Source organism: Lolium perenne, chromosome 6 (assembly GCF_019359855.2).
Source record: "Lolium perenne isolate Kyuss_39 chromosome 6, Kyuss_2.0, whole genome shotgun sequence".
NCBI lineage: Eukaryota > Viridiplantae > Streptophyta > Magnoliopsida > Poales > Poaceae > Lolium > Lolium perenne.
In genome coordinates this window covers 42587942-42729485 of record NC_067249.2, presented here as the reverse complement: position 1 = coordinate 42729485, position 141544 = coordinate 42587942, and the positions used below count along the sequence as shown (strand labels likewise).

General features: G+C 45.5%; 9 protein-coding genes, 1 long non-coding RNA gene, 3 other non-coding genes and 3 pseudogenes across 20 annotated transcripts; 9 read left to right on the top strand and 7 right to left on the bottom strand.

Moving 5' to 3' along the window:
• Positions 1-24022: 24022 nt before the first annotated feature.
• Positions 24023-25274, bottom strand: LOC127309695 (myosin-2). The gene is made up of 2 exons (XM_051340447.1): positions 24860-25274; positions 24023-24729 (listed from the first exon to the last, which is right to left on the bottom strand). Exons 1-2 carry the CDS (start codon positions 25124-25126, stop codon positions 24127-24129), a joined length of 870 nt encoding a protein of 289 aa, XP_051196407.1. The 5' UTR covers positions 25127-25274; the 3' UTR covers positions 24023-24126.
• Positions 25275-27531: 2257 nt separating this feature from the next.
• Positions 27532-29124, bottom strand: LOC127309696 (uncharacterized). The gene is made up of 3 exons (XR_007857291.1): positions 29083-29124; positions 28417-28798; positions 27532-27849 (listed from the first exon to the last, which is right to left on the bottom strand). It is a non-coding gene; the product is annotated as an uncharacterized lncRNA (long non-coding RNA).
• A 5968-nt stretch (positions 29125-35092) lies between these two features.
• On the top strand, positions 35093-49018 carry LOC127308216 (DExH-box ATP-dependent RNA helicase DExH11). Its single transcript, XM_051338973.2, has 22 exons — positions 35093-35444; positions 35536-36054; positions 36156-36236; positions 36322-36439; positions 36635-36837; positions 36995-37102; positions 38049-38150; positions 38497-38697; positions 38829-38939; positions 39504-39571; positions 40623-40986; positions 41254-41409; positions 41488-41598; positions 42765-42818; positions 43658-43915; positions 44935-45044; positions 45419-45572; positions 46096-46558; positions 47439-47653; positions 48064-48302; positions 48400-48526; positions 48608-49018. Exons 1-22 carry the CDS (start codon positions 35319-35321, stop codon positions 48818-48820), a joined length of 4101 nt encoding a protein of 1366 aa, XP_051194933.1. The 5' UTR covers positions 35093-35318; the 3' UTR covers positions 48821-49018.
• Positions 48981-51656, bottom strand: LOC127308218 (protein SUPPRESSOR OF K(+) TRANSPORT GROWTH DEFECT 1-like). Of its 2 annotated transcripts, none has more exons than XM_051338989.2 (8): positions 51060-51656; positions 50848-50953; positions 50309-50507; positions 50053-50121; positions 49862-49936; positions 49626-49724; positions 49385-49553; positions 48981-49254 (listed from the first exon to the last, which is right to left on the bottom strand). In XM_051338989.2, exons 1-8 carry the CDS (start codon positions 51535-51537, stop codon positions 49082-49084), a joined length of 1368 nt encoding a protein of 455 aa, XP_051194949.1. In that variant the 5' UTR covers positions 51538-51656; the 3' UTR covers positions 48981-49081. The 2 variants fall into 2 exon arrangements, with proteins under 2 accessions (XP_051194949.1, XP_051194946.1); XM_051338986.2 differs by having other exon boundaries at positions 49392-49553; positions 51060-51652.
• A 219-nt stretch (positions 51657-51875) lies between these two features.
• On the top strand, positions 51876-52073 carry LOC127311089 (U2 spliceosomal RNA). Its single transcript, XR_007857578.1, has one exon. It is a non-coding gene; the product is annotated as a U2 spliceosomal RNA (small nuclear RNA).
• A 6017-nt stretch (positions 52074-58090) lies between these two features.
• LOC127308217 (uncharacterized) lies at positions 58091-70372 on the top strand. 3 transcript variants are annotated; one of them, XM_051338974.2, is made up of 10 exons: positions 58091-58683; positions 59696-59748; positions 59882-59920; positions 60682-60760; positions 60913-61209; positions 61307-61562; positions 63092-63314; positions 63416-63536; positions 64837-65013; positions 68953-70372. In XM_051338974.2, the coding sequence occupies exons 5-10, from the start codon at positions 61057-61059 to the stop codon at positions 70255-70257; spliced, it is 2235 nt and encodes a 744-aa protein (XP_051194934.2). In that variant the 5' UTR covers positions 58091-58683; positions 59696-59748; positions 59882-59920; positions 60682-60760; positions 60913-61056; the 3' UTR covers positions 70258-70372. The 3 variants fall into 3 exon arrangements, with proteins under 3 accessions (XP_051194934.2, XP_071677726.1, XP_071677727.1); XM_071821625.1 differs by lacking the exon at positions 59882-59920; XM_071821626.1 differs by having other exon boundaries at positions 59882-60760.
• Positions 70373-71307: 935 nt separating this feature from the next.
• On the bottom strand, positions 71308-75726 carry LOC127322152 (protein SUPPRESSOR OF K(+) TRANSPORT GROWTH DEFECT 1-like; annotated as a pseudogene).
• A 228-nt stretch (positions 75727-75954) lies between these two features.
• Positions 75955-76152, top strand: LOC127311090 (U2 spliceosomal RNA). Its single transcript, XR_007857579.1, has one exon. It is a non-coding gene; the product is annotated as a U2 spliceosomal RNA (small nuclear RNA).
• Positions 76153-82167: 6015 nt separating this feature from the next.
• On the top strand, positions 82168-94453 carry LOC139829687 (uncharacterized). Its single transcript, XM_071821627.1, has 9 exons — positions 82168-82761; positions 83773-83825; positions 83959-84836; positions 84989-85285; positions 85383-85638; positions 87166-87388; positions 87490-87610; positions 88911-89087; positions 93034-94453. The coding sequence occupies exons 4-9, from the start codon at positions 85133-85135 to the stop codon at positions 94336-94338; spliced, it is 2235 nt and encodes a 744-aa protein (XP_071677728.1). The 5' UTR covers positions 82168-82761; positions 83773-83825; positions 83959-84836; positions 84989-85132; the 3' UTR covers positions 94339-94453.
• Positions 89287-90362, bottom strand: LOC127308220 (uncharacterized). The gene is made up of 2 exons (XM_051338990.2): positions 89603-90362; positions 89287-89507 (listed from the first exon to the last, which is right to left on the bottom strand). Exons 1-2 carry the CDS (start codon positions 90126-90128, stop codon positions 89299-89301), a joined length of 735 nt encoding a protein of 244 aa, XP_051194950.2. The 5' UTR covers positions 90129-90362; the 3' UTR covers positions 89287-89298.
• Positions 94454-95386: 933 nt separating the features above from the next.
• LOC127308222 (protein SUPPRESSOR OF K(+) TRANSPORT GROWTH DEFECT 1-like) lies at positions 95387-99806 on the bottom strand (annotated as a pseudogene).
• Positions 99807-100042: 236 nt separating this feature from the next.
• Positions 100043-100240, top strand: LOC127311096 (U2 spliceosomal RNA). The gene has a single exon (XR_007857585.1). It is a non-coding gene; the product is annotated as a U2 spliceosomal RNA (small nuclear RNA).
• Positions 100241-105529: 5289 nt separating this feature from the next.
• On the top strand, positions 105530-117256 carry LOC127308223 (auxin-responsive protein SAUR36). Of its 5 annotated transcripts, none has more exons than XR_007856357.2 (4): positions 105530-105669; positions 106003-106070; positions 106143-106234; positions 117014-117256. XR_007856357.2 is itself a non-coding variant. In XM_051338996.2 (4 exons), exon 1 carries the CDS (start codon positions 108337-108339, stop codon positions 108769-108771), a length of 435 nt encoding a protein of 144 aa, XP_051194956.2. In that variant the 5' UTR covers position 108336; the 3' UTR covers positions 108772-110653; positions 110738-111226; positions 116676-116940; positions 117014-117256. The 5 variants fall into 5 exon arrangements, 3 of the variants coding, with proteins under 3 accessions (XP_051194956.2, XP_071677724.1, XP_051194955.2); XM_051338996.2 differs by lacking the exons at positions 105530-105669; positions 106003-106070; positions 106143-106234 and adding exons at positions 108336-110653; positions 110738-111226; positions 116676-116940; XM_071821623.1 differs by lacking the exons at positions 105530-105669; positions 106003-106070; positions 106143-106234 and adding exons at positions 108336-110653; positions 110738-111226; positions 116166-116940.
• On the top strand, positions 106241-107261 carry LOC127308228 (auxin-responsive protein SAUR36). Its single transcript, XM_051338999.1, has one exon. The coding sequence runs from the start codon at positions 106836-106838 to the stop codon at positions 107259-107261; it is 426 nt and encodes a 141-aa protein (XP_051194959.1). The 5' UTR covers positions 106241-106835.
• Positions 116121-116665, bottom strand: LOC127308224 (auxin-responsive protein SAUR36-like; annotated as a pseudogene).
• A 136-nt stretch (positions 117257-117392) lies between the features above and the next one.
• On the top strand, positions 117393-118245 carry LOC139829688 (auxin-responsive protein SAUR36-like). Its single transcript, XM_071821624.1, has one exon. The coding sequence runs from the start codon at positions 117723-117725 to the stop codon at positions 118131-118133; it is 411 nt and encodes a 136-aa protein (XP_071677725.1). The 5' UTR covers positions 117393-117722; the 3' UTR covers positions 118134-118245.
• Positions 118246-141544: the final 23299 nt, after the last annotated feature.

Here is a 141544-nt window from a genome sequence, read left to right as displayed (position 1 = left end):
GCTTATCAGTCTAATCCCAATACACCACCTACTTCAGGTGGCACGATGATGTCAAGTGTGCTCACCGGTACCAACTCTCTTGCATCAGTCTCCATTGAAGGTACGCCATCTTTGCAGAGACACCATTAGCAATGCAAGCTGAAGGTGTTCTTATCCTCATACCAGGATCACATAATACAGGTGTCAAGCTACATGCACTAGCCAACACAATCAAAAGTCCGAACTAGGATCGCTAGGAAAAAAAACATGAAGATCTTTTTTTCGAATCCCACGCTGAACATCTTTTTCACTAATTAGGTAAGCTCCTGCTGACAAACATATTACAGCAACTCCAGCAGTGGCTCTATATTTTGGCGCTGTGGGCTGATGCTGCGCATGGAGCCGGCAATAGCTTCACCGGAAGCTGCAAATTGTGGCGGCCAAATGCAGGGCTGAAACAGCGTATTTTCAGAGGCGCTATAAATGCAGTGCAAAAAACAGAATATAATGAAAAATAGAGTGCAGTAAAACAGAAGATCAAACAAAGACTAGAAATAGACATAAAATAGGATAAAATTAGCTTGATAGATACTCCGTAGTTCATATTTTTACAAAGTAGTGCGAGAAAACTAAACTAAAACTCGACATTCGACGAGTCCGGTGTCGTGCCCGACACCGGATCTGACGAGAAGAGGTCAATCCAACGGGGGTCGTCCTCGCCAATGGTGGTCGGCCCGGCGAGCTGCGCTTCGATGAAGGCCCGCTTCGTCGCCTTCTCCGCCCTCCGTCGTGCGCGGTCCTCCTTCTTCGCAGCCCGCCTCGTTGCCTTCTCCGCCCTCCGTCTGCGGAAGTGCTCGTTCTCGGTGGCAACGTCCTCGGGGAAGCAGGCCGCCCACTCGCGCGCCGCGCGCTCGTCCCGCTCGGCGATGCGCAAACGGCGCTCCGTCTCGCGGCGGCGGCGCTGTTCCTCCTGTCTAACGATGTACGGCGGCGGCGCGAGATCCTCGGCCTGCTGGCGCGTCCACACGTCATGGAAATTCATCGACGATCGCGGGCGCCCGAGCCGCCACGCCACGGCGTCGTACGCGCGCGCGGCCTTGTGCGCGGTCTCGTAGGTGCCGAGGCCGATGCGCTCGCCGCCGTCACGTATCTCCGCGTAATACGTACCTTTGGGGCGCGCGCGGACGCCGCGGTACCCCGTGCCCGAGACGCGGCAGTACCGCGAGCTCGACGCGAGACGAGGCATGGCGGCGGCGGCGGAAGCGGAGCCGCGGTGGCGATATTAGGCGCAGATGGGCAAATTTCAGCAACCTGTGTCCATCTTTTTTTTGTCAGGATTACGCCATGTACCACCTTCCAATTAGAAAATAGTACTGTTCAGTCTTCCCCTGTTGGGCCCAATATTTCACTTTGGGTTGCCAACGGCCATCTACATGGTAATTGCTATCGGCCTACTTGCTCCGGCTGTCGAAGCCCAATAACTACAATGGGTCTTTCTGCTCATGCAATTTCGGCCCTTTTCTAATGAAACACAGATCCTATGAATGGCAAAAAAAAAATGCAGAGATTATACATAAAAGTTGTTTTTATTTATTTTGAATTATTGGGTTCCAATTTTTGAAACTGCTCATGCCCAATATGAAAATCCTTGATCGCTCCATACCCACATGGATAACGGTATTTTTAATAATTCATAAAGTGGATTTGAAATTTAAAACATATCCTAATAATTCTATGATTTAATCTATCAACTTGCAAGATCTTGGAGAGAAAAAGCTTGTATTAGTCTGCAGAATCCTCAACGTTTCAAAGGAGGCAGTGGATCAAAAGAAAAAAGGAAGTAGCCAGAAATTAGGGGTCAAAAATAACTCCAAGAAATGAAACTTTTATTGTTCGTAGAGGATGACATGCGGGACCCATGAGCCAGTAGCTTACTCAACGTTTCAAAGGCGGCATGAGATCGAAAGAAAAAGGCAAGTGACTAAATATCAGGAGCCAAAAATAATCCAAGAAATGAAACTTATTGTACATAGAGGATGACATGCGGGTCCCATTTTGCAGCAGCGGTTTCAGCGTTTCAAATGCGGTTTGAGATCAAAAGAAAAAGAAAGTAGCCAGAAATTAGGGGGTAAAAAAACTCCAAAAAAAGAAAGTTGATTGTACATAGAGGATGACATGCGGGTCCCATGAGTCAGCAGCTTACTCAACGTTTCTAAGGCGACAGGGGATCAAAAGAAAAAGGAAATAGCCAAAAATCAGAGGGTGAAAAAAAACCAAGAAAAGAATTTTTATAGTACATAGAGGATGACATGCGGGTCCCATGAGCCAGCAGGTTCCTCAACGTTTTCAAAGGCCGCTGGGGATCAAAAGAAAAAGGCAAATAGCCAGAAATTAGGAGTAAACAATAAATCCAACAAAGGAAAGGTTTATTGTTCATAGATGCTGACATGTGGGACCCATGAGCCAGCAGCGTCAAGGCAAGTGACCAAAAATCAGGTGTAAAAAAATCCAAGAAAAGAAACTTTATTGTACATAAAGGATGACATGTGGATCCCATGAGCCAGCACCTTACTCAACGTTTCAGAGGCGGCTTGAGATCGAAAGAAAAAGGAAAGTGACCAAATATCAGGAGCTAAAAATAATCCAAGAAATGAAACTTTTATTGTACATAGAGGTTGACATATGAGTCCCACTAATGCAAGCTCTTTCGCTCGAAGATCTTGCAAGTTGATTGTACATAGAGGATGACATGCGGGCCCCATGTGTCAGCAGCTTACTCAATGTTTCCAAGGCGGCAGTGGATCAAAATAAAAGAAAATAGCCAAAATCAGAGGGTGAAAAATAAATCCAACAAAGGAGAGGTTTATTGTCCATGGAGGCTGACATCTGGGACCCACGAGCCAGCAGCGTCCTCTACGTTTAGAAGGCGACTGGGGATCGAAAGAAAAAAAGGCAAATAGCCAGAAATTAGGGGTACAAAATAACTCCAAGAAAGGAAATGTTTATTGTTCATAGAGGCTGACATGTGGGACCCATGATCCAGCAAAGTCTTCAACGTTTCAAAAGCGGCAGGGGATCAAAAGAAAAAGGAAGTAGCCAGAAATTAGGGGTAAAAAATAACTCCAAGAAAGGAAACTTTTATTGTTCATAGAGGATGACATGCGGGACCCATGCTCCAGCAGCTTCCTCAACGTTTCAAAGGCGGCATGAGATTGAAAGAAAAAGCCAAGTGACCAAATATCAGGACCCGAAAATAATCGAAGAAAGAAATTTTATTGTACATAGAGGATGACATGCGGGACCCATTTAGCAGCAGCGGCCTCAACGTTTCCAAGGCAGCAAGGGATCAAAAGAAAAAGGAAGTAGCCGTAAATCGGGGGTCAAAACAAAATCCAAGAAAAGATATTTTTCAATTGGGCTGCATCTTGCCATCCGGGCCTTCGAACTATCGTCTTTGGACGCCTTTTGACTCGTACAACTTCAGCCCACTACAAAACATGAAAGTCCTATGTTTCGCAAAAACAAAAAACAAGGAGATTCAACATATAAGTTTGTTTATGTAAAAATAAAGATTTAATTTATCCGTTAGCAAAGCTCAGAGCGAAATAATCAAGATATCACATGTTTCTTGTACGGGGAGGCTGACATCGGGGACCCATGAGCCAGCAGCGTCGTTAACGTTTTAAAGGCGGCAGGGGATGGAAAGAAAAAATAAACCAAAAATCAGTTAATAAAAAATCCAAGAAAATAAACATTTATCGTTCTGAGAGGATAACATGCGGGACCCATGAGGCAGCAGCATCCTCAACGATTCCAAGGCGGCAGGGGATCAAAAGAAAAAAAAGGAAATATCCAGAAATTAATTAGGGGTTCAAAATAAATCCATCAAAGGAAAGTTTTATTGTTCATAGAGGATGACATGTGGGACCGACCTGCCAACAGCGTTCTCATCGTTTCAAAGGGGGCAGGAGATCAAAAGAAAAAGGCAAGTAGCCAGAAATTAGGGGTAAAAAATAACTCCAAGAAAGGAAACTTTTATTGTTCGTAGAGGATGACAAGCGGGACCCATGAGCCAGTAGCTTACTTAAAGTTTCAAAGGCGGCATGAGATCGAAAGAAAAAGGCAAGTGACAAAATATCAGGAGCCAAAGATAATCCAAGAAAAGAAACTTTATTTACATAGACGATGACATGCGGGTCCCATTTTGCAACAGCGGTCCCAACGTTTCAAATGCGGCTTGAGATCAAAACAAAAAGAAAGTAGCCAGAAATTAGGGGGTGATGACGCGTAAAGCACACGCTCGTTGGGAACCCCAAGTGGAAGGTGTGATGCGTACAGCAGCAAGTTTCCCTCAGTAAGAAACCAAGGTTTATCGAACCAGTAGGAGTCAAGAAGCACGTCGAAGGTTGATGGCGGCGGGATGTAGTGCGGCGCAACACCAGGGATTCCGGCGCCAACGTGGAACCTGCACAACACAACCAAAGTACTTTGCCCCAACGAAACAGTGAGGTTGTCAATCTCACCGGCTTGTTGTAACAAAGGATTAACCGTATTGTGTGGAAGATGATTGTTTGCAGAAAACAGTAGAACAAGTATTGCAAAGAGATTGTATTTCAGTAAAGAGAATTGGACCGGGGTCCACAGTTCACTAGAGGTGTCTCTCCCATAAGACAAATAGCATGTTGGGTGAACAAATTACAGTTGGGCAATTGACAAATAAAGAGAGCATGACCATGCACATACATATCATGATGAGTATAGTGAGATTTAATTGGGCATTACGACAAAGTACATAGACCGCCATCCAACTGCATCTATGCCTAAAAAGTCCACCTTCAGGTTATCATCCGAACCCCTTCCAGTATTAAGTTGCAAAGCAACAGAAAATTGCATTAAGTATGGTGCGTAATGTAATCAACAACTACATCCTTAGACATAGCATCAATGTTTTATCCCTAGTGGCAACAGCACAACACAACCTTAGAACTTTCTGTCACTGTCCCAGGTGTCAATGCAGGCATGAACCCACTATCGAGCATAAGTACTCCCTCTTGGAGTTACAAGCATCTACTTGCCCAGAGCATCTACTAGTAACGGAAAGCATGCAAGATCATAAACAACACATAGATATAACTTTGATAATCAACATAACAAGTATTCTCTATTCATCGGATCCCAACAAACGCAACATATCGAATTACAGATAGATGATCTTGATCATGTTAGGCAGCTCACAAGATCCGACAATGATAGCACAATGGGGAGAAGACAACCATCTAGCTACTGCTATGGACCCATAGTACAGGGGTAGACTACTCACTCATCACACCGGAGGCGACCATGGCGGCGTAGAGTCCTCCGGGAGATGATTCCCCTCTCCGGCAGGGTGCCGGAGGCGATCTCCTGGATCCCCCGAGATGGGATCGGCGTTGGCGGCGTCTACGGAAGGTTTTCCGTATCGTGGCTCTTGTGCACCGGGGGTTTCGTCACGGAGGCTTTAAGTAGGCGGAAGGGTAGGTCAAGAGGCGGCACGGGGGGCCCAGACCATAGGCCGGCGCGGCCAGGGGTGGGGCCGCGCCGCCCTAGGGTTTGGCCACCCCGTGGCCCCTCTTCGTTTCGTCTTCGGACTTCTGGAAGCTTCGTGGAAAAATAGGCCCTCGGGCGTTGATTTCGTCCAATTCCGAGAATATTTACTTACTAGGATTTACGAAACCAAAAACAGCAGAAAACAAGAATCGGCACTTCGGCATCTTGTTAATAGGTTAGTTCCAGAAAATGCACGAATATGACATAAAGTGTGCATAAAACATGTAGATAACATCAATAATGTGGCATGGAACATAAGAAATTATCGATACGTCGGAGACGTATCAGCATCCCCAAGCTTAGTTCTGCTCGTCCCGAGCAGGTAAAACGATAACACAGATAATTTCTGGAGTGACATGCCATCATAATCTTGATCATACTATTTGTAAAGTATATGTAGTGAATGCAGCGATCAAAACAATGTATATGACATGAGTAAACAAGTGAATCATAAAGCAAAGACTTTTCATGAATAGTACTTCAAGACAAGCATCAATTAAGTCTTGCATAAGAGTTAACTCATAAAGCAATAATTCAAAGTAAAGGCATTGAAGCAACACAAAAGAAGATTAAGTTTCAGCGGTTGCTTTCAACTTGTAACATGTATATCTTATGGATATTGTCAACATAGAGTAATATAATAAGTGCAATAAGCAAGTATGTAGGAATCAATGCACAGTTCACACAAGTGTTTGCTTCTTGAGGTGGAGAGAAATAGGTGAACTGACTCAACATTGAAAGTAAAAGAATTGTCCTCCATAGAGGAAAAGCATCGATTGCTATATTTGTGCTAGAGCTTTGATTTTGAAAACATGAAACAATTTTGTCAACGGGGAGAAGACAATGATAGCACAATGGATGCTTTCATGTGCATTGTGATGATCCGGTAGTCCAAGCTAATTAGGACAAGGTGCGGGCACTATTAGTACACTATGCATGAGGCTTGCAACTTATAAGATATAATTTACATGATACATATGCTTTATTACTACCGTTGACAAAATTGTTTCATGTTTTCAAAATCAAAGCTCTAGCACAAATATAGCAATCGATGCTTTTCCTCTATGGAGGACCATTCTTTTACTTTCAATGTTGAGTCAGTTCACCTATTTCTCTCCACCTCAAGAAGCAAACACTTGTGTGAACTGTGCATTGATTCCTACATACTTGCTTATTGCACTTATTATATTACTCTATGTTGACAATATCCATGAGATATACATGTTACAAGTTGAAAGCAACCGCTGAAACTTAATCTTCCTTTGTGTTGCTTCAATGCTTTTACTTTGAATTATTGCTTTATGAGTTAACCCTTATGCAAGACTTATTGATGCTTGTCTTGAAGTGCTATTCATGAAAAGTCTTTGCTATATGATTCACTTGTTTACTCATGTCATATACATTGTTTTGATCGCTGCATTCACTACATATGCTTTACAAATAGTATGATCAAGATTATGATGGCATGTCACTCAAATTATCTCGTGTTATCGTTTTACCTGCTCGGGACGAGCAGAACTAAGCTTGGGGATGCTGATACGTCTCCGACGTATCGATAATTTCTTATGTTCCATGCCACATTATTGATGTTATCTACATGTTTTATGCACACTTTATGTCATATTCGTGCATTTTCTGGAACTAACCTATTAACAAGATGCCGAAGTGCCAGTTGCTGTTTTCTGTTGTTTTTGGTTTCAGAAATCCTAGTAAGGAAATATTCTCGGAATTGGACGAAATCAACGCCCAGGGGCCTATTTTTCCACGAAGCTTCTAGAAGTCCGAAGACGAAACGAAGAGGGGCCACGAGGCAGCCAGAGCATAGGGCGGCGCGGCCCCTGCCCTGGCCGCGCGGCCCTATGGTCTGGGCCCCTCGCGCCGCCTCTTGACCTACCCTTCCGCCTACTTAAAGCCTCCGTGACGAAACCCCTCAAAGACCGAGAGCCACGATACGGAAAACCTTCCAGAGACGCCGCCAACGCCGATCCCATCTCGGGGATCCAGGAAATCGCCTCCGGCACCCTGCCGGAGAGGGGAATCATCTCCCGGAGGACTCTACGCCACCATGGTCGCCTCCGGTGTGATGTGTGAGTAGTCTACCCCTGGACTATGGGTCCATAGCAGTAGCTAGATGGTTGTCTTCTCCCCATTGTGCTATCATTGTCGGATCTTGTGAGCTGCCTAACATGATCAAGATCATCTATCTGTAATTCTATATGTTGCGTTTGTTGGGATCCGATGAATAGAGAATACTTGTTATGTTGATTATCAAAGTTATATCTATGTGTTGTTTATGATCTTGCATGCTCTCCGTTACTAGTAGATACTCTGGCCAAGTAGATGCTTGTAACTCCAAGAGGGAGTATTTATGCTCGATAGTGGGTTCATGCCTGCATTGACACCTGGGACAGTGATGTAAAAGTTCTAAGGTTGTGTTGTGCTGTTGCCACTAGGGATAAAACATTGATGCTATGTCTAAGGATGTAGTTGTTGATTACATTACGCACCATACTTAATGCAATTGTCTGTTGCTTTGCAACTTAATACTGGAAGGGGTTCGGATGATAACCTAAAGGTGGACTTTTTAGGCATAGATGCAGTTGGATGGCGGTCTATGTACTTTGTCGTAATGCCCAATTAAATCTCACTATACTCATCATGATATGTATGTGCATGGTCATGCTCTCTTTATTTGTCAATTGCCCAACTGTAATTTGTTCACCCAACATGCTATTTGTCTTATGGGAGAGACACCTCTAGTGAACTGTGGACCCCGGTCCAATTCTCTTTACTGAAATACACCCATCTTTGCACATCTGTTTCTACTGTTTTCTGCAAACAATCATCTTCCACACAATACGGTTAATCCTTTGTTACAGCAAGCCGGTGAGATTGACAACCTCACTGTTTCGTTGGGGCAAAGTACTTTGGTTGTGTTGTGCAGGTTCCACGTTGGCGCCGGAATCCCTGGTGTTGCGCCGCACTACATCCCGCCGCCATCAACCTTCAACGTGCTTCTTGACTCCTACTGGTTCGATAAACCTTGGTTTCTTACTGAGGGAAAACTTGCTGTTGTGCGCATCATACCTTCCTCTTGGGGTTCCCAACGAACGTGTGAGTTACACGCCATCAATATGTCTACGCCCCCTTGATATGTCTCCGATGTATCGATAATTTCTTATGTTCCATGCCACATTATTGATGTTATCTACATGTTTTATGCACACTTTATGTCATATTCGTGCATTTTCTGGAACTAACCTATTAACAAGATGCCGAAGTGCCGATTCTTGTTTTCTGCTGTTTTTGGTTTCAGAAATCCTAGTAAGGAAATATTCTCGGAATTGGACGAAATCAAAGCCCAGGGGCCTATTTTCTCACGAAGCTTCCAGAAGTCCAAAGGAGAGACGAAGAGGGGCCACGGAGGGGCCACACTATAGGGCGGCGCGGCCCCCCCCTTGGCCGCGCCGGCCTGTAGTGTGGGGCCCCCGTGCCGCCTCTTGACCTGCCCTTCCGCCTATAAAAAGTCTCCGTGACGAAACCCCCGCATCGAGAGCCACGATACGGAAAACCTTCCAGAGACGCCGCCGCCGCCGATCCCATCTCGGGGGATCCAGGAGATCGCCTCCGGCACCCTGCCGGAGAGGGGAATCATCTCCCGGAGGACTCTACGCCGCCATGGTCGCCTCCGGTGTGATGTGTGAGTAGTCTACCCCTGGACTATGGGTCCATAGCAGTAGCTAGATGGTTGTCTTCTCCCCATTGTGCTATCATTGTCGGATCTTGTGAGCTGCCTAACATGATCAAGATCATCTATCTGTAATTCTATATGTTGCGTTTGTTGGGATCCGATGAATAGAGAATACTTGTTATGTTGATTATCAAAGTTATGCTTATGTGTTGTTTATGATCTTGCATGCTCTCCGTTACTAGTAGATGCTCTGGCCAAGTAGATGCTTGTAACTCCAAGAGGGAGTACTTATGCTCGATAGTGGGTTCATGCCTGCATTGACACCGGGACAAAGGATGTAAAGTTCTAAGGTTGTGTTGTGCTGTTGCCACTAGGGATAAAACATTAGTGCTATGTTCAAGGATGTAGTCACTAGTTACATTACGCACCATACTTAATGCAATTGTCTGTTGTTTGCAACTTAATACTGGAGGGGGTTCGGATGATAACCTGAAGGTGAACTTTTTAGGCATAGATGCAGTTGGATGACGGTCTATGTACTTTGTTGTAATGCCCAATTAAATCTCACTATACTCATCATGATATGTATGTGCATGGTCATGCTCTCTTTATTTGTCAATTGCCCAACTGTAATTTGTTCACCCAACATGCTGTTTATCTTATGGGAGAGACACCTCTAGTGAACTGTGGACCCCGGTCCAATTCTCTTTACTAAAATACAATCTACTGCAATACTTGTTTTACTGTTTTCTGCAAACAATCATCTTCCACACAATACGGTTAATCCTTTGTTACAGCAAGCCGGTGAGATTGACAACCTCACTGTTTCGTTGGGGCAAAGTACTTTGGTTGTGTTGTGCAGGTTCCACGTTGGCGCCGAAATCCCTGGTGTTGCGCCGCACTACATCTCACCGCCATCAACCTTCAACGTGCTTCTTGGCTCCTCTTGGTTCGATAAACCTTGGTTTCTTTCTGAGGGAAAACTTGCTGCTGTGCGCATCATACCTTCCTCTTGGGGTTGCCCAACGAACGTGTGAAATAAACGCCATCAAGCTCTTTTTCTGGCGCCGTTGCCGGGGAGATCCAGACACGCTGCAAGGGGAGTCTCCACTTCTCAATCTCTTTACTTTGTTTTTGTCTTGCTTAGTTTTATTTACTACTTTGTTTGCTGCACTAAATCAAAAAAAAAAAATTAGTTGCTAGTTTTACTTTATTTACTGTCTTGCACTCTATATCAAAAACACAAAAAAAAATTAGTTACTTGTTTTACTTTATAATATCATGCATGTTTTTATTACACTAGTTTGGCATAATGGACAAGAATGATCTTCTTATTCTATTTCCTGATTTAAAACATGGATTGTTTGATGCGAAAATTAAAAAACCTATGGAATCTTATTTGCATGCTGGTAGTAATATTAGTATGAACGCTTTGAACACCATTGTTGATAATAATATAGAAAGTTCTAAGCTTGGGGAAGCTGGTTTTCATGATCTTTTTATTCCCCCAAGCATTGAGGAGAAAATTTACTTTGATGATACTTTGCCTCCTATTTATGATAATGATATTGGTCTTTTAGTACCTCCTGTTATGGAGGATAAATTTGATTATGATTACAATATGCCTCCTATATTTGATAATGAGAATAATAATAATAGCTACTTTGTTGAATTTGCTCCCACTACAACTAATAAAATTGATTATGCTTATGTGGAGAGTAATGATACTTTTATGCATGTGAATAAGAATGCCTTATGTGATACTTATATTGTTGAGTTTGTTCATGATGCCTCTGAAAATTATTATGAGAGAGGAAAATATGGTTGTAGAAATTTTCATGTTACTAAAATGCCTCTCTATGTGCTGAAATTTTTGAAGTTACACTTGTTTTATCTTCCTGATCTTGTCATTTTGCTCTTCATGAATTTATTTGTGTACAAGGTTCCTTTTCATAGGAAGCATGTTAGACTTAAATGTGTTTTGGATTTGCTTCTTGATGCTCTCTTTTGCTTCAAATACTATTTCTTGCGAGTGCATCATTAAAACTGCTGAGCCCATCTTAATGGCTATAAAGAAAGAACTTCTTGGGAGATAACCCATGTGTTATTTTGCTACAGTACTTTGTTTTTATTTTGTGTCTTGGAAGTTGTTTACTACTGTAGCAACCTCTCCTTATCTTAGTTTAGTGTTTTGTTGTGCCAAGTAAAGTCTTTGATAGTAAAGTAAGTACTAGATTTGGATTACTGCGCAGTTTCAGATTTCTTTGCTGTCACGAATCTGGGTCCACCTCCCTGTAGGTAGCTCAGAAAATTAAGCCAATTTACGTGCATGATCCTCAGATATGTACGCAACTTTCATTCAAGATGAGCATTTTCATTTGAGCAAGTCTGGTGCCATTTTAAAATTCGTCAATACGAACTGTTCTGTTTTGACAGATTCTGCCTTTTATTTCGCATTGCCTCTTTCGCTATGTTGGATGAATTTCTTTGATCCATTAATGTCCAGTAGCATTATGCAATGTCCAGAAGTGTTAATAATGATTGTGTCACCTCTGAATATGTCAATTTATATTGTGCACTAACCCTCTAATGAGTTGTTTCGAGTTTGGTGTGGAGGAAGTTTTCAAGGATCAAGAGAGGAGTATGATGCAACATGATCAAGGAGAGTGAAAGCTCTAAGCTTGGGGATGCACCCGGTGGTTCACCCCTGCATATATCAAGAAGACTCAAGCGTCTAAGCTTGGGGATGCCCAAGGCATCCCCTTCTTCATCGACAACATTATCAGGTTCCTCCCCTGAAACTATATTTTTATTCCACCACATCTTATGTGCTTTTTCTTGGAGCGTCGGTTTGTTTTTGTTTTTTGTTTTGTTTGAATAAAATGGATCCTAGCATTCACTTTATGGGAGAGAGACACGCTCCGCTGTAGCATATGGACAAGTATGTCCTTGGTTTCTACTCATAGTATTCATGGCGAAGTTTCTCCTTCGTTAAATTGTTATATGGTTGGAATTGGAAAATGATACATGTAGTAATTGCTATAAATGTCTTGGGTAATGTGATACTTGGCAATTGTTGTGCTCATGATTAAGCTCTTGCATCATATGCTTTGCACCCATTAATGAAGAAATACATAGAGCATGCTAAAATTTGGTTTGCATATTTGGTTTCTCTAAGGTCTAGATAATTTCTAGTTTTGAGTTTGAACAACAAGGAAGACGGTGTAGAGTCTTATAATGTTTTCAATATGTCTTTTATGTGAGTTTTGCTGCACCGATTCATCCTTGTGTTTGTTTCAAATAAGCCTTGCTAGCCTAAACCTTGTATCGAGAGGGAATACTTCTCATGCATCCAAAATACTTGAGCCAACCACTATGCCATTTGTGTCCACCATACCTACCTATACTACATGGTATTTTCCGCCATTCCAAAGTAAATTGCTTGAGTGCTACCTTTAAAATTCCATCATTCACCTTTGCAATATATAGCTCATGGGACAAATAGCTTAAAAACTATTGTGGTATTGAATATGTAATTATGCACTTTATCTCTTATTAAGTTGCTTGTTGTGCGATAACCATGTTCACTGGGGACGCCATCAACTTTTCATTGTTGAATTTCATGTGAGTTGCTATGCATGTTCGTCTTGTCTGAAGCAAGAGAGATCTACCACCATATGGTTAAGCATGCATATGTTAGAGAAGAACATTGGGCCGCTAACTAAAGCCATGTTCCATGGTGGAAGTTTCAGTTTTGGACAACAATCCTCAAATCTCAAATGAGAAAATTATTAATTGTTGGTATATGCTTATGCATAAAAGAGGAGTCCATTATCTGTTGTCTATGTTGTCCCGGTATGGATGTCTAAGTTGAAGAATAATCAATAGCGAGAAATCCAATGCGAGCTTTCTCCTTAGACCTTTGTACAAAGTGCATAGAGGTACCCCTTTGTGACACTTGGTAAAAACAATGCATTGTGATGATCCGGTAGTCCAAGCTAATTAGGACAAGGTGCGGGCACTATTAGTATGCTATGCATGAGGCTTGCAACTTATAAGATATAATTTACATGATGCATATGCTTTATTACTACCGTTGACAAAATTGTTTCATGTTTTCAAAATCAAAGCTCTAGCACAAATATAGCAATCGATGCTTTTCCTCTATGGAGGACCATTCTTTTACTTTCAATGTTGAGTCAGTTCACCTATTTCTCTCCACCTCAAGAAGCAAACACTTGTGTGAACTGTGCATTGATTCCTACATACTTGCTTATTGCATCTATTATATTACTCTATGTTGACAATATCCATGAGATATACATGTTACAAGTTGAAAGCAACCGCTGAAACTTAATCTTCTTTTGTGTTGCTTCAATATCTCTACTTTGAATTATTGCTTTATGAGTTAACTCTTATGCAAGACTTATTGATGCTTGTCTTGAAGTGCTATTCATGAAAAGTCTTTGCTATATGATTCACTTGTTTACTCATGTCATATACATTGTTTTGATCGCTGCATTCACTACATATGCTTTACAAATAGTATGATCAAGATTATGATGGCATGTCACTCCGTAAATTATCCGTGTTATCGTTTTACCTCGCTCGGGACGAGCAGAACTAAGCTTGGGGATGCTGATACGTCTCCGACGTATCGATAATTTCTTATGTTCCATGCCACATTATTGATGTTATCTACATGTTTTATGCACACTTTATGTCATATTCGTGCATTTTCTGGAACTAACCTATTAACAAGATGCCGAAGTGCCAGTTGCTGTTTTTGGTTTCAGAAATCCTAGTAAGGAAATATTCTCGGAATTGGACGAAATCAAAGCCCAGGGGCCTATTTTCTCACGAAGCTTCCCGGAAGTCCGAAGGAGAGACGAAGAGGGGCCACGGAGGGGCCACACTATAGGCGGCGCGGCCCCCCTTGGCCACGCCGGCCTCGTAGTGGGGCCCCGTGCCGCCTCTTGACCTGCCCTTCCGCCTATAAAAAGTCTCCGTGACGAAACCCCCGCACCGAGAGCCACGATACGGAAAACCTTCCAGAGACGCCGCCGCCGCCGATCCCATCTCGGGGATCCAGAGATCGCCTCCGGCACCCTGCCGGAGAGGGGAATCATCTCAGGAGGACTCTACGCCGCCATGGTCGCCTCCGGTGTGATGTGTGAGTAGTCTACCCCTGGACTATGGGTCCATAGCAGTAGCTAGATGGTTGTCTTCTCCCCATTGTGCTATCATTGTCGGATCTTGTGAGCTGCCTAACATGATCAAGATCATCTATCCGTAATTCTATATGTTGCGTTTGTTGGGATCCGATGAATAGAGAATACTTGTTATGTTGATTATCAAAGTTATGCTTATGTGTTGTTTATGATCTTGCATGCTCTCCGTTACTAGTAGATGCTCTGGCCAAGTAGATGCTTGTAACTCCAAGAGGGAGTACTTATGCTCGATAGTGGGTTCATGCCTGCATTGACACCGGGACAAAGGATGAAAGTTCTAAGGTTGTGTTGTGCTGTTGCCACTAGGGATAAAACATTAGTGCTATGTTCAAGGATGTAGTCACTAGTTACATTACGCACCATACTTAATGCAATTGTCTGTTGTTTGCAACTTAATACTGGAGGGGGTTCGGATGATAACCTGAAGGTGGACTTTTTAGGCATAGATGCAGTTGGATGACGGTCTATGTACTTTGTCGTAATGCCCAATTAAATCTCACTATACTCATCATGATATGTATGTGCATGGTCATGCTCTCTTTATTTGTCAATTGCCCAACTGTAATTTGTTCACCCAACATGCTGTTTATCTTATGGGAGAGACACCTCTAGTGAACTGTGGACCCCGGTCCAATTCTCTTTACTAAAATACAATCTACTGCAATACTTGTTTTACTGTTTTCTGCAAACAATCATCTTCCACACAATACGGTTAATCCTTTGTTACAGCAAGCCGGTGAGATTGACAACCTCACTGTTTCGTTGGGGCAAAGTACTTTGGTTGTGTTGTGCAGGTTCCACGTTGGCGCCGGAATCCCTGGTGTTGCGCCGCACTACATCTCGCCGCCATCAACCTTCAACGTGCTTCTTGGCTCCTCTTGGTTCGATAAACCTTGGTTTCTTTCTGAGGGAAAACTTGCTGCTGTGCGCATCATACCTTCCTCTTGGGGTTGCCCAACGAACGTGTGAAATACACGCCATCACCCCTCCTTTTCCTGTAGACAGTGTTGGGCCTCCAAGAGCAGAGGTTTGTAGAACAGCAGCAAGTTTTCCCTTAAGTGTATCACCCAAGGTTTATCGAACTCAGGGAGGAAGAGGTCAAAGATATCCCTCTCATGCAACCCTGCAACCACAAAGCAAGAAATCTCTTGTGTCCCCAACACACCAAATAGGTGTACTAGTTCGGCGAAGAGATAGTGAAATACAGGTGGTATGAATATATATATGAGCAGTAGCAACGGTGCCAGAAAATAGCTTGCTGGCGTGTAGTTGATGGTGGTAGTATTGCAGCAGTAGTAACGCAGTAAAACAGTAAACAAGCAGCGATAGCAGTATTTAAGAACAAGGCCTAGGGATTACACTTTCACTAGTGGACACTCTCAACATTGATCACATAACAGAATAGATAAATGCATACTCTACACTCTTGTTGGATGATGAACACATTGCGTAGATTACACGAACCCTCAATGCCGGAGTTAACAAGCTCCACAATTCAATGTTCATATTTAAATAACCTTAGAGTGCATGAAAGATCAATTCGACTAAACCAAGTACTAGCATAGCATGCACACTGTCACCTTCATGCTATGTAGGAGGAATAATACACATCAATACTATCATAGCAATAGTTAACTTCATAATCTACAAGAGATCATAATCATAGCATAAACCAAGTACTAACACGGATGCACACACTGTCACCATTACACCGTGCAGGAGGAATAAAACTACTTTAATAACATTACTAGAGTAGCACATAGATAAATTGTGATACAAAATACATTGCAATCATAAAGAGATATAAATAAGCACTTCACTATGCCATTCATAACAGTGAATAAGTATTCTGTGAAATATAGCCTAAGAGACCCACACGGTGCACACACTGTCACCTTTACACACGTGGGACAAGGAGTCTCCGGAGATCACATCAGTAAAATTCACTTGACTAGCATAACGACATCTAGATTACAAGCATCATCATATGAATCTCAATCATGTAAGGCAGCTCATGAGATTATTGTATTGAAGTACATAGGAGAGAGATGAACCACATAGCTACCGGTACAGCCCCGAGCCTCGATGGAGAACTACTCCCTCCTCATGGGAGCAGCAGCGGTGATGAAGATAGCGGTGTAGATGGCAGCGGTGTCGATGGAGAAGCCTTCCGGGGGCACTTCCCCGTTCCGGCGGCGTGCCGGAACTGAGACTCCTGTCCCCCAGATCTTGGCGTCGCGGTGGCGGCGGCTCTGGAAGGTTTTCTCTGGTTTCGTCGAACGTATCAGGGTTTTCGCGACGGAGGCTTTAAATAGGCGGAAGGGCAAGGTCGGTGGAGTTCTGGGGGGCCCACACTATAGGGGGGCGCGGCCCCCCTTGGCCGCGCCGGCCTAGGGTCTGGTGGCCCTGTGCCCCCTCTCTGGCGGTTCTCGTGTGTTCTGGATGCTTCCGGGCAAAATAGGAACCTGGGCGTTGATTTCGTCCAATTCCGAGAATATTTCGTTACTAGGATTTCTGAAACCAAAAACAGCAGAAAACAGGAACTGGCACTTCGGCATCTTGTTAATAGGTTAGTTCCAGAAAATGCACGAATATGACATAAAGTGTGCATAAAACATGTAGATAACATCAATAATGTAGCATGGAACATAAGAAATTATCGATACGTCGGAGACGTATCAGACAACTCCTACAAATATAACTCAATGCAAACATTAGTCCATAAGGATTGTCATTAATTACCAAAACCACACATGGGGGCTCCATGCACTTTCAGTAGAGGAGCCCGATTTTGGAATTTCGGGTTTGGCAAACCCGATTATAGTATTTCTGTGCGTCGATGAAAAAAGAAAGAAATGAGAAAGCAGAAGTCGGGGTTGCTCAACCCGATATTACTATTTCGGGACTGTTGAACCCGATATACCTAATTCAGGCATGTTGAACCCGAGTTGCAGATATTTTTCCCGCCTTTTCCCGTTCACACCGCCGTGGTTACCTCCCGCCCTTGCTGGCACCCTTCCCGCCACTCGTTCCCGCCACTGCTCCTTCCCGCCACTATCTCCCGCCAATTTTATCCGCCACCATCTCCCGCTATATTTTTCCGCCACGCTCTCAGATTTTTCCCTATAAAAGCAAGCATCGATACTCTTCGTTGCACAAGTGATTCTATCTCTCTCTTTTTTCTGTTGGCACACCACTTAGCCGTCATGAGTGTGCCGTGCTCTGATTAGGAGTTTAGGCCGGTGAAGGCGAAGGCTGCAAGTTTGCCCCCGGGTGTGACTGCGGAGCGGTGTTGGTGCGGCCATCTTGCAAAGGTTAAGCAGGTGGAGGATTTCTCCGACCAGTTCGGCATGAAATTTTTCATGTGTGCGAGCTATGAGCATGATCCACCCCGTAGTTCAGCTTCGTCATCCACCAGGCCGCCGGTATGTTTCGACATAAATTTATGTAGGCATAAATATATTTATGAATGTGGTTTAATGTGATTTAATGTTACTATTTGTGTTCCTGCCATATCTGCACACATAGAACCATCGATCACAAATTGTAGCATTTGTTCAGACATAGTACAAATTAAACCATCGATCACGAAGATTACAAATTAAACCATAGTTCATACATATTACAAATTAAAGCATTGTTCGTAAATATTACAAATTAAAGCATTGTTCACACATGCTACAACTTAAACCATAGTTCATAAATATTACAAATTTGCTACCGCCTCCCTCTAGTTCTCCCCCTCCCACGCCTTCCTCGGTTGCCTCGACCTCGGTTCGCACACATTGCAGAATTTGGTAGAAAGTGGGACATAGGGGGTCCCTGTGTCCAAACTGGTTGCACAGAAAACATTGCCTAGTTGGACCACCCGCTTCGGCCTCATCCATATCATTCCTAATGCGCCTTGTTTCCCGTGGACCTCTGTTTGTCCGCAATGATCTTGGGTCAGGGATGTACCGTATTTCATCTGGTATCACCGTAGTAAAATTTCCACAACTATGTATCCTACCATCTCACTGGTCTAGGTGTTCAGCAATGACTCTTTCATGTAATATGGAGAGACGAAAGAGATTGAGTCCATCCCTAGTTTTCTGGTAGCTGCCAGCACATGAGAGCATGGAAGGTGAAGCAACCTCGGTTTGTTGCATGTGCACTCACACGATGGCCATTCTTCATTTCCAATTCTGACCTCATGTGTTCCCACCGCATTCACACAACCAAACTTGTCGGTTGGTAAGCACACCTCAAACCTCCTTTCCTGATTACCGATGGCCACAACAGTGTGTGCCATACCCTTCTTCATCTTGACATCCATATATTCCATAATGGCCCAGCATATGACTCAGAGCTAACTGGCGTCTCTCTTTGAAATAATTCATAGTGCCATATAAAATACCCTCCACAAGGGCTATCAGCGGCAATGCCCTATTTCCCCTAAGCACGAAGTTGTATGATTCAGCTAGGTTGGTAGTCATCACAACATACCTAGCTCCATGTGTGTCATGCAGCAAAGACCACCTTTCTAATGGCTCGTGCTCTATCCACTCTGCAAAAAATTTAATCTGTCGTCCAGCCCTCCTTCTAGTATTGAGTGGGTCAAATCCAGGCAGGTCACATAGCCCAATAGGATCGGGCTCGGGGGCTTCCGGAACCTGTGTACCCTATGCCACAGCTGCTACATGAGCTGCTGCTAATGCAGATCGCGCGGCTAACTTGTGCCGCACATGGTCCTTTGTGAACTCATCCAGCTTGCCGCGGAGAAAAGTGTACTTGCATTCTTGATTCTGCTTGCACAACTTCTTGAACGGATTCATAAGACTCTTGCTCCTAGACTGCGAGAAGAAATTGGCCCCTAGGTGGCGCATGCACCACCTACTCTGCATTTCCTGCCATGGTGTCTCTTCATCAGGTCCGACTTCTTTCAGCGTCTTGATAGCCGCAAGTATACATGCATGCCTGTCATGGAGCACGCACACTTTTGAGCGATCTTTCACTATCGATTTTTTAACTGCCTGAAGAACCATAACCAGCTAGCAGTGTTCTCGCTCTCAACAAATGCAATTGCGAGAGGCACAATTCGATTGTTGCCGTCCACTCCAAAGGCAGTCAGAATCTGACCCCTGTACATGCCTGTAAGAAAAGTTCCATCTACACACATCACCGGACGACAGTGCATGAAAGTCTCGATGCATATGCTGAATGCGAAAAACACCATGTGCAGAACCCTGGCATTAGGGAACTCTGGTATCACAAAGTCTTCTATGTCCACAGGGGTGCCCGGATTCTGGTCCTTCAATGTCTGGAGGAGACGGACGACACCGTCATAAGCATCATAGAAGGTTCAGAATCTGTTCTCCAGTGCCCTCTGTTTAGCCCTCCATGCCTTGCCATATTCAATTACATACTTATATTGAAGGTGAACTATTTTTTGGATGGCTTTAACCACCATCGTTGTATTCTCTACAATCTCTTTGTAGAACAGGTGAGCAATCAATGTGAATGTAAGGTTTCGGTGATCCTTCTGTAGGGATTCGTAGCATAGAAAATAAAAAATTTCCTACCGCGAGAACGCAATCCAAGCCAAGATGCAATCTAGAAGATGGTATCAACGAGGGGATGAACGAGACTAACCCTTGAAGATTTCCAAAGCCTACGAGATTAGATCTCGTTGTTGCAGAAGATGATCACTTGCCGCTTTCAAAAGCGCGTAGAAGATCTTGACGGTGCCACAATCGGGCAGCACCTCCGTACTCGGTCACACGTTCGGTGTTGATGAAGACGACGTCCTTCTCCCCGTTCCAGCGGGCAGCGGAAGTAGTAGATCCTCCTTGGAATCCCGGCAGCACGACAGCGTGGTGGCGGTGTCGATGGAGATCTCCGGCGGAGCTTCGCTAAGCATATGCGGGAGAGGTGGTGGAGGAGGGGCGGCTAGGGTTTGGGAGAGGGGGGCGCCGACCACTATAGGGGTGCGGCCAACTAGGGCTTGGTCTGGCCGGCCCCCTCTCCTTGCTCCTCATTATATAGGTGGAACCCCCAAGAGTTGGTCTACAAGTCTTCGAATAAGACCCCAACCCAAAACCTTCCATGTGTAGGGAAACCTACCCAAGGTGGGATTCCCACTCAAGGTGGGATTCCCACCTTTCCTTGGAGGGGGGTGGCCGGCCACCATGGTGGAGTCCACCTGGGACTCCACCCCCTTAGGGGTGGCCGGCCATGCTAGGTGGAGTCCCTCCGGTACTCCGCCTTCCATAGTGATTTCTTCCGGACTTTTCTAGAACCTTCTAGAACCTTCCATAAATGCACCGGATCATTTTCAAACTTATAAAATGACTTCCTATATATGAATCATATTCTCCGGACCATTCCAGAAATCCTCGTGATGTCCTGGATACCATCCGAGACTTCGAGCATAACTTCGAACTCCATTCTATATTCCATATCTACTCAAACGACATCAAACCTTAAGTGTGTCACCCTACGGTTTGTGAACTATGTAGACATGGTTGAGACCTCTCTCCGACCAATAACCAATAGCGGGATCTAGAGATCCATAATGGCTCCCACATATTCAACGATGACTTAGTGATCGAATGAACCATTCACATACGATACCGATTCCCTTTGTCACACGATATTTTACTTGTCCGAGGTTTGATCATCGGTATCTCTATACCTTGTTCAACCTCGTCTCCTGACAAGTACTCTTTACTCGTACCGTGGTATGTGGTCTCTTATGAACTATTCATATGCTTGCAAGCTAATTACACGACATTCCACCGAGAGGGCCCAGAGTATATCTATCCGTCATCGGGATGGACAAATCCCACTGTTGATCCATATGCCTCAACTCATACTTTCCGGATACTTAATCCCACCTTTATAACCACCCATTTACGCAGTGGCGTTTGATGTAATCAAAGTACCTTTCTGGTATAAGTGATTTATATGATCTCATGGTCGAAAGGACTAGGTAACTATGTATCGAAAGCTTTATAGCAAATGAACTAAATGACGTGATCTTATGCTACGCTTAATTTGGTGTGTCCATTACATCATTCACATAATGATATAACCTTGTTATTAATAACATCCAATGTTCATGATCATGAAACTATGATCATCTATTAATCAACAAGCTAGTTATACAAGAGTCTTACTAGGGACACCTTGTTGTTTACATAACACACATGTATCAATGTTTCGGTTAATACAATTATAGCATGATATATAAACATTTATCATAAACACAAAGATATATAATAATCAATTTATTATTGCCTCTTGGGCATATCTCCAACACCTTCAGCATACTATTAAGGACACAGGTGTGCGGCACGAAGTCACTCACAATCCATGTTGTGTCATACTTCGGACAGTACCCATGCACCCTTGATGGAAATCTAGCATCGTCGCAGACCACTGTCAAGAATTTCTGACTTGATACAGTCGTTCTGAATACCCTTTGCGTGTTCATTGCCCACTGAGTGATTGCTTCCTGCAGATGTCTCTTGTCAACATATCTAGCACCAATTGAGATGGTGTTCATGCTGTACTCCCAGGTTGAATCGTGTCGATCATCCACTAGCATTGCCTCCAACAAATCATGGTTCCAAGAAGAGGGGATAAGATGCTCCTCCTCGTTGTTATCTGATTTATCGGATCCACTGGATTCAGTGGCGGAGCCAACAGGGCGGAAGGATGGGGCAGGCCCACCCTAAGATTTGGCCCAGCCCATATATCTTATATAGAAAATAAGGGAAAAAATAAAAAAGCCAATCCCAAATAAGGTCTGCCCCACCCTAAAAAAATGGGCTGGATTCGCTACTGACCGGATTCATCTGAGTCAAGCTCATCGTCCACTCCATCCTCGTCTTCCTCGTCCACATGTTCTGCATATGATCTTCTTCTTCATCCTCGCTTTGAAGCTCGACACTACCGTCATGACCAGCAGTTGCATGGCTACTCTGCCCAGATTGAAAATTGTTGCCGCCTGCATCTGAACTTTGATTGCTCTGGCCTCGATGGAACTAACCCTCGCCTTCCTGGGAATTCACCTCATTCGCCTCGCGAAGCATTAAGGTGATGGGGTGAGTTCCGCTGCGCTCGCACGCTTCTAACCAGTGCACCCACTGAGAGGTCCGCTCAATCGGCTTCAACCGCCAGAAAATTTGGCTACTTGAGTTGCTCCACAAAGCATGCACACCAATAGTGTATGCTTCAGGATTAAGCCCGAAATTCACGGTCAACCACTCCTTCAACTGACTCACTCGCCATGTTTTTGGGTTTGACAAATGCAAGTCCTCATACTGAAACTCGCTCAGATCAGCTCCCATTGGAGTTGTTCGGACCGTGCCGTGACCGAAGTAAACAACGAACTTTAATCTATCTGACATATCTACTCACCTATACAAATTACAGACTCGTCAAAAAAATCTAGCCCATACACTCTGAAATAAATAAAAATCTAGCACCTGCAGTTCTAAATAAATACTTTCTATCGGTACCTATTTCAGTAACTATTCTGCGAAGCTAACGAACGCAACATGCATGATTACACCATCTAATATCAGGAATTAGGGTTTACCCTTGAAGCGTGACAAACACCTCCGTCAGCAGCTCAGCTCCTCCACCACGCAGCAGCTGCACCACCACGCAGCTGCTGCTGCAGCACCACCACTACCAGCTCCACCACCACCACCAGCACCTCCACCAAAACGCCTCAAAAGCTAACTCATCTATAGATCAGGTGATTCTACAACATTTGGTGGTCAAACTACAACAAATAGCTGGACAAATCGCTCAGAAATGAGAGAAAATGGTGTTGGGCTGAGAGCAAACGAGAGAGAGAGCTGATGAACTGAGAGCTGGAGGAGGAAGAAGAGACTCGACCACGCGCGTCGAGCAGCAGCGCGGCGCGGGCGATTTTAATGCCATGCGTTTCGGTGTCAGCTACCCCGAATCGGGGTCACGGGCACGGACTTTAGCGCTCCGGGATTCCTCTCCCCGACAGGCCTGCTCTTGGCCAGGAGACAGCCCGACAATGCCCGCGCGTGGCCGACAGCGGCGTCTCGGGCCCGCTGACCCCGATTTTGGCCGCGTCCGCCAGATTCGCTCCGCTTCGGGTTCGTGAACCCCGATTTTACAGTTTCGGGTTAGCGGGCCCCGACGGTGTATTATTCTTGTAAAAGATGAAAAACTAATATTATTTATGGAATTAATATTAAAAGTGTATTATTTTTAAAAAAAATCGCCACAAAGTGGTGGTGGCAAAGAATAGTACCCCATAATCAGGAATCGGGAGCAAGAGGTAAGAAGAAGAAGAAGCCTACAATAATGCACTAAGTGGCGAGCCTACGATTTTTTCAAAGACTGATCAAACAAAGTCTAGGATGTCAGTTTTTTGTTCGTGGACAAAATTACTATACAAAGTCATGTAACGCAAGCAGGGGCACCCCGGAAAGCCTGGGGGCTGGGGAGATGCTAGATCATGTACTCACTGCCTTGATAAAAGCAAATTATGTAGTGAAGTGCCTTTGACACAATTTGGGATATGTCAATTTTAGATACCCAATTAACCGAAATATTTTTAGCATTTGTACAAGAAAAACATGCATAGCCCAAGTATTTGTGCGATCGTGTTTAAATCCAGCAGCTGCTCTGACGCCTTCTGTCCCTGTCGATCTCGGCCTTGGCCCTGCGCAGCCGAGCCTCGTAATCCTTCTTCCACGCACGGAACTGCGCCTTGAGCTTCTTCAGATCCCCGACGGAGTCCGCGCTCGGCACGCCAGGCTCCCACTGCGGCCTCGGCTCGGCAACCAGCGCGACCGCGCCCTTCTCGAACGCTTGGCTCCCCCGCCGGAACTCCGCGCCGAGCCGGCCCACCGCGCTGGTCCGCCTGGAACCATCCGCACTTCGACGGCGATCGGTCTGCCACAGCCTCGTCGGCGGCGCGTCCTCGTCGTACGGCAACTCCTGGGCCATCCTTGCAGCGTCCTGGGCTATCCTTGCGGCGTCCCGGGCCACCTGCAGAGACGCCAGCTGCTCGTGGAATGCCTCCTCGAGGGACTTGATCCTGATCTCGTACTCCAGCCACCGGACGTGGTAGCTTTCCATCCGCCGCCGCAGCGCCGCGTTCTCCTCCTCTTTCTGTCGCAGCCGCACCTCCGCCTCCGCCGCCTTCCGCTCCAGCTCCGCCACCGCGACAGCGACCGAAACCTCCACCGTTGACACGTCGTCGTCTCCCTGCCACCAATATTGGACAAAATCATCACAAGACATCAATTGCTGCATCGCGAAATCGCACCTCTTGTGAATGTGATCAGCTCCGGAAATGAATGAATCAGTGACACTAATGGGCATGGATCAGAGGTACCTTGCGAGGTGACGGCGTCGACGGCGGAGTCCATGAACCTGCAGCGGCTCCGGCGACCCTCGGCAGCGACGGGAGCCGGCCTCGAGCGGTCGGCCGCACGGGCAATGTCGGTGGCAGCGGCGACTCGAGGGCGTCCTCCTCCTTCTCCACCTCCTTCTCGTCGTCGTCGTCTATTTGCGTTTCGTCTCCTCCTCCTTCCGACCTTCCCATCAGCGAGTGCAGCATCGCCTCCAGCGAGCTCAGAGAAGACGTCGCCACCACCGACATGGCCGGCCCGTGACTATGCTAGCATCGATCGGAGTGCGCTCGATTGATCGATCGATCAATGCGCCGCGGATGCACGCATTGTCGTTCGAAGAACAGATCGATCGGGCTAGGGTAGAAACGGAATAAGGGAGCGCGCGCAGAGGGAGGAAAGAGCCCGCGAATATAGGATCTTCATGTACGGAAATCTTTTGTTTTCGTGACATGATCTTCCGCACTGAGATGGCCGTGAATTAATTAATCGCACACCTTACCTAGCGGCTGGTTTGTCCACATTCTTTGTTTCTTCAAAATTGAAGTATACAGTATTGAACACTTGAATTCGGAGAAACCTATTGGACATCTCGATATTTGTCAGGTTTGCAATCATGTGTTGTATCATAAATTCGGTAGATATTCGTGGTGCATTGTAGAGAATCGGTTTTGCTAATTTTAAGTCGACTCAGAATTAAGTTAGAGCTTAGTCAGATCCTAAGTCATTTGATCTACATCATGATGTGTGCGTCTTATGAGTTGTAAAGGGGTTGCAATTGAAAAAAAAAATCAGTTACAAATAAACTACAAATGAAATCTGTTGCAATAGAGGTGCAACCAAGAATATGTCCCGTTATAAAGCATCGTTGCATCATGATACGTTCTAGCCTAGTATTTACTAGCAAATAAAGGCGCGGCGGCACGCCGCGCCGGATCATGGAAAATGTTTTGTTAATGTTTTTTTGGTTAATAAGAAATTTTTTTGTATGGTCTTGGGAAAAAAACTTGTTGGTAAACAACGGCATTTGAGGTCGATATGAAAGGCGGTGGTAAGTGTTTACTAATCCTTGCAATACGTGTGACCAGTGGCGGAGCTTGCCAGGAAATTTGGGGGGGCAAACCAGAAAAAACTATGATCTGGGGGGCAAAAAGCTCAAAAACTAATAATATAAGCCATTTTTTTCTTCACTAATATTCTTAAAGCTGGGGGGGGGGGGGGGCGGTGGCTCCCCCTGACTTGTACATAGCTACGCCACTGCGTGTGACAATGCCAACAAATTATGGCGCTATCTGAGTGGAGATCTCGCCCATGAAGCAGGGATTAGCTAGCTAGTCTTATTGATGCAAGTTCTTACTCTATTACACAGTTCATAGATCGTGTTACATACTTGGGGGTGGTGCTGGTGTTCCTTCTTCAGAGATGTGAGTGAATGGCCTTGTTGTCTTCATCATTGAAGGAGGCGATGATGATGAGTTCCTCTGTTGTTGCGAGGAGGCCGATAACTGGAGCAAATTTGGGTTTGGCGGCTGAAGGTACTGAGAGCAGTGTGGAAGCGGAAGGTATTGACAGCAGTGTGGAAGGCTGAGAGCTCAATTGTGTTCTGCATTGTAGCCGCACAGGATTCAGGGCTTGATACCGTTGTTGAAGGGAGAGTCCAAGGTGTGCCTGTTTTACTGTCATATTTGTAAGGCAAAGTTATTGGCATTGTTCTGTATGTATATGAACAAAGACAATTTGCCAGATGTCAGACTCAGTGATATCCTTTTATATACTGGATTTAAGACTTAAAGAGCGTGCCATGAGTTCTAGACGGTACTAAAGCAATATCGATTAAATCTATTAATATGATGAGTAAGCTGAAGGAGGCATTTGTCATGATTATACAGTCACTTAACATGACAGTAGTTTGACTAAGCCTAGTAGACATGCCGAGTGAACTAAGCAGGGCACTTACAGATACTTAATAAAACAAGTAAGTAGGTGGATGATATTTTACAATGTTCTTGGGGCCTGACACAATATTTCGATTAAATCTATTAATATGATGAGTAAGCTGAAGGAGGCATTTGTCATGATTATACAGTCACTTAACATGACAGTAGTTTGACTAAGCCTAGTAGACATGCCGAGTGAACTAAGCATGGCACTTACAGATACTTAATAAAACAAGTAGGTGGATGATATTTTACAATGTTCTTGGGGCCTGACACAATATTTTCCTCAAACAAAGCGTTAAATCCAGCGAGTACATGACAAATAAGAACCTATCAGTACAACGACGAAACAAAGCGTTCAGCAACCCAGTACAACAACCTCAATTCAATGACTAACCAAAGTGCTCAACAACTTGAACTATGTTATGTTGTATTGATATATCAAGGATCAGGCAGCTAAAAACCCTTGTCTTCATGTGATTTTACTGATCCAAAAGGTCCAAGTATATATTGAATCACGGGTGCTCAACTTAGATTACATGGCAAACCACTTATTAGTAGCTGAACCATGTCAGTGACCACACAGCCCCGCTGAATCATACTCAGGGGGCCACTAAATAAGCTCTAACTCCGACTTACGAATCCAATCTTCCACTAAGATAGATAGCATCTTACACAATGACAAAGAAAGGATAATCCATGATTTGTCATTTAGCAGCTTAACTTGAATCCGAACATAATTTTTTTATTTAATAAATTAAGACATGCTCTAGATCTGCCATGTATGAATCGGGTTTAGGGTGTAGAACTAATGCCGAAGAGTACTTTCGGATAGCATCATTGCCAAACAACACTGGTGAAATATAGCACTCATCTTGGTGGACGACATGTGCCGTAAGAACAGTACAGTACATGCCCTGTCATATCTATACTTCCTTGTCATTCCATGGAGATAGTGTGCCTTCTATACAACGACAGTATAGTTGTTTAAGAACAGAGATGGTGGTGCCCCTGGTACACCATATGTCTCAGGAACTCTGCAATAGTATTTGGTATTCTTATCAGTTTCTGAGAACGGACAATGGCAGTATACATAGATAGATCATTTATACATCTTGTTTGTTGATCAACATATTCCGAGGGATGAATGGAATTAAAAATAATCGATCATGTATGGGAAATAACATTAAGTTACCTTACAAACTATATTAATAAAATGAACAAGTCCCCAGAGGTTATTTTTTAATGAAATCTTTTATTTGGACAGAATGTAATATATGAGAATTTATATGCATATCCCTAGGCTGCTCAAGAGGACCAACATGCCATAGCCCCTCTCAGGCTCAAATGCAAACTACAACTCATTAGTTTTATAGTAGTATTGTGGTGAACAGTTCAGAGAGTAAATACGCTAAAACATATTCACCAGTTAACTGATTCGCCTGTTGTCTAAGCCAGCCCCAAAGGAGACATTCTTTGCCAGTGGAATATAACCCCAATATATTAAAGTATAGAACCGCACTAAATTATGTTATTATGATCATGCAGCAAACAAAGGTAGGGATAATATCAAAGGTACTTTTAGTTAGTGAGCTCAATTTTACCTTCCATTGTAATGCAGATGCTGCGAGGATCTCTTCACTTTGGCAAGCTGACATGCGGCCAAAAAAGTAATCCTCAATGGAATTCAACTTTGTTTCACCTGGAAAGACAGAAAATATTTTTACCCCGTACTGATTGTCAGAACAATAGTCCCTTATGTAGCTAATCGAACCAGGCAATCATATACTGAGTACCTTTTTTGACCAGAAAAGAGAGAAATATGTCTTTATTACTTACATGTTAAGTAGCTGATGACAGTGTTCAACAGGGAATGGTGTGAAAGAAAAAATCGCAATCCAAAGGAAATCAAAGTGGTTTCAAGTCACTGCATTTGATAATTTTATCAGAGGGTGGTGTCAACCTCCAATCTGCATTTTTCTGAACCTGCAAAATATGTATCTCTCAGCCATGTTTTTTCAAAAATAATTCATAACATGGTAAGAAAAAACAATGTGCAGAAGGTTGTGCTTAAATAGGTCAATGCTAATTAGTAGGTAGTCATTGTATGTTGTCACCACAATTCTGGTACACAAGATGCTCGAAATTGTTACGGTGTGTCAATATTCTTAAAGCATGTTAAAAGTTAAGAAGAGAAGATAAAGCTTCAGTCAACGAAACACCAAATAAAATAAGATAGAAAAAGTTAAAAATAGGGGATCTTTGCTAACCACAACAATGTCACGGGAAAGCGGGGAAGGGAGTACATGATACAATCATGTTTCTTGTGCCGTGGTAATCGTCAAAAGAAAGTACATGCAAGAGAAATCAGGTTTTTCATTGGAAAGAGTAGCATCATGCTGGATATGGGGAATGTTAGACATACACCAGCATACACACGCTGTTTCTCTCCTCTGATATAAGCTTATGTTTCACCATACGTAAGGAGTGATATAACTTCCCGCCATTATTTTTCGCTTGCTTATGGTAATGATTTTCGAAAGAAGCCTTATTGAACTCTTCTAATGCCAAGAGATTTATAGCAGATCAACTTGACACCAAAAATATGTAACATACTGCAATCTATGTGCTGCTAAGTGTAGCAAAATTAAGTTGGATAACCTCAGAATCTATTTTTTTTTTCCTGAAGTGACTACCTTCATCTAAACTACTTATGCTGATCAAATTTGAGAAAAGTTAAGTGTCTGTCTGTCAGGGAATATACTTCTGTAATCAACATGAAGTCAGTAATCTAGGTAAAAAAAAGCAATGTCTCCACAGATAGAAACAATGAGATTGCTTATTGTTTTTTATATTCCATTAACACAAGGAGAAGCGATGAAGGAGCATACCCTTGTAACTTCGATTTGATCAAAATCCATTACGCACAGGGGAGAAAGCGCACCCTGAAGAGAAAACTACAAACAGCATGCATGGCTAATCAACATATATTCAGAGGACGCACAGTACGTCAGCAGTGCAGATTCATCTAATCTAGCAACAAACAAAAGGTAAGAACGGCCACCACAGCACATTCAACCAGGCGAACCCTCACCTTCCAGATGGAAACAGAAACAAAATGGCCTCCAAACTCCGAGCAGAGTTCACCTACCACTACCAGCAGTAGACTTGCAGAAAAAAACATGGAGGAACAGCAAGTAGAGGAAAGAAAGGAACAACACCTGTTGCATAACCCTGCCCATTTCTCAATGGCATTATAGGCACACCAACCTTCAAAGAAATCTTCTGATATGGGAAATTACCAATGTCAGCAACATGGAGAAATTCCAGAGGTTATAATAAACCTGCATCACCAACAGATAGTGTCACAAGTATAAATTCCCTTGCAACCCTAGAAAGAACCACATCATTTATTGCATTTGCCACACTATTAGTAGGGAGAACAATAGCATTTCGCCCTAAATAGGAAGATTCTAAATAATTTTCTGAAAATAAATCACAATCTGCATCAACTATAGCTGGCACATGATCAGAGTTTTGTAGCAATGCCACATCAGGAGGTGGATGCATGGCATGTACGAATGGAAGTAAAATATGAATCATTGAGTGAAAGGCACATGAGAAAATTAAGCAGAGTTGAACCAACCTGTATAACACTGCTAGGTTAGGCACGATATAAAGAATAGACCGAGCATTTAACTATTTATTCTGCTCTAGCATGAAAGCGAAGACTAACAGAATAGTAGCCATTCAGATTAAATAGAAGCAAGAAAGGAACTCGCTAGCCCCTCTATTGAAAACTATAGATCATTGATATCAGGTATTATACTGAAGAGAATAGCTTCCTGAAGGTACGGTTTCTATTACCAACACTAACCTATTTAGCACAGAAATACTGTTCTGTAACACATTTCTAAGCAGTCTATGTTTATCAGAAGTTCAATATGCAGAACCAAACTACTGTAAAAATCGCTATTAATTCCATGAAAGTTGTGTGAGATTCCTTACTATAAAGTTATAATGTCTGTTAGACTGACGAAAAGGAAACATGTAAGGTCCGCATATTTAAAAATCTAATTCTTATAACATTATATGTTGGTTATAAGTTTTTCCTGTGTGAGATTCCTTACTATTTTGGTTAACATAAAGCGAGCAGACAATTGGAGTTGGGCATGAGAAGAGTTACAGGTAAGGTTTCAACAAAGACCCAATGGTGTGTCTAGATATCAACTACTTACACATGTATAGTTGTACATTAAAAAATTCCTGAAAAGCAAAAAGGGTGACAGGAGCTTACGATATTAGCTATAGTGTGTGTAGCAAAATGTTCCCCAAAGGAAGTTCACAATAGAAACGAAATGGAAAGGGAAAAAAAACTGACATTGAACCTACTGGTCTAATTACCTAATTGCGTGACATTCTTAAATGTCTCAACTATGAATAAAGCTCCAGAGTTATTGACCAAACCTTGTAAGAACAAAACTTGATGCTGCAATTGCTCGTCAATAAATAGAAAGGGTACTAATATATTTTATCATAGGTTGAAGGATAAACAATTTTATCAAGTGGGTCAGCCAAAACAAAGTGCATAGGTGCAGAAAAGTAGGAAATGTGCACTGTGTTTTTTTCTAGCAGTGAGCTTCCTATCCTATTAGATTTGTTAAGAATTCCATCTAACCCTGAAGAACAATAAACGTTTGACTGCAGATTAAAAAATAACATAAGTGTATAGAAATATATCAGCTGACTCTGTTGTACTGTCTTGAATACCCGATTTGTTTTCAGTTCAGTCTCAAACTATTTTTTTGAAAATGAAAAAAAATAGTAGCGTCATCTGCTTCCATTAATATGGCCATAATACCACTCTTATAATTAATCAGCTAACATCGAATTCTCTTCGGTTATCTATGGCAGCTCTCATTTTCCTTATTGTGAAACTGCTAGCTTCATGACTTCGGAGAAACATCCAAGGAGGACAAAAAAAAAATGGAAGTCATGAATTAGTATTTTGCATGAACGGCTAGATTATACCAAAAGAGAGAAGGAGGACAAATGCGACATCATATCACAGAAGTGCTTAAAAAATCTTGCCAAAGAAGTTGTGGAGTATTAGAAGTTTGCTTCTAACTGAAGTGAAAAATGCATGTCAATATTCAGGTAGAAGGATTGGGCATGTTGCTCTCTGCCTGAGTAATTAAGTAACACCATCTTGAAAACAAAATTACAAGAATCATTATGTGTGTTGATGGGCAAATGTCACCTGATAGTTTCCTGCAAATGACAGAATATATCCACTAACAACCCAAAAAATCATTGTGCAAATAGAAAATACGATAAAAGTATAGATACATATGGAAGAAAATTTTAATGGTTATCGGTAAATATGTTCACCAAATAAACAGTTAATGTAACGTAGCTGAGCTATTTCTTATATTACACTATAGCTAAGAACATCTGACATCCACATTAAACAGAACTGAGTTTCCTTTCATATAAACACAACCTAAAATAAAGTGAACAGAAATCTGTGAAACAGGAAATATCTGCATAAATATTAGCGTGGTCTTCATTTGTATGTCCAACAACCAACCTGTTTACTTCTATCGAAAATCATCCTGTTTTCCAAAACTACTGAAGGGAAGTAATTATTTAGCTAACCTAAGTAGCATTTCATAGTGCATTAAGAGCTGAGGACAGATATGATCAGTTCATGCAAAGATCTTCATAGTGCATTAGGAGTTGAGGACAGATGATTCAAAACCAAATTAGCAATTCTAGAAGAACCTGGATATCCCTGATCAACAATAACATTGCAAGAGATCAAATCAGCCTGAATTGCTGGATCATCCACAGACTCATGTTCCAAAATCATGATCTGCAAATTTCATAGGTAGATCAGTCAGATGGGTTCCTCACCAGCAAAATAAACTGAACCGTTCAGCTAACTCGCAGCAGCACAGCACCGCGGAAAACCACCTCACCATTCTCGTGGACGGCGGTCCCTGCTAGTCGGCATGGCTGCCAAATGGGTCGCGCATGACCTCCTTCCACTCATTGGACGTACAATCCACCTGGCCTCCCCGATGTGGTCGTTATCGGTGGCGTCTCCATCCTAGAGGCGGAAGCATCCTCCTCCTCCTCAAGCTCGTTTGCCGCGGCGTGGTAGCGTCGATGGTGGTGCAAGCATCCCCGCATCGCGCCTCCTCCTCCAGCTCGTCGGCAGAGTCGGCGGCGTCCTCGTGGAGTCCTCTCTGCGACGCGCCTCCTCCTCACGGCTGATGCTCATCGGCGGCAAGGTAGCGGATTCTACGGTGGCCCTCCCCGCGCCACGCCCTCTCGCGCTCGTCGGAGGGGTCCTAGCGGAGCCTCCCGCGACGCACCTCACCGCGCTCGTCGGCGGCGGCTTGGCGGAAACTCCCACGACGCGCCTCCTCACGCTCGTCAGAGGCATCCTGACGGAGCCTCCCGCGACGCGCTCGTCGGTGTCGTTGGCGAGCCAGCCCTCGAAGAGCACGGGCCTCAGCTCGGCGCGCGCCGCGTAGACGGCCGCCCTGTGCGCGGCCGGCCCGCTACCGATGATGCAGACGCGCGTGCGCAGCAGGCCCGCTGCGGCCTCCTCCATCCCGTTGGCGGCGGCGGCGATGGTTACGGACGCGGAGGCAGCGGCGGCGGTGGCGGCGAAGGGGCGGGACCTCCGGAGCAGCGCGGCGAGCTTGGAGCAGGTGCGCATGAAGGCCGGCTGAAGCGGCGACGGCGGCGGCGGCCGAGGATTTGGGTGTAATGGAGAGGCACCGCCGGCCGGCGGCGAAAACGGAGCAGAGGCGTCCTGACGGAGCCTCCCGCGATGCGCTCGTCGGAGGCGTACTGATGGAGCCTCCCGCGACGCCCATCCGCCCTGCTGCCCACCGAGTACTGTTAAAGCATTTAGAGGTGAGCACAAATCGTGGCATTGTGGAGAGGTATGGGATTGGGTATTGTGCCACCGCTTTGACCGGGCAGGACGATGCAAAGCAGTATGCAGCTATAGGTACACCACCAAGCGACCAAGACAATAAAGCAACGAAGTAAAAGAGGAGAGCATACACCAGTCTACACACGTGGCCCCAATTGCATCAACCCCCACCTCTTCCAAAAATTACAGAGCGCACCCAAACTGTACACAGGAATTTAACCACTCAAAGTGTAGACGTGTCACCACCACGTTAGTCCAAAAAAAAATCCAAAAATTTGAGAAAAATCGAACCTGTTCAGCTTTAGTATAGTAGTTATTTTTGACTACTATACGTTCTAGCCTAGTAAGTTGCATGTAGATTGTAATTGATATTAAATAAAATCAGCTGAGAATTAGACGCACCCGTTGAGAAAACATCATGTTTTAGGTCGTTTGACAATGCCATGAGGCAAAAGAGGGAGGTTTCTCCCGTCTAAGTACATGTGAGACTAAAATATTCCAAAATGTCTCAAAATTTTGGAAAATGATAGGTTTCACTGAGTTCAAGTAGGCGAGAGCCTATTCCCCTATCAAATCTGCCCCTCGAAAATGATCTTATATGCTTACAACGTGTTGTAAAACATGTCTATTTAGCTAGTATTGAAATTATACACTCTTTTGGGTTCACTAACAATATGAAGCACATAATTGTTTTAATCGTGTAGGATAACATAATTGCTTGTTTAATTTATAGAGGAAATGAATTTTGGGTGGGTTGAAAGGCTGATGCACATAGTTCAATATGAATTCAGTGAGATTCATGCTCTTGGATCTATTTCTTGTCTTCATCATTCTAATAAGAGTTGCCTTAGCGTGAATATGTTCATGTGTAGTATAGTGGTGTCGTGGCTCTCGTCTTTTGTAATATGTGGAAAATAAACATCCATGTACATGTACCTTGCAGTGGTTGCTCTTGCAGCATGTCTTTATTATGTCACTTTTTTTTGTTTGCAAAACACAGTATCGATGTAGATGCTTACAAATATGTACGTACGCTGACCCTATAAACACAAGCACGTGCACATTACCATTATGAGCGCCTCTGAAAGACAGATCCGGTGAACGTCTGGCTTTCGATGAAAATATTACCTTTCACTAAAAAATATTTTATTTTCATGAGATATTAAAGTGCTAAATCTGGAGTTTAAATTTTGGTTGGCTGGGGCGTCACTGCCCCTTCTAACCTTTGGCCATTTAAGTTTGAATTTTTTTACTACTTTGCTAACAAAAACACATTTTTGCGGTAATGGGCCAAAATAATGCCCCTCCCGAGTCCCGGTCGAGTTGGCGTAAGCTGGTCGGGTCGCACCGCATAGCCGAGCGGGCGAGGCGAGACGATTAGCCAGACCCGACTCACCGGAGAATGCGAGCAGCCGACCCGACGCCATCGCCGCCCCCATCTCCGGTGCCGCCCCGCGGCCCCAACTCCGGCCGCCGCTTAGCTCAGTCCGCGCCCTATTAAGGTTTTGAAGCTCAGTCAGGGGATACACCGACTGCCTCATCGCGGCGGCCTCGATGGACGACCTCACCGCGTCGCCGGCGAGCGAGGTGCCGTTCCGCATCAGCTTCTCCGGCCACGGCGGCCACCTCCGCCTCGACCCTACCCCCTGCCCGCCCAGCCCTGTGCCCGACTTCGTCCTGGTAAGCGACCTACCAACTCCCGACTCTTTTTCTACTCAATGCGAAGTATGAACCCTAACTAAACCCACTGACGCTGTAACGGCAACCGCAGCCGCCGGCCTACCCGCCGGAGAGTCCGAGCAGCGTGAAGGAGTATCTCGAGGAGAATTACCTCAACCCCGAGCTCTACATCCCCACCGCGGCCAATGACGCCAGGGTGTGGGATGTGGACTGGTTCGATCTGGCCAGGCCGCCTCTGGAGCCCTCCGCCCCGCGCACCATGCTCGTCCCCGCCTGGGAGCCGCCTTTCCGCCGACGACCGTCAACGTCGCCGCAAGTTTGGGACCCCAAGTCTGTGCAGATGGAGATGAGCCAAGTGTTCGACTCGGGGACTGGGGGGATGGTGCCGCGGATGCCTGGACCGGCCAAGGACTTTGTGAGGGGGAGGGTGAATAGTCGGCCATTCCGTCCCGGGGGCCTGCAAGACGACGCGGCCGAGGCGGCAGCGTTGGAGAAGGCATTCCCGGAGAGTGCGCGAAATGGCGATTGGGTGCGTGAGCTTATGAGTGGTGGCCCGGCTCTAACCGCTCCTCCGGGTTTCCCCAAGGGAATAGACTTGGGCCAGTTGAAGGTTCGATCCTTGTTAAATATCTAATTATGTGTTTGTTTTATAACGAATGCTGTGGATGTTCTGAACTGGGGCAGTATCAACACATATCTTATGTTATATAGGAGTATAACAGCCATTGGAAGTGTTTCCGAGATGGGGAGCAGGTCGAGGAGCAACCTGCATCTTCGTCAAATGACACGATGGTAACCAGCCTAAATGCTTACAATTCAACATCCACATTTCCCTGCAGTTTTGGCATTTTATTCTGATTTCCCCATGGTCCTGTAGGATAAGTACTCTGTGCAGTTTGATGATTTGTTCAAGATATCTTGGGAGGAAGATGATGCCAATATTGTGCCGCGTGAAGATGATGGCGAGCACTTGGCTAGAGATGAGGGAACCAATGGTAATTTACTGCCATCATAAGTATTATGTTCAAGTCATTTATAAATTCCATATTATTACCATGCATAGATAGTGTTTCTCGAAAAAACATCTGTGTATAGGCTACGGGTACTTGAAAGAAAACTGGGGATAGGTGTTTCTGAATGTTTATTGGTCTTATCCATTTCATGTTAAGCTTTCCATTTCCCATTTGCAGATATCAACGAACAAAAAGTTGATAAGTTGCAAGATGGTTCTGAAACTCTTGCACGGGCAGACACTGACAAACATGAAGTTAATGTCATTGGAGATGCTTCTGAAGCTCAAATGGACTTGGATAAAATGTTATCATCCGAAGTGCAAGATACTCGAAGAGAAACAAGTGGATTAGGTGATGATAAGCCAGCGCAGGAAGGCACGGTAGGTGCACCTTATTGAAAGAAATTGCAGCTGGTTTCATCTGTTGTGTTTCTTATTCCCATTAGGCCATTATCTTCATTGGTGTTGCAGAAGCAGCAAGAAAGTTTTCTGAAGAAAATCAAACCCTGATTGTTATTTGTTTCTATTTCACTAATAGGATTGGGCGCTTGTTGTTGGGGATGATGGCATTATGACTAACTTCCACAAACTTGTTCCTGATATGGCAATCGAATATCCCTTTGAGTTAGATAAGTTCCAGAAGGAGGTAACATACTCATTAGCATCTCTACTTTTTATCTGAATATCTGAAGTTCTCTATGCTGACGAGCTTGCGGTGTGCTATCTCGCCCAAGAGCATGAAACACATTTCTTTGAACATGTAGTTCAATAGGCACAACCATGCCACATGCTTGTGTAGTGGTCCATGCACCGGTGGTTCGGTGATAGTGTGGTACTATATCTCTGCCTTGACAGCCTACACCCTTGCCTTGTAAATTACTACTCAGAAAACAATCAAAACATTGAGTTTCAACTTACCTAGCAACTGTATGCAACAATTTTTAAATTTATATTGGAATTAGCTAGGATGGCACAAATTTTCTTTATGCATGGCAACTATAGCTGTCATCTTTCCGTCCTCATACACCCTAAGATCTGTGAAATAGCTGATGTGTTTTAAAATCTTTATTCTGGCAAATCTTGTCCACGTTTTAAAGGGTTTCAAGTTAGGGTTTTAGGGTTTAGGTTTTAGGGGATTGTGTACTAAGAACTAATAAGTTTGCACTTGTGTGAATTTACGACCATCGTTTAAAACACTGAGTGGTTAATGTACAAGGAATCCAACACCCCTTTTAAATTATCTATCCGGCACATACATATGATACATACGCACTTGTGTTCATACTTTTGGTTCACACATTGATTAAATATGGAAACAAATTACAGATTTCTAGGTTTACGAATGCTACATTCCATTTTTATCTGTTCTTTATCTTTGGCCTTTTTGTGATACAAGATTGCCATGAATTTTGAATGGAAGGAAACACAAGCGAGAAGAGATGTTTCATTCCTTCATATATTTAATATTTCCTATCAGGATTATGCATACGAGCAAGAGCAAGCCCCAATTGTCATCTTGTTTGTTAGAATAGTATGGTACTGAATGCTTGATGTGATCACTAACCTATATTCTTTATATTTATCATAAATAGGCTATATATTATCTTGAGAAGGGGGAATCAGTCTTTGTGGCAGCCCATACATCAGCAGGAAAGACAGTTGTTGCAGAGTATGCCTTTGCTTTAGCAACAAAAGTATGGCTTACTTCACTGCTTCTTTTCTTCATATTTTTGTAAACTACAGCCTTTCACTGTTCTAATTACTCTGTTATTTGCGTCAGCAATCAGCATGAGTTAGAGGGAGATCTTTAGCGTACAATACTTTATAGTCGCTTTGAGAAGTATGTAGTATTCCTCATACATGTTTACTTCTACTTTTGTTATTAGATATGTCTAAGTAAAACATACTCTTTTAGTTGTTACTACTTCTCTGTGTTCTGTAGTAGCTTGTTCAAACCCTATGGAATAACATGTATTGATATGTCTTGATAAAAAGAATGTAAGTGTGGACGCGGTAATAATAAACTGTGTTATTATGCAGCATTGCACCAGGGCTGTCTATACCGCTCCCATTAAAACTATCAGCAACCAAAAATACCGAGATTTCTGCGGGAAGTTTGATGTGGGACTTCTTACTGGAGATGTTAGCATCAGACCAGAGGCAACTTGCTTAATTATGACAACAGAAATATTACGCTCAATGCTCTACAGAGGTGCTGATATTATACGGGATATTGAATGGGTATGCCATTGCATTTCTGTTTTTCTTCTAGGTGTAATATGCTTTATTTTTCACTTTCCACTTTTACATTTTGTAACCTTGCTAAGGGATCATGTTTCATGTGTCTGATATGTGATCGCTGATGCAATCAGGTAATTTTTGATGAAGTACATTATGTCAATGATGCCGAGAGAGGTGTAGTTTGGGAGGAAGTTATTATAATGCTCCCGAAGCACATTAACATTGTCCTCCTTTCAGCAACGGTATGGAGACCGATCGAGTGAAAACTGTTATTCTGTTATCACTGTTGCGATCACCCAAATATTGTATATACATTATTGATGCTGAAACTGTTACTCAATAATAGTTGAGTCATGTCAAGTACGATACTATGATAGCATGTCATAAATGTAGTGTATAGTAGTTCAGAACATGGAATACTAGAAGTATTCAGTTGCTTTTGGATTCTTAATTGATGCTGAAGATCTTAAGGTGATTTGGTCGTAGTTATGGCTAGTATATATTTGTAAGTTTCATGTTATGCGAGATTGTTTGATCGTGTAATTTCCATAGCATGCAAGTACAGCCATATGATCGAGGGACCTATATTATGTCATACATGTACTAGAAAGTAATCTGTTTGCTGGTTATGGCTATGGAAGTTTTGGGTTGTTGCAGTATTCAACCAGAACTATTACTGTTTGTAGTGATCGATCTAATTGATAAGTGTTAATTTGATTCCCTAACATATTAAATATATAGCAAAACTACCTTTATCTATATGTTCAGGTTCATTTTATCCTGTTGACTTTTAATTATTCTGCCAGGTTCCTAATACAGTTGAATTTGCTGACTGGATTGGCCGAACAAAACAGAAGAAAATCCGTGTCACAGCGTAAGTATAACATAGTTTCATTTTTAAGTGGGAAAAATGTACAGTTTGCTTCTGAACCTATTTGATCTTTGTGTAAGGCCCCTTTAATCTAGTTCTGTTAATTTCAACCAGCCCCTCTACTATAGTATTCTGTGCAATACAAATCTTGATAATTGTTTCTACTGGCATAAGCCTATGTACTAATTAGGATTACCCTATTAGGCCTTTTTTCCACGTGTATTATAAATTAATACCATCTTACTAAACTAATCAGCATGAGTGCACATAGGAGGAGATTGTACACCTGTTATGTATTTTAAGTTGTTGCATGTAGCTTGCTTCGGTCAATGCCAAGCCGTGTGAATCATTGAGACGATTCAGCTGATAGTGGTTAGTGCATGCATGAAAGTTAGTAATCTGTGTGTGGCCTGCATGTTTGGCGGGTTGTATCTATTTGATTACTGAGCTTTAATGGAGCAAAATGTGTCATTTGGTGTGGAATATTTGCCTACCATGAGTGTGCATTTGTCCCTTAAGAAAATGAAAATACAATATAGAGGGATAGAGATGAGTTAAATGCGCTTAGTTCTATAAGTATAACATAAGTTAAACGGGATGGAGTTGGGGCAGCTAGAGGAAACAATTCAGGGTACCCATCTCCAGCGACATGCATAAAGTGAAAGGGGAGAGTGCCATTGCCATTCTGCTTCTTGCCCTCCCATTTATCCCTAAAGAAGGGGTACTTTTGGAACACCATCTTTTTCTTCTAGTATATGGACAACAATTTGCGTACAGAACTGCTACTGCCAACGAAAACCAACGGTTACCCTTTCTGATGGGTGGGGTGCAATAGAAGATACCTTTTGGCTTGGTTGCACATAATTATATAGTGTAGGAGCTTCAACACTATTAAAGTTCAGGTGAGGTCAAATAGTTAGCTCCCTTACAGTGTAATTTGAATTCCCTTAACTGCATTTTTGCAATAACATGCTTCATGTTTTTTAAGCTCGTTTAAAAAGTATATACTTAATATTAGAGTTTGCATCACAGTATGACCATTATATTTCACCAGGACTAACAAAAGGCCTGTCCCCCTGGAGCATTGCCTGTTCTACTCTGGAGAGGTATACAAAGTATGTGAGAAGGATATATTTCTTACTCAAGGATTTAGAGAAGCCAAGGACGCTTTCAAAATAAAAAATTCAAATAAGTTCGGAGCGAAACCTGGTACAAAATCAGGAACTCCTGCGGTACGTTCTGGAACTCAAGGCAGAAATCCAGACACGTCTAATAAAGGGAGAGATCAGAAGCACTCAAAGCACCACCATACCAATTCAGGAGCAGCCGCAATTCAGCAAAGCACCTCAGGACCAAGGAGATCAGATTTAATCTGGATGCCGCTTATAAATAATCTTCTGAAGAAATCACTTGTGCCTGTATGTGAGAAAGACTGCTTTTGACATTTCTGTCAATGTTTCAATTCATGACATGTTCTTTTGAACCTCATGTTCATCTGATTATAAATATTACTTTTCATTGTGCATTCTGAAGCTAATACTCCCTGGTAAAAAAAAGCTAATACTCCTGTAAAAGAATAGTTTATCTTATCATTTTGACCATGAACATAACATTCCTTTATATATTTTATGTTACTTTACAATTGAGATGAGCTAGTCTGGTCATTTTTTACGGCTCTTTTGCAGGTGGTAATCTTTTGCTTCTCAAAGAACAGGTGTGATAGATCAGCGGAGAGCATGTTTGCTGCTGATCTCACCAGTACTTCGGATAAAAGCGAAATCCGTGTCTTTTGTGATAAGGCCTTTTCACGCCTCAAAGGATCTGACAGGAACCTTCCTCAGGTATCCAATAGCACAGTTTTTTTTTGTCTTGTTAGCTTAACTTTTTGTTGATGTTTGAGATTTTGACATCTTTGTTAGGTTGTAGGAATACAAAGCCTTCTACGAAGAGGAATTGGAGTTCACCATGCTGGGCTTCTTCCTATTGTGAAAGAAGTAGTTGAGATGCTGTTTTGTCGTGGTGTGATTAAGGTTAAGCTTTGAACATCTATCAGACATTTCATATCTGAAATATTTCACTTTACATCTAGCAGACTTTACCCCTGGCGCACTTTACCCTTTCAACTATAAAACCGGACAGCTGAGCTCTGACCTTCCCAACTTCCGAAACCGGTGGACATAACCCTCTAGGGTCGTATTTCAGCAGTGGCAGCAATTTTGAAAACGTGGAAATCCAACGTCGATAAGTTGGTAGATTGGACAATGAAATCATCATGAGCCCGCATGTCATCTTTCTCCTACCGTTCACCTGCTCCTCCTCCATGCCCTCATGAACTTGCTGTGTTCCGCAAGGACTCGGAGCAGGACGACGCTCCGAATGTCTCCCCAGCCCAAGCGTGGATCTGGAGCTGATAATGGTTGATCCCAGTGTTCCTTCTGCTACCCCTTCCTGAACTCGTTTCAAGTCCAGAGGTGAAGCTCTGTGCGTTTTAATCTCTCCCATGGCAGATTTTCTTGAGCTAAACATCACCTCCTATAGCGTCTCACCTGAACCCTGTTGAGGGTGAGTGGAACATGATGACATGTGTCCATGTGGGATCCTGGTTACATGGGTGTGTAGTCTTCCAACTTATCCATGCTGGAACTCCACTTGTGAGAACTATCGCCAAAGTGGCAAAACCCCTTGCAAAACTGCTCTAGAGGGTTTTGTGCATCGTTTAGTTGAGAGGGTTAAGTGTCCAGGCATTATATTTGTGAGTGTAAAGTGAACCTTTTCTTCTATGGTTCAGTTACATGTTAGAAGCTGCTGTACTAAGCTAACCAGGATAACAACTTCTTCCGTTTTGGTAATTTAGACTGTCGTAGTGCTAAGCCTGAAGGGTTATATGTTGTTGAATATTTAAAAAAACGTGAATGCTTACCAGTGACTAGTAGCCAGCAGTTATGCACTCTGCTTGAATAACCGGTGCGGGTAACTAAAAAACCAGTATCATGCATAGAAGGTGACTTGATTGAGCAGACTAGCAGCAAAATGATTCTTCAGATCAAATCACTGTTGTCAGCTCCTGGCCAAACTTCCCTAAAAAAAGCTACTGGCCAAACAGTTCATTTGAACACCCAAAACGTCTTATATTTAGGAACAGACTGACACAAATTAACTGAGTGGCAACCTTTTGACTTCCTTGAACTCGTTGCAGGTACTGTTCTCCACCGAGACATTTGCAATGGGTGTTAATGCTCCAGCAAGAACTGTGAGTACTTTGTTTCTTCTCTCATATGTAGGGTTTCAGTTTTTCTGTATCTTGTGTTCAGTCTTCACATTGCTATTGTACCTAGACTAAGCTTGGTTCAATCACTTGCACTTCATAGTTTTACTTGTGTTTTTCTGTTTGAACTGTGGTGATGAATCTAACCAATTGTCTCGTCATTTGTCTGTGTGGCAACTGATATTTCTCTGCAATCAATTCTAATTGCTCCTGGTCAAAAGAAAAAATAAATACTTGCAGGTAATGTGCTAATGATGATATATAAACACACTTTATACTTATAATTCAAACTAACATCATTTGTTCTGGCTGGTAACTGCTATCTCTTCACAATTAATTAATTGCAGCGAGAAGCTAATGGTCATCCGTTTTAGTCACAGTTAATAGTTTAAACTAACAGCGCAGAACTCTGAGACTTCTTTCTATTCATTCCCGTGGGAAGCATGAAGTTGTTACCACTTAACAGGCCATCACTTCCCGTGATATGGGATATCAGTGTGATTTTTTTTTTTGTCTTGGCATGTCTATTGGGACAATACTATCTAGTGATGGTATTATGAATTATAGGTTGACGTGCTTCTTTTTCTATTATATGTGCAGTTTGCTGTCAGCAGTTACACATAATCTACAGTGTTTAGGTTGTGCAAACATAAATGTAGTCAAGCAATGCACACAGTGATTTTTCTTATTCATTGTGTGCAATTTTGAATCAAGCTAATTTTAGTTAATGCTTGGTTTATAGGTTTGAGCTTACCATGCCTTTTAAACTCAAGAGTCTGATAAACTGCTCTGTGCCTCTGACTGAAGTTTTGCAAATTCAACAGGTTGTATTTGATACCTTAAGAAAGTTTGATGGAAAGGAACATCGAAAGTTGCTTCCAGGGGAGTATATTCAAATGGCTGGACGAGCTGGTAGGAGAGGACTTGACACCATAGGTACAGTGATAATGATGTGTCGTGATGAAATTCCTGAAGAAAGTGATTTGAAAAATCTTATTGTTGGAAAACCAACTCGGCTGGAATCTCAGTTTCGACTGACATACACTATGATACTACATCTTCTACGTGTGGAGGAACTTAAGGTATACCTATCAATGTCGATTGGACAAGTTTCCTGCTTAGCTATGTTAATTCTTAAATTTAAGTTCATGTTGCCAACCTTTGTTCAATTTCTTGAGCTTATGGCGCAGATTCACATGCACTCAAATATATATGTATCAACTTTGAAGACTTAAACCTGTAACGTGAACTCAATATTCACATCCCTCTTCCTGAACTGCTCAAATCAGCCTATTTGCTTCTTAAACCATCTTCTGATTTCTTGAGCTTATGGGTGCAGAAGCACATGCATTATAGACCCAATACTGAAATATGAGCTTGACATATATGTTGCACTTGCTGCTTATACATGTATACCCCCCATTGGTTTAAGGAGTTTCCTGCATATTTTCTTTGACTATACTGGTATAGCCTAATGGGAATACAAGTTGCTGTTCCTAACAGCTGCACTGCTCAGCTTCTAAAACACATGTATATTTGACTGTTTTTGTTTGATGAATATGTTAACCAGAGAGTCTGTATTTGAGGAAAACCCCTTGTACCTTGTATGCGTGGGTGCTCCCACTGTTTCTTAACATTGGATGTGCATTGAGATCTGTGCACATTCTCTTACCACAAATATATCATGAGAGCATGTGCACAGATCTCACGGCACTCTTGAATGGTTGACAGTGGAAGCACCCAGCCATACAAGCACAAAATCTAGTCATATTCAACTAAATTTCTTGATTTGCAGTCTGCTAAATTGCAATCCTGTTTGATGCGAGGCCGCTAGCACTTGCAATTGGCACTGATTCTGCACGAGCATAGGCTGGAAATATAATTGATTGGTCCGTGTTAATGTTATATCAGCTGGAAAATACTGAAAACATGATAAAGTTTGCTAAGTTAATATTTCTTTTTTCGTACACACACAATTTGAATTTACTGTCAATGTTTTGAGATGGCATGACTATCAGACTGTGTTAGATGTGTGGCACTTCGCTCTTTTCTACATGTTCCGGTGTAAATGGGGATCTTTCATTGATGTATTTTCTTGTAGGTAGAGGACATGCTTAAGAGAAGTTTCGCAGAATTCCATGCACAGAAGGATTTGCCTCAGAAGGAAAAGCTACTTCTGCAAATGCTGCGTCAACCTACAAAGACAATCGAGTGAGACATCAACCTATCTTTACCAAGTTGGTACTATTGGTGCCAACATTTCATGTGCAAGTCCCCATTATAATTGGAAACAGAAAGCCAGAAAGTAGTGGAGTTTCACTGGCATAGAAAGCTAGCAAGCAAGGATATTTTTGTATTCGTGTTTGATTTATGGTTTGGGTAGCCAATTTGTGGAACCACAACTATTTATAGAATAGAACCATAGGAAGATATTTGGCACAGTAAAGAGATGATAGAAGTAGCAGCATAGTATATCACAGCAATGTATAGAATCGTAATAAAGAAGTAGCAACATAGTATATTGCATGCCATAAATTATTCTATTTGCATCGTCATCTTATTTTAAATTTATTTTATATTACCAGGTGCATAAAAGGAGAGCCTTCTATTGAAGAATATTACGATATGTTTTTAGAAGCTGAAGAACACAGAGAGTTTGTTACAGAAGCAATTATGCAGTTGCCTACTACACAGCAGTTCCTTGCGCCTGGAAGACTACTGGTTGTTAAATCCAAAACTGTACGTATTCATTCTGTTGTTTTGCACTTTATGCAGGCTTTAGTTTTGTTCGTTCCTTTCAATGATTTTTGTACTTAGTTATCCTATCACGAATAGCAATTCCATTTTACTGCTCCCTCCTTCCCCTAATATAAGTTGTCATTACAGCCTTTTAACTCATGTATTGGTTCTAAGAACATCTGATATTATGGGAGGAAGGAGTAAACAAATAAAGATCGCAACCCAAAGGCTTACTGACTAGCACCATGGATATTGGGTTAGATAACATGGGTTCGATACTCACTTCTACCTTAAGTAAATTGATTTCTAGTTCCTCCTAGACATCACTCATTTAATTTACTCGGTTTAACATAGGTTCTAATATTGAAGCATCTATTCTACCATGGATTCTGATAAATAAATAAACAAACCACGGCGGGCTTGAGAATAAAATTGGTGCTTTGGGTTCATTGATTTTTTCTTACCTTCGTTACAAAATACAACAGTTGCATATTTCCCGCATAATAATGTTCTTATATGACAGGATGATGATCACTGTCTTGGTGTAATCGTGAAAAATCCATCCGCCGCACTAAAGCAGTATGTTGTACTTGTACTGACCGGCGACTCCACTTCATCTGCACTAGACCCTAATTTATCCAATCAAAATGATAAGGGAACAGGGGTTTCTCAACAAGGATATCTTGTTATCCCACCAAAAGGAAAACGTGGAATGGAAGAAGATTTTTTCTCTTCCGGTAGAACACGAAAAAGTTCAGGTGTTATCAATATCAAGCTACCATACACGGGTGACGCATCTGGAATGGGTTTTGAAGTAAGAGCTGTGGAGAACAAAGAGATTATTAGTATATGTACAAGCAAAATAAAGATCGATCAAGTCGGACTCCTTGAAGACATCAGCAAAACATCTTACACTAAAACTGTTCAAATGCTTATTAAAGAGCAGTCAGATGGAAAGTACCCTCCTGCACTAGATGCAATAAAAGGTACAGATATTTTTGCGATGGTTAAACCGCCGTGTATATTCTTGTGCTATTCAATTGAAGGTTAATTCAGACTAGAATAAAGACCATGTCTGCATTGCTAATTATTGTGTTCATTAGTTACCACTTACTAGTATGTTCCAAACCGTTTACAGTACAGTCAATCTTGTAAGTAGGATAAGTCACAGGGCTATGCTGTACATGTTCTTATTGTTTTTTTAAACTCCTAAGGTGTTTGTGCTAGAAAAGATAAGACTTGTATGAAGAAGAATTATTGAAATACTGATAGGATAAGGCAAACAAAAGTGAACCATGTAACTGTTAGTTTTCACTATCTTATTAGTGCAATACAAGGTGTCTTAAGTTACCTGATGCAGTATGGGAGTGATACTTTGGCCCTTGGTGCATATGCTCCCTTTATTTTGCAATGCATCTTTGGTACATTTTGAAATGTAAAAAATTCGAAACGAAAAATTAAGTGTACATCTTCACATGCTACGTGCGTCTTTCCATTTGGAAATGCGTCTTTCCATGAAAAATTGACTTGTCGTTTGGGCTGTTTACATGGACCACAAACAATATCGGTTTTTCGTGGAACTGTACGAATGCACATAGATTGTCGATGTACATGTGAAATGTGGAATTTTTTGACAATTAGAAATATGTTTTTTTGGGTGGAGGGAGCATATGCACCCCGGAGCCAAATTGAATTTCCACTTATGATTCACCTAACCAATCTATTTACAATTCACCTAACCAATCTTTGTTTTTCTGGGTGTTACTTTCGATTGGAAGGAGTGAACTCAGTATTTTTTAATGCTTCGTCCCATTTCACTACTTGATTTGTAAACTGTTTCAACTTGTTAATTTTTATGCAACGCAGATCTAAAAATGAAAGAAATGGATAAAGTTCAAAGATACCATGCACACGTCAACCTACTGGAACAAATGTCTGAGAACAAGTGCCATGGTTGTGTAAAATTAAAGGAGCATAAGTTATTGATGAAGGAGCAAAAGGTCTACAAGGATCAGCTGGATCAACTGAAATACCAAATGTCAGATGATGCACTTCAGCAGATGCCACAGTTTCAAGGCAGAGTAAGACTTCTATGTGTTTTTTCCTGTCCTACTGGGTAGATTAGAAAAAAAAAAGGAAATTCCAACCTTTCTTACTTTGTCCAATCACTTCTGATTTGGGTCTGCATAGGAGGTTTTAGACTTTTTGGTCCCTATCCTACTGTCTTGTGACAATGGTTTGGTTGTGAGACTAAATCATAGGGCAAGTTTTTACTGAAATTTGGTTGTATATACTCAATCCGCTCAATTCAGTGCTCCAGCTACACATGTTAGTGTTGGGAAACTATCATGACTGGTTACCATGGCGTAGATTGCTTGAAAGGCAGTGAACAGGGTTTAAGTGGTCCAGCTACACATGCAATTAACATTTTATCTTTTTTATTATCATGTAAGATTTCTGTTGTAACTTTTTTTTAAAATCATGTGTGCAGATCGATGTACTGAAGGAGATCCATTACATTGATTCTGATCTTGTTGTGCAACTTAAGGGCCGAGTATCATGTGAAATGAACTCTGGTGAGGAGTTAATAACAACAGAATGTTTATTCGAGAATCAGTTGGAGGACTTGGAACCTGAAGAAGCTGTGGCTATTATGTCTGCATTCGTTTTCCAACAACGGAATGCATCAGAACCATCTCTCACTCCGAAACTGGCTGATGCCAAAAAGAGGTTAGCTTGTTTCTAGTGCTTTTCTGTTTGGTACTTGTGTCTTGCGCATGATACATTTCTTAAGTACCATCTGTTCTTCTCTGTATCTCCGTACTAGGCTCTATGACACGGCAATCAGGTTAGGACAACTCCAAAAAAGGCATGAGGTGCCCGTGGATCCTGAGGAGTATGCACGCGATAATCTCAAGTTTGGTCTTGTTGAGGTTGTCTACGAATGGGCGAAGGTATAGACACATTTTGGTAGGGACATTTTTCCAAGACTGAGTGTAGGGTTCTAACTCAATTTTGCTGCGTTTGATGTGCAGGGAACACCTTTTGCGGACATATGTGAGCTGACAGATGTATCTGAAGGGCTGATTGTAAGAACAATTGTGCGGCTGGATGAAACATGTAGGGAGTTCAGGAATGCAGCATCCATAATGGGGAACTCTGCGCTGTTCAAGAAAATGGAGATAGCTTCCAATGCCATTAAGCGCGACATTGTCTTCGCAGCAAGTTTGTATGTCACAGGAATATGATGCCTGTACCCCCCAGTGTAGCATAAATCTAAATGCTTGTAAATAGAGAAATCCCTTTTCTGGGAGTCTAATTTCTTCTTAAACCCAGTCTTCACAAGCACAAACAACTGCATGGATGTTTTTGTGAAAGTAGCATCTGATACCTTTGACACCAGTTAAGTGAATAGTATCAGACAATTCTATTGCCTTTTTAAATCAGTACCAGAGGCTTTAACCAACCAATATGTACAAGAAGAATGATTGTATGATTTGCAAAGTCAGCTATCCTATCGTAACATTTACAGAAAGTAAAAGCCGTGGGGGCATGTTCAGCCCTCCTCCCCAAACTCTCTGGTGAACCTGGTATAAATATCCAGCTCCGCCTTGCTCACTGTTGGCCTCTGCCTCGCAAGGACCTTCTCGAAGTCTGTCCTGGAGATCGGAGGTGGGGTAATCTACATAACCACAGGAAAACACCATGTTAGCGAAAAGAAAAAAGAGGCAGAAAAATATGCGATAATCTACATCACCACCACCATCCGAGAAGAACTGAAGAACGCAAGAGGGAGAAAAATATGCTGCTGCTGTTTACCTTGTCAGCCATGCCTTCCTCCGCGAGCCCCTCCATGGTGGTCTGCACAGCGCCTGGTTGCCTTGAGCCACACGGCGTCCATGTGCCACCGCTTCCATCTGACCTGAAGAAGAACATGGCATCCTGTGTCTTTCTCACGGGCTCGAACAACACGTCCTTCACCTGTTAATGCGAGACAGATCAGTATCTCGACACATTATGTTATGCGCAAGAAAGGGCTGTTATGCAACATACGCAGATGGCAACGTCTGAGCCGGAGAAGCCATCTGTTCGGTGTGCCAATCTTTCGAAATCGCTCTCGGTTAGGCTGTGAGGGGTGTCGCCGAGATGGACCTGCAAAGTTGGAGTTGAGTTCACTGAACTTAGTAGCAATGTCAATGCCAAAGGGTAAAGTAGCAACGTCAAGGTGGAGCAGAGTTTAAGTTCAGTTGTAGCAACGTCAAGGTGGAGCAGAGTTAAGTGAAGTATACCTTGAACATGCGTTGCCTGGCTTTAAGGTCAGGTAGTGGAATGTAGATGCGCTTGTCGAAACGGCGCCTCACAGCCTGGGCACAAGTATGACAGGTTTAATACTATATGAACAATTGATGCGCAATGTTATTTTCTTCACGGAAAAAGATGCGGAAAGTAATTAGATGAACAACTGATAAATGTTCTCTACCTGATCCAGAGCATATGGAGTGTTGGTAGCAGCAAGCACAAGGACCTTATCATCATTATGGCCAACTCCCTGTAATATTACAAGCATGGCAAAAAAATGTGTTTAGTTACTTCTATGATCTGTGGATGCTGGTTTGCAAATTTTGGTAATCTGGGTGGCACTGTATTCTATCTAATTAATCAAAGGAAAATGCTCCTGCCAGTTTCTTGGAAAATTAAGCCATTGACAGGTGCTCTACAATGCCTGAAGAAGTCACCTGCATTTGGACGAGAAGCTCCGTCTTGACCCTCCTAGAAGACTCGCTCTCGTTGCCTTCTCCACGTTGTCCACACAAAGAATCGATTTCATCGATGAAGATGATGGAAGGTGCATTTTCACGAGCCATTTCGAACAGGTTTGCGACCAGCTTTTCGCTTTCTCCCATCCACTTGGAAAGAAGATCCGATGAAGATATACTGCAGTTCGTTCATAGCTGGGCATTAGTCAAAGTAGCAGAATGGTGATGACATACATCAGCACAAAGGAAAGACTAGAAGGGCTCCAAATATCTGCATCAACTATGCTAAGAAAGGTTGCATCATATAAATGCATGATGAACAAAAAAAGAAAAAGAAAAAACCCAGGATTCTCTGGGAAACACAGGCTGATAGACACTGATCGAGCATTGCCAGTTCAATTTGATTATTCCTGGAGCTGAATGCTAATTCAAAGTGTCTCTGTTGTTCAGTTGTTGGATCACAACTCACAAAGGCTGGAACTGCGGGAAAGTGGATCGAGGTGTTGAGAAGCAATCACCTGAAGAAGGTGGAGTCGGCCTCAGTCGCGACGGCTTTGGCCAAGTAGGACTTCCCCGTCCCCGGCGGCCCGTACAGGAGGAACGCCCTCCACGGCCTCCTTTTACCTGCAAAATTTCCGCCACATTTTGATCGATCAATCAATCAACTACCCATACAAACTCCTTCAAATTGCGGCGAAATCAAAGCAGATCGTACTGCTGGCTCACATACCTGTGAAGAACTGCGGGTACTTGACGGGCAGCACGACGGCCTCCTGCAGCGCCTGCTTGGCGCCGTCGAGCCCGGCGACGTCGTCCCACCTGACGTTGGGCTTCTCGGAGACGATCGCCGAGTGGAGCCCCGCGCGGAGCTTGGCCCGCTCCGCGCCGCGCTCGTCGTCCTCGCCGTCCGCGCCGCCGTCCTTCTTCCTCTGGTGGCCACCCTTCCCGCAGGCCTCCGCCGCCACGCCCTCGCGCCCGGCCTGGCCGTCGAGGAGCGCGCGGATCTCCTCGGCGCGGGAGACGTAGCCCGGGAGCCTGGCGGCGATGGCGTCGCGCACCTTGGGGTTGCGCTCGTACCTGAGGTGCGCCGCGAAGTAGTCGAGCGCGTGCACGTAGTGCTGCAGCGCCGCCGCGTACTCGCCCGCGTCGTCCTCCGCCACCGCCTGCCGCACCAGCGCCACCGCCTGCTCCTTCATCGCGCCGTACATTGCGAAGCGCGGATCGATCGGTTGATTGATCGCTACGCCGTCGTGCCGCGCCCGGAGTTGCGATCGGGAGAAGAAGAAGAGGGAGAGCGGCTTGCAGAGAACGCGACGGACTCGTGGTCTGGTCACCGTTGGAAACTCTGTCGCGAAGGAAGCCATGGAATTGGGCCGGGCTGCGGCGGTGTTGGGCCTTTCAACTTTCGAAGCCCAAACGGGAGGCGCCTGGTTGCTCGCCAAAACGCTGCGCTGCTGCTCGTTGGTTTAGTCCCACCTCGCTGCCGGGGAGAGGAGGGGCGGTCGAGGGAGGCTATAAAAGGAGGCGGAGGGCGACGAAACAAAGCATACCTTTCTCGGCCTTTTGGCTAAGATCAAGTGTAGTATCTGTTCTTATCAGTTTAATATCTGATATGTGGGCCATTGGTCCACAACGATATTAAATTTATTTTTTGTGGGAGAGGGGCCACTACAGTAGCTTGCTGCTGGGCCTCTCACGTGTCGCCCGGGCGTTGCACTACTGCCCGGTGCCTGGCGCACCCCAACCAAAACTAATCCAAAGATTTTCATCGTTCTTGTTGGTACAACATGGATTTCGGCCAGGAAATCTGTTGCGAAAGCTGCCTCGAGCATTGGTGAGTGAGCAGGTTGCCAGAACCGGTATGTGTACAAATGTTCTGAAACAGGTATCGTGGGAGAAGAAGCCTCAAACTTATTGACCATGCTCTGTTTTTTTCTGTTGTCAATGCCAAGACTCTGTTGGTTTTCCTTACTGATTTGGAGAACAAACTTATGAATATGATAATCTAATACTGTATCGGCTAGTCTGCCCAACTTTAGGTGCCTGAGTAGATAACTAATCTCATAATATATCCCCGCAGAGAAAAGAAAACAAATCTGATAATAAAATCAAAGATCAGTGATCCATTTATATGCCTCTCTCTGTAATCATTCGAGTTGCTTTCGACATAGCTGCATTTTGCATGTTCATACTTTGGAATAACAGGGGACGATTAAAGCCACTAAAGAAGAAGTATCAGAGTTGTCGGCTTGTTACTTCCCTGGCTTACTTGATACATCAACAAAAACCCTTGGTAGATCAGTGTAGTCAATGCCTGCACTCTTTTCTCCAAATCGTATCTTGATATGGAATCTAATGCCTTATAGGCCAGTGAATGTGCCCTGTGTTCAGTTCCTTGTTGAGGTCAGAATTGTTGTGTCTAGTATTTAAGTGAAAACACCTGATTTTACAAATGGAAGCAGGTGTATCTTGAAAGTTTTACCTGCATAAAAGGGAGATCATTTCCCTGTATTCGAGCCTGTATTTCTTATCCAATTTTGCATTAACATACTTTTCCCTAAACAATATTTCCCTGAGTTGAAGCAAGAAGCATCGTTATGCCGTGGAGCCATAATGGAAGACCAAAAACCATATGTGAAAAGACTTGATACACACAGGTGACTTCCTGGATGGACTTGTTATTTGCCTCACTTGATCAAGTCACTTAAGATAGCCCACAAGCCTAGGGGCGCATCCATGCTGGGACGACTCTTGGTTGCTAGCGTGCTTATCGAGTGTTGTTGCCGAATCAAAGATACGACCTGACAAAAAACGAAGAACAACTCGCGCGAGAGAGAGAGAACAAAGACTCAAGTGTTTGTGCTGTGTAACAACTGCTACAATTATCTCTTATTTATCTGGATCAGGGATCCTTACAATGCGGTAACAAACTTGACGTGCATGTCCCGAACTGACCGGCCATGCCATCCCATGGCGTTCGCGAGTGAGATCCACTACTGGTGCTAAGACCTGGGCAACATCGTGCCATCCCACGACACCACGTCCTAGCGACGAACTAGTCTATTGAAAATAAGAAACAACCTAGCTACGTCGAACGGTGAACAGACTCAACGTTCGACAATTATTATCTGAAAGACTGAAACAACCATGCAACAGGATTATCCTTCAAATCACACCCTATTACTGATGCACTCAGCTCACCTTGATCACTCCAAGCATCTGCCGCAGCTCAACAAACTTGGCACGCCCAAGTGACTTAGTGAGGATATGTTGCTCATTTGTTCGGACATGCAAGACATCCACCTTGCCATCCTCGATGCACTCATGAATGTAGTGGTATCGAGTGTCAATATGTTGCTCCTATCATGATAAACAAGGTTTTTTGCATAGTGCAATTGCCAACTGATTATCAATGAGCAGCTTGATCTTCTGTGGTTCTTCTTCGATCACTTCTGCAAGCAGTCTACGAAGGCATACAGCTTGACATGAAGCTGTTGAAGCTGCCATGTATTCAGCCTCGCAGCTCGACAGTGCCACACTCTTCTGCTTTTGAGACGCCCATGTGATAGCACTTGATCCAAGAAGAAAAACCTGACCAGAGGTACTCCTATGATCGTCCAGGTCACCAGCATGATCCAGCACCGGCCTTGTACACAAGCCCGATATCAGTTGAACCCTGGACATAGCGTAGAATCTTCTTCAGTGCTACCCAATGCTCCTTGCCAGGTGCCTCCATGTATCTGCTGATGATTCCAACAGTGTAGGCTAGATCAGGCCTAGTGTTTACCAGATAGCGCAAGCTACCAACCAGACTCTTGTACAAGCTCGCATCGATCACTTCTCCCTCTATCAGCTTCTTGAGCTTCACCCGATTCTCCATCGACACATGTCAGGAATTGCAGTTCTCCATTCCTGCCACTTGGAGGATCTTTTTGGCGTAGCTGGACTGGCACACAGTGATCCTCTCATCTGCCTGATTCACCTCTATACCCAGGTAATAGCTCAGGAGACCGAGATCACTCATCTGGAACAGCTCTTGCATATGTGCCTTCAACAGACCGATTTCCTTGACGCTTGTCCCAGTGATGATGAGATCGTCGACGTACACTCCAACGACGAGGAAGTCATCTCCTTCAGTATGCCGATACAGTGCATGATCATGATCCTGCTCACAACGGCTGAAACCAAGCGAGACCATGGAGGTGTCAAGCTTTGCGTTCCAGGCACTCGGTGCCTGTCGAAGACCGTACAATGCCTTCTTGAGCTTCAGAACCTTCCCAGAGTTGTCGTCATCGACAAAACCCACAGGCTGATGCACATACATTTCCTCCTTAAGCTCTCCACTAAGAAAGGCCGACTTAACGTCCACGTGATGGACACTCCACCGGCGATGAGCAGCAACAACGAGGAGCATGCGTACTGTCTCGATCCTGGCCACTGGAGCAAATACCTCATCGAAATCGATGCCTTGGCGTTGCGCATACCCCTTTGCCACGAGACGACCCTTGTACTTCATTTTATAGACCCATTTCAGACCAATGGCGCGGTGACCAGCGGGCAGCGTCTCCAGCTCCCAAGTGTTGTTGTCGCGGATGCACTTGATCTCCTCCTCCATGCATGGCCTTGAGCTACGGAGCTTGCTCAAGCGCCTCGTCTACAGAGACAGGCTCCTCTGCTGCACCGAGGCACATCTCACCCAACTCGAGTTCCCTGGTGTATTCAGGGTTCGACATGATTATCTCATCATGTGTGCGAGTGCGCATCGGATGCGTCGGGAGTGGAGGTGGTGCAGACACTACTGCAGATCCTGGAGGCAATGCTGCTGGCGACAGCGGCAGACAAGCTTGACGAAGAGCCAGGTGAGTACGGGGACGGTGGCGTCCGTGGCGGTGACGGGTCCTCCACCGACTCCTGGGCGTGCTCTGGGCCACGCATGCTGGATGCGCCATGTTCAGTTTCGTTAGAGAATATGACCGTAAAACGATTAAGTGTCTCAACTTCGGCCGCAGGCTCTTCCCAGTTCCAACTCTTCTCTTCTTCAAACACCACGTCTCGCGTGATGTGCACCCGCTTTGCAGCTGGATCAAAGACACGATAAGCCTTAGACCCTTCTTCATAGCTGACGAACACGCCAACGCCTGCTCGATCGGACAGTTTGTTGATGCCGGGTCCGACGAGCTTGAAGTGCGCCGTGCAGCCGAAAGTGCGGAAGTAATCCACTCTCGGCTTCTTCCCTCGCCATGCCTCGTACAGAGTGACTCCCTTGAGCTTCTCGTTGGTGACCTGTTCAGTATGTGAACAGCAGTCTTCACCGCCTCGCCTTAACGTGGCCGGCAAACCCATGCTCTTCATTAGGCTTCGTGCCATCTCGACCACTGTCTGGTTTCTCCGTTCGACGACACCATTCTGCTGAGGAGAGTACGGTGCCACCATGTTCCTCCGGATGCCAGCCTCATCACAGAATGTCGCGAATTCCAGTGAGTTGAACTCACCCCCACGATCTGTTCTGAATGCGCGCAGCCTCACGCCTCGATTAGTTTCCGCCAGCGCTTTGATCTTCTTGAAGAAGCGAAATGCCTCATCCTTGCTCGGAGCAACTCTAGCCACATATATCGACCGAAGTCATCAACAATTAACATGAAATACTTACTACCTCCAGGCGAAGTTGGCGTGCCGGGGCCGCAGAGGTCGCCATGAACGAGGTCAAGGGCGCGCTCTGCGCGATATGTTGATGCACGAAGGAACGGGGTTCGGTGCATCTTGCAGGGGAACATGAAAAGGGCGGAGTTGTTAGGGAATCTCCAACAGCCCGACGTATTTCGGGCGTCTAAATTATCCGCGCGCGTCCGTTTGCGTTGGCCAGCAGACGCCTAAATGGTCGCTAGGCTCTTGTCTTGCATCGGGGGCAACCCAGCAGCATGATGCAATCGATATTTTGTTAGGGCCTCTCCAACGGGGCGACACATTTCGGACGTCCGAATTACCCGCGCGCGTCCGTTTGCATTGGCCCGTAGAAGCCGAAATGGTTGCTAGGCGCAAATTGTCCGTTTGCGTTAGGGTTCGAACAAATTAAACATACAAACTGCGAAAAAATAAGTTCAAACTTTTAAACTAGCTACTTCTTCTTTGAAGGTCCCGCCTCGTCATCCTCACGGAGGCGCTTCCTGCTCGTTACCTCCTAGGAAGAGGTATTGGCGGTCGACGCGTCCGACGAGCTTGAGTCCCCCTACGACGAGTGGTCATTGGGGTCTTCGTCGTCGTCCGTGAACGGATGCTGCGCCTGTCCTCTTGCCTCCTTATTTGCCGCCGCCGCCTCCAGCCGTGTCCACCTTGCATCTTCATCTTCTTCCTTTCCCTCCTCCTCGTTCTGGCTGTCGTGGCCAATGGCGTCCCCCTCCTCGAGGACGGCCTCCCCCTCCTCATCATGCCTGTCGTCGGCAGTGGCATCCGCCTCCTCTTCACCGACCGTCGGCGGGGAGCTAGAGCGGCTCGGTGTGGCAGCTCTATCCCACCAATGCCGCCATCCCGACGGCTTCCCTCGCTATCGGTGTCCGATAGCAAAGATAGGTTGCTCATGGCTTGAGATGAATAGTCGGTTGGAGATCCTTAGCGCAAACGCAGGGGTCTTATTGAGCAGGGATTAATGGCGGTGCATATACCGAAGAGGGTTGCGGTTGCTCTTCCACGGTAGTTCGGCCTCCATTCCGCCAGTTCGCGCATCGATCGGCGCGGTTGCCACTCCGGCGGTTGCCCTCTCCGGCAGTTGTTCTGCTTACATTCGCGTTGGCTCGAGCTAGGGTCACTGCCAGACAAGCCCATGGGAGAAATGAGCAGACGCTCGGCGTGACCGTGCAGCGTCCGCGGAAACGCAAACATGCCGCATATTTACGCCGTGTTTGCATCTTCGCGGACAGCCCGAACACTATGCGTTGCCCCGCTGGAGCATGGTGCAAACGCATTTTGGTCCGGGCGGATGCAAAAGAATCGTCCCGTTGAAGATGCCCTTAGGGATGTGAAGACACTCACAGAAAAAATACTAGCGGCGGCGGCCCGTCGGAGAAGCTCCATCTCCGTCGCGCGGTGGCGCTTCTTCCTGCAAACGAAGCAGGGTGCGGCGGCACCATTCCCTGCTGCAGCAGTCGTCGGCGCGCGGGGTTGGCTCCGCCTTCGCCCACCAAACCGCGGTGAGAAATGAATGCGAGAAGGGGTCCCCGTCCCGGTAAAAAAAGTGAGAGAAGGGGACGCGCTCAACCACGTGATCGATCGCTACGGTCGGATGACACGCAAGCGAGCTCTTCCACGAGAAAGTCGGTGTTTTCCTTATCTCTACTACTAATAATCTCTACTACTAATAAAAGAGCAAACAAGAATTTTTCTAAAGCCACACCATCTACTGTACACAGAATGATTATCACCGCATGATTAGGCCCACTAATCTCTACTACTAATAAAAGAGCAAACAAGAATCTCTACTACTAATAAAAGAGCAAACAAGAATTTTTCTAAAGCCACACCATCTACTGTACACAGAATGATTATCACCGCATGATTCCACTAATCTCTACTACTAATAAAAGAGCAAACAAGAATTTTTCTAAAGCCACACCATCTACTGTACACAGAATGATTATCACCGCATGATTAGGCCCACTAAACACAATCTAACAGCCACCATTGGCCTAATCCGTTGCCTGTGTGCGCTTTGTATTTTAGGTTGACTGACCGTACTCCACCCGCAGAGGATAATGTGAAACTTTCCGTGCCGCCTTCGAGAAATAATTCTCTCGCACGATCTCCTTCCTAATTTTCTCTCACATTCCCTATTTCCCTTCTTTCCTTTCCTAACTAGTTCGCCTAATCCCTAGCTCCCTGGCTCCCTGCCATCGTCGCGCTCTGCCTGCCATCCTCGCCGCTCTCATGAAGTCTCATGAACGATTCTTGCCAACGCGGCTGCAACGGACACCGACGACCCCACGATGGAGGCGCTGAGGACATCGTAGTTTGGTCACCGCCACCCCCGCCGAGGTGAGATCCAGCACCACCACAGCCGCCGGCGCCCGGCGCCACCACCGCCAAGGCGAGATCCAGCACTACCTCGGTCACGCCGCCCTCCTCACCACATCGTCGTGCGCGCCCGTCTGTCATCCACCGCGTCCTCGCTGCCGGCAGCCCGCCTGTCCGCTCGCGTATTCCCATCGAGGAAGACGAGAAACTCGGCCACGGCACTGTCGTCGCCCGTTATCCCTCCGCAGCATATCCATTCCCGGCCGCCGGGGAGTCTCTTCGCTGGGGCTCAAGCACCTTGCAACTGCTATGTGCTTCTCTGCTGGTGGAGTCGTAAAAACACCCTGCAAGTACGTAGCCTGCAATCCAATTGCTGATGTGTTTCACTGCACTTAATTTTAGTCCATTTCTTACGGTGGCTTGATGTGTCAGTCATTTCAATTTGAAATGTTCTTATACGGAGCATCATGTTCACTGCAAATGTCAATCAGGTCATACAATTTAACATAGAAATCTCAAATATTTTCAGCAAGTTGTCACTCAAGGTAGAGAAGTTTATTTTTGAATTAAGATCTGATAGCTAACAACACTGGAACAAATTCACAGAAATTACAGTCATTACCACTGGAGATTTCCCAAGAAAATTAAATCGAGATATCACCATATGTTCGGAATTACATGTTAATTACAGCTCGTAGAAGATACACATAGGGATCAATTGCAGCACACCCACACCCAAGTATGCTTCCAGCCGCAACTCCCAAAGCCATAGAATTTCATTTTCAGCCGATGCAGGGATTAGTCAAACAAGAGATATTAACAGTATTTCATACACGCATGTAATCGTAAGTTCAGTTTTGGTTGCCTAAAATTTCAGCACTTAACTGTCACATGCAAGCTAACTCAAAGATACTATCAGAAAAGGTAATCAGAATATGATTTCCTTTTTAATCATGAATGAAAAGTTTGGGATGACGAATTTGTAATTGGAAGAGCCTCCATTAGACAGTTAGCAATCCTTCTCCATCTGAGCGGATAAAAATTAGAGATGGTGAATATGACTCAGCTGGCCGATGCTTACATGTACATAGTGATTAAAATGGCACAATTCTGCAGGTTTTGTACATAACCTAGCACATTCATATGTCCAATTAAGTTTTTTGCAAAAAAAGTACTATTTAGTTGTAATGTACTCTTTGTGAGTAGATGCTGCTTATTCGGTCTTCTGGAGCTGCTACACCAATCAGTTTGATTGGCATGTGTGTATTATGTAATAAGCAAATTTTTCATCAAGGTTTGTGAAGTCACTATAATATTGGTTTTTAGGTTTCTTCTTGTATGTATGACCTGTATTTTTTGCAGGTCCAAGCTTTGCCATGCGTAAGGATTCCTGGATTTGATTGGTGGTTGTGGAGGTATATGTGATATTTGTCCACAGTTGTGTTTGGCTAATTTATTTCGTTGTCATGTATAGATATGTGGGAAATAATTTTAGCAATGAAGGGTATATACCAAAGTGCTCGCTTATTGATCCATCATCCGTTGTAGGTCTTTGCTTTTGTATTCATCGATGGAATTGTTATTTTGGTAAGCATCATCAAGTTAGAGCTCTGCTATCCATTATAATAACATTACATAGCCATGTTCCTGATATGGATTGCTCATAGAGGCCTTTTTGTGGGATGACATGTTCTTGTCTGGATTGAACCGTCAACGTTTTCCACATTCTCAACAAAACACAACCTGATCGATGTTCTTTCTCCGCCATCTCAAATGAGAATTAGTTACTACATATGATCCAAATTAGTTGTCAGTTTGTCACAGGTTTAGTGAACCTATACAGATTTAAGAAATATTGTACTTAAACTACGAAAATGATATTTGGATCGGAGGGAGTACGTAAGTTTGACGAGTGTATTTTAGGGCTTAGCTTAGGTGGTTGGATGGAGTATGTTGGGCTTGGAATTGTTATTTGCAAAATAGACTTGAGATTAATGGAAAACACTTGCAAAATCAAAATAACAAGTGCACATTGTTATGTTAATACGTTTTTAGATAGATACAAAATTCAAAGGTATTAGTTTATTCATGAGACGTGCGTGCACGTGCACTCTTACTAGTTTTTGAGAAACAATAGAACAGGCGGGAAAAAAAAAAGAGATCGTCCGATTCAGCGGAGCACGGATGGGAGCACATGCCGTGCGGCCGCGTCTAACGCGGTTGTGGGCATCCAATGCGTTCACTAACGTTATTACAAGTCAACTGAACAATCTTGTCCTCATGTAATTTCCTACACTGGAGTATAATATATATGCTACTCCTTAGTCCTTACTTCGCTCTTTACTCAGCTGGTGTGTTCTTTGCCCCTCTCTTCGAACTAATCGCGTGTCTTGTGAGCATCTACTTAGCATCGGCAACTTCTTCCAGGTTAGTACTTTCCAAGCACCAGCACTTTATCCAATCGAATACTTTCGGAATGATGCATTAACCATTCTTCGGTTGCACACTCAGATCTGTCATATACCCAGTTTTGCTTTTGAAAAGTGTATGTTTTACTGAATCCTGTCTTAACACTTCAGATCTAAGCCAGGCGACACCCCGAACCACCACCCTCCTCGGACGCGTTCTCCTTTCGCCGGGAGCCACGCGGATCAGAAGGCAAAGCCAGCACCACCCACTATCCAACCTGTGTTATTGCTCTTACTATTTTTCGTGCATTAGAAATGGCGGAACAAGCAAGTGAAGTTGAATCACTGGAGCGCATATTAAGTGATGTAAGTGCAGACCCAACCAGGCTAGCATATGGACTTATAAAGTCTATTACAAGTGACTTCTCTACAGAAATTGGTCGTGGTGCGTTTGGAGTTGTTTACCTGGTATGATTTTTTTTCTTACTCCATTTTCTTTAGTGTAAAAAGAATCGTATATCCCCAACCCGCACACACCCCCGGCTAACGTGATAATTAAAAGCAGGGAACTCTTCCAAATGGGATGGTTGCTGTGAAGAAGCTCTCCATATTGCAGGATTTTTCTGATGACCGATTTCATTGTGAGGTTGACTGTCTACTGAAGACAAAACACAACAATATAGTCAGATTTCTAGGCTATTGTGCAGACACACAAGGGGAGCTAGTTGAGCACAAAGGAAGAAAAATTATGGCGGAAGTACGACAAAGGTTTCTATGCTTTGAGTATGTTCCCAACAGAAGTCTTCGGCATTACCTTAAAGGTACAAAGTTTGCAACTTTATTTCTCCGTAATGTAATTATTAAGAGCTTAACATTTTCTAGATATATCTACTCAGAACATTTTCTAGATATATCTCCTCAGATATTATTTATTTTATAAGGCCTTGTCCATCTTTAAAATCAAAGTTGAACTTGGACTATACAAATAATTTCTAGACGCAATAAAATTAATAGTTCCTTTAAAACCAAAATTAGTTTGTAGCCCCTCACGATGACCTTCCATATTTTACTTCACCACTGTATACACAAATCAGTCCCCAGAAAAAATACATTCAGTTCAGTCAGCTAACATTCTTAATAGTACATTTATCAAGTAAAATACTCTCTCCCAATGCAACATATGTATATATCATTAGAAAGTTTAAATGTTGTACTTTCTAATAATATAATTTTTATATTATACAAATAATATTATGTTGGCCAAATCGACAACCTAAAAATACGTGCAAGCCCTATGAACTGGAACGGAGGTAGTACTATGATATGAATTTCATGTGTGCTATTACTTGTAGCGTTTATTGGATAATTTAAGAGGAGTGGTTGGCAAAGGGCGTGAAAAGACCCCTGCGTCGTCTACGGGGCATACATGTGTGGGCAGGATAAAGATAGCATATATGCGCGTGCTTTAAAGAAAACTTTCGTCGGATGTATTGCTTTTTTTTTCTATGACTACACTATTCTAATATACCCCCTCCAATCCATAATAAATGCCGTGGTTTAGTTTAAATTTATACTAAAATCATAACACTTATTATGGATCAAAGGGAGTAGTGTTTTTTATGCTGCCTCAAATAGCATAGGTGTAATGCTCCTATTTATTTATTTATTTATTTCGTGATTTAGTATGTACTCACTTCTCGTGTATCATAGGTGCACACCTTTTTTTTTTGTAAATCCTGGATGCAAAGAATAGGTGGACTGGACACGCGAAATAAACAAAAAAAAAGAGCCTTACCAAAACAAACAAACACCCTAAAAACCAAAGGTGGGATATTATGGCTGCCCACAAGACGACAGAGGTCACATTTGGACACGCCCGCACCCCTCCTCTTAGGCTGCTCATAGTGGAGAGTAATTTTTACTAGTCTAAGCTACTATCTCCATAGTGGATAGTAACTTAGATGTAATTTCATGCAATGTGTCATTAATTATGTTGTAGACTCATATTGCTTTGAGATGTGTGATGTTATGATAACATAGCTAGTTACCACATTACTCTCTTTCTTCTTTTATTGTCATGTCATGTCACCAAAATGCCTTGAGATGTATGATGTTACCACCTATGTTACCCCCACTATGAGCAGTCTTAGTCACCCCACCAATATTTCATATGCTGCATTTTTTAGGCTTTTCAGGGATTTTGGTTCATGAGTGCATTTGAATAGCGAGTATAAAGGCTTTACTAAAATAACTCTTCCAGAAAGGTTATTGATTTCTCGGTAGAAACTAGTCAATGCAAAACATACATACACATTATCACAATTGAATGCTCTTGTGTTTGTTTTTGTAGAAAAACCTCAGGGAAATGAGTGGAAAACACGTTATGGAATGATGAAGGGAATTTGTCAGGGTCTGCAGTATCTTCATAAAGAACGAATTAATCATTTGGATCTAAAACCTGAAAATGTTCTGCTGGGTGCTGGCATGGAACCGAAAATCACGGACTTTGGCTTGTCAAGATGTTTTGATGAAGACCATTCACGAACTTTTGTTAAATGCACTGCTGGGACAAGGTACATTGAGCCTGCTAAGGGTTTAATTTTTTCTTTGCCTGTATCGACTATCGATTTTGGTTTTATCTCATGATGCTTCAACCCATCATATACATATGCAGGGGATATATTGCACCCGAAATGATAGAAAAAGGAGAAATATCATTCAAGTCAGATATATTCAGTTTGGGCGTCATATTCATAAATCTTTTAACCCGAAGTGATAACAATGGTGATGACAATGTAAGGGGAACTTCCTTGACCAGTTTCGTCATGTTTTTATTGAATTATGTCATCTTTTGTCATTCCGTACATATTATTGTTACAACATGTACCCACAATTTTGTTTTTGTTATGACATGTATATCAAAATGGTTCTTTTCTTAGAAATGGAAACTTTTTATTATTTTTTCGCAGAAGTAGTGAGCTAATATGACCACAAAACAGATCACTCCCCCTTCTCTGCATATAAGACGCACAAAGCCAAAATATACATTAGGACAAATCCGCTAGCAAAATAAAAAAGGGAGCAAAAACTCGAGAAGCATAACACTCAAGCTGTCATGATGGGAAGGCTAGGCCACCGGCATTCTTGCTAAAAAAATCCCTAATGACCATCTCTACTTCATGTATTATCACCATCTCGCTGTCATCCCCTCACCGAAATTTTGGCGTCTCTGAAGTTTTGCATACCTACGAAGCCAATGTGTACAAGAGTATATAATTTGCACGGGGAAATTTATATATCTCTTATCCAAAGCAACATCGTTTAGGCAATGGAATAGTGTAGCAAGATTTTTATAGCAAAACACCATCCAAAATTTTAGCTCTCGCCTCCCTCCTTTATTTACATTTTCATATTGCTTGGAGGCCATATTTTGGGCTTACCTGCCCCTGGAGTCGTGGGGCATGCTGCGAAGAGAGCATATATTCATAACTGGGTCATCTCTGAGACAAGCTCAATAGTGAAATACATTTTTCCCTCTACTTGCGATTAGTGAATTTCAGCGTAGATCTACTTCTCACATGTAATATTCAGATATTCAGAAGTACTACCCTTTAGGAAATGTTGGACTAATGCCTTGTCATGCAGTTTGTTTTGTTAGTACAAGAATTAAATATGTTTTCCTTATATATTTGCAGAAAAGCTAACAATTAAATTATTATCTTGTACGGATTTGTTATCTCTATTTCTAGCTCCATCAAGTTGCACAATGTGAGACTTAGAGTTTTACAAAAAAAAAAACGTGCATGTCTAACTTTAGTTGAAGAAATGTACAGCTGTATATTGCACATTTCTACCAAGAAGCGGTTCATAATTTTAAGAATATCCAACAATCTTATTTTTGTTTCATCATGAATCAATGGCTGAAATGGCCGACTTAGAAATAAGTGTTCCTCTGTCGACTTAGTAATAGGCATTCCTTGTTCTGTAAGGTCGAGACTAATAATGTTTGATAAAAGACAATCTAGTTGTTGAGGTTGGATCCCGTAACAATAGTCTCTGATGTTGTCATCCTTATTGTCTGTGTGTACTTTGCAGTGGCATAATTCTGTAGATGTGGATGGCCCTGAAGTGGAGATCTGCATTGAGATAGCTCGAACCTGTGTGGAGTTTGACCAACATAAAAGACCTTCTATATATGAGATAAATCATAGATTGAATGAGATGGAGAGTGTTCAAGAAGCAGCAAATAACCAAATGTCTTCCATAGACCAGGTATGATAATGCAATACTGTGGAGTGTAAGCTTACACAAATAATGTTGAGCGTTTTTCTTTTTTTAGAAAAAAAGGGCACTAGCCCGTCTTTCTATATAAAGCTAACATAGTTTGGTACAGTATTTTCCCAGGGGACTACCCGATTGCAATAGAACAGGCCAAAACACAAACAAGCTGGACTAATAGAACCCGGCGGTATGTGAACCTGGCTTAAGTCAGCATCTCATTGGTCCAGAAAATGTATGTTGGGGTCCACTGCTGCAGTGTGCTGTACATATGCCACAGTAAAATACATGTGTGGTCCTCCCCCATCTCTCCATCGCATCCTCTCCAGCGCCTGCGTCCTGGACTTGCCCCGCCGTGCAGCTTCTCGTGCAGGTTCCCGTTCGCCGCGAACTCAAGCACCAGCACGCCCTCGTCTGCAGCATCCGTAAACAATTTAATTAGCAACTTCATCGCGCAGCAGAGGCATAGAACAGAGAGCGCGGCAAGGAGACGAAGCGAAAGCACAGACCTTGGGCTGCTGCAGGTACCGCGCCGCCGCCTGGGACCTGGGCTGCTGCTGCAGTTCCGACGAGGTCGTGGCCCGGGTGCGGGAGCTGCAGCACGACCTCGCCACGCTCCTCGGCATCCTCCTCGTCGCCGAGCTCGGGCCACGACGACGCCGCCCGTCCCCGACGCCCGTCCCCGACGCCACGTCGACGCCGCCCTGTCCCCGTCGCCGGCCCCGTCCCGAGCTTGCCCGGACCTCGACGTCGCCCCGTCCCCATCGCCACCTCGACGACGCCCGGCCTGTCCCCGACGCCGCAGCCATCCCGAGCTCGCCTGGGACGCCACCTCGACGACGCCCGTCCCGCTGCCGCCTCGACGCGCCGCCCTGTGCTCGACGCCGGCCCAGCCCCAAGCTTGCCTCGCCATGGTGCTTGCCTCCGCGTGGTGGAGGTTGGCGGCAGAGGCGCGGCGACGAGCCGCGGTAGCATGATGGCGGCGCGGGCTCCTCCGCCGTACGCCCGCCCGACGGCCGCCGCGCCTCCACCCATCGGCCGCGCGCGCCGCGCCCACGCAATTTGCCGGACGGCTGCCAGCTCATCGGTAATTTTGGAGGATAGAGGAGAGAGAGGGGCGTGATTTGGAGGAGAGAGGAGAGAGAGGAAGTGTGTATTGTACGGTGGGTATTATCTGTATCAGACACGATCAGCTTCTGTACGGGCCCACCCAAACACCTGGCCCAATGGTAACCTGACTTCCAGCAGGAGCATATGCCGGCCGGTTCAACGTTGCACTTTCCCATATATACTCCCCTATTAGCGACTACATGAAGATAACTAGGAACATCATAGTTCACCCAGCATAGAGGCCCATATCCAGCACTCACGGTGTGTTTGGTAGAGCTCCTCCACTCCACCTCAACTTCACCTCCTAACTCCACTCCATCTATCAACTCCGGAGCTGTAAAAAAGTATTGCACTAGTAGTATTGAACCATTGCTCGGATCAAGTTCCTCTTGCATCTTCCACACAACACACACATCTGCACGGAAAAGAGCTGCAGTACATCCAAGTGACCCGTTTCATCCTGCCCGCTCCCGCAAGCGGCAGGGCGATCCCTAGCCTCGCTCCCGCAAGCCCCCCCTCGCCGCTGCCAGAGGGCGTCGCCGGGCAAAGCCCGGGGCGGCAGCGGGGCCTCCTCTCCCTCTCGCTTGACGGTGGCGGCGCGGGCCAGCGCGGTTGGCAGGGCGGCGCTTCTGCGCAGGAGGAGACGGCGCTCGACCATGGCGCGAGGTCTGCGTGGCTCCGGCGGGGTGGCGACGGGCCCAGATCTGGGCCAGCGGGCCTAGGTCTAGGCTGTTTCTGGGCAGTCTTGGGCTGGGCTAGCCCGAGGTGTCTGGTCTCTGGGCAGCAGGGTGCTGCCTTTTGCCCCCGAGGGCAGAGGATTGAACTGGTTGAGGCTGTCGCCGGCGTCAGGTCGGGTTGGCGGTGCTTGGGCATCCTATGCTATCGATCTTGGTAGGGACCAAGATGCCCCTCTCTGGTATGCTCCGACTGGAGAGTGTTGGGGATCTGTGGTGGGGAGGGGGTGCTCCAACGGTGCGGTGGCGGTCTCCGTCATCGCCTTCCAATTTCCCTCTGGCCACTATGGACTACCGGGAGACGGTGTGTCTCGGTTTCTGTTCCTGCAGGACTGGGGTGGCACCGTTGGGTTTTTTTGGCCTGCAGGGATGCTTGCGTGCTCGATGGTGTGTTTGCGAAAGCAAAGCAAGGCGTTTGCCATTGCCGGCGACGACGACATCTATGGACACCGTTCACCTTCTTGGAGGCATGGCCAAGACACACATCTTATCGCCGGTTGCCTGCCCCTTGGCACTGTCTGCTGCCCTAGTTACTAGTGATCCCTTCGAGCTCCTCCTCGAAACTCCTATTCGTTGAGGCCATGCATCAGGTAGTGCCCGACTCCATATAGACGGTGTGACTCCCCTTTGCGTGACCACTCCCAAGCCTAGGGTGGTTGTAGGCGTGTGCGTCACAGCAGGAGGTACCCGGTGTTCTTCAACAGCTGGTGGTTTGTCCTGATGGCATGCACTAAGACATAGGCGTTCTCTTGGGGTGGGCGCCGAAGCTTCCGCGAAAGCACTGCACAGTGCCGTCAACGATGACGCTCACGAGCGCCGTTCTCCTTCCTAAAGGCGTTGTACTGAAGCTTCCCCCTTCGAACTCTGGAGGTTCGCCGGCTTCACTAGTGCAGTTAGCTAGTTCCCAGGGTATTGGTGGTCCTCTGTGTGCCAAGATGTTCAGTGTGCTAGTCCTGCGTGGTTCAGGTCCGCGGAGTGGCATCTCGGGGCTTGCTGCCTCAGCCGAGCCGCCGGTGTTTAGCTGAAGTCATGGGCGCTCTCGGATGAACTTGTAGTTTAGGGCTTGGCTCTTTTGTACTTGTTCCTTGTTTTAGGCTTTAGCTCTTCACCACATGGTCTTGTATCTCTAGCTGGTATCCCCAGTTTTTATCTTTATTTTTTTTCTTTACTTGTTGTCACCATGTACTCCTTGCCGGCTGATGGCTTTGTTAATTCAAAGTTGGGCTCGTCGCGCCTGATGTGTAAGAAAACACACATCTGCACGCACGCGCCCTCGCAACGCGCGCCACTGTTGTAGAATGACGATTAATTGGACTGAGGTCAAGGTTGACCGAAATAATAATATCATTGTGCCAAATGACCCAGAAAAGAGCAAAGGCTCCAATACAGACCAAGCAATCATTTCCCCTAACTTTTTCTTGACTGTAACTACGGCGGGAGTTAGTCAGCCTGAATAACTATAAGTTAAAGTTTGTGGTACATAGTCAAATTACAAGTCGGAAAGAGAAAAATGAGAGTACAAGCCAAGCAGACCATGAACAATTTCCCCCTAACTGCTTAGCCAGATCATGAAATCCCAAACAGCTTGAGGACCTCTGGCGAGCCCATTGCCTCTAGAACACCATATATATATATATACCATGTATATTTGGAAATAGGACAAGGAAAGAAAAAAATGATCCACGCTCTCTCTCCATCACAGAAAGGGCATTTCCCATTCCGAGGGCCATTTCTTTTCTCCAGCTGCTCCCTAGTCAGTAATTTAACCTGAATCACTTGGCAAGTAAAAAACTTATTACTCCGTCTAGTTTTATAAGACGTTTTGGTTTTTTGAAGGTTCACTCGTTTTTGGGTGTACCTAGTCTATTTTTAGTATGTAGATTCACTCCTCTTGATTTGTATCTAGTCTATTTTAAATGTGTATAAAACACCTTATATTACTGCACGGAGGGAGTATTTTCAGTGGGATTCCCCCCCCCCCCCAATTCTACAAAGCCACGTTTTTCTGTTGGCAACAAAGTACGAAAGTTTTTGCAAATCAATCAGCACTAATCTTTTTTCGTTCTTTGTATGCCTATCTTCCTCAAAGAATCTGCCTCCATCAGTGTCGCCTTCTTGCATAGACAACCAAGACTCTGAAAAGACCAAAATGGAGTCAAGTAAACAGGGCGAGACAAGTTACGGCAGTGGCATGGGTCATCCAAGGGACGACGGCGGCCAATGCCAGACAAGCAGCAAAGTTGCAAAGATGGTGCCGCAGCCACAGCAGATGCAGGTAAACGGACTGAATCCAGCTGACTCACGGATGAGGGACGCTAAGTCCGTCAAGATTGACCTCCTCGAGCACCCCGATGGTGGCAGCAAGGTGGATGGCCAGTCCGGTCGCGATGATGGCCTCTACAACAACTTGCACGATGGTCCGGAGATGGCGATGAATGCGGTGGCAGTAGGCATGCCGGCGCCGTGGTTTTACCAGGGCAGTCGCAGTTGCAGCATGCCTGCCGGGGTGGAGAATCTGCCGGCTGCCGGCGGCTCCATGGCGCAGCAGGAGCAGGAGCGCATAGCTCGCATCCAGCACTTTAACCAATTACAGTTAAAGGTGATGATGATGAAGGGCGGCCACGGCGGGGCAGGTCACGTGCCATCATTGTCGTACCCGATGATGCCGCGTAATGAGCCATCCCAGGTGAAGCAAACGCCGCCACGACTTATGGTGGCCGTACCTGAAGTTCAGCCACCCCCCGAGGACGACTCCGATGATGACTTTTGGGACGACGAGTGGGACAGTGATGACTTCGACGACGAAGATCTCAGTAGTGCTCGTGGCGGCGGCAACAAGATCCCTCTGCCGATCAGCAAGAACAACGACCCAAAAAGTGGCGGCAACGAGATCCCTCCGCCAATCAGCAAGAATGAGAAGCAGAGTACTGCGAAAGAAAGTGGCGGCAACAGAATCCCTCCGCCAATCAGCAAGAACAGCGAAAATGAAATCCATGGGCAGACGACCAAGATCGCCACCCGAGGAGATCATTCAACCGGAGGGAACCACCCGGGCATCGTCACAAACCATGACTCGATTGGTGGAAGGTGGCGAATGCCGCAGCAGCAGCACATGACGGGGAATATGCCGCCTAGCCAGATGGGGGGTAATGGGTGGGCGGGCGACATGCTCCGGCGGCCGCTCAATGTGGGCAACGGAGGCTACTTGCCGCCCGTGCCGCAGGTTTCTGGGGCGGCCGAAAACTACATGGCATATATGCAGCTGCAGCACATGGCATATATGCAGCAGCAACAATTGGCATTTTACTATCAGTCTTCCTTTTTGTTAGTATGTGCGATTATTATCATCGTCCTAGTCATTTTCCAAGTGCCCGTCAATAGGTGTTGGGAATAGATAAGTACGTATCTGAATAATTTGGTAATTTAATTTGGAATACTAGGACATGGTTCTGTCTTTACCATCTGAATAATATTTCCAGCCTTTTGCGCTGCTGTTTTTTAATGGTGTCTATTAATTAAGTGATGTGAATTTGATCACTATATGGATGTATTATCTCAAAGATTGCGTCAATCCATGTTCAAACCCGTCAACAATTTATTACATTTTGATTGGAACAAAAAAAATTTTGGGACTTAACCGTATATGCAATATGTAAAACATTTCCCTCACCTACTCCGAAATTTGAAGCTTGGCAAGGTGTGAACTTAACTTCTCAAAATAAGCTTTGGTGCCGCTTTATAAGTAAAGCATCACAACAATGCAAGATCCAGTACAAACGGAAACTGACAAAGTCTGCTGGGGCAACAACACACATATGCCCAAACTCGAAATAAATAAAAAAACGATACAACCTTGAGTGGTAGGGCAACTCGGCGGCTGAACTGCGTAGATAAACGGCGCGCCGCCACTAGAAGGTTCTTAAGCATGCTGTACAGCCTTTCCCTCTCCCGCCACCTACTAAGCGGGTACCATTTCTGCAAAAACGCTAATAATTTAAACAAAGAGTTAGAAGCCTGCGGCAAAAAGATATCAATTATCATCCTACTGCGAATCGTCCAAAGGGTCCAGGCTGCAAACACTAACCAAAGAAGCGCCTCCTCCAACCAGTATGGTTCGCATGGGTCTCCAGGAACTGGCCGAGGTCTAGGGCCTGCCACTCAGGTCCAGCGCCACACCTACAAAGCTCCAAAGAAACTACGACACGGGGTAGGAGAACATTATGACACTACTAGGAAAAAGCCTATCACTGACGGACCAAAATACTCTATCGCCAGGGCACCAGTGCGCGCCAGCGGTAGCAAGCTCGTGGTAATGGCTTGTCACCGGCACACCAGCCTGGTATGTTGGTGGTCCGACTGCGCGTTCGGTTAATATGGTTAATTCGATTCGGTTAATATGGCGGCAGGGGGAAAGTAGCATCTGATACCTTTGACACCAGGTTAATGATAAGTGAATAGTATCAGAAAATTCTATTGCCTTTCTAAATCAGCATCAGAGGCTTTAACCAACCAATATGTACAAGAAGAATGATTGTATGATTTGCAAAGTCAGCTATCCTACTGTAACGGGTAGTTCAGCCCTCCTCCCCAAACTCTCTGGTGAACCTGGTATAAATATCCAGCTCCGCCTTGCTCACTGTCGGTCTCTGCCTCGCAAGGACCTTCTCGAAGTCTGTCCTGGAGATCGGAGGTGGGGTAATCTACATAACCACAGGAAAACACCATGTTAGCAAAAAGAAAAGGAGAGGCAGAAAAAAAATGCGATAATATACATCACCACAGGGAAACACCTGATCTGAGCAAGAACTGAAGAAAGCAAGAGGGAGAAAAATATGCTGCTGCTGTTTACCTTGTCAGCCATGCCTTCCTCCGCGAGCTCCTCCATGGTGGTCTGCACAGCGCCTGGTTGCCTTGAGCCACATGGCGTCCATGTGCCGCCGCCGCCATCTGACCTGAAGAAGAACATGGCGTCTTGCGTCTTCCGCACGGGCTCGAACAACACGTCCTTCACCTGTTAATGCGAAAAGGATCAGTACATATTATGTTTATTATGGGCAGGAAAGGGATGTTATGCAACATACGCAGACGGCAATGTCTGAGCCGGAGAAGCCATCTGTTCGGTGTGCCAATCTTTCGAAATCGCTCTCGGTTAGGCTGTGAGGGGTGTCGCCGAGATGGACCTGCAAAGTTGGGAGTTCGAGTTAAACTGAACTTAGCAATGTCAACATCAAGGTGGAGCAGAGTTTAAGTTCAGTTGCAGCAACGTCAAGGTGGAGCAGAGTTAAGTGAAGTACCTTGAACATGCGTTGTCTGGCTTTAAGGTCAGGTAGTGGAATGTAGATGCGCTTGTCGAAACGGCGCCTCACAGCCTGGGGACAAGTATGACAGGTTAAATACTATATAAACAATTGATGCGTAATGTAATTTTCTTCGTGGAAAAGATGCGGAAAGTAATTAGATGAACAACTGACTAAATGGTCTCTACCTGATCCAGAGCATATGGAGTGTTGGTAGCAGCAAGAACAAGGACCTTGTCATCATTATGGCCAACTCCCTGTAATATTACAAGCGTGGCAAAAACTGTGTTTAGTAACTTCTATGATCTGTGGATGCTGATTTGCAATTTTGGTAATCTGGGTGGGGCCCTGTATTCTATCTAATTAATCAAAGGAAAACGCTCCTGCCAGTTTCTCAGAAAAATAAGACATTGACAGGTGCTCTAAAATGTCTGAAGAAGTCACCTGCATTTGGACAAGAAGCTCCGTCTTGACCCTCCTAGAAGACTCGCTCTCATTGCCTTCTCACTACAGGAATGGACGCATACGTCGACGGCCAGCTGCCCTCGGCATAGCCACGCCTGGCCCTCGGCGTAGGCTACGCCGACGGCAGCCCTCGGCGTATGGCGTCGGCGTTTAGGTCCCTCGGCATAGACAATATTGCCGTCGGCGTAGCCCGGCCCTCGGCGTAGCACGCTACGCCGACGGCAAAACCGTCGGCATACAAATTTTAAAAATTTGAATTTTCATTTTTCCAAAAAAAATTCAAAAAATTGATTCGAAAAAAAATAATTTGTTTTAAATTTTTTTTACACCATTTTTTTTCTTGTTTATCATTCACCCATACACTTAATCCTAGGTCAAATTACAATTATGGTTAAACTTCCCAGCCGGTCACCCATCCTCACACTACTCTAACCTCAGCACGCTTAACTTCTTGGTTCCATTCGGATGAGCTTCCTTAAAGAATTGACACCTTACTGATAATAATAGTCTATCAACCCTATTAACCCTTGGACCGTGATGTCACAACTCTTTATTTTTGAATTCCAAAAAATTATTTAAGTAAGCAACAATGAATATATAAGTAACAATGAATAATAATATTGAATTCAAATAACAATAAAATAATTTTATTTTTTGGTTTTTTTTCTATTTAATATGGAATAATTAATATCTTTAAATCAAAAACTGAAATTCCACAAATAATATGTCTAAATCGATCAGAAAAATGAGAGGAATCTAAATATAACATCCATATCATCATTTGAACCTAAAAATTAGAGTAATCCAAATATGACGTCCAGCTTGTCATCTGGCCAAAACGGCCCCCTTGGGAGATGCGAAATGGCCGTATCGGACGCGCTGGTGCACCGTTCGCCAACATGCTAAACGGAAAAAAATTAGCACATAAAGTGATGTGTTATAGACCTAAAAACATTTTTCGCGGAATTTATTGAGCGACGGAAAGTGTACCCCTAGTTCAAATCCGTTCACTTTCCAGCCGCAGGGATTCCCAGATAGCTAGCACGCACATATGACATGTGATATGTGGTGCGGAGGCGGTGTCCTACTACTACGCGGAGGTCTCGCGCCATACAAAAATACGCCTCATGTAGCTGGTTCACAAAAAAAAACCGTTTTGGCACCCCGAAAATGAAAAACCCATCGGCCATGGGTCGGATTGGAAATCCGCTTCCGGGGCATTGCTTCCCATCCCAGGGACCACGCACGTGCCAAATATGGCCTCGTTCCGACAAACTATGCGGTGTCACGAACCGTTTCCTACTCATTTCCCCTAAAAGTCATAGAACTCCGGACTTGATAGCCCTATTTGTGAAGGGTGTTCCAAAATAACTGCCGTATCCCAATTCCGTCTTTTGGAGTGGTTACTAGGACACATAAAATGACGCCATGCGGCTTCGCGGGATTTTCTGACTTCGTTTAAATTGCCATCTGGCCAAAACGGGAACCCGATGACATATAAGAAAGTGTTTGAATTGTTACTATATTAACATGATATACATGATTCAAATATGCATTATTTTGACATAAACAGATAGAGGATGTTTTTCTGAACATTTTGATACCTTATACGCATTTTTCTGACATCATATGAATTAGTTATGATTTTTACAAAATTAGACAAATTAGACAAATAGCCGTCGGCGTAGCCTGTCTACGCCTAGGGCCAAACATATACCGAGGGCTGCCCTCGGCGTAGACTTCGCTACGCCGACGACAACGATACGCCGAGGGTGAGACTCGCTGGCTGGCCGTGCCGCCCGGCCGTCGGCGTATGCCACGACCCTCGGCGTACGTCGCCATTCCTGTAGTGCTCCACGTTGGCCACACAAAGAATCGATTTCATCTATGAAGATGATGGAAGGTGCATTTTCACGAGCCATTTCGAACAGGTTCGCGACCAGCTTTTCGCTTTCTCCCATCCACTTGGAAAGAAGATCCGATGAAGATATACTGCAGTTCGTTCATAGTTGGGCATTTGTCAAAGTAGTAGAATGGTGAAGCTTGGGCTCCAAATATCTGCATCAACTATGTTACGAAAGGTTGCATCATATATAAAGCTCCTTAGATCACAGCTAGTCTTGTAATTCTATTGGAAACAGAGAGATGATAAACAATTGATCAGCATTGCCAGTTCAATTTGATTTTTCCTGGAACTGAATTGCTAATTCAAAGTGTCGCTGTTGTTCAGTTGTTGGATCACAACTCACAAAGACTGAAACTGCGGGAAATTGAATCGAGGTGTTGAGAAGGTAATCACCTGAAGAAGGTGGAGTCGGCCTCAGTCGCGACGGCTTTGGCCAAGTAGGACTTGCCCGTCCCCGGCGGCCCGTACAGGAGGAACGCCCTCCACGGCCTCCTTTTACCTGCAAAATTTCCGCACATTTTGATCGATCAATCAGACCCATAGTGATATAGTCTTATACAAACTTTTTCGAATTGAGGCGAAAGCGGCGAAGCTTCACGTACCGGTGAAGAACTGCGGGTACTTGACGGGGAGCACGACGGCCTCCTGCAGCGCCTGCTTGGCGCCGTCGAGCCCGGCGACGTCGTCCCACCTGACGTTGGGCTTCTCGGAGACGATCGCCGAGTGGAGCCCCGCGCGGAGCTTGGCCCTCTCGGCGCCGCGCTCGTCGTCCTCGCCGTCCGCGCCGCCGTCCTTCTTCCTCTGGCCACCCTTCCCGCAGGCCTCCGCCGCCACGCCCTCGCCGCCGCGCCCGGCCTGGCCGTCGAGGAGCGCGCGGATCTCCTCGGCGCGGGCGACGTAGCCCGGGAGCCTGGCGGCGATGGCGTCGCGCACCTTGGGGTTGCGCTCGTACCTGAGGTGCGCCGCGAAGTAGTCGAGCGCGTGCACGTAGTGCTGCAGCGCCGCCGCGTAGTCGCCCGCGTCGTCCTCCTGCACCGCCTGCCGCACCAGCGCCACCGCCTGCTCCTTCATCGCGCCGTACATTGCCAAACCCCGGATCGATTCGATCGGTTGATCGCTACGCCGTCGTGCGGCGCCCGGAGTTGCGATCGGGAGAAGAAGAAGAGGAAGAGCGGCTTGCAGAGAACGCGACGGACTCGTGGTCTGGTCACCGTTGGAAACTCTGTCGCGAAGGAAGCCATGGAATTGGGCCGGGCTGCGGCGGTGTTGGGCCTTTCAACTTTCGAAGCCCAAACGGGAGGCGCCTGGTTGCTCGCCAAAACGCTGCGCTGCTGCTCGTTGGTTTAGTCCCACCTCGCTGCCGGGGAGAGGAGGGGCGGTCGAGGGAGGCTATAAAAGGAGGCGGAGGGCGACGAAACAAAGCATACCTTTCTCGGCCTTTTGGCTAAGATCAAGTGTAGTATCTGTTCTTATCAGTTTAATATCTGATATGTGGGCCATTGGTCCACAACGATATTAAATTTATTTTTTGTGGGAGAGGGGCCACTACAGTAGCTTGCTGCTGGGCCTCTCACGTGTCGCCCGGGCGTTGCACTACTGCCCGGTGCCTGGCGCACCCCAACCAAAACTAATCCAAAGATTTTCATCGTTCTTGTTGGTACAACATGGATTTCGGCCAGGAAATCTGTTGCGAAAGCTGCCTCGAGCATTGGTGAGTGAGCAGGTTGCCAGAACCGGTATGTGTACAAATGTTCTGAAACAGGTATCGTGGGAGAAGAAGCCTCAAACTTATTGACCATGCTCTGTTTTTTTCTGTTGTCAATGCCAAGACTGTTGGTTTTCCTTACTGATTTGGAGAACAAACTTATGAATATGATAATCTAATACTGTATCGGCTAGTCTGCCCAACTTTAGGTGCCTGAGTAGATAACTAATCTCATAATATATCCCCGCAGAGAAAAGAAAACAAATCTGATAATAAAATCAAAGATCAGTGATCCATTTATATGCCTCTCTCTAATCATTCGAGTTGCTTTCGACATAGCTGCATTTTGCATGTTCATACTTTGGAATAACAGGGGACGATTAAAGCCACTAAAGAAGAAGTATCAGAGTTGTCGGCTTGTTACTTCCCTGGCTTACTTGATACATCAACAAAAACCCTTGGTAGATCAGTGTAGTCAATGCCTGCACTCTTTTCTCCAAATCGTATCTTGATATGGAATCTAATGCCTTATAGGCCAGTGAATGTGCCCTGTGTTCAGTTCCTTGTTGAGGTCAGAATTGTTGTGTCTAGTATTTAAGTGAAAACACCTGATTTTACAAATGGAAGCAGGTGTATCTTGAAAGTTTTACCTGCATAAAAGGGAGATCATTTCCCTGTATTCGAGCCTGTATTTCTTATCCAATTTTGCATTAACATACTTTTCCCTAAACAATATTTCCCTGAGTTGAAGCAAGAAGCATCGTTATGCCGTGGAGCCATAATGGAAGACCAAAAACCATATGTGAAAAGACTTGATACACACAGGTGACTTCCTGGATGGACTTGTTATTTGCCTCACTTGATCAAGTCACTTAAGATAGCCCACAAGCCTAGGGGCGCATCCATGCTGGGACGACTCTTGGTTGCTAGCGTGCTTATCGAGTGTTGTTGCCGAATCAAAGATACGACCTGACAAAAAACGAAGAACAACTCGCGCGAGAGAGAGAGAACAAAGACTCAAGTGTTTGTGCTGTGTAACAACTGCTACAGTTATCTCTTATTTATCTGGATCAGGGATCCTTACAATGCGGTAACAAACTTGACGTGCATGTCCCGAACTGACCGGCCATGCCATCCCATGGCGTTCGCGAGTGAGATCCACTACTGGTGCTAAGACCTGGGCAACATCGTGCCATCCCACGACACCACGTCCTAGCGACGAACTAGTCTATTGAAAATAAGAAACAACCTAGCTACGTCGAACGGTGAACAGACTCAACGTTCGACAATTATTATCTGAAAGACTGAAACAACCATGCAACAGGATTATCCTTCAAATCACACCCTATTACTGATGCACTCAGCTCACCTTGATCACTCCAAGCATCTGCCGCAGCTCAACAAACTTGGCACGCCCAAGTGACTTAGTGAGGATATGTTGCTCATTTGTTCGGACATGCAAGACATCCACCTTGCCATCCTCGATGCACTCATGAATGTAGTGGTATCGAGTGTCAATATGTTGCTCCTATCATGATAAACAAGGTTTTTTGCATAGTGCAATTGCCAACTGATTATCAATGAGCAGCTTGATCTTCTGTGGTTCTTCTTCGATCACTTCTGCAAGCAGTCTACGAAGGCATACAGCTTGACATGAAGCTGTTGAAGCTGCCATGTATTCAGCCTCGCAGCTCGACAGTGCCACACTCTTCTGCTTTTGAGACGCCCATGTGATAGCACTTGATCCAAGAAGAAAAACCTGACCAGAGGTACTCCTATGATCGTCTGTGTCACCAGCATGATCCAGCACCGGCCTTGTACACAAGCCCGATATCAGTTGAACCCTGGACATAGCGTAGAATCTTCTTCAGTGCTACCCAATGCTCCTTGCCAGGTGCCTCCATGTATCTGCTGATGATTCCAACAGTGTAGGCTAGATCAGGCCTAGTGTTTACCAGATAGCGCAAGCTACCAACCAGACTCTTGTACAAGCTCGCATCGATCACTTCTCCCTCTATCAGCTTCTTGAGCTTCACCCGATTCTCCATCGACACATGTCAGGAATTGCAGTTCTCCATTCCTGCCACTTGGAGGATCTTTTTGGCGTAGCTGGACTGGCACACAGTGATCCTCTCATCTGCCTGATTCACCTCTATACCCAGGTAATAGCTCAGGAGACCGAGATCACTCATCTGGAACAGCTCTTGCATATGTGCCTTCAACAGACCGATTTCCTTGACGCTTGTCCCAGTGATGATGAGATCGTCGACGTACACTCCAACGACGAGGAAGTCATCTCCTTCAGTATGCCGATACAGTGCATGATCATGATCCTGCTCACAACGGCTGAAACCAAGCGAGACCATGGAGGTGTCAAGCTTTGCGTTCCAGGCACTCGGTGCCTGTCGAAGACCGTACAATGCCTTCTTGAGCTTCAGAACCTTCCCAGAGTTGTCGTCATCGACAAAACCCACAGGCTGATGCACATACATTTCCTCCTTAAGCTCTCCACTAAGAAAGGCCGACTTAACGTCCACGTGATGGACACTCCACCGGCGATGAGCAGCAACAACGAGGAGCATGCGTACTGTCTCGATCCTGGCCACTGGAGCAAATACCTCATCGAAATCGATGCCTTGGCGTTGCGCATACCCCTTTGCCACGAGACGACCCTTGTACTTCATTTTATAGACCCATTTCAGACCAATGGCGCGGTGACCAGCGGGCAGCGTCTCCAGCTCCCAAGTGTTGTTGTCGCGGATGCACTTGATCTCCTCCTCCATGCATGGCCTTGAGCTACGGAGCTTGCTCAAGCGCCTCGTCTACAGAGACAGGCTCCTCTGCTGCACCGAGGCACATCTCACCCAACTCGAGTTCCCTGGTGTATTCAGGGTTCGACATGATTATCTCATCATGTGTGCGAGTGCGCATCGGATGCGTCGGGAGTGGAGGTGGTGCAGACACTACTGCAGATCCTGGAGGCAATGCTGCTGGCGACAGCGGCAGACAAGCTTGACGAAGAGCCAGGTGAGTACGGGGACGGTGGCGTCCGTGGCGGTGACGGGTCCTCCACCGACTCCTGGGCGTGCTCTGGGCCACGCATGCTGGATGCGCCATGTTCAGTTTCGTTAGAGAATATGACCGTAAAACGATTAAGTGTCTCAACTTCGGCCGCAGGCTCTTCCCAGTTCCAACTCTTCTCTTCTTCAAACACCACGTCTCGCGTGATGTGCACCCGCTTTGCAGCTGGATCAAAGACACGATAAGCCTTAGACCCTTCTTCATAGCTGACGAACACGCCAACGCCTGCTCGATCGGACAGTTTGTTGATGCCGGGTCCGACGAGCTTGAAGTGCGCCGTGCAGCCGAAAGTGCGGAAGTAATCCACTCTCGGCTTCTTCCCTCGCCATGCCTCGTACAGAGTGACTCCCTTGAGCTTCTCGTTGGTGACCTGTTCAGTATGTGAACAGCAGTCTTCACCGCCTCTGCCCAGAACGTGGCCGGCAAACCCATGCTCTTCATTAGGCTTCGTGCCATCTCGACCACTGTCTGGTTTCTCCGTTCGACGACACCATTCTGCTGAGGAGAGTACGGTGCCACCATGTTCCTCCGGATGCCAGCCTCATCACAGAATGTCGCGAATTCCAGTGAGTTGAACTCACCCCCATGATCTGTTCTGAATGCGCGCAGCCTCACGCCTCGATTAGTTTCCGCCAGCGCTTTGATCTTCTTGAAGAAGCGAAATGCCTCATCCTTGCTCGGAGCAACTCTAGCCACATATATCGACCGAAGTCATCAACAATTAACATGAAATACTTACTACCTCCAGGCGAAGTTGGCGTGCCGGGGCCGCAGAGGTCGCCATGAACGAGGTCAAGGGCGCGCTCTGCGCGATATGTTGATGCACGAAGGAACGGGGTTCGGTGCATCTTGCAGGGGAACATGAAAAGGGCGGAGTTGTTAGGGAATCTCCAACAGCCCGACGTATTTCGGGCGTCTAAATTATCCGCGCGCGTCCGTTTGCGTTGGCCAGCAGACGCCTAAATGGTCGCTAGGCTCTTGTCTTGCATCGGGGGCAACCCAGCAGCATGATGCAATCGATATTTTGTTAGGGCCTCTCCAACGGGGCGACACATTTCGGACGTCCGAATTACCCGCGCGCGTCCCTTTGCATTGGCCCGTAGAAGCCGAAATGGTTGCTAGGCGCAAATTGTCCGTTTGCGTTAGGGTTCGAACAAATTAAACATACAAACTGCGAAAAAATAAGTTCAAACTTTTAAACTAGCTACTTCTTCTTTGAAGGTCCCGCCTCGTCATCCTCACGGAGGCGCTTCCTGCTCGTTACCTCCTAGGAAGAGGTATTGGCGGTCGACGCGTCCGACGAGCTTGAGTCCCCCTACGACGAGTGGTCATTGGGGTCTTCGTCGTCGTCCGTGAACGGATGCTGCGCCTGTCCTCTTGCCTCCTTATTTGCCGCCGCCGCCTCCAGCCGTGTCCACCTTGCATCTTCATCTTCTTCCTTTCCCTCCTCCTCGTTCTGGCTGTCGTGGCCAATGGCGTCCCCCTCCTCGAGGACGGCCTCCCCCTCCTCATCATGCCTGTCGTCGGCAGTGGCATCCGCCTCCTCTTCACCGACCGTCGGCGGGGAGCTAGAGCGGCTCGGTGTGGCAGCTCTATCCCACCAATGCCGCCATCCCGACGGCTTCCCTCGCTATCGGTGTCCGATAGCAAAGATAGGTTGCTCATGGCTTGAGATGAATAGTCGGTTGGAGATCCTTAGCGCAAACGCAGGGGTCTTATTGAGCAGGGATTAATGGCGGTGCATATACCGAAGAGGGTTGCGGTTGCTCTTCCACGGTAGTTCGGCCTCCATTCCGCCAGTTCGCGCATCGATCGGCGCGGTTGCCACTCCGGCGGTTGCCCTCTCCGGCAGTTGTTCTGCTTACATTCGCGTTGGCTCGAGCTAGGGTCACTGCCAGACAAGCCCATGGGAGAAATGAGCAGACGCTCGGCGTGACCGTGCAGCGTCCGCGGAAACGCAAACATGCCGCATATTTACGCCGTGTTTGCATCTTCGCGGACAGCCCGAACACTATGCGTTGCCCCGCTGGAGCATGGTGCAAACGCATTTTGGTCCGGGCGGATGCAAAAGAATCGTCCCGTTGAAGATGCCCTTAGGGATGTGAAGACACTCACAGAAAAAATACTAGCGGCGGCGGCCCGTCGGAGAAGCTCCATCTCCGTCGCGCGGTGGCGCTTCTTCCTGCAAACGAAGCAGGGTGCGGCGGCACCATTCCCTCGCTGCAGCAGTCGTCGGCGCGCGGGGTTGGCTCCGCCTTCGCCCACCAAACCGCGGTGAGAAATGAATGCGAGAAGGGGTCCCCGTCCCGGTAAAAAAAGTGAGAGAAGGGGACGCGCTCAACCACGTGATCGATCGCTACGGTCGGATGACACGCAAGCGAGCTCTTCCACGAGAAAGTCGGTGTTTTCCTTATCTCTACTACTAATAATCTCTACTACTAATAAAAGAGCAAACAAGAATTTTTCTAAAGCCACACCATCTACTGTACACAGAATGATTATCACCGCATGATTAGGCCCACTAATCTCTACTACTAATAAAAGAGCAAACAAGAATCTCTACTACTAATAAAAGAGCAAACAAGAATTTTTCTAAAGCCACACCATCTACTGTACACAGAATGATTATCACCGCATGATTCCACTAATCTCTACTACTAATAAAAGAGCAAACAAGAATTTTTCTAAAGCCACACCATCTACTGTACACAGAATGATTATCACCGCATGATTAGGCCCACTAAACACAATCTAACAGCCACCATTGGCCTAATCCGTTGCCTGTGTGCGCTTTGTATTTTAGGTTGACTGACCGTACTCCACCCGCAGAGGATAATGTGAAACTTTCCGTGCCGCCTTCGAGAAATAATTCTCTCGCACGATCTCCTTCCTAATTTTCTCTCACATTCCCTATTTCCCTTCTTTCCTTTCCTAACTAGTTCGCCTAATCCCTAGCTCCCTGGCTCCCTGCCATCGTCGCGCTCTGCCTGCCATCCTCGCCGCTCTCATGAAGTCTCATGAACGATTCTTGCCAACGCGGCTGCAACGGACACCGACGACCCCACGATGGAGGCGCTGAGGACATCGTAGTTTGGTCACCGCCACCCCCGCCGAGGTGAGATCCAGCACCACCACAGCCGCCGGCGCCCGGCGCCACCACCGCCAAGGCGAGATCCAGCACTACCTCGGTCACGCCGCCCTCCTCACCACATCGTCGTGCGCGCCCGTCTGTCATCCACCGCGTCCTCGCTGCCGGCAGCCCGCCTGTCCGCTCGCGTATTCCCATCGAGGAAGACGAGAAACTCGGCCACGGCACTGTCGTCGCCCGTTATCCCTCCGCAGCATATCCATTCCCGGCCGCCGGGGAGTCTCTTCGCTGGGGCTCAAGCACCTTGCAACTGCTATGTGCTTCTCTGCTGGTGGAGTCGTAAAAACACCCTGCAAGTACGTAGCCTGCAATCCAATTGCTGATGTGTTTCACTGCACTTAATTTTAGTCCATTTCTTACGGTGGCTTGATGTGTCAGTCATTTCAATTTGAAATGTTCTTATACGGAGCATCATGTTCACTGCAAATGTCAATCAGGTCATACAATTTAACATAGAAATCTCAAATATTTTCAGCAAGTTGTCACTCAAGGTAGAGAAGTTTATTTTTGAATTAAGATCTGATAGCTAACAACACTGGAACAAATTCACAGAAATTACAGTCATTACCACTGGAGATTTCCCAAGAAAATTAAATCGAGATATCACCATATGTTCGGAATTACATGTTAATTACAGCTCGTAGAAGATACACATAGGGATCAATTGCAGCACACCCACACCCAAGTATGCTTCCAGCCGCAACTCCCAAAGCCATAGAATTTCATTTTCAGCCGATGCAGGGATTAGTCAAACAAGAGATATTAACAGTATTTCATACACGCATGTAATCGTAAGTTCAGTTTTGGTTGCCTAAAATTTCAGCACTTAACTGTCACATGCAAGCTAACTCAAAGATACTATCAGAAAAGGTAATCAGAATATGATTTCCTTTTTAATCATGAATGAAAAGTTTGGGATGACGAATTTGTAATTGGAAGAGCCTCCATTAGACAGTTAGCAATCCTTCTCCATCTGAGCGGATAAAAATTAGAGATGGTGAATATGACTCAGCTGGCCGATGCTTACATGTACATAGTGATTAAAATGGCACAATTCTGCAGGTTTTGTACATAACCTAGCACATTCATATGTCCAATTAAGTTTTTTGCAAAAAAAGTACTATTTAGTTGTAATGTACTCTTTGTGAGTAGATGCTGCTTATTCGGTCTTCTGAGCTGCTACACCAATCAGTTTGATTGGCATGTGTGTATTATGTAATAAGCAAATTTTTCATCAAGGTTTGTGAAGTCACTATAATATTGGTTTTTAGGTTTCTTCTTGTATGTATGACCTGTATTTTTTGCAGGTCCAAGCTTTGCCATGCGTAAGGATTCCTGGATTTGATTGGTGGTTGTGGAGGTATATGTGATATTTGTCCACAGTTGTGTTTGGCTAATTTATTTCGTTGTCATGTATAGATATGTGGGAAATAATTTTAGCAATGAAGGGTATATACCAAAGTGCTCGCTTATTGATCCATCATCCGTTGTAGGTCTTTGCTTTTGTATTCATCGATGGAATTGTTATTTTGGTAAGCATCATCAAGTTAGAGCTCTGCTATCCATTATAATAACATTACATAGCCATGTTCCTGATATGGATTGCTCATAGAGGCCTTTTTGTGGGATGACATGTTCTTGTCTGGATTGAACCGTCAACGTTTTCCACATTCTCAACAAAACACAACCTGATCGATGTTCTTTCTCCGCCATCTCAAATGAGAATTAGTTACTACATATGATCCAAATTAGTTGTCAGTTTGTCACAGGTTTAGTGAACCTATACAGATTTAAGAAATATTGTACTTAAACTACGAAAATGATATTTGGATCGGAGGGAGTACGTAAGTTTGACGAGTGTATTTTAGGGCTTAGCTTAGGTGGTTGGATGGAGTATGTTGGGCTTGGAATTGTTATTTGCAAAATAGACTTGAGATTAATGGAAAACACTTGCAAAATCAAAATAACAAGTGCACATTGTTATGTTAATACGTTTTTAGATAGATACAAAATTCAAAGGTATTAGTTTATTCATGAGACGTGCGTGCACGTGCACTCTTACTAGTTTTTGAGAAACAATAGAACAGGCGGGAAAAAAAAAAGAGATCGTCCGATTCAGCGGAGCACGGATGGGAGCACATGCCGTGCGGCCGCGTCTAACGCGGTTGTGGGCATCCAATGCGTTCACTAACGTTATTACAAGTCAACTGAACAATCTTGTCCTCATGTAATTTCCTACACTGGAGTATAATATATATGCTACTCCTTAGTCCTTACTTCGCTCTTTACTCAGCTGGTGTGTTCTTTGCCCTCTCTTCGAACTAATCGCGTGTCTTGTGAGCATCTACTTAGCATCGGCAACTTCTTCCAGGTTAGTACTTTCCAAGCACCAGCACTTTATCCAATCGAATACTTTCGGAATGATGCATTAACCATTCTTCGGTTGCACACTCAGATCTGTCATATACCCAGTTTTGCTTTTGAAAAGTGTATGTTTTACTGAATCCTGTCTTAACACTTCAGATCTAAGCCAGGCGACACCCCGAACCACCACCCTCCTCGGACGCGTTCTCCTTTCGCCGGGAGCCACGCGGATCAGAAGGCAAAGCCAGCACCACCCACTATCCAACCTGTGTTATTGCTCTTACTATTTTTCGTGCATTAGAAATGGCGGAACAAGCAAGTGAAGTTGAATCACTGGAGCGCATATTAAGTGATGTAAGTGCAGACCCAACCAGGCTAGCATATGGACTTATAAAGTCTATTACAAGTGACTTCTCTACAGAAATTGGTCGTGGTGCGTTTGGAGTTGTTTACCTGGTATGATTTTTTTTCTTACTCCATTTTCTTTAGTGTAAAAAGAATCGTATATCCCCAACCCGCACACACCCCCGGCTAACGTGATAATTAAAAGCAGGGAACTCTTCCAAATGGGATGGTTGCTGTGAAGAAGCTCTCCATATTGCAGGATTTTTCTGATGACCGATTTCATTGTGAGGTTGACTGTCTACTGAAGACAAAACACAACAATATAGTCAGATTTCTAGGCTATTGTGCAGACACACAAGGGGAGCTAGTTGAGCACAAAGGAAGAAAAATTATGGCGGAAGTACGACAAAGGTTTCTATGCTTTGAGTATGTTCCCAACAGAAGTCTTCGGCATTACCTTAAAGGTACAAAGTTTGCAACTTTATTTCTCCGTAATGTAATTATTAAGAGCTTAACATTTTCTAGATATATCTACTCAGAACATTTTCTAGATATATCTCCTCAGATATTATTTATTTTATAAGGCCTTGTCCATCTTTAAAATCAAAGTTGAACTTGGACTATACAAATAATTTCTAGACGCAATAAAATTAATAGTTCCTTTAAAACCAAAATTAGTTTGTAGCCCCTCACGATGACCTTCCATATTTTACTTCACCACTGTATACACAAATCAGTCCCCAGAAAAAATACATTCAGTTCAGTCAGCTAACATTCTTAATAGTACATTTATCAAGTAAAATACTCTCTCCCAATGCAACATATGTATATATCATTAGAAAGTTTAAATGTTGTACTTTCTAATAATATAATTTTTATATTATACAAATAATATTATGTTGGCCAAATCGACAACCTAAAAATACGTGCAAGCCCTATGAACTGGAACGGAGGTAGTACTATGATATGAATTTCATGTGTGCTATTACTTGTAGCGTTTATTGGATAATTTAAGAGGAGTGGTTGGCAAAGGGCGTGAAAAGACCCCTGCGTCGTCTACGGGGCATACATGTGTGGGCAGGATAAAGATAGCATATATGCGCGTGCTTTAAAGAAAACTTTCGTCGGATGTATTGCTTTTTTTCTATGACTACACTATTCTAATATACCCCCTCCAATCCATAATAAATGCCGTGGTTTAGTTTAAATTTATACTAAAATCATAACACTTATTATGGATCAAAGGGAGTAGTGTTTTTTATGCTGCCTCAAATAGCATAGGTGTAATGCTCCTATTTATTTATTTATTTATTTCGTGATTTAGTATGTACTCACTTCTCGTGTATCATAGGTGCACACCTTTTTTTTTTGTAAATCCTGGATGCAAAGAATAGGTGGACTGGACACGCGAAATAAACAAAAAAAAAGAGCCTTACCAAAACAAACAAACACCCTAAAAACCAAAGGTGGGATATTATGGCTGCCCACAAGACGACAGAGGTCACATTTGGACACGCCCGCACCCCTCCTCTTAGGCTGCTCATAGTGGAGAGTAATTTTTACTAGTCTAAGCTACTATCTCCATAGTGGATAGTAACTTAGATGTAATTTCATGCAATGTGTCATTAATTATGTTGTAGACTCATATTGCTTTGAGATGTGTGATGTTATGATAACATAGCTAGTTACCACATTACTCTCTTTCTTCTTTTATTGTCATGTCATGTCACCAAAATGCCTTGAGATGTATGATGTTACCACCTATGTTACCCCCACTATGAGCAGTCTTAGTCACCCCACCAATATTTCATATGCTGCATTTTTTAGGCTTTTCAGGGATTTTGGTTCATGAGTGCATTTGAATAGCGAGTATAAAGGCTTTACTAAAATAACTCTTCCAGAAAGGTTATTGATTTCTCGGTAGAAACTAGTCAATGCAAAACATACATACACATTATCACAATTGAATGCTCTTGTGTTTGTTTTTGTAGAAAAACCTCAGGGAAATGAGTGGAAAACACGTTATGGAATGATGAAGGGAATTTGTCAGGGTCTGCAGTATCTTCATAAAGAACGAATTAATCATTTGGATCTAAAACCTGAAAATGTTCTGCTGGGTGCTGGCATGGAACCGAAAATCACGGACTTTGGCTTGTCAAGATGTTTTGATGAAGACCATTCACGAACTTTTGTTAAATGCACTGCTGGGACAAGGTACATTGAGCCTGCTAAGGGTTTAATTTTTTCTTTGCCTGTATCGACTATCGATTTTGGTTTTATCTCATGATGCTTCAACCCATCATATACATATGCAGGGGATATATTGCACCCGAAATGATAGAAAAAGGAGAAATATCATTCAAGTCAGATATATTCAGTTTGGGCGTCATATTCATAAATCTTTTAACCCGAAGTGATAACAATGGTGATGACAATGTAAGGGGAACTTCCTTGACCAGTTTCGTCATGTTTTTATTGAATTATGTCATCTTTTGTCATTCCGTACATATTATTGTTACAACATGTACCCACAATTTTGTTTTTGTTATGACATGTATATCAAAATGGTTCTTTTCTTAGAAATGGAAACTTTTTATTATTTTTTCGCAGAAGTAGTGAGCTAATATGACCACAAAACAGATCACTCCCCCTTCTCTGCATATAAGACGCACAAAGCCAAAATATACATTAGGACAAATCCGCTAGCAAAATAAAAAAGGGAGCAAAAACTCGAGAAGCATAACACTCAAGCTGTCATGATGGGAAGGCTAGGCCACCGGCATTCTTGCTAAAAAAATCCCTAATGACCATCTCTACTTCATGTATTATCACCATCTCGCTGTCATCCCCTCACCGAAATTTTGGCGTCTCTGAAGTTTTGCATACCTACGAAGCCAATGTGTACAAGAGTATATAATTTGCACGGGGAAATTTATATATCTCTTATCCAAAGCAACATCGTTTAGGCAATGGAATAGTGTAGCAAGATTTTTATAGCAAAACACCATCCAAAATTTTAGCTCTCGCCTCCCTCCTTTATTTACATTTTCATATTGCTTGGAGGCCATATTTTGGGCTTACCTGCCCCTGGAGTCGTGGGGCATGCTGCGAAGAGAGCATATATTCATAACTGGGTCATCTCTGAGACAAGCTCAATAGTGAAATACATTTTTCCCTCTACTTGCGATTAGTGAATTTCAGCGTAGATCTACTTCTCACATGTAATATTCAGATATTCAGAAGTACTACCCTTTAGGAAATGTTGGACTAATGCCTTGTCATGCAGTTTGTTTTGTTAGTACAAGAATTAAATATGTTTTCCTTATATATTTGCAGAAAAGCTAACAATTAAATTATTATCTTGTACGGATTTGTTATCTCTATTTCTAGCTCCATCAAGTTGCACAATGTGAGACTTAGAGTTTTACAAAAAAAAAAACGTGCATGTCTAACTTTAGTTGAAGAAATGTACAGCTGTATATTGCACATTTCTACCAAGAAGCGGTTCATAATTTTAAGAATATCCAACAATCTTATTTTTGTTTCATCATGAATCAATGGCTGAAATGGCCGACTTAGAAATAAGTGTTCCTCTGTCGACTTAGTAATAGGCATTCCTTGTTCTGTAAGGTCGAGACTAATAATGTTTGATAAAAGACAATCTAGTTGTTGAGGTTGGATCCCGTAACAATAGTCTCTGATGTTGTCATCCTTATTGTCTGTGTGTACTTTGCAGTGGCATAATTCTGTAGATGTGGATGGCCCTGAAGTGGAGATCTGCATTGAGATAGCTCGAACCTGTGTGGAGTTTGACCAACATAAAAGACCTTCTATATATGAGATAAATCATAGATTGAATGAGATGGAGAGTGTTCAAGAAGCAGCAAATAACCAAATGTCTTCCATAGACCAGGTATGATAATGCAATACTGTGGAGTGTAAGCTTACACAAATAATGTTGAGCGTTTTTCTTTTTTTAGAAAAAAAGGGCACTAGCCCGTCTTTCTATATAAAGCTAACATAGTTTGGTACAGTATTTTCCCAGGGGACTACCCGATTGCAATAGAACAGGCCAAAACACAAACAAGCTGGACTAATAGAACCCGGCGGTATGTGAACCTGGCTTAAGTCAGCATCTCATTGGTCCAGAAAATGTATGTTGGGGTCCACTGCTGCAGTGTGCTGTACATATGCCACAGTAAAATACATGTGTGGTCCTCCCCCATCTCTCCATCGCATCCTCTCCAGCGCCTGCGTCCTGGACTTGCCCCGCCGTGCAGCTTCTCGTGCAGGTTCCCGTTCGCCGCGAACTCAAGCACCAGCACGCCCTCGTCTGCAGCATCCGTAAACAATTTAATTAGCAACTTCATCGCGCAGCAGAGGCATAGAACAGAGAGCGCGGCAAGGAGACGAAGCGAAAGCACAGACCTTGGGCTGCTGCAGGTACCGCGCCGCCGCCTGGGACCTGGGCTGCTGCTGCAGTTCCGACGAGGTCGTGGCCCGGGTGCGGGAGCTGCAGCACGACCTCGCCACGCTCCTCGGCATCCTCCTCGTCGCCGAGCTCGGGCCACGACGACGCCGCCCGTCCCCGACGCCCGTCCCCGACGCCACGTCGACGCCGCCTGTCCCCGTCGCCGGCCCCGTCCCGAGCTTGCCCGGACCTCGACGTCGCCCGTCCCCATCGCCACCTCGACGACGCCCGGCCTGTCCCCGACGCCGCAGCCATCCCGAGCTCGCCTGGGACGCCACCTCGACGACGCCCCGTCCCCGCTGCCGCCTCGACGCCGCCCCTGTGCTCGACGCCGGCCCAGCCCCAAGCTTGCCTCGCCATGGTGCTTGCCTCCGCGTGGTGGAGGTTGGCGGCAGAGGGCGCGGCGACGAGCCGCGGTAGCATGATGGCGGCGCGGGCTCCTCCGCCGTACGCCCGCCCGACGGCCGCCGCGCCTCCACCCATCAGCTTCGCGCGCGCGCCGCGCCCACGCAATTTGCCCGGACGGCTGCCAGCTACTGGTAATTTTGGAGGATAGAGGAGAGAGAGGGGCGTGATTTGGAGGAGAGAGGAGAGAGAGGAAGTGTGTATTGTACGGTGGGTATTATCTGTATCAGACACGATCAGCTTCTGTACGGGGCCACCCAAACACCTGGCCCAATGGTAACCTGACTTCCAGCAGGAGCATATGCCGGCCGGTTCAACGTTGCACTTTCCCATATATACTCCCCTATTAGCGACTACATGAAGATAACTAGGAACATCACAGTTCACCCAGCATAGAGGCCCATATCCAGCACTCACGGTGTGTTTGGTAGAGCTCCTCCACTCCACCTCAACTTCACCTCCTAACTCCACTCCATCTATCAACTCCGGAGCTGTAAAAAAGTATTGCACTAGTAGTATTGAACCATTGCTCGGATCAAGTTCCTCTTGCATCTTCCACACAACACACACATCTGCACGGAAAAGAGCTGCAGTACATCCAAGTGACCCGTTTCATCCTGCCCGCTCCCGCAAGCGGCAGGGCGATCCCTAGCCTCGCTCCCGCAAGCCCCCCCTCGCCGCTGCCAGAGGGCGTCGCCGGGCAAAGCCCGGGGCGGCAGCGGGGCCTCCTCTCCCTCTCGCTTGACGGTGGCGGCGCGGGCCAGCGCGGTTGGCAGGGCGGCGCTTCTGCGCAGGAGGAGACGGCGCTCGACCATGGCGCGAGGTCTGCGTGGCTCCGGCGGGGTGGCGACGGGCCCAGATCTGGGCCAGCGGGCCTAGGTCTAGGCTGTTTCTGGGCAGTCTTGGGCTGGGCTAGCCCGAGGTGTCTGGTCTCTGGGCAGCAGGGTGCTGCCTTTTGCCCCCGAGGGCAGAGGATTGAACTGGTTGAGGCTGTCGCCGGCGTCAGGTCGGGTTGGCGGTGCTTGGGCATCCTATGCTATCGATCTTGGTAGGGACCAAGATGCCCCTCTCTGGTATGCTCCGACTGGAGAGTGTTGGGGATCTGTGGTGGGGAGGGGGTGCTCCAACGGTGCGGTGGCGGTCTCCGTCATCGCCTTCCAATTTCCCTCTGGCCACTATGGACTACCGGGAGACGGTGTGTCTCGGTTTCTGTTCCTGCAGGACTGGGGTGGCACCGTTGGGTTTTTTTGGCCTGCAGGGATGCTTGCGTGCTCGATGGTGTGTTTGCGAAAGCAAAGCAAGGCGTTTGCCATTGCCGGCGACGACGACATCTATGGACACCGTTCACCTTCTTGGAGGCATGGCCAAGACACACATCTTATCGCCGGTTGCCTGCCCCTTGGCACTGTCTGCTGCCCTAGTTACTAGTGATCCCTTCGAGCTCCTCCTCGAAACTCCTATTCGTTGAGGCCATGCATCAGGTAGTGCCCGACTCCATATAGACGGTGTGACTCCCCTTTGCGTGACCACTCCCAAGCCTAGGGTGGTTGTAGGCGTGTGCGTCACAGCAGGAGGTACCCGGTGTTCTTCAACAGCTGGTGGTTTGTCCTGATGGCATGCACTAAGACATAGGCGTTCTCTTGGGGTGGGCGCCGAAGCTTCCGCGAAAGCACTGCACAGTGCCGTCAACGATGACGCTCACGAGCGCCGTTCTCCTTCCTAAAGGCGTTGTACTGAAGCTTCCCCCTTCGAACTCTGGAGGTTCGCCGGCTTCACTAGTGCAGTTAGCTAGTTCCCAGGGTATTGGTGGTCCTCTGTGTGCCAAGATGTTCAGTGTGCTAGTCCTGCGTGGTTCAGGTCCGCGGAGTGGCATCTCGGGGCTTGCTGCCTCAGCCGAGCCGCCGGTGTTTAGCTGAAGTCATGGGCGCTCTCGGATGAACTTGTAGTTTAGGGCTTGGCTCTTTTGTACTTGTTCCTTGTTTTAGGCTTTAGCTCTTCACCACATGGTCTTGTATCTCTAGCTGGTATCCCCAGTTTTTATCTTTATTTTTTTTCTTTACTTGTTGTCACCATGTACTCCTTGCCGGCTGATGGCTTTGTTAATTCAAAGTTGGGCTCGTCGCGCCTGATGTGTAAGAAAACACACATCTGCACGCACGCGCCCTCGCAACGCGCGCCACTGTTGTAGAATGACGATTAATTGGACTGAGGTCAAGGTTGACCGAAATAATAATATCATTGTGCCAAATGACCCAGAAAAGAGCAAAGGCTCCAATACAGACCAAGCAATCATTTCCCCCTAACTTTTTTTCTTGACTGTAACTACGGCGGGAGTTAGTCAGCCTGAATAACTATAAGTTAAAGTTTGTGGTACATAGTCAAATTACAAGTCGGAAAGAGAAAAATGAGAGTACAAGCCAAGCAGACCATGAACAATTTCCCCCTAACTGCTTAGCCAGATCATGAAATCCCAAACAGCTTGAGGACCTCTGGCGAGCCCATTGCCTCTAGAACACCATATATATATATATACCATGTATATTTGGAAATAGGACAAGGAAAGAAAAAAATGATCCACGCTCTCTCTCCATCACAGAAAGGGCATTTCCCATTCCGAGGGCCATTTCTTTTCTCCAGCTGCTCCCTAGTCAGTAATTTAACCTGAATCACTTGGCAAGTAAAAAACTTATTACTCCGTCTAGTTTTATAAGACGTTTTGGTTTTTTGAAGGTTCACTCGTTTTTGGGTGTACCTAGTCTATTTTTAGTATGTAGATTCACTCCTCTTGATTTGTATCTAGTCTATTTTAAATGTGTATAAAACACCTTATATTACTGCACGGAGGGAGTATTTTCAGTGGGATTCCCCCCCCCCCCCAATTCTACAAAGCCACGTTTTTCTGTTGGCAACAAAGTACGAAAGTTTTTGCAAATCAATCAGCACTAATCTTTTTTCGTTCTTTGTATGCCTATCTTCCTCAAAGAATCTGCCTCCATCAGTGTCGCCTTCTTGCATAGACAACCAAGACTCTGAAAAGACCAAAATGGAGTCAAGTAAACAGGGCGAGACAAGTTACGGCAGTGGCATGGGTCATCCAAGGGACGACGGCGGCCAATGCCAGACAAGCAGCAAAGTTGCAAAGATGGTGCCGCAGCCACAGCAGATGCAGGTAAACGGACTGAATCCAGCTGACTCACGGATGAGGGACGCTAAGTCCGTCAAGATTGACCTCCTCGAGCACCCCGATGGTGGCAGCAAGGTGGATGGCCAGTCCGGTCGCGATGATGGCCTCTACAACAACTTGCACGATGGTCCGGAGATGGCGATGAATGCGGTGGCAGTAGGCATGCCGGCGCCGTGGTTTTACCAGGGCAGTCGCAGTTGCAGCATGCCTGCCGGGGTGGAGAATCTGCCGGCTGCCGGCGGCTCCATGGCGCAGCAGGAGCAGGAGCGCATAGCTCGCATCCAGCACTTTAACCAATTACAGTTAAAGGTGATGATGATGAAGGGCGGCCACGGCGGGGCAGGTCACGTGCCATCATTGTCGTACCCGATGATGCCGCGTAATGAGCCATCCCAGGTGAAGCAAACGCCGCCACGACTTATGGTGGCCGTACCTGAAGTTCAGCCACCCCCCGAGGACGACTCCGATGATGACTTTTGGGACGACGAGTGGGACAGTGATGACTTCGACGACGAAGATCTCAGTAGTGCTCGTGGCGGCGGCAACAAGATCCCTCTGCCGATCAGCAAGAACAACGACCCAAAAAGTGGCGGCAACGAGATCCCTCCGCCAATCAGCAAGAATGAGAAGCAGAGTACTGCGAAAGAAAGTGGCGGCAACAGAATCCCTCCGCCAATCAGCAAGAACAGCGAAAATGAAATCCATGGGCAGACGACCAAGATCGCCACCCGAGGAGATCATTCAACCGGAGGGAACCACCCGGGCATCGTCACAAACCATGACTCGATTGGTGGAAGGTGGCGAATGCCGCAGCAGCAGCACATGACGGGGAATATGCCGCCTAGCCAGATGGGGGGTAATGGGTGGGCGGGCGACATGCTCCGGCGGCCGCTCAATGTGGGCAACGGAGGCTACTTGCCGCCCGTGCCGCAGGTTTCTGGGGCGGCCGAAAACTACATGGCATATATGCAGCTGCAGCACATGGCATATATGCAGCAGCAACAATTGGCATTTTACTATCAGTCTTCCTTTTTGTTAGTATGTGCGATTATTATCATCGTCCTAGTCATTTTCCAAGTGCCCGTCAATAGGTGTTGGGAATAGATAAGTACGTATCTGAATAATTTGGTAATTTAATTTGGAATACTAGGACATGGTTCTGTCTTTACCATCTGAATAATATTTCCAGCCTTTTGCGCTGCTGTTTTTTAATGGTGTCTATTAATTAAGTGATGTGAATTTGATCACTATATGGATGTATTATCTCAAAGATTGCGTCAATCCATGTTCAAACCCGTCAACAATTTATTACATTTTGATTGGAACAAAAAAAATTTTGGGACTTAACCGTATATGCAATATGTAAAACATTTCCCTCACCTACTCCGAAATTTGAAGCTTGGCAAGGTGTGAACTTAACTTCTCAAAATAAGCTTTGGTGCCGCTTTATAAGTAAAGCATCACAACAATGCAAGATCCAGTACAAACGGAAACTGACAAAGTCTGCTGGGGCAACAACACACATATGCCCAAACTCGAAATAAATAAAAACGATACAACCTTGAGTGGTAGGGCAACTCGGCGGCTGAACTGCGTAGATAAACGGCGCGCCGCCACTAGAAGGTTCTTAAGCATGCTGTACAGCCTTTCCCTCTCCCGCCACCTACTAAGCGGGTACCATTTCTGCAAAAACGCTAATAATTTAAACAAAGAGTTAGAAGCCTGCGGCAAAAAGATATCAATTATCATCCTACTGCGAATCGTCCAAAGGGTCCAGGCTGCAAACACTAACCAAAGAAGCGCCTCCTCCAACCAGTATGGTTCGCATGGGTCTCCAGGAACTGGCCGAGGTCTAGGGCCTGCCACTCAGGTCCAGCGCCACACCTACAAAGCTCCAAAGAAACTACGACACGGGGTAGGAGAACATTATGACACTACTAGGAAAAAGCCTATCACCGACGGACCAAAATACTCTATCGCCAGGGCACCAGTGCGCGCCAGCGGTAGCAAGCTCGTGGTAATGGCTTGTCACCGGCACACCAGCCTGGTATGTTGGTGGTCCGACTGCGCGTTCGGTTAATATGGTTAATTCGATTCGGTTAATATGGCGGCAGGGGGAAAGTAGCATCTGATACCTTTGACACCAGGTTAATGATAAGTGAATAGTATCAGAAAATTCTATTGCCTTTCTAAATCAGCATCAGAGGCTTTAACCAACCAATATGTACAAGAAGAATGATTGTATGATTTGCAAAGTCAGCTATCCTACTGTAACGGGTAGTTCAGCCCTCCTCCCCAAACTCTCTGGTGAACCTGGTATAAATATCCAGCTCCGCCTTGCTCACTGTCGGTCTCTGCCTCGCAAGGACCTTCTCGAAGTCTGTCCTGGAGATCGGAGGTGGGGTAATCTACATAACCACAGGAAAACACCATGTTAGCAAAAAGAAAAGGAGAGGCAGAAAAAAAATGCGATAATATACATCACCACAGGGAAACACCTGATCTGAGCAAGAACTGAAGAAAGCAAGAGGGAGAAAAATATGCTGCTGCTGTTTACCTTGTCAGCCATGCCTTCCTCCGCGAGCTCCTCCATGGTGGTCTGCACAGCGCCTGGTTGCCTTGAGCCACATGGCGTCCATGTGCCGCCGCCGCCATCTGACCTGAAGAAGAACATGGCGTCTTGCGTCTTCCGCACGGGCTCGAACAACACGTCCTTCACCTGTTAATGCGAAAAGGATCAGTACATATTATGTTTATTATGGGCAGGAAAGGGATGTTATGCAACATACGCAGACGGCAATGTCTGAGCCGGAGAAGCCATCTGTTCGGTGTGCCAATCTTTCGAAATCGCTCTCGGTTAGGCTGTGAGGGGTGTCGCCGAGATGGACCTGCAAAGTTGGGAGTTCGAGTTAAACTGAACTTAGCAATGTCAACATCAAGGTGGAGCAGAGTTTAAGTTCAGTTGCAGCAACGTCAAGGTGGAGCAGAGTTAAGTGAAGTACCTTGAACATGCGTTGTCTGGCTTTAAGGTCAGGTAGTGGAATGTAGATGCGCTTGTCGAAACGGCGCCTCACAGCCTGGGGACAAGTATGACAGGTTAAATACTATATAAACAATTGATGCGTAATGTAATTTTCTTCGTGGAAAAGATGCGGAAAGTAATTAGATGAACAACTGACTAAATGGTCTCTACCTGATCCAGAGCATATGGAGTGTTGGTAGCAGCAAGAACAAGGACCTTGTCATCATTATGGCCAACTCCCTGTAATATTACAAGCGTGGCAAAAACTGTGTTTAGTAACTTCTATGATCTGTGGATGCTGATTTGCAATTTTGGTAATCTGGGTGGGGCCCTGTATTCTATCTAATTAATCAAAGGAAAACGCTCCTGCCAGTTTCTCAGAAAAATAAGACATTGACAGGTGCTCTAAAATGTCTGAAGAAGTCACCTGCATTTGGACAAGAAGCTCCGTCTTGACCCTCCTAGAAGACTCGCTCTCATTGCCTTCTCACTACAGGAATGGACGCATACGTCGACGGCCAGCTGCCCTCGGCATAGCCACGCCTGGCCCTCGGCGTAGGCTACGCCGACGGCAGCCCTCGGCGTATGGCGTCGGCGTTTAGGTCCCTCGGCATAGACAATATTGCCGTCGGCGTAGCCCGGCCCTCGGCGTAGCACGCTACGCCGACGGCAAAACCGTCGGCATACAAATTTTAAAAATTTGAATTTTCATTTTTCCAAAAAAAATTCAAAAAATTGATTCGAAAAAAAATAATTTGTTTTAAATTTTTTTTACACTTTTTTTTTTCTTGTTTATCATTCACCCATACACTTAATCCTAGGTCAAATTACAATTATGGTTAAACTTCCCAGCCGGTCACCCATCCTCACACTACTCTAACCTCAGCACGCTTAACTTCTTGGTTCCATTCGGATGAGCTTCCTTAAAGAATTGACACCTTACTGATAATAATAGTCTATCAACCCTATTAACCCTTGGACCGTGATGTCACAACTCTTTATTTTTGAATTCCAAAAAATTATTTAAGTAAGCAACAATGAATATATAAGTAACAATGAATAATAATATTGAATTCAAATAACAATAAAATAATTTTATTTTTTGGTTTTTTTTCTATTTAATATGGAATAATTAATATCTTTAAATCAAAAACTGAAATTCCACAAATAATATGTCTAAATCGATCAGAAAAATGAGAGGAATCTAAATATAACATCCATATCATCATTTGAACCTAAAAATTAGAGTAATCCAAATATGACGTCCAGCTTGTCATCTGGCCAAAACGGCCCCCTTGGGAGATGCGAAATGGCCGTATCGGACGCGCTGGTGCACCGTTCGCCAACATGCTAAACGGAAAAAAATTAGCACATAAAGTGATGTGTTATAGACCTAAAAACATTTTTCGCGGAATTTATTGAGCGACGGAAAGTGTACCCCTAGTTCAAATCCGTTCACTTTCCAGCCGCAGGGATTCCCAGATAGCTAGCACGCACATATGACATGTGATATGTGGTGCGGAGGCGGTGTCCTACTACTACGCGGAGGTCTCGCGCCATACAAAAATACGCCTCATGTAGCTGGTTCACAAAAAAAAACCGTTTTGGCACCCCGAAAATGAAAAACCCATCGGCCATGGGTCGGATTGGAAATCCGCTTCCGGGGCATTGCTTCCCATCCCAGGGACCACGCACGTGCCAAATATGGCCTCGTTCCGACAAACTATGCGGTGTCACGAACCGTTTCCTACTCATTTCCCCTAAAAGTCATAGAACTCCGGACTTGATAGCCCTATTTGTGAAGGGTGTTCCAAAATAACTGCCGTATCCCAATTCCGTCTTTTGGAGTGGTTACTAGGACACATAAAATGACGCCATGCGGCTTCGCGGGATTTTCTGACTTCGTTTAAATTGCCATCTGGCCAAAACGGGAACCCGATGACATATAAGAAAGTGTTTGAATTGTTACTATATTAACATGATATACATGATTCAAATATGCATTATTTTGACATAAACAGATAGAGGATGTTTTTCTGAACATTTTGATACCTTATACGCATTTTTCTGACATCATATGAATTAGTTATGATTTTTACAAAATTAGACAAATTAGACAAATAGCCGTCGGCGTAGCCCTGTCTACGCCTAGGGCCAAACATATACCGAGGGCTGCCCTCGGCGTAGACTTCGCTACGCCGACGACAACGATACGCCGAGGGTGAGACTCGCTGGCTGGCCGTGCCGCCCGGCCGTCGGCGTATGCCACGACCCTCGGCGTACGTCGCCATTCCTGTAGTGCTCCACGTTGGCCACACAAAGAATCGATTTCATCTATGAAGATGATGGAAGGTGCATTTTCACGAGCCATTTCGAACAGGTTCGCGACCAGCTTTTCGCTTTCTCCCATCCACTTGGAAAGAAGATCCGATGAAGATATACTGCAGTTCGTTCATAGTTGGGCATTTGTCAAAGTAGTAGAATGGTGAAGCTTGGGCTCCAAATATCTGCATCAACTATGTTACGAAAGGTTGCATCATATATAAAGCTCCTTAGATCACAGCTAGTCTTGTAATTCTATTGGAAACAGAGAGATGATAAACAATTGATCAGCATTGCCAGTTCAATTTGATTTTTCCTGGAACTGAATTGCTAATTCAAAGTGTCGCTGTTGTTCAGTTGTTGGATCACAACTCACAAAGACTGAAACTGCGGGAAATTGAATCGAGGTGTTGAGAAGGTAATCACCTGAAGAAGGTGGAGTCGGCCTCAGTCGCGACGGCTTTGGCCAAGTAGGACTTGCCCGTCCCCGGCGGCCCGTACAGGAGGAACGCCCTCCACGGCCTCCTTTTACCTGCAAAATTTCCGCACATTTTGATCGATCAATCAGACCCATAGTGATATAGTCTTATACAAACTTTTTCGAATTGAGGCGAAAGCGGCGAAGCTTCACGTACCGGTGAAGAACTGCGGGTACTTGACGGGGAGCACGACGGCCTCCTGCAGCGCCTGCTTGGCGCCGTCGAGCCCGGCGACGTCGTCCCACCTGACGTTGGGCTTCTCGGAGACGATCGCCGAGTGGAGCCCCGCGCGGAGCTTGGCCCTCTCGGCGCCGCGCTCGTCGTCCTCGCCGTCCGCGCCGCCGTCCTTCTTCCTCTGGCCACCCTTCCCGCAGGCCTCCGCCGCCACGCCCTCGCCGCCGCGCCCGGCCTGGCCGTCGAGGAGCGCGCGGATCTCCTCGGCGCGGGCGACGTAGCCCGGGAGCCTGGCGGCGATGGCGTCGCGCACCTTGGGGTTGCGCTCGTACCTGAGGTGCGCCGCGAAGTAGTCGAGCGCGTGCACGTAGTGCTGCAGCGCCGCCGCGTAGTCGCCCGCGTCGTCCTCCTGCACCGCCTGCCGCACCAGCGCCACCGCCTGCTCCTTCATCGCGCCGTACATTGCCAAACCCCGGATCGATTCGATCGGTTGATCGCTACGCCGTCGTGCGGCGCCCGGAGTTGCGATCGGGAGAAGAAGAAGAGGAAGAGCGGCTTGCAGAGAACGCGACGGACTCGTGGTCTGGTCACCGTTGGAAACTCTGTCGCGAAGGAAGCCATGGAATTGGGCCGTCAAAGCGTGCTGCCGCGGTGTTGGGCCTTTCAACTTTTGAAGCCCAAACTGGAGGCGCCTGGTTGCTCGCCAAAACGCTGCGCTGCTGCTCGTTGGTTTAGTCCCACCTCGCTGCCGGGGAGAGGAGGGGCGGTCGAGGGAGGCTATAAAAGGAGGGGGAGGGCAGCAGGGAAAAGCATACCTTTCTCGGCCTTTTGGCTAAGATCAAGTGTAGTATCTGTTCTTATCAGTTTAATATCTGATATGTGGGTCATATGCTCACAACGATATTAAATTTATTTTTTGTGGGGGAGAGGCCATCACAGTAGCTTGCTGCTGGGCCTCTCAGGTGTCGCCCGGGCGTTGCACTGCTGCCCGGTGCCTGGCGCACCCCAACCAAATCTAATCAGAAGTTTTTGAGCTAATTGATTTAGCTTGGTGAGTGCGATGTTTGCCGGGTTCCGTAGGAGCCAAATCGACAAGAATGCCCCCTTTAAAAAAAAAAATCTAGGAGAATGCCAGAAACGGTCTGCGTACAAATGTTCTGAAACAGGTATCGTGGGAGAAGAAGCCTTAAACTGAAGGTAGAATACTAATTGGCCATGCTCCGTTGTTTCTTGTTTTTGTCTATTGTCAGTGCCGGGACTCTGTTGGTTTTCCTTACTGTGTGATGTAACTAGTCAGATTGGATCCTTGGCCTCTGCTGATTTGGAGAACAAACTTATGAATATGCTGGAGTCTGCTAATACTGTATCTGCTGGAGCCTGCCCAACGTTAGGTGCCTAACTACATAACTAATCTCATAATATCCTCGCAGAGAAAATAAAAACAAAACTGATAATAACGTCAAAGAACAGTGATCCATTTATACGTCTCTGTAATCACTCGAGCTGCTTCGGAAGAACAGGAGACGATTGAAGCCATTAAAGAAGAAATATCAGAGATGTCGTCTTTGTTACTTACCTTGCTTAGTTCACACATCAAACAAAACCCTTGTAGATCAGTGTAATTAATGTCTGCACTCTTTCTCCAAACCATATCTGATAAGGAATCTACTGCCTACTAGCCCAGTGAATGCCCCCGTGTTCCGTTTCTCGTTGGGTTCAGAATTGTTATGTCTAGTATTTAAGTGAACACTCCTGATTTTACAAATGGAAGCAGGTGTATCATGAAAGTTTTATCGGCATACAAGGAAGCTATTATCTCCATGTATTCCAGCCGGTATTTGCTATCCATTTTTTCATGAACATACTTTTGCCTGACCAATCTTTCCCAGAGTTTTTAATTTTTTGCGAAAGCAATCTCTCCGAGAGTTGAAGAATAGAACAACTCATGGGCTTGATTGTTTAGCTCAAACGCACGCTCGTTTTGCTCGCCGAGCTTTAGTAGGGGGTGTTTGGTTAGTAATATTTCTTGCTTTTAGTTTTTGATTTATAAGCCACATAAACACCTAAATATGTGTTTTAAAATCCAAGCATGATTTACAAGGCCATCATGGATTCTTTTTGTTGATATCGAGCTACTTTATTGGTACCAAACAATTAACTCTTACATATTGAAAGAACTTTCATCATAAAGTTAGACGTTCATCAATCTCAAAATAATAAAAACAAAACGAGGTAATGCCCACATTTAGAAGTTGTGTTTTGGCATGTATTGCTAGTTTATTATGCTTTCAACAGTTTGTGCTTCGTAAGAGTTATTTCATGAAAATTATCAAATTCAGTTCGGTGTGGACGATGTGGCATAACACGGCTGTCATCACTCTCACATCATTCTCCCAAGGTGCATATGCCAACTCAAACACTAAGGGAATGTTTGTTTGTCTGCGCCCCACATAGTTATGATTTACTAGGCCAAGTCTAGAGCGCATCTTGTTTGATTTCCCATATTTTACTTTGGGCTCATTTTTACACCATGGTTGGTTGGCATCAAACGAGGATTATGGCCACGAGGATGCAAATTTAGCTTATTTCGTTACATATAGGCCTAGTGTTGTGGTCACCTCGTCCCACAAAGGGTGATCTTACAACATAGTACTATGCATATGAAATTAAAATGCACCATCAAATTTACGTTGTCTTAACCCTAGCTACTAGCAAATAGCGGTTATATACACAAAAAGGGGTAGTTCATAGGAACAGGGAAACCACATCATCATCTTCTTCTTGACTTCATCATCATCTTCTTCTTCGCTTCTTATTCTTCTTATGTTCCCCAGATCCTAGTATGACCTTTGCTTTCCCACATTTCGTCAGCCCCCTCCCACCTCTTGTTCTTCCAAGCTTGATTATCATGTAGGGGGACACCATGGTCTCGTCAATGCCGGAGCCAAAGACGACGAGGATGTGAGGGTGGGGAAATGAAAAGGACAAGACGGTGTCAGAGATCTGCGAGGCCCATCACTGACGGATACGAGGGGTGCAAAAGGGTGATAGAGCCTATGTCGGAGATATGCGAATTCGAAGCAGTCAGTTTCAAAGATCTAAATCGCCGCCGCCCGAGACAAAAAATGAGGACTCATCGGTTAACCATTGGAGGTGACTAGCCAAGAGGGAGTGAGGCTACATTTCGCGCTGCTGCGCAACCGATTTTTCGTATCCCGCCATCAACGCTTGATCTCCCGCCCATGACACTCCTCTCTTTACGTCCAATCCGGCATGTCCAATTGTAAACAGTCAATTCAAGCATTCCTTAAGAACTAGGATTTGGGATGCTTTAAGTTTCGTGGGCAACCAAACAAGCAAAATTCGGCCCACCCAAGCAAATAGAAGTCTTTGTGGGCAACCAAACACGCCATAAACTCTAATTCCATGCTAGACATTCAGACTATCATGGGAACAAATCATCTACAAAAGTTTGAACTTCGATGAAACTGCCTTTTTTTTTTATGAATGATGCAACTAATGTTCCTTTTGTTTTGGACTTGGTTGGAGATGCAACTGCTGGATGTACTAACTTTAGCTTTCTCGGTGACCGTCTGATGAGAGCATATCTAGTGATACCATAGCTTATTTGGTACCATGATACCACTCTTTAAAATTCAAATTTGCAAGTGGTTAAAAAAATTCGAAACAAGATTGTGGGTCTTCACAAGACATGTGTTTACATTGCCTAGAATTTTCAGAACCAAATTCGAAATACACATGGGGAAACAAAAAAGAGAAATCCAATATAAATAGTGTCAAAAAAGGCAAAATCAAAATGACACTATTCACTTAGCAATTTATCATTTTTGTTTCTATTTATGTATTTCAAATTTAGTTTTAAGGGAATGTAAACACACTCCTTGTGAACACCCACAAATTTGTTATGATTTTTTTGAACTTATAAAACTGAATTTTGTGAAGCCATATCATGGCATGTGATCTGTGGTATCACTAATATTTTCCCACCGTCCGATCTAGGTTGGGCCGTGAAGATCGAGAGTGCCGAGTGCTCATGTGATTTCTGCACATGGGACCCTTGGAATATTCTGAGTGAAATGCATCAACGGTCCTCAAACTTAACGGTGATGTCCAAAACAGTCCTGGAACTGAGGATTTGCCTCAACACAGTCCTGAAAGTTGCTCCCGATGTCCACATACGGACCTACATACGAATGGCTAGCGTATAGCGTTGACGTGTCATCGGGACGGCAACACATGTGCGTGTGGCACCGATGGAGGTTGGTTGGCGCCGCTCAGTCGAGGCAGGGGAGACCAGGGCCACCGCGCCAGGGAGTTCATGGCAAAAGCGTCGTGGAGGCCGGTGGTGGCGTGAGGTTAGAGCATTTTTATTCGCGTTCCCAAAGCGGTTCCTAAATCACGTTGGATCAAGCGTTTGGGGCACGTTGTTGCTTTTTCTACGTTTGTGGCGCGACGCTGCCTAGTCGCGCCTCCTATTTAGAGACCCAAAATCAATAAAGATGTACAAAAATAAAAAAACTTTCATTCGAATTTGATTATATTTTACAAGTTTGAATAAAAACGGCTAGATCATCTAACCCTCGCCTACTGGCCATGCATTCGACAACCCCGTCCCGTCGTCGCCTCTCCTCCGCTGTTGCTCATGCGCCGCGCGCCACCTCTCCCTACGGCGCGTGACGACCAGACGCCGCTGCTCGTTCGCCGCGTCGTCGCCTTCCCTTCGCAGTTGCTCCTGCTGGAGGGAGAGTTCGACGCCACGGCGAACCCGCGCATCGTTATCCTCCTCGCAGGCACGACCGTCGTCATGCAATTTCTTCTGTGACTCGAACGACTCGACGATCGCCCGCTGTTGCGCCGCCGCCTCCTCCGGGTTTGGCCCGTCGTCGTCGGACCAGTCAAAGTAGTCGTCGTCCTTATCCTCCTCCTCCTCCTCCACTTGCGTCGCCGACGCCAACACCTCTGCCTCCCAGGCTGCCGCTTCCGCTGCCACCGCCTCCTCCCGAGGAAGGAGGCCGGAGCGGCACGCTATGGATGTCGGCGAGCCATGCACAGGATCCCGCCACGCACTGTAGGGAGGATGTCGCAGTGGAGACGACCACGCCGACCATGGCCTCGACGGCGACAAGAGCGGGGCGGCCGGCGAGGATGGAGGCGCTGCGGTGTCATGTGAGCTCGATCTCCGTTGTCGGATTTTGTGTTTTCTTTTTCTCTTTCTTATGGATTTAACGAGGCGATAAGTATTTATATTTTCTTCCATATGATGTCTCTTTTAGTAGACGAAAAAAAATTATATTTTTCTTCCGATATCTCTGAAAAAAACTTGCTCCATTATCTTTTAGCCGGTGTTTTTAGTCGTTCCATTATTTTTAGTACAAATATCGTTGGTCAACCTTACCTCTATCGGTAATTTGTGGAAGACATGCTAGATCGTATGTCCAGCCGGTTGGTGCGACAAAAACGATGTTGCCTACTTTAAAAAATTGCTCAACAATTTGTCTATTCATTTAATCGGGAAACATATTAATTGTTGGATCGTTCGTCGTCTCTTTTATCTGATAAAAGTACTATTTCATATTTTTAAAGTTTCCGGCGGTTATTTTGTTTTCGGTACAAAGCGGTGTTGACCTACCTAACTTTCAGCCGTAATTTGAAAAAACAAAGCTAGATTGTATGGCGCCTCTTTATTTAAAAAAATATTATTGTCTTACTCTGGAAACAAATAGCTGGATTGTTCATCGTTTGTACTTAAAATAACCATTTACCATGTAAAAATTACTGCATACAGAAAAATTATCGTGCTATATGTCGCCTCTTTTATCTGAGAAACATTTTTAAATGCGTCAGATATAAACACTCCATAATTTGTCCCATCTTTTATTTATGAAAATTATTACTTTTTTTTCATTGGTTGCCCCAAATTTACCTCACGGGCGCACGCGACTGCCGCGCTGCAACTTCCTATTAGTATTGAAGAGGACCACCGCCTACCAGTACGAGGCTTGATTTGGAAATTTCAAAGATGGGGAACGACAACATGGGCTCAATCCAGTGCCACGTCAACAAAATACGGTAGTCAATCGTATTGAGGACCGTATGTGAACATGCACAACGAGATCAAGGACTGCGTTGAGGCAAATCCTGAGTTCCAGGACTGTTTTGGACATTGCCGTCAACTTGCAGGACTACACATGCATTTCACTCGAATATTCTTCACTTACACAGCTTACCCAGGAAGTTACAGGTTGGCCGTCGCTCTCTCCCGCCGCCGCCGCCGCGGGGTACGAGCTACCGAGTCCACCACGCATGTTCGGGGGCCTTCCGCTAGGAGATTCGAGGTGAATTCCGGTGCGGTGTCGGTCTACGCGTGCGCGCGCCGCCGGCGCGGTGGCTCGAGCATCTTCTCCACTGCACAATCCGGTGAGGATTTCGAATCGAAAATGCCTTCTAATCAGCGCACACGATTTTTTTCCTGTTACTGGCTCACGTGCATTAGATTTTTTTGGTAGATTTACTAGACCTGTTTTGACTGGGGAATGCAATGCCCAGTTTCTAAAATCGCAGGGAGGATGCTTCTAATTGCTTCCTTTGCTCTTCTGCTTCAAAGAAAATAAGATTCAGAGTCGTGTAATGATACAACACTGATAGCGAGACAGCATGCTTACTAAGTCATAATTTGGCAGATCTTAGTACAAATTGAATGCTACCTAAGATCTGTGCCCAAATGGCTAAACCTTTCATAACTACTGGCAGCAGGTTATTTGACATGGGACGTGGCATTTCTGAGCTGCCGAAGGCCGGACGTCACTCCTGCAATGCTTGTAAGTTGCCATTACCTCTAAATGCTATCATGCTTGATGCTTGATGCTTGTGGATATATACATTGATTTCAGGATGTTCCCTTGTTAAAACTCGAAGCATTTAGATGCCGCTAGAATTTGATGGCGAGGAATCAGCTGCCCCCCCCTGCCCCATTTGAAACCAGGTACTGCCCACAGCAAACAACAGAACCAGGAAACATGGGTTGAAAGAAACGAATCACATGACATGCTGTAGATGATAACTAGAACATAGCTCTTGATATTGCAGCAAGTTGCGTGTGTTGAATGCCAACTTGATCAGGGCTCCAAGGGTAGTAGGGGCATGTACATGTACGTAACCCATGGGCTCCATCAGTCCTCTCATGCCGCAACATATTTGAGACAGGGCGATACAGATTGCTGGTCCCATTTTTTTTTCTTAGCTTATTGCCTCACAGTTGAGGGAATCGGTACTGCAGCACACCAGCAATCACGCAACCAGAAGCATTGGCTCCACCCCTCACTGATCAGCGAAAATCCGGTCCCGAGTAAATTTGATCAAAATCATTTATCACATTGTCTGCAGCTGCAACATTGTGTGCAGAGCACTCATGGCCTTGTTTCCTGCGGTCCTGCCCACCTCTTTCGCTGATAGCTACACATAGCCTGTACGTTTGAGTATAAATCCATGACCTGCTCAACACAAATTCTTCATCAGCGAACAACCCAATCTGTGCAAAAGAGTAACATACCATCAGAGCCGGAGTGCATTTTAGCCAAGAACACATGACAGGCATGATGCATTCGAAGAAGCTTGCTCAACTTGCCAAGAAGTGGCAGCGGATGGTGGCAGCCGGCCAGAAGACTGCAGACACGGACGGATGCTGCAGCACTGCTTCTGTTGCAGACAGAGGACATTGTGTCATGTACACTGCTGATGGATCACGGTTCGAGGTCCCATTGGTGTACCTACACACAATGGTCTTCAGTGAGCTCCTGAGGATATCTCAAGAGGAATTTGGCTTCTCTAGCGATGGCAAGATCACATTACCTTTTGGTGCCTCTGTGATGGAGTACGTGATGTGTTTGATTAGGAGAGAGGCATCTGAAGAGGTTGAGAAGGCGTTCCTGAGCTCCATAGCAAGGTCTTGCCACAGTGCAAGCTGTATGGCCTCAATGAGACTTAATCAGCAATTTTCTGTTTGTAGCTAGCGATAAATGTTTTGTTCAGTTGGATGTAAATTATAAGATTTGTAGAAATGAAAAGAATGCACCAATTTTCTCGTCATAGCAGACCAGTATGATAACTTGGCTGAAAATTTCAAATTCCTCACAATTGTTCACGCATCCATCAATTAGTGTTGCTACTCGCCGAATGTTACAGATATGAATCAGATAGCTTATAGAGTGAATCAACTTGATTGGTGAACTTTAAAAGGCGATTGCATAAGTTGAAAAATAGATGACTAGCAATTGTTCAGCAAGAGTTGTTTAGAAAGAAATATGTACCTCTGATTTTCTGTTTTGTTTGTTTGCCTTTCATTTGTTATTGTGTAAGTTCCTGCTTTAATCAACGAATTTAGCTGCTTCCTGCAATTTTCCAGAAAGAGGTATGATTACTTTTTTTACTTCAAGTATCAACTGAGAAATATGGTCCAGTAGAACTGCTTACAACTCAATAATGACAATAAGCTAGTTGTTGTCCAGTAGGTCCATATTGGAGAGTGTAAGGAGTTACGAATTGGAGTTCACATTAGATGCTGCCAATCAAATAGTCAACCAACAAAAGAGTTTATGAAATTGTCGGGCAAGTTGGTCACTTGTTTGAACCAGTTAACACATTAAAACTAGTTGTTCAGAAACAAAGTATTGTGGGCATACCACTAGACTATGCATCCCAATCTTTAAATAATAGATATCTCACTGCCAACAGAACTGTCCCTTACTGTTCACACGTTGGACCCGACTTACATGTAGTCCTCATCAAGCATGCCCCTAATCCATGAAGCAGGTCAGTATGGCAGCACATTGAGATATCCAATCACCCAAACCCTACCACCATTGTCTCCAACAAGTACCAAAGATGTAACCTCTAAACATTGCATGTTCCAAGCTCATGGCCTGGTCCCTTTCCAGCTTGCTTTGATAGCTGCATGCTTATCGTTCCCCCCACCTATAAATAGAGCAGTTTTGAACCGCAGGTTCCATCCACAAGCAAAGCACTACAGCTAGATTAACACTTGACACAAACCTCAAGCTTTCTGCCAAGAAAGAAGGAGATACAACCATGGTCAGTGCCAAGAGACTTTCTCAAATGATAAAGAAGTGGCGAAGAGTGGCAGCCGTTAGGAGGAAGAGGCTCATGTGGACGGCAGCGAAAGAAGTTGATGAGTGCTGCACGTCTGTGGCAGTGAAGGGCCACTGTGCCATGTACACTGCTGACGGGAGGCGGTTCGAGGTGCCATTGGTGTGCCTCAGCAAAATGATCATTCAGGAGCTCCTGAGGATGTCTCAGGATGAGTTTGGCTTCACAAGTGATGGGAGGATCACACTGCCTTGTGATGCAACAATGATGGAGTATGTCATGTGCTTGCTCAGAAGGAATGCATCAGAAGAGGTAGAGAGAGCTTTCCTGAGCTCCGTGGTGAGGCCTTGCCGTTACGGAAATGGTTTGGAGCCATCCATGGGCGTTATCCAGCAAGTAGCTGTTTCTAGCTTCTGAAGATTCAGTGTTTGTTTTACATGTTTTTTCTGTCCATTTTTGGGATGATGTAAATAGTTCTATATGGAAGATAGGAAATGAAAAAACCTTACTGCAAGTTGGCCACTTGACTTTCTCTTGGCTCCTGACTGCTTAGTCCCGCAACTCTTTTGTGTGACAAATTAAGCCAAGGCTCTATTGCATGAAAAAAAGTTCAAACTAAAGTTAATGAGTATGTCATACTGATTTGGGCAAGCGCACCAAAGATTTGAAGAGAACATAGTACTAATTTAGCAAATTGTATGGAGGCATGCTCAGGTAAAGCTCCATCTTTTGAAATAACTGTTAGAACTTAGATCATCTTATTCTAGGCGGTCAAACTAAAAGCCCTGTTAAAATCCCATAAGAAACTCTAAGAACGACAAGCTATGTTCTTACAGATACTGATTTGTGCTAGCACACCAAAGATATGAAGAGAACTTTGCACTAATTTAGCAAAATGGTATGGAGGCATGGTCAGGTAAAGTTATATCTTTTGAAGCAACTGTTAGAACTTAAAGATCATCAATCTTCTTCTAGGCGGTCAAAACTAAAAGGAAGAAAAAAAAATCCTGTTAAAACCGCATAGGAAACTGTAAGAAGAACAAGGGAAGTGGAGTTTTACATCTGAGATGCTGCTAACAAAATGGACCATTAGCTAAAGAGGCGGTGTGAGATTGTCAAGCAAGTTGTTTGGACATCTGAAAACCTTTAATCTGGGAGTTAAGCAACATTTCGTTATGGGCATAACCAACAGTCAGACTATTATCTCCATCTCAGGGGCCACCCTTTATATTCAATCAGGATATAATAAAAGCACTGAATGAAATGCCATAGAATCCATTTCTAGCAAATACTCAAATGAAAAAAATAATAATATCATAGTCCCAGCTACACTCCTCATAGGCTCGTTACGAAAAACTCAATTTTTAACTGGATTGGGGCATTCTATTAGTAAATCCATTTGGATGGGTTTATCGGAGAGGGGATGTATGGTTTGACAGTATTTTAAGCTCATTCATGAACATTTCTCCTGTCCACCTGAATGGTTCTTTGTAAATTTTTTGGGTCTGAGGCCACACATGTACGTAAATGACTTGTCCTGTTCGAGTCCTAAATGCGACGGATCATTTGTCTCTACTGAAATATATACATTGGAGGAATGATGGATCTAATCATTTCTCTTGATTGCTTAATCCATGGCAAGACAAATGCTTTGCATGGGACATCCTATTTCCCATTTCCTACATCGAACTACTTTACATACAAAGGTACAAAACAGGACGGCAATTAGCAACTGCAGACAATAACATGCTGGCTAACTCCCACAGGTGGAGCTGTATAGTAGGGTGGCATCACCATGGAGCTGAGGAACGCCGCCTCTATCTCAGCGGAGGCACTTCTCCTGAGCAAGGACATGACATACTCCATCACCACGGCATCGCATGGCAGCTTGATCCTGTCTTCTCTGCTTGCAAAGCCAAACACCTCTTGGGACATTCGCAGAAGCTCACTGAAGACCACCGTGCTGAGATATGCCAAAGGCACCTCGAACCTTCTCCCATCGGTGGTGTACATGATGCAATGGCCCCTTCCTGCCACTGCTATTGAGCACCCTTCGGCTGCTGTTGTCGCCGTCCTGGTCAGCCGCTTCCTTGTGAGAGCTGCTACCCTCTGCCACTTTGTTGCTAGTTGAGCAATTCTCTTGGCGTTGATCATGGTTGGTTCTTTTTTGCTGAGAGTTGGAAGTTCTAGCTGAGTTGCAAATGATTTGTTTGTGGATGAGGCAATGGTGTTTCGAGGCTACTGGAGGAAGAATTTATAGCTGAAGACACAAGCCGTGTCAAGTGTCGTCGATGGCTGGGTAAGGGAACAAGGCCACGAGGTTTGTTTGTGCCATACTGCATGCAGATCAAGGAAATAATATTGGGTTTATATATTTATGTAGGCCCAAATGTTTGGTGCATGATGGGTACTGCCATAGTGGCACATTTGGGGGATAAGTGACATGAGGACCCCCATTCGAACAGCGTTCCAACATTGTGGCAGACAACCCTTGTGCAGGCATCTTGGGTCCAGCCTTTTATTGATGGCTAACTGTAAAGGATTAGCTACTTATGTTTGTTTGCAAGAGTAATCATTTCTTAATGATTAGGGGATCTTAGTCTTGTACTTTACATTTCATCAGCACTGAGATTGCAATCAGTTGGATGGCCAGTGTCATGGGGCTAGCTAATATGGTTTGCGCTTGCAAATTAATTGATGCAACATGAGCAACTTGCTGAACAGTTCCATAACTCATAACGAATGCCCTACTTGGCTTCTACGCGACATCCATTTCTCAGCACCTTCTCTGCACTTTCCTGAGGGTCTACAACCAGCTGCAAGCTTGCGAAACGTGGGTCTTGTGAATTTAGCCGGAAGTCATGTTTGACAGGTATGGACTAGTCTTATGTTGCACACTTCCCTTCGGCAATTTCCAGGCCTACGGGCTCTGTGAAGTCTTAGCATGTTCAGTTTATCTGCAACAGTTAGACATAACCCACTTATTTTACTGTAGAAGTTTGCTCTGTAGTTTGTACTGCTAATTTCTCTTCCATTTTTTCGATTTCATGCAAAAATATATGATATGTCAGCTGGTAAGTCTTTGCCTGACCAGTGACTATTCTTTTTATTTTGAACAAGAACACCCTCAGTAATTGCGGGAAATTTGCTTCTATAATATGTATTATCTGAGAGAACTGCATATATTATAGATCATGAAACAATTGAGAGTTTTAGTGGCTACTATTTTTCTTGAAACTACCACTTCATCAATAAATAAATAAAGCTTTGTGGTTTATTTAGCATAAAATAAGTTCACATCTTTGATTCTCTTTGTACGCGTGTCAGTGACCAGCGCTTCTGCTGGATCAGTTCGGTAATGGAATCATGTGTTCCATATAAAAAAAGCATAGCGTTGCTTGTTAGGGGTTAACTTCTGTGAGTTAGATATTTGTACTCTGAAGCTCGAGGTTGAAGTAAATAGCTTTCAGGTACCCTATGGTCCAATGCTATGTTGCTTATATAGTTGTTTTTTTAAAGGGAAGGCCCTTGGCCCAGCTTTATAAATAAAGCACTCGAACATAGTAGCGATACAAACTCACACCCCAAACTAAAAGTCTGATGCCTTAGTCCTTACAAACCACAAATATCCAGTCTCGGAACGAAAAGAAGACTACACACAAAGCTAGAAACGTCGGCCGGAGGAGGGTGCAAGGTATGGGTGCCGTATGAACTGATCATCCTCCATCGCCGTCGCGTAGCCGCCGTTGAAGCCTCCTAACCTCGTCCAGTGCCGCGTCCAGCAGCGGTAAGTCCCTCGGTTTGACCAGAACCCTCCAGCTCTGCATATGAATAGACATTTTGAAGAACGCGTCAGCAGGGTTGTTGATCAGGGATCCCTCAATAGCTAGCTTATTGCGTATGGTCCAAAGGGCCCAGCATTGGGCCGCAAAGGTGTACCAAGCTAACCTACGGAGACGACCCGTAAGGCCATTCACAATGGCCATGAAATCCGCGGCCCCTGCCGGGTTCCAAGAACAGTGCAGGAGTTCCCTAATTCCGGCCCACATGAATTTCGCTAGGTGCCAGTTGAAGAAGATGTGATCGCAAGTTTCCCATTCCCCACAAAGGGCACAGCTGCCGTCAGAGGGCCCCCGCCTCTTGACTAGCTGATCCCCTGCTGGCAGCCTGCCGCGTATGAGCTCCAGAGGAAGACTCGGATCTTTGGCGGTACCTTGGTGCGCCAGACCTCCTTGAAGTGGGCGATGGCCCCGCCCTGGGACAGCTTACAGTACATGGAGTTAGTGGAGTATTCCCCGGAAGGTTCCAACGCCCAACGGACCTCGTCCTCACCAGGAAAGATTGGAGTGAGGTCGAAGATCCTGCAAAGGTTTTCCCATTCCACCGTCTCCGCAAGACCGAAGGAGCGTCTGAATCTGATATGCCAGCCATCGTTGTCGCGGACCCCTTCCACTGTGGCGAAGTGGTTGTCGCAACAAGCGAAAAGGCGGGGAAAGGTCAGACGCAAGGGCCCCGAGCCCGTCCACCAGTCAAGCCAAAAATAGGTACGCTTCCCATTGCGCACCTTGTGCTTGGCTTCAATCTTGAAATACCATTTGATCTTCTGAATGGCATTCCAAAACTGCGATCCCTTAGTAGGCACCGCAGGGGAGAACAAGTCGTGGTTGCCAAGGTATTTGGCCTTCAGCAGTCCGCCACGCCTCGCTGTTTTGGTAGATCTTCCAGATCCATTTGAGCATAAGAGCAATATTCATGAATTTAGTGTTGAGGATTCCCAATCCTCCAAACGCCTTTGGCTTGCACACCGTAGCCCAGTTAACCATGTGGTACTTGCGCTTGGGTCCCACTCCTTCCCAGAAGAAGCGAGAACGGTGTCGATTCATGGTCCCATGAGTCGCGTCGTGCAAGAGGTAAAGACCCATTGCAAACAACGGCAAGCTGGAGAGGCAAGAGTTGGTTAGCTCCAGCCTCCCCGCGGAGGCGAGAAAAATTCCTTGCCAGGGCTCAACCCTGTGACCAACCTTGTCAGTGAGGAAATTCCAGTCTGCCACAGATAGTGGCTTGTCACTCACCGGGAGGCCAAGATATTTGAACGGCAAGCTCCCTAGCTTGCAGTTCAGGGCGTCAGCAAACTTCTGACGTTCCTGGTCAGTGACCCTGTCACGACCACCTCGCTCTTTGCGAAGTTGATCTTGAGACCCGACATGTTCTCGAAGCAGAGTAGCAGGAGTTTGAGGTTAGCCACTCCGACATCTGAGGGTTCCAGTAGGATCAGGGTGTCGTCAGCATACTGAAGGTGGGTGACACCCCCCGGAATCAGGTGTGGCACGACCCCCTGGAGGTGCCCAGACTCGCTAGCCCTGGCAATAATGGCCGCTAAGGAGTCCACCATGAAGTCAAAGAGAATCGGGGATAGAGGATCTCCTTGACGCACTCCCCGTGCATTCCGAAAATAATCCCCAATGACACCATTGACATTAACTGCAGTTTGTCTTCCCGAGACCAACTGCATCAAGCGATGTACGATCATAGGGGAAAAACCTTTGCAGTGGAGCACCTCCCTCAGGAAACTCCAGCTGACACGATCAAAAGCTTTCTCGAAGTCCAGTTTGAGGAGGAGCCCCCTCAGTTTTTTTACTCTGAGCTCATGAGCAATCTCGTGGAGAGCCAGCACACCCTCGTGCAGGCTCCTACCCTTGATGAACGCCGTCTGACTACGATCGATGGTTCTAAGCGCGACGGGGGCGAGACGGGTGGCATAGGCTTTAGCAAAGAATTTAAAGATAACATTGATAAGGGCGATAGGCCTAAACTGCTTGATGTTGTCAGCGCCCTGAGATTTAGGGATGAGGGAGATAACTCCATAGTTAAGGCGCGCAACGTTGATCCTCCCAAGGACAAAATCATTAAGCATCTGAAGGATGGGAGCCCTAAGGGTTCCCCAGAACCTCTTAAAGAAGAGCACAGGGAGGCCGTCAGGACCTGGTGCCGAGTCAGGTTTCATGCCAGCCAGGACCTCATCCAGCTCCTCCCCCGTGAAGGTGAGCTCGAGAGCCATGTTCTCTTCCTCGCCTATCCTTTGGGTCACCGGCCAGAGGTTAGGTGCCAGGGAGAAGACCCTCTCCGCCCCCGCCGTTCCCATCAGACCATGGTAGAAATGGTAGACATGGCCCATCATGTCTTCCTGGGTAGTAAGTTCCCCCTCCTCCGTGATGAGTCTGGGGATCATACATTTCCTTCGCCTCCCGTTGGCAAAGGCGTGGAAGTAGGCTGTGCAGGAGTCACCCTTCAGGGTCCACTGTAGTCTACTCCGCTGACGCCAGTACTCCTCTTCTATCCCATCCAGGTTGACAACTTGGTCCTCGAGAAAATATCGAAGGGCCCAGCCGTCGTCGTCAAGCCCCAACGAGTCCGCTGTCCTATCCAGCTCCTGGATATGGGAAATGAGGTCATCCCTTGCCTGACGCCGCAACTTGCCAAGATTCGCACCCCACCCTCGGAGATGCTGTCTAAGGCATCTGACAATGCATTGCCAGAGGTCAACACTGCAGCGATGCGGCCCCAGCGCAAGGATGCAATGCTCAATCTTCCCTTTTACCATGTGGTCAAACCCAGCCACCCTAAGCCACCACGATTGGAAAGAGAATCTAGATGGCCTTCTGACCCCATTCTCCCCATCATCAAGGAGTACGGGGTTGTGGTCAGAGCCGACCCTCGTGACGGCCAAGAGCGAGCAGAGCGGGAAGACCTGCTCCCACGACGGGGAGACAAACACCCTGTCCAGAACGGAGCGAACCGGAGAGAGCTACTTGTTGGTCCAGGTAAACCTAGCACCAGTCCGATTAAGCTCCCTCAGGGCAAGGCCAGCGATCATGTCATTAAATTGGCGCACCCTAGGCCAATTAATGTTGCCATTGTTCTTATCCTGCGCCCCCCCTGATGAGGTTGAAGTCGCCTCCCATGATAAGAGGGTGCTGGCAGGCTTCAACCTCCGACACCAGCTCATCCAGGAACTCCCTAGTCCTGGAGTGATCCGCTGGGCCGTAGACAAGAATACAAGTCCAGATGAGCCTCTTGCAGCAATGGTAAATGTCAGCGCTTAAGAAGAAGCTCCCTTTCCTCCAGGTCCCTACCTCGAAGCACTCGTCCCGGAATCCAAGCAGCATCCCCCCGGATTGTCCGTTGGCCGGCACCCAGTTCCAATTGAACTGACCGCCCTGCTCAAGACTCCGCAGCTCGACGGCTGAGAAGTCCTGTCTAACCGTCTCTTGAAGACCAAGGATGTCGATTCTTTCCTGTTGCATGTAGTCGCGGAGTTGGGTGTGACGCCCTCGTCCCCCAAACCCGCGCAAATTGTAGAAGAGGCTCTCATGATGACGAGCGTCTCTTGTACTGTCTCGTAGAGACAGGGCGCACAGAGGCCTTGACACACTTCCTCAAAGGGCGAGACCGCGTCTCACCAGACTTGACCTTGGCCGAAGCGCGCCGAGCTTTGGCCCGCGTGGCCGGCGCGACCGACTCGGAGGCCCCTACCTCAAGTGACTCCGGATCCTGGACGGACTGCGGCAGCGCCGAGTCCTCCTCCGAGGCCACCCCTTGGGCCTCAGACACGGCCGCCGCCTCAGCTTCCCTAGCTAAGCGGCGGGCAGTTTCTGCTTATATAGTTGTAATTAGGGGGGCTACATAAGATGCAACAAGCTGGTAGACTGATATGTAATTTCCACTCTCTAGTGTTAAACTATTTTACATCGTATTGACATGCAAAATGAGAACACTGAGGGGTAAACTCTGCATATATGAAATATATTTAGGAGGTACAAACTGCAAGCTGCTGGTGCAGCGCTACATTTGTCACCGTACAACCTGAATATTGGCAAGGCATCACTACACAGAGCACAGGAACGCCCTCTCTACTTCCTCCGATGCATTTCTTCTGAGAAAGCACATAACATATTCCATCACTGCTGCATCGAAGGGCAGTATGATCCCGCTGTCGCATGTGAAGCCAAACTCCAGGGACATCCTTAGAAGCTTGCCGAATACTGTCGTGGCGAGGTACGCCAGCGGGACCTCAAACTGCCTCCCATCAATTGTGTACATGGCACAATGACATTTTATCTGCGAGCGGCGATGTTGTGCAGCATGCTTGGTCATCTATGGATGGTGTCTCTTGACCCCTTTGCCACTTATTCACCAACTGAGCAAGCCTCTTGGGATGCATCACAGCCATGGCTGGGTGTTCTTGGTTCTCATGTATTTTTCTCAGAGATGCTTGGTATGTGAGTTTATTGATGAAGTAATGGTGTCTCATGAATATATAGGCACAGAGATATGAGACTTACTAGCAGTTGACAAGAGACAATGCACATGCAATGTTGGATCTGAAGGGAGGCAGCCAGATTCAGATCAGATTTTGCTAGGCCATGGCTTATCTGTAGAGGCAAAGGTAGTGGACTAGTGGATGGGCAATAGATGCATGGTACAGTCATCGATACTAAATTGGGTAGAGGCATTATGCAACCATCTGGGGTCCAGCTTTTGTGGATCTGTTCCATTTGGTTCGGTGTCCTGTTTCATGAGATTGAAGTAAGCTAGTTAGCCTTGTCCAAAAGAAATCCTTTCTGAATGGTTTGATGACCCTGCCTTTGTAATTTTGCAGCAATCCGGTGATTGCAATCAAGCGAAGTGAAGAGCCGGCGCCACAGGGGACCCTGCATATGATGGAGCCATTGCTGAGTAGATGCAGAGTTTGCGTCACTGCTTTTGGTTGTGTACTTTGCACTTACAGCTGCAACTGCATGCTAGGTGTTTGTTGGCTGGTTTAGCGGTTCTTTGACTGCTTCAAATCTAGCAAGTTGCTTGACACCTTCATATCTCATGGTCTGCAAGATTTCTAGCATCACATGTGTCAGCCATTCCCTTGTATCCCCCCCCTGCATTTTCCAATGGGCCTATGATGATTGGTCTAGGGGCTCCATGTTTATTTGTGAGTCTGCAGGACTGCAACGACTCACGCGGAATGCAGCGCAAGTTGCCTGAGTTGGTGCAGTGGCTAATCACTCTGACCCAAAATCTGGTTCCATGGAAATCTTGTCAAAATCATTCAACACATTGTCTGCAGCTAGATGCAACAACATTGCATCCAGAGCACTCATGGCATTGTCTCCTGCCCACTGGTCTTGCTGATAGCTAAACGTGACCCACACATATGCACTTCCCTGAGCCCTCTCTTCCTTCTATAAATCCATTGCCTGCATAACACAAACTTCTTCATCTTATCAGCAAGCAACATCACAATCTACACCACACTTTCAGACTTTCAGTACCAAAGTGAAATTTAACTAGCCAAAAACACATCAGACTCAACCATGATCCATCCAAAGAAGCTTTCCCAGCTGGCCAAGAAGTGGCAGAGGAAGGTCTCAGCCGGAGCTGGTGGCCAGCAAGCCAACGAGTGTTGCAGCACAGTCGCTGACAAGGGCCATTGTGTGGTGTACGCCGCTGACGGGGCACGGTTTGAGGTCCCGCTGGCATACCTCGGCACGACGGTCTTCGGCGAACTCCTGAGGATGTCCAGGGAGGAGTTCGGCTTCACGAGCAGCGAGGGAGGCAGGATCACTCTGCCCTGCGATGCCGTAGTTATGGAGTATGTCTTGTGCTTGGTGAGGAGAGATGCCTCTGAGGAGGTCGAGAGGGCGTTCTTGAGCTCCATTGGTGGGCATTGCCATGACCAAGATGCATTGATGGGACTCACCAATCAATTTGTTCTTTGTATTTAGCTTAGCTACTGAGAATCTGAAATATTTTTGGTCAAATCGCAATGTACAGATTGATGTAAGATTGAATTATCACATGAAATGATACAGAACATATCTTTGTTTCTGAGAGAAATTTTATTATTTGCCACTCCAAAGTCAAATAGAAAATACATTATTTGTTATAGTTTGTCAAAGTCCAAACACAATGCTCTGCTGTAGTGCAATAGGATCAGTGTGCAATTCTAATTTCACAGTTGAGAGATCGATAATTACCTTGATTGGAAAATTGAATTCAGACACCGTAGTTTATTTGTGATGAAATGCATGGAATACTTCAGCCTGAAGTAGCTTACAGCAGCAATATTCCCAAAGTCCTTTTTGTAAAATGATAGAGACACCCTCTTGGTGTTCAAATTAGGTAGCCTACATTTTTCAGATTTAGTATTTGTGATAGTAAGATAATAGATATATATCTTCTTAAAACGCTAACATTTTGCTCAACTACTTGGCACTTGATGGATCCAAAGCTGTAGTTTATCAAAATTATGGCAAGAACGCGATGATGTACATAAAGACCATATGAGATTACTCAAGTAAACAATGGTGATCTGGGTCATCTGGGCATCGCTTTGGGAGTACCAGTGTATTCTGATATTGCGGCCATTTAGCTCAGCAGGTTTCTGTAAGAACGCGCGCAGAGTGTCTCGTGTCTTTTGTATTAAGATAGATGAAGAGTTTGTTACAGCCTTAGAATCGGTACCTTGTGTTTTCAGATTGTTTAACGTCCTAAATGGTTTCAGAATGCGCAGTTTTGTAAATTCATGCCGTGTGTGTTCCAATCTTCAAACTGGACGAAGCGCTTGACATCTGGAATATTTGAATTCGGTACAAGTTCCAAAAAAATGTGTTCCAGTGAAAACCTGAGCTGTCGACGTGTGTGAACACCGATTAATATATTTCCTTTCAATGTGTGATAGACGTAGGCATTTCACTATTTCACTAGAAAAAGAGATCATGTTAGATTCACCTTTAGACCTTCTGCTGTTCTGAGAAGGAAGGAACAACCGAATGATTCATGGAAGTAAAATCCATGCTCGCATGACACTCCGGAAGAAAAAAAAAAAGCTTGGACTTTATTCAGCCTAAAGGGGCGCCCCTGCCCAATAAGAAGTTATCTTAGCAGGCTGGCAGCCGTTGAACCGGAGAAACACACTTTAGTTGCTCTCCGGTTGGCGACATGAGGAGCACGCCTGCCCCGAGCCACCAATGGAGTAGGAGCCGTCGAAGTACATGACCCAGTCGCTCTGGTTGGGTTCCTCGGGTAAGGAAGATGCCGCTTCTTCTTCTTAGTCCCCCAGGTGGGGGTCCAGTTGTCAACGAAGAAGTCCGCCAAGGCCTTTCTCTTGATGACTTGGATGTAGGAGAAGCGGAGGACGAGCCCGGATAGCTTCGTGGCCCACTCCGCCACACACCCTGTGGCTTCCCAGTTGCGCAGCATGCGCTCCAGGGTATGCTTAGTCACCACTGTGGCTGGGTGAGCCTCGGAGTAATGTTGTAGCTTCCTTGAAGCAATGACGATGCCGAGAAGGAGCTTATGAAGGGTAGGGTAACGGGCTCAGGCATCACGCAACACCGAGCTTACGAAAATACACCGCCTGTTGCACCTTCCTCTTCTTCGCGGGTCCCTGTCGGTCCTCATCGCCCAAGTTGCAAGGTCCGGGAGGGGGGGGGGGGGGGGGGGGCGGCGCTTTCGGGCATCCATGGTCGCTTCTCGACTCACAGACTTTGGGAGGTGTGCCTGGCTCTGTCTCCTGACCGGGGCCTTCAGCGAGGATGGTCCCGCCATCTTCCCCCATGGGCCTCACATGGGAGCCAAGAGGAGGCGCTTTCGGGCATCTGGGGGCGTCCCCGGGCTCCTCGTGGAACGTGGAAAACACACCCGGCTCAGTCCTTTGACTGGGGCCTTCATCGTTGACATTGTTGCCATCTTTCTCCATGGCACTCGCTTGGTCGGGACCGGGAGGAGGCGCATTCGGGCATCCAGGGGCGTTCTCAGATTCCTTGGAGAACGCGCCCGGCTCGATCCAAGGACTGAGGTAGGGAGGAGGCACTTTCACGCATCCAGGCATCTCCGGGCTCTTTGTCGAGCTTGAAAGACGCTCCAGGCTCGGTTCGGGGACCTGGGACATCAACGATGATCCGAGGGCCATCTTCCTCCCTCTGCACGACGAACACTGTGCTGACCAAATTGTGGCAGCAAAATACAGAATTAGTGGCTCATTTGGCTTGGTACCTACCAACACCGGAGGGGGGGGGGGGGGGGAGGGGTTTGGGAGCGCTTGATATCTTGGAGAGCCCCCTTCGTCTTTGGGTCCTAACTTCTTCACTAACTTTAAGAAGGGAATGGCCCGCTCCCCTATCTGGGAGATGAAACGTCCTAGGGTGGTGATGCACCCGTTGAGACGTTTTACATCCTTGGCCCGTCTAGGGACCTCCATCGATCGTTTGATAAATTTGATCTTGTCGGGGTTAGCTTCGATTCTCCGATGGGATACCAGGAAACCGAGTGGCTTTCCCGAGGAAACTCAACAAACGCATTTTTCGGGGTTCAACTTGAGGTTGAACTTGGTACGTTGTTGAATGTCTCTTCCAGGTTGCGGATCAAGGAAACGTGGTGCTTGGTCTTGACCACGATGCCGTCGATGTACGCCTTCACGTTGCGCCCAATCTGCGCTCCAAGGCACACCCGCATGGCCCGATCGCCATCGTTCTTCAACCCGAAGGGCATACACGTGTAGCAAAAGCATTCCTCTAGGGATGATGAAAGCCATCTTCTCCCCGTCTTCTCTTGCCATATTTATCTGGCAGTACCCGGAGAATGCGACGAGGAAGCAAAGGAGGTCGCACACGGGCTGTAGAATCGACAATTTGGTCGATTCTAGGCGGCATGAACGGATCCTTTGGGCAGGCCGTGTTCAAATCCGTGAAGTCGATATACAACTTTTGTTAGAGCTATGCGGTTTAGGCACCACGATGGGATTTGCAACCCATGTCGGGTGCCGGACTTTGCGGATGACCTTGGCTACCTTCAGCTTCCGCACCTTCGAGACGATGAAGTCTTGCTTGTCCTGCACCTGACGTCGGACCTTCTACTTTATTGGGTGAGCTCCCAGGCACACTACAAGATGGTTCTCAATCACCTCCCTTTGGTACCTTGAGAAGACTGGATGGGTCCCTGGCGAACGCGTCCGAGCTGTCCCGAAGGAAGGTGATGAGCGTGCTTTCCTATATATCATTGAGGCGTGCCCCAATGGTAATGGGGCAGCCTCCACCTTCAAGGAGTGGTACCTTCTTGGTAAGATCGCGATCTTCGAAGAGGCACTTCTTCGTAGGGGAGGCAGAGTGACATGCCCTAGTGGTTGCGTAGCCCCCCGGGCCGACAACCGCTCTGGTGGGATTTGCAACTAGCTCAACAAGTGGGTGGATATGATGTTTAGGCCCGCTCCTCCATCCACCAGCATCTTGGACACCTTCACATTGCTAATGTTTGGTGAGACCACCAACAAGAAGATCCCCATGTCAGAACTACGGGAGGGGTGATCCTAGGCATCGAAGGCGATCGAGGCGGTTGACCATTTGACAGGGTGATGCGCCTCCAAGCTAGGCTGCCCAACACACACTTCCATGGTCAATCGCTTGACGATGTTGTGCGAGGGGAAGGCCGGCGCACCCCCTTGAATGGACATAATGTCAAACGGTCATAGGTTAGGCCGAGCTCAGCCCCGTGCTTGACAGGTGTACGCCCGGGGTTGGGGAGGAGCCTGATTATCTGGAGCACACCCATCTCCGGTTCTTGGTAGGTCGCGTCCCTGGTGCCACCGCTGCTACGGTCACACTTCCTTCAAAGTGTGGGCATGTCGACCAGTGCTACCGGAGGGAGTAACCCACCAGATCCACCAGCCAGACGAGCCGAGCCTACGATGGGGCTGCTTCCGATGGCCTCCGGAGGGAAGCGCAGTAAGGCATCGACGGCTGCGAGCGCAACCCCTAGACCGAGAAGCTCGGGCGAGGGAGGTGGCTGCTTGACAAGGTATTAACTTGTCAATGCCTATGGATTGTAGGCTAGGGTTTAGTTAGAAGTAGAGGGCAAGTAGATCTCGAAGGTTTCAGCCGAAAAGTACTCGACGATTATGAAAACTAGGGTTCGTAAACAATGATTCGATGCCTTCCTCGTCCCTCGACTCCCCCTTTATATAGGAGGCGGAGCCGAGGGATTCGTGTTGTACAAGTTACAGAGTCCGGGATGGTTTCTAACTCATCCCGCAAGATTACAAATAACGCTTCCTATTACAACTCTAGCTTTCCTTAATAATATCTTGGGCTTCCGAATCTTCTTATTCTTCGGGTAGTGGGCCTTCAGTAAACCCCGGGTACTATCTTCGGCAGGCCCATTTGGGATGCCCATGTCAGTAGCCCCCGAGATTTTGCTTGAATCGTAGGGTCAAGGAAAATCTCCACTGTTTATTTCTACTCGATAGCTTTGACCTTTCTATATTTTTTCCATAAACATCTATATTGTACAGGGATAATGGTAGTTGGGGCTAGTTCATCTGACGAACCAGGTACTAGTTAACTGCTCTAGTGGCAATCCGCAAAAACCTACTTCAAGATCACGTCCCTGGACATGACCTCGGAATACCGGTGTAAACTTCGACAGGTGCCGCTTAAGGTCTTACCATTCTGTCGAGTCCCAGTAAAATTTATCGGGTACCTAACGCGTCCGTTAGGATTATTCTTCGTATCTGTTGATACGGATAAAAGTAGCAGAGCGCAGCCTTCGGCGATGCCACGCCCAGCAGAACGGATCTGGGGTCTTACCTTCACAAATTTGCGGCATTCAGAAACTGATCGCAACTTTGGCGTTCTGAGAATATATTGTTGAGTGCTTTTTCGGCTGTTGGAATGGCACATTTTATCGAGTCAAAGATGACTTATACTGCTCTCCCGATGGGAGTATATGTAGAGTTAATTATAACTCGAAATATACTCTTTTGCTCTTCTATCTTTCTTTTTCCCTTTCTTTCTTTCTTTTTTATAATTTCATCGGGCACGCGAGCAGCGTTCCCGATGGGAGTAGCCCCCGAGGCTACAGCCAAGGACTTGTACTTGGTTGTAGGCTCCACGCCTTATGCCGCCATAATTTCTTTTTATCTCTCGAAGTTTTATAATTCTTCGGGTGCGCGAACAGCGCTCCCGATGGGAGTAGCCCCCGAGGCTATGAGTAAATATTTGTATTTGATTATAGACTCACGCCATTTCTATTTTGTCTTTCCGGACCTTTTTTTTTCTTTTTTCCAAAGTAGCCCCCGAGCATTTGATCAAAAACTTGTATTTGATCAAAAGCTCAGCATTATTTTTCCATGTCGCCTTTTATGAAGTTGTGTAGTCGAATTTTTCCTTCCGCCAAGGTGACGTTATTGCTGACGATAGCCACGATTGCTAGTCAGAATTTTGCGACAAGTCTGTTCTCGCTGCCATGCGGGCCCAATTGATCCACTTTCTTGACACGTCGTACAAGTGGGGGACACACGTCCTCCGCTTTTTCGGGCACACGCACTGTAACTTCCCCAACGTTAAGTTACTTTTTTACCCTTGTTGCCACGTGGCTATCATCTGTCGCACATATTCCTTATCCAACGGTTCGTCGTTTCGCCGCACCCTTATATAAGATCATCGTCTTCCTCCTTGAGCACTTCCGCTCACGCCGTCCTCCTTTTCTCATCTGCAAATTTCCTCCTGCGATCCACAATCTCCTAAGCTCCTCGCTTCCAAGCTGCAAACCCTGCGCCATTGTTGATGCCACCGCGTCGACTGACAAGGCACAGCACGCCGGAATCCTCCATGGCCGCCGTGGATCTTGGAGCGGCGGAGTGGGAAAGATCCAAAATTTCCACTCAAGATGTCAACATGCTGAAGAAGCTGGGGATCAGCAAGAAACCCAAGGCATTGTGCTTCCCCAGTGAGGAGAGCTACCCAACCCCTCCAATGGGGTACCGGGTAAGTTTTGTCGACCGACCACCTCATCCGCGGTCTTTCCGCCCCTATTCATCCTTTTCTCCGCGGACTGCTCTTTGTCTATGGTTTGCAACTCCACCACCTCACGCCAAATTCAATCCTCCACATTTCCATTTTCATCACTTTGTGCGAGGCCTTCCTTGGCGTCCAGCCTAACTGGGCGCTATGGAAGCGCATTTTCTTCTGCCGCCGTAATGGCTCGCCCAATGTCGCCTATAATATAGGCGGCGTTGTAATTTCTGTTCGGCCCACTGTCGACTACTTCGACGTCAAGCTTCCTGATTCAGTTCAAGGATGGCGCAAGAAGTGGTTGTACATTCAGGAGGAGAACCATGGATGTGCAGAGGACAACATCCCTCCTTTTGATGGCGCCGAGAAAATCTTTCGCCGCCGCTCATGGGACGCGGAGGCCACCGAAGAAGAAAGGTCGTCGACAGAAACCTTGATGGCTCGTATCCACGAGTTGCAAAATACTCGCGGCAAAGAATTATCGGGTATTCAAATCACTGCATACTTTCTTAGGACTAGGGTGCAGCCGCTCTGTGCTCGCAAACATCCTCTCTGGAAATATGCCGGCGACAAGGACGTAGATCGGCTGTCGGTGAATTTGGAGGTCAAGGATTTAGAAAGACTTGTCCGAAAAATTTCATCTCTCAGCAAAAAAGATGCTGTCCCTTCTTCCTGTCGCGTGACGCCATTCAGCGCCGCCAATCCACTTCCCGAGGTAATCTTTGTCTATTGTCTTGTTGTTGCTTTGCTATCTTTTTTGTAACTTTATTTCTAATATCGCTCCCTGTTTTATTTTGCACAGAATCATCCAGACCTTGTCTCACTTCCTCCTCTCCCTGAAGGTGGAGAAGTCGAAGAAAGGGCCATTGTCACTGATGACAATCAAGAAGCTCCATCTTTTGTGAATGAACCCGTGGATTCTCGAAAATCTGCGGGTTCTTCCGAAGGTACTGCGTCGGCACAATCTCCTCCTCCCGCTGTCTCCCCGAAAGGCAAAAGGAAGAGGAATGATGTCGAAGATTCCGACACTTCCAAAGCCGAAGAAGTTGATCCTTCACATCAGAAGGCAGCTTACGATCCTTATCTTGAATCCCTCGTCAGCTCGTAAGTCATTTTTATTTCTCCTTATTTATGTACTCGAAATGTTTATCTTGTCTTGCTTTTTATGCTGTCGATTTTTAATCACAGCGATGATGAGGAAGAAGTACCAACTGTTGACGTGGCTCCTCGGACGAGCACGTCACATACTTTACTTGCCTCGGATACGCTAGTTGAAGGAGAAGAATCCTCGCCTCCTCAACGAAACGTCGTCACCACTACTCCGCCATCAAGCCCCCTTGCTCCTTCACCAAAAAGGACAAGGATTGAAACGATCATTGAGCCTGCCCCTCAATTGGGTAGCTCTTCTACTCTGCTCTTGGATGATGTAAGTTTTTTTTTTAATTTTCTTGCCAATATCTATATTTCCTCTATTTTGCTTTTTCATGCCTTCACTCTTTTTTCATACCGATGTTTCTCTTTCGTTGTTCTTCTTTGACAGCCCATGATCAAAGAGCTTATCCGCATCGGATCCCAATTCATTGGGTACCGTGAGTATGCCAGCAGAACTGAAGGTAATAACTTTTATGCTTGTCGTTGTTTCTGACTTCTTGCTCCTGTTGTTTGTCACAACTTTGACCTTTCTTTTTTATTTCGACAGAGAAACTTGCAGAGGCCAACAAGCTCGCCGACACTTTTGCTCAAAAACTGGAGCAAAGTGAAGCGGCCCGCAAGAAAGCCGAACTTGTTGCTAGCGAAGCCAAAGCAGAGGCTAATGAAGCCAAGGCGAAAGCTGCTAGTGTCGAGGAACTGCAGAAGAAACTTGAAGATGCTGAAACTGCTTTGAACGAGCACAAAGCCGCATAGGCCACTCGTGAGCAGGGGATCCTCAAGCGCCTGAAATCACAAAATCGGCGCTTTCAAGGTAATGTTATCGATCCCTTCTATTTTTTATGGGATCTGCTTTTTTCTTGCTTTTGACCGACGTTGATTCCCTGTTGCAGGTCAAACAAACCAAGAGTTTGAGCTAGAGAATCCCCACAATGATCCTCTCCTGGACACACTTTCTTATTTGGAGCTTCATGGATCCGAAATTCGTGAAGGCGTGATGAATGCTGACGCAGGATTGTCGAAGCTATTCCCCTACTTCTTCCCGAAGAAAGAGGAGCCCAAGACTTTCCTTGCCCTTGCTCAGAGCTTCAATCTATCAGAGGATCTTGGGCTGAAAATGCGCCAGGAGAACATGAAGATTGCTGTCGAGAGCACTGTTGCCTTGGTCGCTGACAGCCAGCAAACTGTTGACTGGATGAAGGTTGGCGACACCGAGCAAATAGAGCAATCAAGATGGAGGTCGTTGATTAAGGCAGCCAAGCCCAACACGAAAAAAATCCTGGCCTATCTCGGGATCAAACCAGCTTCAACTCCTTGCTCATCAAGGCCGGAGGTCTAGTTGCATGCCTCTTTGTTTTTTGCTTTCTCTGTCTCTTTTGCCCCTGTCGCCAATTTAGCTGTGGCGACAATTATCCTGGTAGTCCTTTTGGAGAAACTTCTTTTGTAATGTCTATGTAAATTTTTCTAGAAATTAATGAAATTCCCTCTGGCACTATCATTGATCCTGGTGTTTTCTTTTCCAGTTAATATTTGATAACTATTCGACCAATCCTTGCTCTGCCGATGCTTCACCTGCTTCTTCCTTCTCGAAGAAAATGCTAATCGATGATAACCCCCTCGAAGATTCTTCAAGCAAACATTTGTCGGAGGATTTGCAAGAACTTCGACAACAACTTCAATCCATGAAGAAACAAACTCTTGCGATGATGGAAAAATCTCGACAAGCGTCCGAGAGAGAGAAAATTGCGCTTCAACAAGCAAAAGAAGCCATCGCTACGAAGGATGCTGCTGTTGCTGAGGCTGCTGAAACTTCTTCTCGCGAGAATTATATGCTTCAGCTAATGACTGATGCCAGTTTGGACATGACAGGTATGTTTCCTGCTCGTAACCATGTTGGATGTTGTTTTTCGCTATTCGTTTCTTGATATTTTGTTTGCTGTGCTAGGCTCGTTTCTGGATACTGCTGCCGAAGACCAACGTGTTGAAGCTCGAACCACTGTTTTGCTGAGACTGGCTGCGCAACATGGATCTAACTTTTGGGTTACTCCTGAGCGCACCCGCCAAATCGTCAGATTTCAAGATCGCGCGGCTCAGGTCCGTGACTTCCTTGACTTCTGTACGAAGACTTTGTTCTTAGTTTATGGAACCATGTTCCCTCGGAACAAAATGCCAGAGACCCTTCCAGCTTTAATGGAAAAATTTCGAGATGCTCCTCGAATCCATGGCTTTGTGCGGGCTCAACTTTCTGCGGGCGCAAGATTTGCCATGATGATGATAAAAATTTGCCATCCAAAATTGCCCATAGATCAAATGGTTCCTACTTGCTTGGCGAAGATGGCAAAGAAAAAGAGAAATATGGGCAAAATTGACGATTTGGTGACTCCTGTTGCCGAAGATATGATGGATGAACTTCTTCGGATGGATTCTGAGTTCTTCGTGAAGGGAAGCTATGCTGAGCATAGTACTCGACCTTCTACTGAGCGAATAACCATAGATCATGTGCTCGGTTTCCCTTGAAAGCTTTTTCTTCTTCTTGCTGTACTTCCACCATTGATACATCTTTGTGTGTTTGTAAACACAATCTATATTGTAAAGCTGTTAACTCTGTATTTTTTCTATTTTTGATCACCGAGCCCCCGAGCTTTTGGCTGAAGTTTATACTTGTTTTGCTATCTTGAAGGTTTTCCCTCTTGTCATAATAAGATATCTTTGTTTTTTCATTGATGGGTTAGAAGCCCCCGAGTGTCGTGGTGTCGAAGTTCTATATTTTTGTTGCGAGGTTCTTGGACCAAAGCAATAAGTTTTTTGACGTGTATACTATATTTATAATTTGTTAGCTTCCAATATTTGGCGAGGTATTTAGTGTACCAAGGTGAAATATTTTGGCAAGTCTAATTTGTCTATATTGTATGTATTTTGAGATTTGAAGGCGTTTGAGCCCCCGAGCGTGTCGAAGAATAAGAAGTATATCTCCACTATCTTTATTATATTGCAGCACCGCGAGCCCGCCTCATTAAAAACCTTTCCGGCCCCACTCGGTGCCCCGAAAAGGAAAAGAGTGCATCTGAAAACTCGCGGGCGTTTCAGTACATTGTATTTTTACAAAGAGGGACTATATTTTGACTCTAGGCGTAGAACCGCCTGAGCTGTGCTACGTTCCAGGGGTTTTTCTCGGGAGCCCCTGTCTTCTTGTCCTTGATCCTGTATGCACCTCCGTCGATGACTTCCGTGACAACGTAAGGCCCCAACCATGGTGATTCGAGCTTCTCAGTACTTTTTTGATTTAACCGCAAGACCAAATCCCCAACTTGAAAAGATCTTGGTCTTAACCGTCGACTGTGGTAGTTTTTGAGGTCTTGCTGGTATTTAGTGACTCGTGAAAGTACTTCATCGCGAGCTTCGTCGAGTGCGTCCATATCATCCTCCCGAGCTTTTTGTGATGTTTCTTTGTCATACTCTGTTACCCTTGGAGAATCATGCTCTATTTCAATTGGTAGTACTGCTTCGGCTCCGTGAACGAGAAAAAACGGAGTTTCTTGTGTCGCCGTGTTTGGTGTTGTTCGGATGCTCCACAAAACACTTGGCAATTCCTCTGGCCAAGTATGTCGAGCTTTTTCAAGCGGTCCTAGCAGGCGCTTTTTGAGGCCGTTGCAGATGATACCATTGGCTTTCTCGACTTGTCCGTTAGTTTGCGGGTGCCCAACTGACGCAAAGTGCAATTTAATGCCTACTTCTGCGCAGTATTCCTTGAATTCCTTGGATGTGAAGTTTGAACCATTATCTGTAACAATGCTATGAGGCACCCCAAACCGAAAAACGAGGCCTTTCACAAACTTTATTGCCGACGCTGCATCTGGTGAATTTATTGGCTTCGCTTCTACCCACTTGGTGAATTTATCGACAGCGACCAGCAAATACTCATATCCTCCAGGCGAAGCTTTGTGCAACTTGCCCACCATATCAAGTCCCCATTGGGCAAAGGGCCACGACAATGGTATTGGTGTTAGTTCTGCCGCTGGAGAGTGAGGCTTTGCGGCAAACCTTTGACACGCGTCGCAAGTTCTTACTATTTCCTTGGCATCCTCGATTGCTGTCAACCAATAGAATCCTGCCCGAAAAACCTTGGCTGCAATAGCTCGACTACTTGCGTGGTGGCCACATATACCTTCGTGTACATCCTTCAGAATTATTCTTCCTTCTTCGGGTGTGACACACCTTTGCAGGACGCCTGAAATACTTCGCTTGTATAATTCCCCTTTGATCACTGTGAAAGCTTTGGATCGTCGAATAACTCGCCTTGCCTCAACTGGGTCATCGGGTATTTCTTTCCTGAGGATGTATGATATATATGCTTGCATCCAAGGAATTTGTACCATCATCACAAGCTCTTGGTCCTCTTCATCCTCCGTGGTTTCTTTGAGGGGCGTCGAAGTTTTCTCTTCTTTTGCTTTTTTCTGCACCTTTTTTTGGCTTCGTGGATCTCTCCGCTATTTCTTCCCAAAATACTCCTGGCGGGATTGGGAGGCACTGCGACCCGATGTTTGCGAGAACGTCGGCTTCATCATTGCTTAATCTACTGATGTGATTTACCTCGCATCCATCAAACAGCTTCTCGAGCTCATTGTACACCTCCTTGTATGCCATTGATACGCGTTCAACACGCGTCCGTTGGGAACCCCAAGAGGAAGGTGTGATGCGTACAGCGGCAAGTTTCCCTCAGTATGAAACCAAGGTTATCGAACCAGTAGGAGCCAAGAAGCACGTTGAAGGTTGATGGCGGCGGGATGTAGTGCGGCGCAACACCAGGGATTCCGGCGCCAACGTGGAACCTGCACAACACAACCAAAGTACTTTGCCCCAACGAAATAGTGAGGTTGTCAATCTCACCGGCTTGCTGTAACAAAGGATTAACCGTATTGTGTGGAAGATGATTGTTTGCAGAAAACAGTAGAATAGTATTGCAGTAGATTGTATTTCAGTAAAGAGAATTGGACCGGGGTCCACAGTTCACTAGAGGTGTCTCTCCCATAAGATAAACAGCATGTTGGGTGAACAAATTACAGTTGGGCAATTGACAAATAAAGAGGGCATGACCATGCACATACATATCATGATGAGTATAGTGAGATTTAATTGGGCATTACGACAAAGTACATAGACCGCCATCCAACTGCATCTATGCCTAAAAAGTCCACCTTCAGGTTATCATCCGAACCCCCTCCAGTATTAAGTTGCAAAGCAACAGAAAATTGCATTAAGTATGGTGCGTAATGTAATCAACAACTACATCCTTAGACATAGCATCAATGTTTTATCCCTAGTGGCAACAGCACAACACAACCTTAGAACTTTCTGTCACTGTCCCAGGTGTCAATGCAGGCATGAACCCACTATCGAGCATAAATACTCCCTCTTGGAGTTACAAGCATCTACTTGGCCAGAGCATCTACTAGTAACGGAGAGCATGCAAGATCATAAACAACACATAGATATAACTTTGATAATCAACATAACAAGTATTCTCTATTCATCGGATCCCAACAAACGCAACATATAGAATTACAGGATAGATGATCTTGATCATGTTAGGCAGCTCACAAGATCCGACAATGATAGCACAATGGGGAGAAGACAACCATCTAGCTACTGCTATGGACCCATAGTCCAGGGGTAGACTACTCACACATCACACCGGAGGCGACCATGGCGGCGTAGAGTCCTCCGGGAGATGATTCCCCTCTCCGGCAGGGTGCCGGAGGCGATCTCTGGATCCCCGAGATGGGATCGGCGGCGTCTCTGGAAGGTTTTCCGTATCGTGGCTCTCGGTACTGGGGTTTTCGCAACGGAGGCTTTAAGTAGGCGGAAGGGCAGGTCAAGAGGCGGCACGAGGGCCCCACACCACAGGGCCGCGCGGCCAAGGGGGGGGCCGCGCCGCCCTAGGGTGTGGCCCCCTCGTGGCCCCTCTTCGTCTCTTCTTCGGACTTCTGGAAGCTTCGTGGCAAAATAGGACCCTGGGCGTTGATTTCGTCCAATTCCGAGAATATTTCGTTACTAGGATTTCTGAAACCAAAAACAGCAGAAACAAAGAAGCGGCACTTCGGCATTTTGTTAATAGGTTAGTTCCGTAAAAATGCACGAATATGACATAAAGTGTGCATAAAACATGTAGATAACATCAATAATGTGGCATGGAACATAAGAAATTATCGATACGTCGGAGACGTATCAGCATCCCCAAGCTTAGTTCTGCTCGTCCCGAGCAGGTAAAACGATAACACGAGATAATTTCGGAGTGACATGCCATCATAACCTTGATCATACTATTTGTAAAGCATATGTAGTGAATGCAGCGATCAAAACAATGTATATGACATGAGTAAACAAGTGAATCATAAAGCAAAGACTTTTCATGAATAGCACTTCAAGACAAGCATCAATAAAGTCTTGCATAAGAGTTAACTCATAAAGCAATAATTCAAAGTAAAGGCATTGAAGCAACACAAAAGAAGATTAAGTTTCAGCGGTTGCTTTCAACTTGTAACATGTATATCTCATGGATATTGTCAACATAGAGTAATATAATAAGTGCAATATGCAAGTATGTAGGAATCAATGCACAGTTCACACAAGTGTTTGCTTCTTGAGGTGGAGAGAAATAGGTGAACTGACTCAACATTGAAAGTAAAAGAATGGTCCTCCATAGAGGAAAAGCATCGATTGCTATATTTGTGCTAGAGCTTTGATTTTGAAAACATGAAACAATTTTGTCAACGGTAGTAATAAAGCATATGTATCATGTAAATTATATCTTACAAGTTGCAAGCCTCATGCATAGTGTACTAATAGTGCCCGCACCTTGTCCTAATTAGCTTGGACTACCGGATCATCACAATGCGCATGTTTTAACCAAGTGTCACAAAGGGGTACCTCTATGCCGCCTGTACAAAGGTCTAAGGAGAAAGCTCGCATTGGATTTCTCGCTATTGATTATTCTTCAACTTAGACATCCATACCGGGACAACATAGACAACAGATAATGGACTCCTCTTTTATGCATAAGCATGTAACAACAATTAATAATTTTCTCATTTGAGATTGAGGATATATGTCCAAAACTGAAACTTCCACCATGGATCATGGCTTTAGTTAGCGGCCCAATGTTCTTCTCTAACAATATGCATGCTTAACCATAAGGTGGTAGATCGCTCTTACTTCAGACAAGACGAACATGCATAGCAACTCACATGAAATTCAACAAAGAATAGTTGATGGCGTCCCCAGTGAACATGGTTATCGCACAACAAGCAGCTTAATAAGAGATAAAGTGCATAATTACATATTCAATACCACAATAGTTTTTAAGCTATTTGTCCCATGAGCTATATATTGCAAAGGTGATGATGGAATTTTAAAGGTAGCACTCAAGCAATTTACTTTGGAATGGCGGAAAATACCATGTAGTAGGTAGGTATGGTGGACACAAATGGCATAGTGGTTGGCTCAAGTATTTTGGATGCATGAGAAGTATTCCCTCTCGATACAAGGTTTAGGCTAGCAAGGCTTATTTGAAACAAACACAAGATGAATCGGTGCAGCAAAACTCACATAAAAGACATATTGAAAACATTATAAGACTCTACAACGTCTTCCTTGTTGTTCAAACTCAATACTAGAAATTATCTAGACCTTAGAGAAACCAAATATGCAAACCAAATTTTAGCATGCTCTATGTATTTCTTCATTAATGGGTGCAAAGCATATGATGCAAGAGCTTAAACATGAGCACAACAATTGCCAAGTATCACATTACCCAAGACATTTATAGCAATTACTACATGTATCATTTTCCAATTCCAACCATATAACAATTTAACGAAGAAGAAACTTTGCCATGAATACTATGAGTAGAAACCAAGGACATACTTGTCCATATGCTATAGCGGAGCGTGTCTCTCTCCCATAAAGTGAATGCTAGGATCCATTTTATTCAAACAAAACAAAAAACAAAAACAAACCGACGCTCCAAGAAAAGCACATAAGATGTGATGGAATAAAAATATAGTTTCAGGGGAGGAACCTGATAATGTTGTCGATGAAGAAGGGGATGCCTTGGGCATCCCCAAGCTTAGACGCTTGAGTCTTCTTGATATATGCAGGGGTGAACCACCGGGGCATCCCCAAGCTTAGAGCTTTCACTCTCCTTGATCATGTTGCATCATACTCCTCTCTTGATCCTTGAAAACTTCCTCCACACCAAACTTAGAACAACTCATTAGAGGGTTAGTGCACAATAAAAATTAACATATTCAGAGGTGACACAATCATTCTTAACACTTCTGGACATTGCATAAAGCTACTGGACATTAATGGATCAAAGAAATTCATCCAACATAGCAAAAGAGGCAATGCGAAATAAAAGGCAGAATCTGTCAAAACAGAACAGTTCGTATTGACGAATTTTAAAATGGCACCAGACTTGCTCAAATGAAAATGCTCAAATTGAATGAAAGTTGCGTACATATCTGAGGATCACTCACGTAAATTGGCATAATTTTCTGAGTTACCTACAGGGGAAAACAGCCCAGATTCGTGACAGCAAAGAAATCTGTTTCTGCGCAGTAATCCAAATCTAGTATGAACTTTTCTATCAACGGCTTTACTTGGCACAACAAAACACAAAACTAAGATAAGGAGAGGTTGCTACAGTAGTAAACAACTTCCAAGACACAAAATAAAAACAAAGTACTGTAGGTAAAAACATGGGTTGTCTCCCATAAGCGCTTTTATTTAACGCCTTTCAGCTAGGCGCAGAAAGTGTGTATCAAGTATTATCAAGAGACGAAGTGTCAACATCATAATTTGTTCTCATAATAGATTCAAAAGGTAACTTCATTCTCTTTCTAGGGAAGTGTTCCATACCTTTCTTGAGAGGAAATTGATATTTGATATTACCTTCCTTCATATCAATGATAGCACCAACAGTTCGAAGAAAAGGCCTTCCCAATATAATGGGACAAGATGCATTGCATTCAATATCCAAGACAACAAAATCAACGGGGACAAGGTTATTGTTAACGGTAATGCGAACATTATCAACTTTCCCCAAAGGTTTCTTTGTAGAATGATCAGCAAGATTAATATCCAAATAACAATTTTTCAGCGGTGGCAAGTCAAGCATATCATAAATTTTCTTAGGCATAACAGAAATACTTGCACCAAGATCACATAAAGCATTACAATCAAAATCTTTAACCTTCATCTTAATGATGGGCTCCCAACCATCCTCTAGCTTTTTAGGAATAGAGGCTTCGCGCTCTAGTTTCTCTTCTCTAGCTTTTATGAGAGCATTTGTAATATGATGTGTGAAAGCCAAATTTATAGCACTAGCATTAGGACTTTTAGCAAGTTTTTGCAAGAACTTTATAACTTCAGAGATGTGGCAATCATCAAAATTCAAACCATTATAATCTAAAGCAATGGGATCATCATCCCCAATGTTGGAAAAAATTTCAGCAGTTTTATCACAGGCAGTTTCAGCAGTTTTAGCAGTTTCAGGCAGTTTCTCGCGCTTTGCATTAGAAGTGGAAACATTGCTAACACCAATTATTTTATTATTATTAGTAGGAGGTTCAGCAACATGTGTAGCATTAGCATTACAAGTGGTGGTAATAGTCCAAACTTTAGCTACATTCTTCTCTTTAGCTAGTTTTTCATTTTCTTCTCTATCCCACCTAGCACGCAGTTCAGCCATTAATCTTATATTCTCATTAATTCTAACTTGGATGGCATTTGCTGTAGTAACAATTTTATTATGATGATTCTCATTAGGCAAAACTTTTGATTTCAAAAGATCAACATCAGCAGCAAGACTATCGACTTTAGAAGCAAGTATATCAATTTTCCCAAGCTTTTCTTCAACAGATTTGTTAAAAGCAGTTTGTGTACTAATAAATTCTTTAAGCATGGCTTCAAGTCCAGGGGGTGAATTCCTATTATTGTTGTAAGAATTCCCATAAGAATTACCATAGCCGTTGCCATTATTATAAGGATATGGCCTATAGTTGTTACTAGAATTGTTCCGGTAAGCATTGTTGTTGAAATTATTATTTTTAATGAAGTTCACATCAACATGTTCTTCTTGTGCAACCAATGAAGCTAACGAAACATTATTAGGATCAACATTTGTCCTATCATTCACAAGCATAGACATAATAGCATCAATCTTATCACTCAAGGAAGAGGTTTCTTCGACATAATTTACCTTCTTACCTTGTGGAGCTCTTTCCGTGTGCCATTCAGAGTAGTTGATCATCATATTATCAAGAAGCTTTGTTGCTTCACCAAGAGTGATGGACATAAAGGTACCTCCAGCAGCTGAATCCAATAAATTCATGAAGAAAAATTTCGTCCTGCATAGAAGGTTTGGATGATCATCCAAGTAGTCAGTCCATGGGTTGGGCAATTTTTAACCAGAGATTTCATTCTTTCCCAAGCTTGAGCAACATGTTCAGTATCTAATTGTTTAAAATTCATTATGCTACTCCTCAAAGATATAATTTTAGCAGGGGGATAATATCTACCAATAAAAGCATCCTTGCATTTAGTCCATGAATCAATACTATTCTTAGGCAGAGATAGCAACCAGTCTTTAGCTCTTCCTCTTAATGAGAAAGGGAACAATTTTAATTTTATAATGTCACCATCTACATCTTTATATTTTTGCATTTCACATAGTTCAACAAAATTATTAAGATGGGCAGCAGCATCATCAGAACTAACACCAGAAAATTGTTCTCGCATAACAAGATTCAGTAAAGCAGGTTTAATTTCAAAGAATTCTGCTGTAGTAGCAGGTGGAGCAATAGGTGTGCATAAGAAATCGTTATTATTTGTGGTTGTGAAGTCACACAACTTAGTATTTTCAGGGTTGGCCATTTTAGCAACAGTAAATAAAGCAAACTAGATAAAGTAAATGCAAGTAACTAATTTTTTTGTGTTTTTGATATAGCAAACAAGATAACAAATAAAGTAAAACTAGCAACTAATTTTTTTTGTATTTTGATTTAGTGCAGCAAACAAAGTAGTAAATAAAACTAAGCAAGACAAAAACAAAGTAAAGAGATTGAGAAGTGGAGACTCCCCTTGCAGCGTGTCTTGATCTCCCCGGCAACGGCGCCAGAAAAAGCTGCTTGATACGCGTTCAACACGCGTCCGTTGGGAACCCCAAGAGGAAGGTGTGATGCGTACAGCGGCAAGTTTCCCTCAGTATGAAACCAAGGTTATCGAACCAGTAGGAGCCAAGAAGCACGTTGAAGGTTGATGGCGGCGGGATGTAGTGCGGCGCAACACCAGGGATTCCGGCGCCAACGTGGAACCTGCACAACACAACCAAAGTACTTTGCCCCAACGAAATGTTGAGGTTGTCAATCTCACCGGCTTGCTGTAACAAAGGATTAACCGTATTGTGTGGAAGATGATTGTTTGCAGAAAACAGTAGAACAATATTGCAGTAGATTGTATTTCAGTAAAGAGAATTGGACCGGGGTCCACAGTTCACTAGAGGTGTCTCTCCCATAAGATAAACAGCATGTTGGGTGAACAAATTACAGTTGGGCAATTGACAAATAAAGAGGGCATGACCATGCACATACATATCATGATGAGTATAGTGAGATTTAATTGGGCATTACGACAAAGTATATAGACCGCCATCCAACTGCATCTATGCCTAAAAAGTCCACCTTCAGGTTATCATCCGAACCCCCTCCAGTATTAAGTTGCAAAGCAACAGACAATTGCATTAAGTATGGTGCGTAATGTAATCAACAACTACATCCTTAGACATAGCATCAATGTTTTATCCCTAGTGGCAACAGCACAACACAACCTTAGAACTTTCTCATCACTTTGTCCCGGTGTCAATGCAGGCATGAACCCACTATCGAGCATAAATACTCCCTCTTGGAGTTACAAGCATCTACTTGGCCAGAGCATCTACTAGTAACGGAGAGCATGCAAGATCATAAACAACACATAGATATAACTTTGATAATCAACATAACAAGTATTCTCTATTCATCGGATCCCAACAAACGCAACATATAGAATTACAGATAGATGATCTTGATCATGTTAGGCAGCTCACAAGATCCGACAATGATAGCACAATGGGGAGAAGACAACCATCTAGCTACTGCTATGGACCCATAGTCCAGGGGTAGACTACTCACACATCACACCGGAGGCGACCATGGCAGCGTAGAGTCCTCCAGGAGATGATTCCCCTCTCCGGCAGGGTGCCGGAGGCGATCTCCTGGATCCCCCGAGATGGGATCGGCGGCGTCTCTGGAAGGTTTTCCGTATCGTGGCTCTCGGTACTGGGGTTTTCGCAACGGAGGCTTTAAGTAGGCGGAAGGGCTGGTCAAGAGGCGGCACGAGGGCCCCACACCACAGGGCCGCGCGGCCAAGGGGGGGCCGCGCTGCCCTAGGGTGTGGCCCCCTCGTGGCCCCTCTTCGTCTCTTCTTCGGACTTCTGGAAGCTTCGTGGCAAAATAGGACCCTGGGCGTTGATTTCGTCCAATTCCGAGAATATTTCGTTACTAGGATTTCTGAAACCAAAAACAGCAGAAAACAGCAACTGGCACTTCGGCATCTTGTTAATAGGTTAGTTCCAGAAAATGCACGAATATGACATAAAGTGTAAATAAAACATGTAGATAACATCAATAATGTGGCATGGAACATAAGAAATTATCGATACGTCGGAGACGTATCAGCCATCATGCTATCATTAACTGCGTCACATTGGTTCATAACTTGCTGAGCCACCAATTGTGAGTCGCCAAAGATTTTTAGTCGAGTTGCACCGCAAGCTTTCGCCATCTTCATCCCGTGTATGAGGGCTTCATATTCTGCTTCATTGTTGGATGCGTTAGGGAATATCATCCGAAGGACGTATTTCAACTTGTCGCCTTCAGGTGATATAAGTACTACTCCTGCGCCAGCTCCTTCTACTCTCTTGGATCCATCGAAGTTCATGGTCCAGGTTCTCGACAAATCTGGGGGTCCCGTGTTTTGTAGCTCCATCCACTCTGCAATGAAATCTGGTAGAACTTGCGACTTGATTGCCTTTCTTTTTTCATACGTGATGTCCCGAGGGGAAAGTTCTATTCCCCAAAGGGAGACACGCCCTGTAGCTTCTGGATTGTTCAGTATATTTGAAAGAGGTGCTTCGTTGACTACTATTATCGGGTGCGCCGAAAAATAGTGGCGCAAGTTCCTTGCCGTTGCAATTACTCCATATGCTAGTTTCTGGTACTGCGGGTACTGTTGTTTGGAAGGCGATAAAACTTCACTGATGAAATATACTGGCCTTTGCACTCCATGGAGTTTTCCTTCTTCTTCTCTTTCGACAACTAGCACCGTGCTAACCACTTGGGGCGTGGCTGCAATATACAGCAGGAGAGGTTCCTTTTCCTTCGGCGCCACCAAAATTGGTGGTGTCGAGATTGTGCGCTTCAAATCCTCGAAGGCTCTGTCAGCCTCTTCGTTCCACTGGAATTTATCTCCTTGCTTTATCAGAGCGTAAAATGGTAACGCTTTTTTTCCCAGCCTGGTGACGAATCTGCTCAAAGCTGCGACTCGCCCAGTTAGCTGCTGTATTTCTTTCAACTTTGTTGGCTTCCTCATTGTTACGATAGCTTGTATTTTGTCGGGATTTGCTTCAATCCCTCTTGCTGAAACTAGAAACCCCAGAAGTTCTCCTGCTGGGACGCCAAAAGAACACTTCGTCGGGTTCAGCTTGAGGCCGAATTTGTCAAGGTTGTCAAAGGTTTCCTTGAGATCCTCGATCAGCGTTGCCCCCTTTTTTGACGTTATGACGACATCGTCGATGTATACTTGCACGTTTTTCCCAATCTGTGTCGCCAAACACTTCTGCATCATCCTCTGATATGTTGCTCCCGCGTTTTTTAGACCAAAGGGCATTGTTCTGTAGCAAAACACGCCGTAAGGTGTAATGAACGCTATCTTCACTTCATCTTCTTCTTTCAATCTGATCTGGTTGTAACCAGAATATGCGTCCAGGAAGGAAAGACGTTCACATCCAGCCGTGGAGTCGATAATTTGATCGATCCTCGGGAGGGGAAAGTGATCCTTTGGGCAATGTTTATTGAGACACGTAAAGTCGACGCACATGCGAAGGACCTTAGTGTTTTTCTTCGGCACCAACACAGGATTTGCTACCCATGTGGCTTCTGTAAATATCTCTTTGATAAAACCAGCTTCTCGTAGTCGATCGATTTCTGACAGCATGGCCTTGCGGTTTGGTTCCGAAAAACGTCGCAAGGGTTGTTTGATTGGTCTCGCTAGTGGATCCAAGTTTAGGTGGTGCTCGGCAAGTTCCCTGGGTACTCCTGGCATGTCAGCTGGACACCATGCGAAGATTTTCCAGTTCTCACGGAGGAACCTGATGAGCGCGCTTTCCTATGCGAGGTCCATGTCGTTTGCGATGGACGTCGTCTTTTTTGGGTCTGTCGGGTGAATCTGCACCTCCTTAGAATTTTTCTCGGTGTTGAAAGTTGATTCTTTGTTTGGCCTTCCAACGTCTGGCAGCACGTCGTAGTCAGTCATACTCCTTGACGCCAGATACTCAGCTTGCATCCCGAAAGTTTCTGATATCCGATGAAAATCCTTATCGCACTTATCGGCTAAGGCGAAGCTTCCTTTGACTGTGATTGGTCCCTTTGGTCCAGGCATCCTCCACAACAAGTATGTATAGTGTGGCACCGCCATGAATCTAGCATATGCTGGTCGTCCCAACAGAGCGTGGTACTGCGACGGAAAATCCACGACTTCAAATTCCAGCCTCTCGATTCTATAATTCTCTCGGGTTCCAAATTGAATGTCGAGATTGATCTTCCCCAATGGATAGCTTGGTTTCTCCGGTGTGATACCGTGGAACCTTGTGTCTGTTGGCTTCAAGTTTGCTAGGGATATGTTCATCTTCCTCAATGTATCTGCATACATAAGGTTTAAGCTGCTGCCGCCGTCTATGAACACTCGAGAGACATCAAATCCCGCAATAACTGCTGGTAAAATAAGTGCTGACTGCCCTGGTCGAGGAACTTGCTGCGGATGATCTGCTATGGTGAAGCCAATATCTTGCCCTGACCAGTTAAGATACTCGACTGCTGGTGGAGGCATTTTTTCTGCCATAAACACCTGTCGTGAGATTACTTTCTGAGCTCTATTGGATGGCCTTCCTTTCTGAATCATCGACACCGCTCCGTTGGAGTTAGGATCAACATAAGGTGGTGGTGGAGGTGCTGCCGCTATTCTGAGCTGATGTCGATTGTCTTCTGTAATCGCGGGAGGAGGTGGCAAGTGAATCTCGCTCCTGGGTTCTCGAGGATTTCTCTGTGCTGCCCGAGCGTTAGCGTGCTCTGCCCACCTTAACATTGCCTGGAAATTGCGACAATCTTTCTGCAGATGTCCTGACTGTCTTTTTCCGTTGCTGTCGAGGAAAAAGTGCATCTGACACGACCCATTCATCATCTCTTCGGGAGACACGAAAGGCCTCGGGAACCTAGGCCCGCTATTTTGCCTGTTGTTTTGAGAATCGTCCCTATTATCGCCTCGCTGCTCATTGCTTCTCTGATAATCATCTCTGTTGTTTCCTCCTGTGTTTGCCCGAAAACCTGCCGAAATTTGTCCTGGAGCGTCATAGTTCGGGTACTGCCGAGGAAATCGTCGCCTCGGTTGATAATTTCGACCACGGTCCTCCTCTGGCGACCTGTGCCGTTTGTTGTGGACAGCATCTTCTCCATCTGCCCATCTGTTTGCTATTTCCAGTAACGTGGATACTGTCTTTGGGTTGGTCCTTCCCAAGTCCTCGACGAAATCTCCACGCCTGATTCCTGCGACAAACGCATCTATCGCTCTCTCGTCAGATATATTTTCTGCCGAGTTTTTGATGATGTTCCACCTTTGGATATATTTTCTCATTGGCTCGTCTGGCTTTTGTCGACATGCTCTCAACTCCTCTAACAACGCAGGTTTTTTGCATGTGGACCTGAAGTTCTTGACGAACACGTCCTCGAAGCTTTCCCAGCTGTCGATAGATCCTGGAGTAAGTTTCTTTATCCAAGATCGTGCGGCTCCACTCAAATGCACCTGGATGCTTTGCATAGCTGTTGCCC

Bases quoted from the DNA above. Each gene is read 5' to 3' on its own strand.
- LOC127309695 (XM_051340447.1), bottom strand. From the start codon at position 25,126: ATGTCGGTGGTGGCGACGTCTTCTCTGAGCTCGCTGGAGGCGATGCTG. The intron at 24,730-24,859 runs GTACCTCTGATC...TATTGGTGGCAG, and splicing joins CGACGCCGTCACCTCGCAAG to GGAGACGACGACGTGTCAAC.
- LOC127308216 (XM_051338973.2), top strand. From the start codon at position 35,319: ATGGACGACCTCACCGCGTCGCCGGCGAGCGAGGTGCCGTTCCGCATC. The intron at 39,572-40,622 runs GTAAGTATAACA...ATATTTCACCAG, and splicing joins AAGAAAATCCGTGTCACAGC to GACTAACAAAAGGCCTGTCC. The intron at 46,559-47,438 runs GTACAGATATTT...TATGCAACGCAG, and splicing joins TGCACTAGATGCAATAAAAG to ATCTAAAAATGAAAGAAATG.
- LOC127308218 (XM_051338989.2), bottom strand. From the start codon at position 51,537: ATGTACGGCGCGATGAAGGAGCAGGCGGTGGCGCTGGTGCGGCAGGCG. The intron at 50,122-50,308 runs GTGACTTCTTCA...GTAATATTACAG, and splicing joins AGCTTCTCGTCCAAATGCAG to GGAGTTGGCCATAATGATGA. The intron at 49,255-49,384 runs GCAGCAGCATAT...GTGGTTATGTAG, and splicing joins CATGGCTGACAAGGTAAACA to ATTACCCCACCTCCGATCTC.
- LOC127308217 (XM_071821625.1), top strand. From the start codon at position 61,057: ATGGCGGAACAAGCAAGTGAAGTTGAATCACTGGAGCGCATATTAAGT. The intron at 61,210-61,306 runs GTATGATTTTTT...AATTAAAAGCAG, and splicing joins CGTTTGGAGTTGTTTACCTG to GGAACTCTTCCAAATGGGAT. The intron at 65,014-68,952 runs GTATGATAATGC...TCTTCCTCAAAG, and splicing joins AAATGTCTTCCATAGACCAG to AATCTGCCTCCATCAGTGTC.
- LOC139829687 (XM_071821627.1), top strand. From the start codon at position 85,133: ATGGCGGAACAAGCAAGTGAAGTTGAATCACTGGAGCGCATATTAAGT. The intron at 87,389-87,489 runs GTACATTGAGCC...ATACATATGCAG, and splicing joins AAATGCACTGCTGGGACAAG to GGGATATATTGCACCCGAAA. The intron at 89,088-93,033 runs GTATGATAATGC...TCTTCCTCAAAG, and splicing joins AAATGTCTTCCATAGACCAG to AATCTGCCTCCATCAGTGTC.
- LOC127308220 (XM_051338990.2), bottom strand. From the start codon at position 90,128: ATGGGTGGAGGCGCGGCGGCCGTCGGGCGGGCGTACGGCGGAGGAGCC. The intron at 89,508-89,602 runs GTCTGTGCTTTC...CGGATGCTGCAG, and splicing joins GGTACCTGCAGCAGCCCAAG to ACGAGGGCGTGCTGGTGCTT.
- LOC127308228 (XM_051338999.1), top strand. From the start codon at position 106,836: ATGACAGGCATGATGCATTCGAAGAAGCTTGCTCAACTTGCCAAGAAG.
- LOC127308223 (XM_051338995.2), top strand. From the start codon at position 108,337: ATGGTCAGTGCCAAGAGACTTTCTCAAATGATAAAGAAGTGGCGAAGA.
- LOC139829688 (XM_071821624.1), top strand. From the start codon at position 117,723: ATGATCCATCCAAAGAAGCTTTCCCAGCTGGCCAAGAAGTGGCAGAGG.